This window comes from Sarcophilus harrisii, chromosome 2 (genome assembly GCF_902635505.1).
Source record: "Sarcophilus harrisii chromosome 2, mSarHar1.11, whole genome shotgun sequence".
NCBI classification, from domain to species: domain Eukaryota; kingdom Metazoa; phylum Chordata; class Mammalia; order Dasyuromorphia; family Dasyuridae; genus Sarcophilus; species Sarcophilus harrisii.
Genome location: NC_045427.1, coordinates 450285794 through 450429972, shown reverse-complemented (window position 1 = coordinate 450429972; position 144179 = coordinate 450285794).

The following is a 144179-nucleotide window of genomic DNA, read 5'->3' as shown; positions in this document are numbered from 1 at the left end:
TGAGCCATCTGAGCCAATAGATCCAGAATTACAAAAAAGGTCAATGGGTCTTGGGATAATGGCCCAACAGCGTAGTGGAGATAATAAAAATGTGGATGTGACAGTAGGTCACTAAGACTATTTGGCCAGTGTTTAGGTTAGTATTTGATGATTTTGAAGAAATGGATGAAGATTTTATCCATATATTCAGGGCATGTCAATGAATAGAGTACATAACAAAGTATTTTCTGTAAGAAGACCGCAAATACAATGCTGTGTGATATGTTATGCACATGACCTAAATATTTGTTGTTTTGTATGGAATTTTTCCATATGATATAATGTACTGTCTTTCTCTATATAACTTAAGTGTTCTATTAAATGCAACTTTAATTAGATGCTAGATACTATATACCTGCTTGTGGCATATGATACTTTATGTAAATTAATATATGCTATATGATATATATTCACAGCTACATGTACCAGGTTTAATTTGCCAGGACTGCTCATTTTTTACTGAAGGTAGAAGGTAGGAAAGGCATTTCAATGGGAAGAGAACTATATTTCCTATAGAACTATGGAATTAAGTAACAGAGCACATTTCATAGACTTCTTTAACCTAGAGAATTATTGAGTGATTATTGGGAAAAGTTCCCAGGACTCCATTTCCCATGAGACTATGAGTCTACAGTACTGGGCGACTGCATTATAGGGTGAAAGTGGAAGGCACTCTGGGGAGCAGAAGAGAAATCAGTGCATAGAGTCTTTGAAAGGTAGCATTCACTAACCCAACATGTCCACAAGAGCTGAAGAAGTTATGAGAGTCAATTTATAGAATAGAAAAAGACAGTAAAATCCATAGAAATTTCAAGTGTAGACACTGTGTAGACAAAGCTGACCAACTTTGGTTTAACCATATCAGCATCTGAGCCATGTTCCCTTTCCTCATTTGAGAGTTATATGTCTTATAGAAACTAGCTACAATGATAAAAATCAGGGGTGAGTTTATACCGCTTCAGAAAAGGACTTTGAGATGTATATTTTGCTGTTTTACCTTACAATTCTTTCCCAATTAAATATTTTATCAAGTTGTGTGTTTCCTGCCTCATTTATAATTAAAGAACTAACTGAGTTGAGTTGACCTTTAGAAGTTCCCAGGAAGTTCCATGGGGGCTTGAATCAAGAGATATTATAGATATGATTCCTCCCAAAAATGTACATTAAAAACTTTATATCAAATTGTTTAAAATAAATGTTTGGCATTCAAAATACATCGACAACAAACAGATAAACCCATACATGTGTACAGACATGTGTACACACATATACACACATACATACTTATGCATACACATGGAGAGAGGGAATATGTTTGTGTGTGTGTATGTGAGTGTGTGTGAAAGACCAAAAATCATTCCCAAATAGATAAGTGGTCAGAGGGTATGAACATATAGTTCTCAAAAGAAAAAATACAAGTCATTAATAATCATATGAAGGAATTCCAAATCAGTAATAATAAGAGAAATGCAAATCAGAACAGCGCTGAGGTATCACTCCACACATGCAAACCAGCAAAGATAACAAAAGATGGGAATAGTCATTGTTGGAAAAGTTGTGAGAAGATGGGCAAATCTATCAACAATCATTTGTTGTTGTTCGACTAGTCATTCCAAGATGTGTCACATTTGGTATTTTCTTGGGAAAGATAGTGGTTTGCCATTTCCTTCTCCAGCCCATTTTACAGATGAAGAAACTGAGGAAAACAGAGTCAAGTGACTTGCCCAGGGCCATAGAGTTGGTAAGTATTTGAGGTCAGATTAGGTTTTCCTGACTCCAGGCTTGGTGCTCTATCCACTGTACCATCTAAGCACTTATTATGTGCCAGGCACTATGCTAAGCACTAGAGATGCCCCCCCCCAAAAAAAAAGAAAGAAAAAATTTTTTTCTACTGTTAAGGAGTACATAGTTTAATGAGGGAGATAAAATGCAAATTGTATATAAACAACATATATACAGGATAAATTGGAGGTATTCTCAAAGGGAAGGTACTAAGAAAAGATAGACACACTAGTGCATTTTTGATGGAGCTATGAATCAGCATAACTATTTTGGAATGCAATTTGGAATTATGCAAATAAAGTGACTAAATGCCCATCTCCTTTGGTCCAGAGAATCCATTACTAGGCTCATAGCCCAAGGAGACTATTGAGAAGAAGAAAGTTCCCACATACACCAAAATAATTACAACAGCATTTTTTGAGATAGCAAAGAACTGAAAACAAAATAGCTATCCTTTTATTGGGCAATAGCTAAACAAACCATGGCACATGAATGCAATAGAACATTAATGTACTATTTTTAAAAAGACAAAACAAATAAGATGAATATGGAGAAGCATAGAATAATCTATACAAACTGATGCAGGGTGAAATAAGCAGAGCCAATAAAACAATATACACAACTACAACGTGAATGAAAAGAATCACCACAAAACAATCCAAAACTAATATTGAAAAAATGTAAAGAATAAGTATGGTGCCAAAAAAGAAATATGAGAAAATATCTCTACATTCTTGCAGAGGTGGGGAATCCCCAAATGTTGTACATTGCACATATTTTCATATTTTTATGTATTATTAGGTTTTGCAGATTTTTTTCTCCTCTTATTTTTTCTTTTCTTTTTTTGTCTTTAAAAATATTATGGCTCAGGTACCCTACTATCAGGGTGCTTCTGTGTAGGTATCCACATAGCTTAGAAAGAAGCCTCAAGAATATTACCCTGTCCTCCTCTTCTGAAGCCTTTTCTAGACTACCTTTCCTTGAACTTGAATATGGTCTTAAGATCTCAGGAATTAGAGCTCAAAGGAACCCTTGAGCTCATCTGCCACAAGGGAGAAGAGGCTTATTCAAGATGATACAATAATCAAAGAATCCTAGAATGCCAGAACTGAATAGAACCTCAGAAACTATATAATCTGGGGGTTTTAAACCTTTCTTTAATGTCATACACCCTTTGATAATCTAATGAAACCTATGGACCTCTTTTCAGAATGATGTCTTTAAATCCATAAAATAAAATACATTGGATCATAAAAGAAACCAATTACATTGAAATAAAAATGTAATTTTTTTCACATCCCAAGTGCATGGAGTTACTGAAATCTGTCCATAGGCTCCCAAGTTAATACACACATCCCTTTTAAATTCAATCTGTAGAATGAATGATTTAGATTAGATCTCTAAGATTTCTTCTAGTTTGAAATCCAATAATCTCAACCCTCATTTCACCGAGGAGGAAAATCAGACTTAAGTGACTTGCCCAGGGTCATGCAGGTAATAAGGGAAATGGCCAGAGCGCAAGTCTCTGCAGTCCTGATCCAATATCCTTATCACAGGTGCCAAGGTGTCAGGCGCCCTTCCAGGACCTCTGTCCCTAGAGCTTCTGGACATCTCCTCCATTCCTGCCAACAGTCACAGAGTTCATCAACTTACTCATCAAAAAAAACAGGTTACTAGCAAACAATGTGTCTCACTAACTAGCGCTTAGATCATAATGGCTCATTATCCTCTAATATATCAGAGCAGTAACACTATTTATGTCATAAAGAATAATGAGTGACATTAGTGGGGAGCGGCTCTACCCTCACACAGGGAGGCAGCCAGCCGGGCGGCCATCACTCAGTTGGGACAAACACACCAGCCGTCACGTGTCCATGGCCATGCACATGCCTCCCACACACGGAGCATCACAAGAAAATCTGCAAGAAAAGAAGAGGAAGCCATCGTCATCACTTCTGTTCTACCCACATCACACACACACACACACACACACACACACACACACGCTTCTGGCTCATATCTCTTGAGTCAAAGGTGATGATGGTACCCAGGCTGGATCTGGCAGAGAACCTCTCTGCCCAAAGCACTTGTTGGCCCTTTTGGCAGGGGTATATATACAGAGAAGCTGTTATGCTAATTTGAGAAGTGGAACAGTTCCTAGTTAACCTGACAAACCTCCATCCCAAGGCTATCTTATATTCCCCTAAATGATATCTTAACAATAGGTATTATCCCAGCTGTAGTCCAGGTACCATCATCCATCATCCATCAACCCCTGTATCTGATCACCTGTCAGGCTTTAGGGATCCTCTACACCCTTCCTAATTGACTTTGTTAATTTCAGTACCTTCTCTTTCCAATCAACCCTTTATAAAACCATTAAATTGATATCTCTAAAGCAGAAGTTTGACCATGTCATTCCCCTCTAAAAGAGACTACAATAAATCCTCAGGTTTCTCATCTGTAAAACAAGAATAATAATAGCACCTATCTCCCAGGGTTGCTGTGAAGAGCAAATAAGATAATATTTATAAAGTAGTCAGCATAGTGCCTAGCACATAGTAAGTGCTTTATAAATGTTAACTAGTATTAAGATTAAATGCAAAGTCATTTCTCTTTGTATAAAGCTCTTCACAATCTGTTTCAAAACTAGCTCTCCAAGGTGATTTCACATTATTGTCCTTTACATTCCAAACACAGTGACCTATTTGCTATTCCCGATATGTGTCATTCCATTTCTCATCTCCTTGATTTTGCATAGATTGTCCCCTAAATCTGTGAGGACTTTGTCTCTTCACCTCTGCCTTTAAGAATCCTTTGCTCCCTGCAAAGCTTAGCTCAAGCAACACTACCTTCAAAATCTGTTCTGATTCTCCCCATTCTCCCAACTCCCTTTGTATTAATCACTTTGTATTAATTTGATGTGTATTTTGTATAGAAGCAGCTAATGGCAAAGTGGATAGAGAGCTGGTCCTGAAAGCAGGAAAACTTATGTTCAAATCCAGCCCTAGACTATTCCTATGTGTGTAATCACTTATCCTCTGTTTGTCTAAGTTTTATTAACCATAAAATGGGAATCATAATAATACCTACCTCCTAAAGTTGTTGTAATGATCAAATGAGATAATGTTTCTAAAAAACAAAAAAAAAACTCACTTAGCCCAATACTTGATACTTAGTAAGTGCTATATAAATGTTTCTTATTTCCTCTTCCCCTTTGTATTTTTGTAGATGGTATTTCCCCCAGCAGAATGTTTTTGTCTAGTCTTTCCAGTATCAGTAGTCTCATAATAAATATTTATTAAATGAGAGAGATAGGTGACCCAGTGAATAAAATGTTGAACCTGGAATCACCAAGGCCAGAGCCCAAATCTGACTTCCTATACTTAGCAGCTTCATGAAACATCAATTCAAAGTCACTAAACCTCTGTCTGCCTCAGTTTCCTTATATATAAAATGGAGATAATAATATCACTTACTTCCCAGGGTGGTTGTGAGGATCAAATGAGATAATATTTCTAAAAGTGCTTAGCACAGAGCAAAACCATTCTCCACCTGCAAAGTGGAGGACACATCGTCTTACACCCCCTCTTTAAATACCTTCCAAGAGAGGAAGTACTGTCCCACTGAGGAACCCCAGAAATAACATCTCATTACCTCTTTTCCCTGGTTCAGGTTTGAAGTGTTCCTGTTGGACAGGACATTCTTGCTTGTGTCCCACCCACTGCATTTTCTTCTGTTCTACTATGTCAACTCCTATCTCCACCTTGTTTGGTTCTCAACAGAGAGATGCCCATCCTACTCAGTTGTGAAAATAGGAACTGAGGCAAAGGGTGATTTCTGAATCATAAAAAGGCATAGAGAGACATAGTCTTAGAAATCTAGTCCAAATATTGCTTTGGATAGAGCAGGAAACCACAACCTAGAAAAAAGGAAATAATTTGTCCAAATCCTATGATGAAGTCTAGTGGCTAATGTTCCCTTAGGCTCTATTTCTTTGTGTAGGGAAGGGCTTAAAGGGCCCACAGCTCCCTCCTTTCTTATTCCTTCTCCCCTGACATTCTCAGAGCCTCCAGGGTCCCAGCTGGAGTCGGGCCAGGGCGCAGATGGAGCTGAAGGTTATTGATAACATAACTGAAGCTCCTCCTTATTTCATTAAACACATGTGAGTGGGGTCATCAGCTTTTATAGGGTCCCATAAAGCATCCTTCTTCTTCAAATAGGCTATCAAACTGGTCCAAGGCTCCACACAATAAAATGTGAGTTTCTTCTTTAAGAAACTCATCTCAACATCATAATAAAAATCACCTTAAATACGATGGGAGAGAACAGCTTTTCAATAACATAATTATAAAGATCCATTTTCCCCCAGGTCAGCCATCTCCCTATCCTTATGCTGTGGCCCTAATGAGGTTTAGAAGGGAGAGGGAGATAGAGGAAGCATGATTTCAAAGCATTTGGGGGGCAGCAACAGCCCCATTTTCCAACTGTAGAGCTCCCTTCTGTCTTCCACCATTACCATGGCATTAGCCCTCATCATCACAAACTGATAACACTATTTCAATAGCCTGCTGCTTGTCTCACTTCCTCAAGTCTCTCCCTAAACCTGCCCTCATTTGTTACACTGATCTTCCTACATGCAGATCTGAGCATATCACCCTCCCTACTTAACAAACTCTAGTGTTTCCTGTTGCTTCCAGGATCAAATAAAGTCCTCTGGTTGGTTTTCAAAGCCCTTCATAGGGCTTTGGTTCCCTTCCATCATCCCAGTCCTCTTACATCTGCCCTGCCACCTCTGCACAGCTATAGTGACCCTGTCTTCCTTGCTATCCGTCATACAACACTCTCCATTTCTGCACTTTGGGAGTTTTCACTTGCTGGTCTCCATGCCTGGTGCACTCTCCCTCATCTTAACTTCCTGGCTTCCCTCCCCAGAGTCTCAGATAAAGTCCCACCTTCTACAAAAAGTCTTTTTCAAGCCCCCTTAATCTTTGTGCCTTCCCTCTGAGACCACCTCCAATGTATCCTGTTTATATCTTGTTTGTAAATAATTGTTTGCATGTAAACTGTGAGCTCCTTGAGAGCAAGGATTGGCTTTTGCTTTTATTAATCCCCTGTACTCAGTACCTTGCCTGAAACATAATAGATAATGAATGCTGCTGACTTGTTGGTCAGATAGCCACTTGCCTTGAATTCCAGAGACACACTGCTCCATCTCCTGGAATCTCCCAGTTCTAAAGAGAACTCCCCCCTCCAGAGCCTTCCCTCATATTAGAGAAAAATAAAAGGTTATGGCTATGAGGGACCGTCAGAACATAGAACATAGAAAGCTGTAACTGGAAGGCACTGAATGTTGGACCATAGAGCATTAGAGCTAGACAGGACTTTAAAACACAGAATACCAGGATATGGAACATAGACTTTTAGAACCAGAAAGAGATCTGTAATATAGAATATTAGAGCTGAAAACACTTAAATATCATCTATTCCAAGAATCTTCACTATACAAATGAGGAAACTGAAACTCAAAGAGAAGGGACAGCTAGATGGTGCAGTGAATAGAGCACTGACTGTGAAGTCAGGAGAACCTGAGTTTAGATCTGATATCAGACACTTAACATTTCCTGGATGTGTGACCCTGGGTGAGTCACTTGACCCCAATTGCCTCAGCAAAAAAAAAAAAAAAAAAAAAAAGAAAAGAAAAAAAAGAAACTCAGAGAAAATACATGCCCAAAATCTAATAGTAAGTTAGCAAAGATGGCACTAGAACCAAAGCTTTTTTCTAAGTAGAGGCAGAAGAAGGGGACTGAGGTGTATCATATCCAGATCTCAAAGAACAAAGACTCAAAATTAGAAAACCAGAGGGAAAGTCAAGAGATTGGATGCAAACAGAATTATCTCTTCTGGTTAGTTTCAAGATGGTTCAGTGACCTAAGAGGGCCAATAGTTCCTGGGCATCTGTGATAAATTCATAATGTGGATATTCTGGCTTCTCCTTGGGATCCAAAGGCAAAAAAGTATTCATTCAACAGACTTTGATTAAGCAGAGCACTGTGCCGGGTGTTGGAAAAGATATAAAGTTTAGATAAGACATGGTCTCTGCTCATAAAAAGTAGCCTTTTTTGTCATGGCAAGGAACTGGAAATTGAGTGGATGCCCATCAGTTGGGGAATGACTGAGTAATTTATGGTATATGAATGTTATGGAATATTATTGTCCCATAAGAAACAATCAGCAGGCTGATTTCAGAAAGTCTCTCCTGGAGAGACTTACATGAATTAATGCTAAGTGAAGTGAATAGAACCAAGAGAACATTGTACACAGCAACAACAAGATTATGTAATGATAACTGTGATGCACTCTTTCCAACAATGAAAACATTCAATAATGTTTTCAACAACAATTCAAGTCAATTCCAATAAACTTGTGATGGAGAGAGCCACCTGCACCCAGAGAGAAGACTACAGGGACTGAACGTAGATTACAACATAATATTTTCACCTTTTTTGTTGTTATTTACTTGCTTTTTTTCTTTCTCGTTTTTAATCTGATTTTTCTTGTGCACCATGACAAATGTGGAAATATGTTGAAGAATTGCACATGGTTAACCTATACTGGATTACTTTCTGTCTAGGGGAGGGGAGAGAAAAATTTGGAACACAAGGTTTTATAGAGGTGAATGTTGAAAATTATCTTTGTACATATTTTGAAAAATAAAAAGCCATTATTATTTTCTAAAAAGACATAGCCTCTGCTCTCATGTAGAATCTAGTAGAGGGAAGGAAACAAGCATTGCTATAGCACCTACTATGTGAAGGCAATGTACTAAACACTTTACAAATATTATTTCATTCAATTCTCACAATAACCTTGGGAAGTAGGTGTTATATCACTCCCATTTTACAGTTAAGAATGCTGAAGTAGATAGAAATTAAGTTGAGTTGCCCAAGATCACTCAGTGAGGAAGTGTTTTAGGCAGAATTTCAATTCAGCTCTTTCTGACTCCAGGCCCAAAACTTTACCCTCTGCAATACCTGTCTCTAGACAGAAGCTTAGATAATTGTTATAATGCTTCAAGAGTCTCTGTTTTCATTAGTGTAGACTATCCCTCCACTGGAATAAACATAAATCTTTCTAAAATTTAGTAGATTTTTTTGAGAGTTGTTCTGGCCAAAAAAATTTCTCCAGTTGGTGATAAACGTCTGCAAACTCAGATAGGTTGATCCTCAGACATCAGGCACATAATCCATCATTTTGCCCACATACAAAGACTTTTTAGTGTGATAGAGGAGAGTTGGTGCTCCACTTGTAGCACCTTCAAGGACCCAGTTTGTAGTAGATTAGTGGTCAAAGGAGATGACCTGTTTTTAAAGGAATGCCATATGAAAAATGTTTCAAGTTATCACTAATGAAAGAAATGAAAATAAAAATATCTCTGGAATTTCACCTTATATACAGCAAATTATCAGAAAATTTTAATATTTAATGTTGGAAGAATTGTGGGAGCACAGGATCATTAATACTCTGTAGATGGGGCTTATGAGTTGGCCCTACCATTGTGGAAAATAATTTGGAATTAGTCAAGAAAAATGTTTAAAGTGTACATACCCTTTGATTCAGCAGTGTCACTACTGAGTCCATATCCCAGAGAGAACATAAAAGAGGGGAAAGGACCACTTGTGTAAAAAACTTGTAGCAGCTCTTTTTGTTGTAGCAAGTATTTGGAAATTGAATGATTGCTCATCAATTAGTGATGCTATATGATGTAATATAATGAATAAGTGTTATATGATGTAATGGAATATTATTATTCTATAAGAAATGAAGAGCAGGCTGATTTCAGAAAAGTCTGGAGAAAGTTACATGAACTGATGCTGAGTGAAGTGAGCAGAACCAAGAGAACACTGTACACAGTAACAAGAAGATTATATGATCAACTGAGATGGACTTGGTTCTTTTCTTTTTTTATAACAGCTTTTTATTTTCAAAATATATGCAAAGATAGCTTTCACCATTCACTTTTGCAAAACCTTGTATTCCAAATTTTTTTTCTCCCTCCTCATCTTTTCCCTCCCCTAGACAGCAAGTTATCCAATATAGGTTAAATATGTACAGTTTTTCTAAACATGTTTACACAGTTATCATGCTGCACAAAAACATCAGATCAGAAAGGGGAAAAAATGAGATAAAAAAAAAAAGCAAGCAACTACAAAAAAGGTGAAAATACTATACTGTGATCCACATTCAGTCCCCACAGTTCTTTCTCTGGATGCAGATGACTCTCTCTTTCACAAGTCTACTGGAACTGGCCTTAAACACCTCATTGTTGAAAAGAGCCATATCCATCACAATTAACATCACATAATCTTGTTGCTGTGTACAATGTTCTCTTGGTTCTACTCATTTCACTTACCATTAATTCATGAAAGTCTCTCGAGGTTTTTCTGAAATCATCCTAATGATCACTTCTTATATAACAATAATATTCCATTACATTCATTTACCATAACTTATTCAGCCATTTCCCAACTGATGAGCATCTTCTCAAGTTTCCAGTTCCTTGGAACTTGGGTCTTTGCAACAATGAGGTAATTCAAGACAATTCCAAGACTTGTGATAGAAATTGCCATCCACATCCAGAGAAAAATCTATGGAGACTGAATGTGGATTGAAGCATACTATTTTCACCTTTTTTATTTCTTTACTTTTTCTTTCTTGTAGTTTTTCCCTTTTTGTTCTGATTTTTCTTTCACAATTTGACTAATATGGAAATATATTTTAAATGATTGTACTTGTATAATCTGTATCAGATTGCTTGCTGTCTTGGAGAAGGGAAGATAAGGGAGGGAGAGAGAAAATTTGGAACTCAAAATCTTACAAAAATGAATGTTGAAAGCTATTTTACATGTAACTGGAAAATAAAATGCTATTTAATAAGAAATAAAAATGTTTAAGCTTTCATATCCTTTGACCCAAAGATGCCATACTAGGCACATAAACTAAAAAGGTCAAAAGTAGCAGAAGGGAATGAAAAGGAGGGGCAAGATATTAACAACATTTTTTTTGCTTCTATAGCAAAGGAAGCAAAATAGATGTCCCTTGATTGTGGGATTTGAAAAGTTTATGAATGGAATAAAATATTACCAAACATTAAAATATAACAAATAACAAGTTCAGAAAAAATGGCAATATTTGTATGAATTGATTCAGAGTAAAGGAAACAGAATTAGTAGAATAATGTACACAATGATTATAAAAATGTAAACAGAAGGAAAAAAATCAAAAAGATTCTCCACAAGATTCATTTCCACACCACAATGACATGAAGTAGGACTTCATAAGATAACTGGGGTATGCAATAATACCTGATAAGTTCACCGATGAATTGTAGAACAAAGTACAATTTGAGGTCCAAGGGGGAAAAGGTCATTACTGACTGGGTGATGGATCAGGGAGGCTTCCTGGAGTAGGTGACATTTAAGAATGACTTTCAAGGATGGGTAAGAATTCAATAAGGAGGGAGGAAGGCTATTGCAAAAATAGAGTAGAATGCAAGCAAAGGCAGGGAGGTGACATAAGTGTATTAAGTCTGTGAAGTAGATATGGGTCCCCTTCTATCATTTACCTCATAGAAGTAATATTGGGAAAGTGATTTGTAGACCTTAAAGCACCCTGGGTGTAGGAGTTATTACTATTATTATTATTGCAACTAAAATAGAAAAGGAGATTGGGTCAGGCAGTTCTTCATTATATCAGCCCATATTCCCTCCTGCTTTAACAGAAATTCATTCTGACTTATTTGGTCCTTTGAAATTTGCACCAACACCGGCCTCCTCCATAGTTTTTCCTGAAGTCATCTTGACTACCTTTATCAATTCTACCCTACCTCATCCCCAGAAGATGTCAACTGTGGGGATAGAGAAACAGTTCCAGTTGTTAATTTTGTCCTAATAACACTCCCCACACTCACTCACACACACACACACACACACACACACACACATACACACACACAAATATGCATGGTTGGAGTAAGGAGAAACCCAGTCAAGATTGGGAAGTTCCAGCAAAGTCTTACTGCCTACCACTCTTTCTCTCAACCCCCACCCCATCCCACTCTACCCTTTTCCTCTTGGACTCAGCCCCGCAAAGGAAAGCACCCATTTTCCTTAGATCAGACTGATAAAATATTAATGCAGAAAGCCACATCAAACTATAGGATGTTACATATAATATAGAGTGCAAGAGATGGAAGGAGCTAAGGAAGAATGCTGGAACACAAAATACTAGAATTGGAAGGATCTTAGAGCTGGAAGGAACCTCAAACATCATCCAATCCAGTACTTTCAAGTTACAGAGGAGGAAATTGAGGCTCAGAGGAGAAATGACTTAGCCAAGATCATATGGTTCCATCAGGGAAGACCAAGAATTTGAAACCAGGGTTCCTGGCTTCTGGTCTGGGGATGCTCCTTGCAGTGTATGCGGTTGCTGATTCGATTTTGCCACAACGTGTCTTTCTGATGTGGGGCATCGCTCTGGCTCTGTTGAGGGGAGCAGTTAGGGAGGAGAGCATGTGGAAATCTGAGAAAGTTGTGTTTAAATATATCCATACGCCACACCAATAAATTAATGAATTAGAGCTGTGGCCAGGCAGTGGCAGAGAAGTTAAGGAACTCCTCGGTGCTTTTTTAATAACATTGATCAGGCCAAATGAAAAAAGGGCCGGCCGTGGGAGACAGGAGCGGCTGTGGGATGCTGACATTCTATCATGGGCGACACATATTGACTGGCGGTCTGAACAAGTCACTCCGTCATCAGCGTAGGCCTGATTGAGTTGCCTGCAGCCAGTAAATGAGCCTTCCATCCACTCCGGGTCGAAATGAACTGCAATCTTTTCAGACCTCGTTGTTGGCCAAATGAGAGATTTAAAACCCTGGAGGACTCCAAATGAATTTACTGGGGAGCCACAGTAACTAACAAAGCTCCGGCCTGGGGGGGAGGAGGGAGGAGGAGGAAGGTGGGGTCGGAAGGGTGCTTGGAAGGGAAGCAAAGTAGAAGGTAAAGGAAGGGAGAGAAAGGGAAGGCTGAGGATTGGATGACAGGGAACTCACTACCTCCTGGGGCAACCTTGGACAATTCTCATCGCTATAAAATTCTTCCTTCAAAATCTACCTCCCTGTAATTCCCCCCACTGCTTCTAGCTGGGCCCTGTAAGGCTAAATAAAATAAGTGTACTTCCTTCCTCTCATCTTCCCTCTTTTTTCCCTCACCACCCACCTCCTTTCTCTTTCTTCTTTCTCTCTCTGTATTGTGTCTGCTCTCCCTCTTCGTCTCCCTGACTTCTCCATATGCTCTCTTTCTTTAGATCAGGGCAGATGCTGGGCTTACCTCATTAGACTTCAGAAAATGTGCCTGTGATTCCTACTTTCTCTGCCAGGAGGGGAGAAAGAGGAAAGGGGGAGGGAGGGTGGATGAAGGTTCAGGGATTAGTTAGAGATGGGTAGGGGGGGCAGGAGCTGCCCTGTATGTATCCCGGGGCATGGGTAAAGTTAACCAATCAGTAAGTATTCACTGAGTGCCCTCAGGAGCTGCTAATCTTATTGGGAGGCTAACCTAATGTGCAGGACATGGCAGCAAACAGAATTACTGGCGAATTGTGTGGTCCAGATGCTAAGTACCAGAGGAGTTCTGTGAAAAATCAGGGTTCCTGATAAAAGAAAAAGAGGTGAATAAATACTGTGATCATAAGAAGATTGTGAATCCCAGCATCTCAGAGTGGGAAGAAGTTTCTGGAGTGATGTAGTTGCACCCATATCTGAACTAGGATCTTTTCTCCAGTATCCCTGACAAAAAAATTAGAAACACTAAATTTGAATCAGGGGAGTCTGTGGTCAGATCATGTCTTAGTCAATAACTACCTGGATGACTCTGGGAAAGTAAATTTACCTCTCTGGACCTCAGCTCCCCCTCTATAAAATGAGGGTAGCGCACTAAATGATACCTATGATTTCTTTCAGCTCTAAGCATACAAGGAAATTGTCAACTAGTGACAAGGAACTCACCATGTTCAGAGATAACCCATTCCATTTTGTGTGTGGCTGTGCAGGTCTAATTATTGGGAAGAAACAGGTGGCTCAGTGGAAAGAGTGTTGGGCTTGGAACCTATAAGGTCTGAGTTCAAATCCAGCCTCAGACACTTACTAGCCATTTGACCTTAGGCAAATAAATTAATCCAGTGGGCCTCAAGTTTCCTCATCTATAAAATGGGGAAACTGCAAAGCACTCCAGTATCTTTGCCAAGAAATAGGAGCAGTATGGTCCGTGGGTTCACTAAGAGACAGGACTGAACAACAACAACAGCAGCAATTATTGGGAAGTTTCCCAGGCACACAGGCTGTTCCATCTCCTTGTCTTTGTATTTTATATAGAGCTCCCTCATGCTTGAAATGCACTCTCCTTTCCCCCTCATCCCTGGAAATCCCTTACTACCTCAGTATGAAGCCTTTCATGATTCCCTCCATCTTCCCATCATAACAGCCTTGCGTATATATATATATGTGCATATATGTATATATACAAATGAATGTGTGTGCACTCACACAAATACATATATAATGCACATATTATGCATGCTAGTCATATGTTTACATGTGTGTGCGCATGTGTATGTTCACATGTCTCCCTCATTAGAAAGTGAAGTCACAGAATTGGGATTTTCAATCTAAAAAGCTCTAAAGTAGAAAATATAATGTTAAAGGTAAACGAAATCTTGGAGATCTTCTAATCTATTCATTTCACAGGTAAAGAACCTATGTGTAGAAAGATGAGACCCCAGGGTCATGCAGAAAATAATTGGCAAAGTTGGGACCCAAATTCAGGTCTTTAGGCTCCAAACGTAATGTTTTTTGCAGATAAAAAAGTATCTTCTTGTCAGCATGCAGAAGCACCCATATACATGGGTGGTAGTTTACATACATACTTAAGTCTTGAGGATATGTTGCAAGTGCATATGTGTAAGTCACTCCGTTGTTCTTCAGTCATCTCAGTTATGTTTAAACTCTGTGACCCCTTTGGGTTTTCTTAGCAGATATGGGGGTGTTTTTCCATTCCCTTCCCCAGCTCATTTGATAGGTAAGGAAATTGAGGCAAACAGGGGGAAGTGACTTTTCCAGGGTCACACAGCTGGGAAGCATCTGAGGCCAGATCTGAACTCGGAAGGATGAACTCCTGGCTCCGGGCCCAGCACTGCACCTACTACGACAACCAGCAGCTTTTCTGCGTGTGGGTAATACATCATCGTACACTGTATGAGTAAGGGCATGGGGATATTTATTCATGAGTACACATGTGCCTATTGTGAGCGAACCATGCTTAACTATAAACATATAGAAGTACATATATGTATTATATCTTATGCATGTGTATTTGTGTATACATGTGTGTTAATCATTCTTGTAACACGTATAGATTCTATCTCATGACCCCCTTGGATAGGCCTGTATATAGTGTATTTATACATAATTATCTGAATGTTAGACTGTGAGGTGAAAGTAAAGACTATCTTTTGCCTTTCTCTAATTAAAGTACCTAGCACTTAGTATATAGTAGGTGCTTAATAAATGTTTATTGATTGACTTCTCTCTGGGTCTCTTCTCTATAAAAGAAAGCTATTGGGCTCATTTGCCTTTTAAGAGATTTTCCAAAACGAAACTCCCATGCGTGAGGCCATATGTGTATGTATAACTTGGAAATGTGCATCTATGTCCGTATGAAAATATGTTCGGCACGGAAGCATTTGTGTGAATATGTGTGTGAACAGACCCGCACATGGTGCAGTGAAGGGCTCCCGTCCACATACATGTTGTGGGGAGAGGATCCGACCACAGTATTTGGAGCTGAAAGAGACGTTTGAATTCATCTATAAAGCAGAAAACTAAGTCTCAGACTGGGGAAATCATTGGGCAAACTCCCACAGCTTGGGGGACAGAGTCTGGGCCGGTGGGTGTCCCCAGGCGAGGAGCGCAGAGCTCCTTCTCTGGGCCCACAGTACCTGCGCGGCTGGGGGGCCGTGGGTGCCCCTGGCTCACAGGTGGAGAACGAAGATGATCGCTGGGGAGAGTTTGGGCCTGGCTCTGGCAGGCGCGCAGCCGGCCCGGGGCCTGCTGAAATAACATGTCTGCCTTGTATTTGAAGGCAGGAAGCCACGTCTCTGCCGAAATCGCTTAAACAAAAAGCTTGCAGTGAGGCCCATAATGCAAGAAAGTAATAAGGTTTAAAGCAGGTCACAGCCCTCTCCCTGCTCCACTGCGCCCGAGTGAGATGCATTATTTAATGGTCTTTGGTCACTGCTGATGTACTGTTGATGAAATAGATGATTTTGTTCCAAAGAGCGTTAGAGAAGAAATATACAATCCCATAGCCCATTCAGGGCCCTCTCTCCTCAGGAGAACCAATCCACTGATGCTTTCCCTCCTGACAGGAAGCAAAGCAGTGCAAATGGAAAAGTCTCTTGAAATGGCAAATACAAATGGTAATAACCGGACCGTATTCAACATTAAATGGGGGTAATTGGAGTCCCAGAGCCCCAGGGAAACAGCACCCCTGCCCACCCCGCCACAGGGCTGAAGCTGCTCGCCAGTTTTTTCTTAATCAGTTCCTGCCTAAACTTGCACCCGCCACAAAGTGCTCTTCCACAGCCAAAATAATAGTATAGCTAATGTTTTAGGGCTAGCAAGATGTTTTACATTTATTGTATTATTTAATCCTCATGACTGTAAGATGTATGCGTCTATTATCTTCCATTTGCTGATGAGGAAACTGAATCTGAGAAAGGGTAAGTAACTTGCTGAGTGTCACACAGAATTGTGGAGGAATTTGAATTTGGTCTTTCTGACTCTGCTTCCAGGACTCTATCTACTGTACCATCTTCTCTTCTTGAAAAGCATGGGTAAAGCATAAACAGCAAGAAGAAACAATAGATAGGCACAAAGTCAAGGGTGAGAGGAAAAAAAATCTGGATTGAATATCAAAAGATTTGGATTCAAATTCTAGAACTACGGCTAAATTGTTATATGACCCTGAGCAAGTCCTTTGTCTCTAATTATTCTCACATAAAGAGATGTCACTGAGCTGGATATTTCTAAGATCCCTCCTATTTCTAGATTTTATCATTTTCCTTCTCTAGGCCTCAGTTTCCATATCAGTAAAATGAAGAAGTTGAACAAGATGATCTCTTAGGTTCCACCTTCCTCCAACATACTGTGTTCCACATTCTAGGATTCTTTCTTCTAAGATCCCTTCTGAAATTGCTGTGGCATTTTGCTTTCTAATGTTCTAGGTCCTTTTTAGCTCTAACATTCTATATTAGTAAATTCTCTTTCTCTCTCTCTCTCTCTCTCTCTCTCTCTCTCTCTCTCTTTTTGTCTGTCTCTCTGTATCTCTCTCTGTCTCTGTCTCTCTCTCTCTGTCTCTCTGTCTCTGTCTCCATCTGTCTCTTTCTCTGTCTGTCTCTGTCTCCCTCTGTCTTACCTCTTTCTGTCATTGTCTCTTTCTGTCTCATTCTGTCTTTCTCTCCCCCCATGTCTCTCTCTCTTTCCCTCTCTCTTTTTCTCACTGTCTTTGTCTTTGTCTCTCTCCTTTCTCTCTGTCTGTCTCTCTGTCTCCATCTCTCCTTTCTCTCTGTGTCTCTATCTTTGTATCTCTCCCTTCTGTCCCTCTGTCTCTCTCTGTCTCTTTGTCTCTCTGTTTCTCTCCTTCCCTCCCTTTCTCTCTCTCTTTCTTTTTTCCCTCTCTCTCCCCAGGGTTTTCAATAGCATTAGCTGGAACAAAAAGTACCTACTTCCCAGGGTTGTTGTGAGGGCAAAATGTGACATTTCTAAAGTGCTTAGCACAGTGTTTGGCATATAGTAGGTGCTACATAAATGCATGTTTCTTTCTCTCTTCTCACAGTCTAGGGACCTCTTAAAGTTACAGACTGTGTAATCAGGCTCTTTTATGCACATGTTTATAAATGCCTGTATATATGTGTGCATGTGCTCTGTAGCTACAATATTCTATAGTTCAACAAACTGAACTTCCTACAATATTAAGTTAGCTGGATACCTAACATTTTGGATGAGCAAATCAAAATCCACAAAGGCAGTATTTGACTCTCCTAAGATGACATTTGTTGAAAACAATCCTGTAGTCAGGTTTTTTTTGAGAGAGAGAGAGAAGAGAAGAGAAGAGAAGAGAAGAGAAGAGAAGAGAAGAGAAGAGAAGAGAAGAGAAGAGAAGAGAAGAGAAGAGAAGAGAAGAGAAGAGAAGAGAAGAGAAGAGAGAGGGAGGGAGGGAGGAAGGAAGGAAGGAAGGAAGGAAGGAAGGAAGGAAGGAAGGAAGGAAGGAAAAGAAAGAAAGAAAGAAAGAAAGAAAGAAAGAAAGAAAGAAAGAAAGAAAGAAAGAAAGAAAGAAAGAAAGAAAGAAAGAAAGAAAGAAAGAAAGAAAGAAATCTGTGCATTATAGGATGTGGGAGCCATGACTAGGCAGCAATTTGAATGAAAGAGATCTGAGGGCTTTACTGGACCACAAACTCAGTATGAATCAACAGGGTGATAGAAGCAAAAACCCAACAAAACAAAATAAAAAGGCTATTGCTCTCCTAGACTCAGGACAGCTTAACAACTATTTTGCTCTGTTGATTGATTCATTAAGGTTCTTAGATTTTCTAGGACTTCAGTAGTTGAGGTGATACCACTGTATAGAGTCCCAAACCTGGAGTCAGGAAGACCCAAGTTCTAATGCAGCCTCAACTGCTTACTTGACCGTGGAAAAGTCACTTGACCCTATTTGCCTCAGTTCCTCATCTGTAAAATGAGCTGGAGAGAGAAATAGCAAACCACTTCTGTATCTATGCCAAGAAAATCCCAAATAGGTTCCTAAAGAGTTGGACACGCAGCAAAAATAACTGAACAATAGCAAATCCTAGGTTTTGTAAAAAATCAGAAGGAGGGGTGAGACCATCTGTTCTCTGCCTTAGTCACACCACACAGGAAGCATTATGTTTAGTTCTGGACACCACATTTTGGGAATGACATGAAAGAGCTAGAGAGAAAGACAAGGATGAGTATGATGATGACAGTACTGGAAACCAACCAGGCTATGTGCTTACCCCTTGAAGCCTGGAGAAGACTCAGGGGGCACATGATAACTATCTTCAAATGTTTGAGGGGCTGTCACATAGAAGGATTAGATTTGTTCTGCCTGGCCACAGAAGGCAGAACTAAGAACAATGGGTGGAAGAAACAGGGAGGGAGATTTAGCTGAGATGAGGAGAAACTTGCGAACCATCAGAGCTGTCCAATGGGGAATGGCTGCCTTAGGAAATAGTGAGTTCCCCATCAGTGGAGGCCTTCAAGCAGAGGCTGAATGATCACTTGTCAGGGATGTGGTAGATTGGGTCCCTACATGGGGCGTATTTCATTTATCACCCTCACAGGGTTGTTGTAAGGATCCAGTGAGATTTGCTTTGCAAATCTTAAAGTTCTAAATTTTAGTTAGGATGGCAATGATGATCATTTAGTTGCCACTTTGGGATTCCATGATTCTTTCACATATGTATAACTCTGTGAATGTGTATTTTCAGGAGGATTATTTATGTCCTATGTTTTTGTATGTATTCTCATGTACATATGCATAGCCCAAATAATGATTCTCGAGGGGCTTACAACCCTCATGCTTTGGGGTTCCAGCTCCAGCCTTGAGAGAGCTACTCTCTGAGTTGTTCAGAACAACAAAGACAATGGTAATTCACTAAGTAGACAGAACTAAGGGTGTGGAATCAGGAAGACCTAAATCAAAATCCAGCCTCAGACCTTACTAGTTTTAACTTTGTGACCCTGGGCAAATAAGTCAGCTGTTGTCTACCTCATTTTCTTCAACTGTAAAATGGGGATAATAATAGCTTACTTCCCGGGGTTGTTGTGAGGGCAAATTGGAATACTATTTCTAAAGAGGTTAGTACAGTGTTTGATATATAGTAAAACTATATGAAAAAGCTCATTTCCTTCTCCCTCCTCTCTCCTCACATCCTTGGGGCCTCTTAAAATTACAGACTGTGTCATCAGTCTCTCAGTCACATTTCCTGACCACTTAGTAGATAAGGTATTCAGAAGTAGTGGTGAACTGAGTAGTTGAGACAGTAGAGGTAAATTGGAGGAAGAGATGAAAATGGGGACAGAAATTTTCATTATCAGGCAACTTACCTGTCTTCCCTATCTCCTCTCTCCTTATTGAGTATGAGTGTTTGTGTACAAATTTGGTGCACTTTAGTGGAATATTCTAAAGCCCTTCAATGTCTCCCCAGATAATTCAAGACATGGGACTCCCAAGCACTTCTTCATCCATTAAATGCCATCACAGAATGTTAACCTTGGAAGAGACCTCAGAGCATAGACTCTTAGAACTTTTATTGAACAGATTTTTATTAAGTGAAATCCTTACTATGTAGCATATACTGTGCTTGGTATTAAGCATCTAAAAATAAAAATAAAAGATTCTTGCTCCCAAGGAGTTTATATTCTGTTTGGGAGAAAGAAAACACACACACACAAATATATATATATATATATATATATATATATATATATATATATATATATATAGAGAGAGAGAGAGAGAGAGAGAGAGAGAGAGAGAGAGAGAGAGAGAGGGAGAGAGAGAACAGTATAGTACACAGTAGAAAGTAGCTGGGGTGAGGAAGAGCTCAGAAAAAATTCCTTGGGAGTGAGTGAGAGACAGAGAAAAAAAAAACAAAGACAGAGATAGAGACAGACAGAATATGTGACAGAGACAGAGAGAGACAGACACAATCACAGAGGCAGAGACAGTGTGTGTGTGTGTGTGTGAGAGAGAGAGAGAGAGAGAGAAACAGAGAGAGAGAGAGAGAGAGAGAGAGAGAGAGAGAGAGAGAGAAACAGAGAGAGAGACAGAGACAGAAGGAGAAAGAGAGAAAGAAAGAGAGGGAGAGAGAGAGAGAGGGGAGAGAGAGGGAGGGAAGAGAAGAGAGAGAGAGAGAGAGAGAGAGAGAGAGAGAGAGAGAGAGAGAGAACAGAGGGAGAGAGAGAAAGAGAGAGAGAAGAGAGAGAGAGAAAGAGAGGGGAGGAGAGAGAGAGAGAGAGAGAGGAAGAGAGAGAGACAGAGACAGAGGGAGAGAGAGAAAGAGAGAGAGAGAGAAAGAGAAGGGGGAAAGAGAGAGAGAGAGACAAAGAGAGAGACAGAGACAAAGAGAAAGAGAAACAGAGACCCAGAAAAGAAAATTCTTATCACCAAAATCCTTGATATTGTCAAATATTTCAACATCAGAAAGTGATATGATTTTATGATTTTATCAATGAAAATGACATTTGAACGAAGTATTATCAGTGACTTTGTTGTTGCACTCTAAGGATCATGGGATCTTTCAATCTCATGTGCCTCTAAAATTTCCTTTATTTTTTATGTTCCTCATTAAAACTTGAGCTCCTCAAGAATGGGAAATGTGTGATTTTAAAATTTTTTCACAAGTATTTTGTTTTTCCAAATACATGTAAATATAGTTTTCAACATTCATTTTTGTAAAACTTTGTGTTCCAAATTTTTCTCCTTCCTTCCCTTTACCTCCCCACTCCCCAAGGAAGCAAGCAATCCAATATAGGTTAATTATGTGCAATCCTTTTAAATATATTTCCATATTGTCATGTTGTGCAAAAAAATTAGAACAAAAGAGAAAAACCATGAAGAAGAAAAAAAACAAACAAAGATGAAAATATTATGCTTCAATTCACATTCAGTCTCCATAGCATTTTCCATTTCAAGTCTCGTGGAATTGCCTTCAATCACCATATTATTGAGAAATCCATCATAGTTAATCATCATATAATTTTGCTGTTACTGTGTACGATGTTCTCCTGGTTCTGCTCACTTCACTCAGCTCATTTTCAGGCTTTTCTGAAATCAGCCTGCTCATCAGGAAATGTCTTACCCTTCTATTTGTATCCTCTGACACTTAGCATAGACTTTTACGTATTTGTACATATTGTAAGCACTTGATTAATGCTTCATTCATTCATTCATTTATGTATATACATGAACCTATAAATGCATCCACATTTAGAAATAGTGTGACATATAGTAAAAAGGGCACTATATCAAAAGCCAGAGTACATGGTTTTATATCACAACACTCCAACACTTGTCAGCTGTGTGACCATAGAAAGTTCTCTTAGTCTTAATTTATTCATTTGTAAAATAGGTGAAATCTTACAAGATTACAAAGGTACAATCTTGTAAAATTTGTAAATAAGAACACTGAGATAGGGAGTAGCATGTTTGTCATCATGAAGGTGCTTTGTAAACCTTAAAGTGCCATAGAAATGTGAATTATTATGCACTCCTTTAAACATATGCATCCACAAGCATTTATTTATCATTCAAAGGCATATGTGTGCATATGAACATACTTATACAAGAATGAACATGCATTTGTGTACATGAATGCAAATATTTAAGCTTCTACATGTATTTTGTTTATATATAAAACAGAAAGACTTTTCTTCCTGAGTTCAAATCTGGCCTCAGATATTTGCTAGAAATATGATCCTAAGAAAGTCCTTTGGTCTTGTTCACCTCAGTTTCCTCACCTGTAAAATGAAATGGAGAAGGAAATGGCACCCCGCCTCAATATCCTTACTATATAAAAACCCCAAATGGGTTTCAGAAGAATCAGAACAACTGAAATAACCTTACAACAAATTTATTTACATAGTAACATATCTACACATACCAATATCTTCATGCTTAAGTTTAGACTCCCTCCAATATGCACATACATGTGTATGAATATGCTGAGATGGAAATGGAAAGGAATGCTTAATACAGGTGACAGTAGGGCAGAAATCTATCACTGGTAATTATCTCAATCCAGAACTCTCTACCATTCGCTTCCTAGCCCATCCGTCCAACTCCATTCTCTTAAAGTGACACTTTTTTAATTACTGGAAGGACTTGTCTGAAATTCCAGTAAGTCATTAGCACAGAGAATTTCCTATCTCTGAACCAAGTGGGGGCTTTGTCACTCAGGATGAGGAGGCTGAAAGGAACTAGAGACTGAGACCCACGTTCCTTTTCCAGTAAGAAGAAGAGTTCCTCCTTCTATAGCAGTTTCTATTTTATAAAGGCCTTTCCTTGAAATGACCCTGAGAGGTATAAGGGGCAAAGATTATTATTCTCATTTTTCAGACAATTATTCTGAAACTCAGAGAAATCACTGGATTATAGGATTTTAGAGACTAGAAGGGACCTTAGACATCAGAGAATCATAGATCTAGGGCTGGAAGGGAATCCAGAGGACATCTAATCCAATTCCCTTATTTTTATATGAAGAAATCAAGGCCTGGAAAGGTTATGTGTCATGTCCCAAGTAATAGAGTTAGTCTGTATCAGAAGAAGGATTTAAACTCAAAGTCCCCTGACAGTAGTTGGTGTTCTCCTTCAGTCCTTTAGCCATCAAGTATCGTGTGATTTTATAGTTCTGGCTTAAGTGACCTGCCCAGAATCACACAGTTATAAAGTGTCTGAGGCTAGTTATAAATGCAGGAAGTCCTCTTGACTCCAAGGCCTGTGCTCTATCTACTGCACCTTCTAACTGCCCCTCATAACATACATTGGTAAGTTTTAATTTTGCTTTCTGGAATTACAAATTATATACATACATACATGTACACACACACACATATGTTCCCTATTCTCTATAGTAGACTTGCAAGTAGACATTCAGTATTCTTGTACTCCTGCTCCCTCTCACCATTTCCTCCCCACTCCTCACTCCCCAAGCAGAGTGTTTCCTTGGTTTAGGTGTCACGAGACTATGAGCCAAGTCATTTCTCAGCCATGTACCAGTTGTGTGACCTAAGGAATGTTTGAGTCTCTTCAAGGCTCAAGAAGGAAGCTAATAACACTTGCCCCAACCAACCCCATGTACCTTACAGTGTTGCGGGGATGGGGAGACAGCACATCACAAACTATAAAATATTAATAAGGTACTATAAAAATGTGGTACCCTTGTTGCTGTGTCTCTTATAGATGCCCCCAAGGGGATATTGTTATTAAGGCAAAGAATCTCCAATTTATCAGATTAGTGAGATTGGAGTGACACTCATTAGAGTTTTCTTCAAGAGAAAACTCACCTGCAGTCCAGTACAGCTACAAAAAAGCCTTCAGTGCACCCACCTCAATACTCTCATCTCTAACAGCCAAAGAAACAAAGGACATTCTTTACCAAGTCAAGGGCAAAGGCAGGTTCAATTTTCAATGTCAGGTTGACTAAAATGTCTCAGGTCCATAGTTCGGCAAGGGAGCAGTGAAGTTTATGCAGCAAGGGTTAACCTATGGAATCTCAGATCCAGAGTGGGACCAGATTTAGGAGAAGGAAGAGTCAAACCAGGAGGGAAAGTGACTGAGACCAGACTGAGGGAAGTTTTATTCAGAGAGGTTGGGATTCTACTGAGTCCCAAAGTGATATGACTAGTGTCTCTCCATGAAGCAGACTCCTTCCTTCCCCTCTCCTGGTCTATTCTCCTTTCTATAAGTTAGAGCTAGGAGCTAGGATATAACCACTAATTAACTAGCTGATGCTTTAAAGTCCATCTGAAATGCTAGGAGACCTTCCTTGATTTCCACTTGCTGGTAATGACTTTCCCTCCAGACCTCACTCAAGACTGGTATGCATATCATTTTTGAACTTATTGCGTATCATGATTATGTATATAGATTTCATATCACCCAAGTGACACCCAAGCTGTTAAATGGGATAGCTATGTCCTGTCTGAATTTTGTTTCTGCCCTGTTTCAAGCATGCTACTTGGCACAAAGTGAACACTTAATCCAAGTTGCTTAATTTGAGTAGGGAATCAGCTTTTACATAGGCCCACTTGTATGGAGCTCACTGAACTCCAGACTAGGCTCAGCTTCTCTCAGATCCCTAAGAAACAGACCAGGGCCTACATAAGAGAATTGTACTTTCCAAAAATAAATGGCTCATAAGGGATAGAAATGCTTGTGCTGAACCAAAGACAGTCATTCCTGATCAAAGCCATATGTAGAACTCATAATATCAAGAATGAGAAACCAAACCATATTTGCAAGAATAGAACCTCATTGAGAAAGGTCCTGAAGGTTGTATTTTTAATCAACCCACCTCAGGCTGACAGGACAAATAGTTAACATTGAAAAATAGTATGGATTTAATGAGATCTCCACTCAATGAGTGTGATTTGATGAGATGAACTTTAAAATGTATAAATGTAAAGTTCTACTTGGGTTAAAAAACTCAACTTCTTTAATATAGGATGAGAGAAACCTGCAGAAGCAGAAGTTGTGGAAAAAGATCTGTGTGTCTGTGTGTGTGTGTGTGTGTGTGTGTGTGTGTGTGTGAACTGTAATATCAATACAAGTTAACAGTATAACATAAGTAGAAAGTTAATTCATTCTTATATTTGTGTAGTGTCCAGAACAATGAAGATGATAATATTACTGTCATCTGCCTTGATGAAACCACATCTGATAATACTTCTCTTTATTGTGTCAAGTTCTAAGTGCCATATTTTAAGAATGACATTAACAAATGAGTAGCTTCAAAAAAAGCAATCAAGATAGTGAAGGATCTGAAATGCCAAATAAATCAGATGTTTAGCTTGGAGAAGATTTAGTAAAGATATGAACACACTATCTTTACTTATATTAATGTCTGCTATGAAGAAGAAAGAGCTGAATTATCCTTCCTTCCCACAGTAGGCAGAACTTGATGGTAGAAGTTTTTGAAAGGTAGATTTCAGTTTGATATAAGGAAGAACTATTTGAATTGCCCAAATTGCAATGAGCTGCTTTGAAAAGAAAAAGGTTCCACTTTCCTATAGATAATTAAATGGAGACTAGGTGACCACATATCCTGGATGTTTCAAAGGGGTACTGGATCACAAATGAGTGATATTAAAGGCCTATGAGGTTTCTTCCAGTTGTGAAATTGTGAGATTCTATGAAATTCTCAGCATGCTTGGATGCAGGGACTGGGGGCAAGAAAGGGAGTCAGGATGGGGCTAGTTTGCAAGCAATCACCAGTGATGGATAGAGCTTCTTCTATGGTTCTTGAGGGCAGGGGTCTGCCTGCATCAGTGCCCAGAAAGGTAGAGCTGTTGGCAGGCATAAACAGTCTTCACTATCAAAATGCCCTACAGAGATGTTGTTCCGGGTGCCTGAATCCCTGATGGGCTGGCCAGGTCAGCACCATGGCCAGAAACTTACAGCTCTCATTTCTCAATGTTAGGTCAACCTTCACTGGGGACCTCTGACCCATTATATAGGAAACCCAGACAATGACTCAGGGACAAGGGTAGGAAAGAAGATCAATTGTGAAACTGTGAAAAACTCTTTAGAAAAAAATTCAAAAAACAGGAAGAAACTAGACAGTTGGGAAGTGCTTAGAATGTCAAAGCTGAAAGGAACCTTAAAACAGATTGTTAGAGTTGGAAAAGACATTGGAACATAGAATGTTAGAGCTAAAAGAGCCTTTAGAAAAACAAAATGCTAGAAATGGAAGGGAGAGGATAGAATGATAAAATAGAGCAGAGGATGTTAAAACTGAAGTCAAACCTCTCCATTTTATAGGTTAGGAAACTAAAACCCAGAGAAAGATAATGATTTGTTAAGATCATGAAGTCCCTGACAGGATTGGGACTACAATCCTGTTTCTTGACTACAAGACTACTATGACAGACTGAAAAATAGAAATAAAAAGGGAGAGGGAGAGGGAGAGGGAGACGGGGGGTAGAAAGAAGATGAGAAGAAAGAAAGAAAGAAAGAAAGAAAGAAAGAAAGAAAGAAAGAAAGAAAGAAAGAAAGAAAGAAAGAAAGATGGAAGAAGGAAGGAAGGAAAGAAGGAAGGAAGGAAGGAAGGAACGAAGGAACGAAGGAACGAAGGAACGAAGGAAGGAAAGTGTATATTGAAATGCTAAAGAAAGAAAGAAAGAAAGAAAGAAAGAAAGAGGGATGGAAGAAGGAAGGAAGGAAAGAAGGAAGGAAGGAACGAAGGAACGAAGGAACGAAGGAAGGAAAGTGTATATTGAAATGCTAAAGAAATCTATGAACATCCTGAAAATTAAGAACAGAAGGAGAAAAACATTCATTCCACAAACGTTTAAGTGCCTATTAGGGGGTAAGCCTTTTGCTAGAGGCTAGGAATAGGAGAAGAGATTTCAGAGGCAGGAATCTTCCCAGCCTTCAATGAGTTTACGTTCAGGGTGGGGAGGAGGAGGGAGATGAAACTAAGGAAACAAAGAAATTGCTTGAAATTTGAAATTCCCCAGGCTCAGTGAGATTTCAGTGACTGGGTACAAGGAAACATCAAAGGAGCATTTGTGGCATAAAGAGAATGAAATCTGGCCAGAAAACAACTGTAGTAATGTTAGAGAAATAACATGACAGCAAGGAAAAAAGTGTGTCCTGGGCTCAAATTCTGCCTCTAAGCCCTACTACCTGTGTGATATTCAATATATAACTTCCCTGGGCTACCCTTTCCTCGGCTGGTAAAAGAAAGCAGTTGAGTTAAATGGCCTCTGAGGTCTCTTCCAGATTGAAAGCTAGGAAAGGCCAGACAGAAAGGGACTTGAGATCTCAAGAATACACAGGAGGATAAAAGCACTGAGTTGCAACCCAGGAGACTGTGGAGAGAACTCAGAAATGAACCCGGATGCCAATAAGGATGAGCTGAGAGACCTCAGGGGACAGAATATGCCTGATGTAATGAGTTAACCAAAGGGCTGAATTGAGGAATGAGATGGTAACTTACCTAATATGTATAGTACAAACCCCCAGAGAGCTCCACAGAGCAGGGAAATGGTTTGGAAGAGATGTTGTGTGGGAGGAGAACTCCAGAAGAAGTGACAGGGAAAGGCTGTCTTTTGAATCCTGCCAGCAGAAACAGCTATAATAACAAGCTCAATGTAAGACTAACATTTCTATAAAGACTTGTGGTTCATAAAAATTCATCCAATACCTCATCTGATCCTTACAGCTACTCAGCGAGGTAGACATTATAGACTTCATTATCTCCATTTTATAGATAAGGAAATTAAGCCTCCGAGATCCAGATGACTTGCCCAAAGTCATGTAGCTACAAAGGGGTAGAATAGAACCCCAAAGATTTTTCAGATGAAAGAGTCACCACATATCAAGTTTCCAAGCCAGCTCAAGTGCTCCATTTCAGTGTCAAAGCTCAGCAAGATCTCTCAATGCTCTTCTCAGGCTCAGGTATAAGCAAATGAATACACAGAATCCAGCAACATTTCTCACACTCTCTTTGCTGCAAGAAGAGGAGAAGATAAGTATAATTTTATTTTCTTATTATCTACTCTAATTTTTTCAATTTCATTTTCTTAACTATAACATTTCTTGTACAATATTGAATAAAAGTGGTGATAATGAAACCTTGTTTCACCCCGATCTTATTGAGAATGCTTCTAGTTTATCCCTATTATATGTAGTACTTGCTGATAGTTTTAGATAGATGCTACTTATGATTATAAGGAAAATTCCATTTATTTCTATACTCTCTAGTGTTTTTAATAGGAATGGGTGTTGTTTTTAGGGAGAGGAGAAGATAAAAGCATGGAGTTTCCAGATCTGACCCAAACACCCCAACATTATATTTAGAGTGAGTTATCCAAAACTTAGTGGGAATTTAGAGATCAATCTCCTCATTTGACAGATAAGGAAACTGAGGCTAAGAGAAAGAACATTATTTACTCAAGGTCACTCATCTGGCAAGTAGTAGAGCTAGGATTTTATACTGCTTTTCCAGAGCCTTTCTACTATACCATATGACCTCACTCTCCCACCCACTGGTACTCCATGCTACAGGCCTTTGCACATCCTTCTTCTTCATCCTGTGCCTACATCAAATACTGCAATGTGATTCTATGCTAGGTCAATCCATTCAAATGGAATAGAAACACCTATCTTGAGTGCCCTGAGAAATACATCTGCATTAGCTTGAAAGCCTCAAGACAAGCTTCTGCCTCCTTCATAAATAAATAATTCAACCCCAAGGCTCTACCTCCACAACAATTGACAAGTGTCCAGCAACCAGAATGGGGTAATGGAGAAGCCCATAGAAAGAAATTATAGAGCTCCAGTGTTATCACTGATGATTACTAGTTCTGTGACCCTGGGCAAGTCATTAGTCTTCTCTTTAAAATTTTGAAGTTGGGCAATTTGAAATCTAATAGGATCAATTACAATTCCAATATTCTGAAACTAAGTAATTGATGAGTGTGATGGGAAAGACAGTTTTGACTTGTTCTTTTAGAGAACAATGAGTGGAAGTGACAGGGATGTGAACTTGCCTTGATAAAAAGGAAAACTTGTTAATAATCAGAACTGTCAATGATGAAATGGGTTACCTAAGTAGGTAGTGAGTTCCCCAGCATTGAATTCCTTCAAGTGAAGGCTAATGATGACTTATTAGGGATCAGAGGGCAGGCATTTCTTCTTCCGAGAGGAGGATGGATTTTTTGCCCTCTGAGATCCCTTCAAATTCTGCAATTTTCTATCCAAGTCACTTTCCTTACTTATTTGGATTATGGGGCCCAGAAAACTCAGATGACTCGATTTTTACCCATCGGGAGAAGGGGCTGCAGACTGATACTGCAGCTACAAAGATTGTGTCTAGATTTGAGCCAAGATCTTCTGACTAGGAAGTTAGTGAGAGGGAAAGACCATGAGTCTATATGATTAACAAAAGATCCAAAGATATCTGCATCATTTTGCCTGGTTCAAAATCAACTGAGACTGGAGAAAGGGGAAGGGAAGGGATGACCCTGGAAGTAAGAGTATACATAGGGTGATTTTAAGAGGCACTCTGAGCCCAAGAATTGAAAATGAACTGAGGCAATGTTACAGAGAAATATAATGCAATTCATCGTCTAAATGTGACCAGAAAAATTCATTTCAGGAGTCCCTTGCCCAAAGTAATAACTATGCATCCTAAACTTGATCCAGTTAGAGTCTTCTCTATATGTTGTCTGTACACATGTTTATAGAGTTAGCACTGTATTAGAAGGCCTGGGTTCAAGGTGCAACTCTGCTGCTCGCTATATCTTCTAGGGCAAGTCAATCCACTTCTTGTGGGGATTAAAGATGGATTAAAAATGTGATGGATGGGCAGCTAGGTGGTGCAGTGGATAGAGCACCAGCCCTGAAGTCAGGAGGACCTAAGTTCAACTCTGGCCTCAGACACTTAACTAGTCCTGGTTGTGTATCCCTGGGCAAGTCACTTAATCCCAATTGCTTCAGAAAAAAAAAGTTATTGATTTAACAAAAATGTTGTGATAATTAGATGAAACAATATAGTAGAAAGCATTTTGCATATGTTCTGATGGATATATACGTGTGTGTTTGTATCTGTGCAAATGTGTGTCTGTATGAATGTGTACCTTTCTGCCTGCTTCTATCAGTGTATAGCTTTCAGTGTACTTGCATGTGCATATGTGTATGTGTGTGTGTTTGGTGTTTCCAAGTGCTCTGCAGCCCTCACCGCTATCCAGATTAATCAGCTTATGATCTGGAGAGCAGGAGATGAGAAGAGGGAGAAGAGAGTCACTTGATGTTGGGATAAATTTATAGTGCACTCTATGAGATTATAAATAAAATAACATTTCATTCATTTTAAAGCCATATTTGTTCTGTGCAAACCTTGCTCTTCACTCAGCATGATGGTAGTTCCCCAGAATGTGAGTAAATGGTCCATTTGTCTGAAAAAAGAAATTCCCTCCAGAACCTCATGACCTGCCGAAGGCTCCCAGATCCTCAGAAACTGTGGACTCCCCTCAGGCAATTTTCTGGACAGATGACCGCCAGTTCAATGGAGCTTGGTATATCAGAAAGCTCCCTGTCCTTGGCATCAGGAAACCCGAGTTCAAATTCTTACTCTGATATTTACTGTTGTGATCTCTGGGCATCAGTTTCTTTATGCATAAAATGGCGGTAATGTTTACAATATCATCTCTACCTCATTTGTATGTGTTATTATTATTCTTAGGACCTCCTGTCCTGTTTCTTTAAACTGCTCTCCTAACATGGGAATTATATGAGGGCAGATACCAGAGCTACTCTGACCTTTGGCCTCCAGAAAAGAGTATGGATAACATGACCTCTAAAAGTGACCTTCTTCTGTCCTTTGTCAAAATCAGCTCCTTCTCACACAAATACCTGTCTTCCTTTGTCAGGCATAAGCTACATATCTTCATAGTAAATTTTCAAAAGGGACCTGGAAAACAAGGGGATAAGAATAGATCTTTGCCCTTTGCTCCAACTCTAGGAGCCAAGAAGAAGGATACTGGAAGAAATCTCTCTCCAAAACCTTTAATACAAAATTGGGAAGAGTCAAAAGGTAGGGTATAAATCTCCAGTCCCATGTGCCCAAGATTCTAACCACAGCAGTTCCTCCTGGACTAACACTGCTTTTTCTCTTCTCTTTCCTTATCTCCTCTGTTTTCTCCTCACCTTCCCCTCTCATCTCTCATACTTCTCCTATTCTCCTTTCTCTCTCCTTTGTCCTCTTTTCCTCATCACCTATGGCTTTCTTTCTGTCTCTTTTGTAATTTCTCCTTTTCCATCTCCTCCCTCAGTACTCCACCCCTGCAAAACTGTAAAAATAGATTCTTTAATCCTGACAATTCAATTGTGTGCTTTCTGGACTCCAGATAGTTATGCTGGACTGAATTGCTATGTGGAAACAGGTGAGGAAAACCGCTCAAAGACTTCACAATAGTCACAAGTGTGCTGTTGTTATTACAGCTGTTCTGCTTAAGTGTCTTACCCACACACACCTCCCCAAATTTCCAATAATCAAACAATTGTCCCTGGTCTCAGTTCTGAATCAGTTGCTTGTTCTCAACGCCATCTAAGTCACTATCCGTGGTGCTGATGTCTGTGGCAACTGCAGAAATCTATGGTTTTTTTGTGTGCCCTAAAAAAATCCTGTGGGGATTGGGGAGACAAAATACAAATTCATGGAACACAAAAGAGCAACAATGTAGGAGAGTACACAATCATAATCAAATGGCAAAATATGTGGTAAAGACAAAACATACATGGGAATTAAGAGTCATCACCCACTGAGAGGCAGTGTGGTGCAATAGAAGAAATGCTGGATTTTGAGTCAGAGGGTATGGGTTCAGATCCTAATTATGATTCTTTCTACCTTTGTGATCTTTTACAAATCACTTAGCCTCTTGGGACTTCAGTTTGCTCATCTCCGAAATAAAGGGGGTTGGACTTAAAAACCTTTCAGCTCACTTTCAGCTCTAAGTCTGTTTCTCACTAACAGTATAATCTTCACTTAAGACTTCAGGAAAAGGTCTAATATCATGCCAGAATGGAGCCTCAGAGACAGTAAGATTAACACCTCAGAAAAATGTCTAGTTCTGATAAGCCTATGACCTAAGATATTAAAATAAACACTAAAACACCTTGGACATCAGACCTATAATAGAGTATACTATTAGTGATCATCATCTCCTACCACCTGGGATTATAACTTGTGAACTACCTATAATGAATGATTTTGATGCTGGGGAATGGAGACTTCTTCCCCAAATTTCTTGCCACTTCTAGCTTCTTAGTGTTTGCAGAGGCAGCAGCACTCAAACCATCCTTCTTTACAGGATCCTAAAAAGTAGATGCTGCAAACAACAGCATCAGACTAGTAGCTAGCATTTTGACATGCATCCTAAATTTTGGGAAAGCAGATTTCAAAGTTTTCATTGGAAATATAAGTAGAACATCATGTCTTAAAATGCTTTAGGAAGGATATTAGAGATGCTAAAAATAAAATTCTAAAAAACACAAAGGGAAAAGTAGTAGTGTCTTGGGGAAGGGGGAGGAAATGTACAGAAGGAGGAGACAGTCAAAGATAAAAGGTTAAAGATGATGGCTGACATCTCTAGTCATATGAAAAAGTGCTCTGAATCATTATTGATTACATAAATGCATATTAAGACAACTCTGAAGTACCATAAACCTCTCAGATTGGCTAAGATAACAGGAAAAGATGATGATAAATGTTAGAGGGGATGTGGGAAAATTAGGATACTAATATATTGCTGGTGGAGTTGTGAACTGATTCAACCATTCTAAAGAGCAATTTAGAACTATGCCCAAGGGCTATAAAACTGTGCATACTCTTTGATCCAGCAGTGTCTCTACTGGATCTGTATCCCATAGAGATCAGAAAAGGGGGGAAAGAACCCAAATGTGCAAAAATGTTTGTGGCAGCCCTTTTTATAATGGCAAGGAACTGGAAACTGAGTGGATGCCCATCAGCTGGAGAATGACTGAATAAGTTTTTGTAATATGAATGTAGTGGATTATTGTTTCATAAGAAACAATCAGCAAGCTGATTTCAGAAAAGTCTGGAAAGACTTATATGAACTGATGCTAAGTGAAATGAGTAGAAACAAGACAATATTGTACACAGCAATAAGATTATGTGATGATTAACTGTGATGAACTTGGATGTTTTCAACAAAGAGGTGATTCAAGGCAATTCCAATAGACTTGTGATGGAAAGAGCTATTCACATCCAGAGAAAGGACCATGGAAACTGAATGTCTATCACAACATAGTATTTTCACCTTTGTTGTCATTATTGTTTGCTTGCTTGTTCTTTTTCTTTCTAATTTTTTCCTTTTGATCTGATTTTTCTTGTACAGGATGATAAATGCGGAAATATGTACATTTTTAACCTATATTGGATTATTCACTGTCTAGGAGATAGAAGGGTATAGAGAAGGAGAAAAATTGGGACAGAATGTTTTGCAAAGGTCAGTGCTCAAAATTATATTTGCATAGATTTATAAAAATAAAAAGCTATTATTATAAAAAAAAGAAATAAAGCTAATGTAGAAATAGGCTCTGCATGATTTCACTTGTAAAATTTATATTATATTGCTTGCCTTCTCAGTAGATGGAGGAGAGCATAGGAGATAGGGAGAAAGTTTGGAAGTCAAAATTTAAAAAGAAATATTGATTTTTTTTAATTAAAAAAATGTGATGGCTGAGAAAAGGACATCAGTTTTCATTATCTCACAGGAAGATGATGTCCTTGGAGGAATAGATCTAGGTCCAAGGCTCAGCTCTTTCACTTACTATATGATAATAGAATGGAAATAATTATAGTAGGAGGAAGAATAAGATTTGTCTGAAAAAATTGGTGTGGCTACACAGGGAGCTCAATAAGCAACTCAAAGAGGAACAGTCTGGAAGGTAAAAGCAATGATAGATAACAAAGAATGAATATAATAGCATACCATAGTCTTATAAAAAGTGTCAAGGGCACTAAATCTCAGAACAAGCAGAGACTGATGAGGGAAACTAAAGGGAAAAAAGGATTGGATTAAGTTATAATGGCAGGGAAAAGGGAGGAGATGATCAAAATGGGGATAAGACAGTTCCCTGAGTTATATAAGAGTCTATCTAGTTTAGCTTCCTCTATTTTACATATGAAGAAATCAAGCCCCCGAGAGATACTAAGTGACTTGCCAAAATCATATATATATATATAAAAAACAAACCCCCCACAAATAACAACAGAACCCCCAAAATCATATATATAGTAAGGGTAAGAACTGAGGTTTGAATCTAGGTATCTTCCTCCAAAGACAACATTACCCCTCTATGAAATTGTTAAGACTAATGGCCTCTTCTCAGACATCTTTAACCTCTTGATCGCTCTCTCCTCTTTCTGGATACTTCCTGCTTCCTGAAGACACCATCACCTTTCCCTGAAACAGCTTCCTTAACCAAGGTAACTTTTCCATGATATATTTTTGTTTTCCTTTGTAATAGCTTCTTTTCTTTTATGATTAGACACCTTCATACTTATAAATCCTATCATATTTTCTCAGGAAGCTCTTCCTAAATAATCTTCCTCTGGGACAACTTTTTGCCTTCAAATACCTTCTTCTTCATAGACACAAACACCTTTCCTTCCTGGATACTTCTTCCAAATAAAGACAGGAGGAAAAACCACCAGCCTTAGAGTCAGAATATCTAGAGGTTGGAGTCTGAAAAGACCCTGAGTCTCCATTCGCACTTAAAGGTTATGATCATAAATAAATGCCATTGTCTTCATGAACCTTAGTTTCTTAATCTGTAAAATGAGCACAATAATAGTATATGCTTCACCAAAATATTTTGAATAATGTGCTCTTTTAACCTAAAACTGCTCTAGAAATTGGAGATAAATATATATTCGATATGTTAGATATGATTAGATATATATTAGATGCAATTACATTCCCTCTAGGGAAATTGGGATTTTCCTATAGGCAGAATCATTTTTGCCTTTGAGAACATTACTCCTCACCTCCTTTCCCTACTCTTATTCCCCAGATGATGATTTTTGTTTTGCACACTGGGCTGGATAAGAATTCTGGATGCTTAACTTCTAATACAGTAAACTCATTGAACCAGTAGCTCAGGGGGAAAGAGCAGGACACCATTAGAAAAAAGTGTTAGAGGACCTGGATTTTAATTCTGGTTCTGCTGCTTACTTTGTTTACCCTTTTGAAAGCCACTTTCCTTCTACAATTCTCCTAACAAGAGAAAGGGTATATTAGACTAGATCAGAAATGTGAAATGCAGCCTGAAACACTCCCAAGTGTGGGAGGAACCATTTTAAAAGGTAATTGGGAACTATTTAACAAAATAAGTAAAATACAAAAGAGTTCAGATAATGTTAGTACGTCATTTTCTATGTCTTATGCAGACCAAAGGGATTCTTGTTATGATTTAAGAGTACACAGTTTCTATTTGAGTTTAATGCTACTTAGATTATGAATCTAAGGCAATAGAATATTTGTCCAAGGAACTTGGGTAGGAAACCTCAGAAGAGAGGGGTTCACCGTGCCCTACAGGTCCTTTATAAAAGTCAGTGAGCTGGACAAGTCACTCTAGGGGACTAAGAGCCAGGATACTCAATCCCTCGGCTTCACTTTGGGATTTGGCAGTGACTGTCCCCCAGTGGCAGAAGGTAGATGGAAATTTTTCCTTTGTCAGCAATTTCAGATGGTCTCTCCTTCTCTTTCCCCCCTCCCCCAGCTCACTCCAGGCTTCCCCATCAGATAGAAGCCTACGAGTCAAACAGCTTTGAGGTAACTCTGGGAGTGATACACAGCCAAGAGCCAGTTATAAACTTCTCCACCAAGTTCCCTGCAGACAGATACCCTTGAAAGTCACCTCCATCTCTCTCACAGGTCACGCTGAGATTTAGAGATAGGGAGCCGTAGTTAAAGTCCAGATCTGCTATCTGCACTTGAGTGATGGGGGACACATTCCCAGGACATGTTTATTGTCACCCGGCGGCCCCTGGCCCAGCGCTCCCCGAGCCGCTCGGCTCCCGAGATAATTCACGGCCTGACTCCCGTTGGCGAATGACTGATAAGGCCTTCACTTGGGACCCTGCTGGTCACTCGTCTCAAGGAGACTCCAAAGGAAATTCCTACACAATGTAAATGGAGCCCCATGTCAGCCTCAAACACCTTGGAAAATTCCCTAGCTTGAGAGCTCTGCGGTTTTTAAGTAATAAAACCAGAGAGAGATTACAACACAGTGTGACAGCAACGGATGGATGGCCGCCTGCATGAACTTTTTACCTTCCAGATGGGAACCAAATTGTGGAGAAGGAAAGAGAGAGCAATCTCCTTTTGAACGAGGCATTCTCATACCCTTTCAGTCTGAGGCAGCCCCTGGGGTAAGGCTAGTGAGGAGTGACAGACTGTCTTAGCCTCAGTTTACTCAAGAATAGAATGAAGAAATCAGACCAAATAGACTCCCAAAAAAGCTTCTAACCTAAGAAATGTATATTCTAAGATCTTTTCCAGGTTTTACACTATATTTTATAGTATTCTATGTCCTAATATTCTGTGTTCTAAGGTCCCTTCTAACTCGAAAGTTCTGTGTTCTAAGTTCTATTTCCAGCTCTAACATTCTGTTTTGTAATCTTATATTCCACACCTTTAAGTCCTTCTTGGCTAGTATTTCATAAAGGAGATTTTTGTACTAAACTGGGATGATTGGATGATTTCTTGGATCTCTTCCAGCACTGAGATTTTTTTAATTCTAAAAATTCAGTTCTCAACATACATTCAATGTTCCAAGTTATGAAGTCCCTTATATCTGCTCCCCTGAAGACTGGATCAATATGAGTGGAGACAAATGGGTCAATAGCTCCCATTCCTAATTATAGGTATTTTCCCACTGTACTTACTTTGGCTGACACAAGGACCATTTTTGGTGAATTTCCATCTTTTGTATGGATAGGAAAGACAGAGGTATGGGACTGGAGATAAGCAGAACCTGTGGTCTGTAGATATGAGGTCACCAGCCTATTGTTCACTCTAAGCATAACTATAGCCAAGTGAAATCAATCAACCTCACCATATGCCTCTGTGGAGAACTTTGGAGGAAGAGCATGATGGCAGGAAACAAAGATGATCCAGAAGGTGTTTTCCATGTTCATTGTACCTGTTCCTTTGCCCTGGATAAATCTTTCCCATGGTGGGGTAGATGGCAGGGGAACCTCATACTGTCATTATACATGGATAGGGGAATTAAGCTAGCAGGAAATTAGAGGAAGCAATTGTAAATCAAATCTAAGAATTACACACAATACCCATCCATAAATGACAATAGTTTCCTGAAAGGTTGTGCCCTGAGAGAAATGATTTTTAAAAGATTAGAACTTAAAAACCAAACTTATGTGTTAATAAAAAATAATTCTTATTTGTATAGTGTTTAAAGGCTTGCAAAATACTGTACATGTTGCCCCATAATAACTCTGTAAAGATAGTGTTATTATCATTCCCATTTTACAAATAAGGAAACTGTAGCAAGTTAAGTCAGGCAGCCGGTAAAGTCCTGAGGTGAGATTTGAGCTTGGATCTTCCACTCTGGGTCCAACACTCAATCTCTATGCCATCGCACTGCCTTGGAAACATGCCCAATTGCATCCTTGAAATTAAGTTAACATTACCTATCTTTTGGCTTGTACCCCAGGTGCTCACCCTGTAGCTCTTGAGTCCTAATGTTGGGTTATCAGTATAATGTTGAAGTGACTTGAGGGATACCACATTATGGAAATGCATGGTCAGGTCACAGTTCTAAAATCTCAGTCAAAAAGAAGCTTCTGGTTTAATTCTGGGGTAGGGTGATAAAAGAGGAATGGACTAGTAATAAATATAAAGAGCCTTCTGTCCTGGGAAGTGCTAGCTGGTTTGATCAGCTGGCTATTTCCAAGAGCTGGTATGGATAGGTAGGCAGCTTAGGGAGAAGCTAGCCCAGCTTTCAAAGAGTGACTTCCAACAGAGCTCCCCGCACCTGCCCTTGCTACTAGACAGCTGTTCAACATTATCTTCCCCTGCAGCCCACTGTGCCAGGCTCACTGGAGACTGGCTACCACCAGGGTGAGGGGAGCATGAAGGCAGATGCAGCCAAGACAGGAAACCACTTCAGTGCCAGGGTCCCTCCTGAACTACTGGTGATCTGTGCCTGAAAAAATTAAAAACCAGGACCTTTGATAATTACTTGAAGGAGCTTGAGGTGATAAGACTGAAGAAGAGAACATTCATGACCACACTTTGGGTCTCACATATATATCCTTATTTCTGAGTATTGTGTCCATGTTTCATGTCCATTGTTGCTGTTCAGTTTTTTCAGTCATGTCTGACTTTACATAACCCCATTTGGGATTTTCTTGGGAAAATACTAGAGGGGGTTGTCATTTCCTCCTCCAACTCATTTTACAGATGAAGAACCAAGGCAAATAGGATTAAGCAACATGCCCAGGATCTCACAGTTATTAAGTATCTAAGGCTGGATTTGAACTCAGGAAGGAAGAAGAGTTTTCCTGACTCCAGGACTAGTGCTCTATTTACTATGGTACCACCTAGCTGTCCTATTTCGTACCCAGGTCTCATCAGATGGAAAGGTTTAAAGGGTAGTTAGATAAAAGAGGATTTAATTTATAGGACCAAAAGAATTAGATCATCTAGGCCACTATTTTGCAGATGAATACAAAGGTTTAAGCAGAGATGTGCTAATAAATGTTTAATAAGCAGCTCTCCAAATACATATTTGATACATTTTAAGTTTAACCCATATCACTAAGATTTTTTCTTAAGTCTAGAAAATAAACAAAACAATAAACCAAACTCTAATCTGTAGCAGTTGTCAATATCTGAAGTGAAAAGGCTCACACTGAAAATTTAATAATTGACTCAAAGTTGGATTCAACTGACTCCAGCATAGCCCTAGTAAGTGACTTAGGGAGGTAACTTGCTACCTTAGGAAGACTAGTGCTGAATCAGAATGAGGAGAACCTGGATTTAGGTAAGTGCTGGTGCTGACAATTAGGTACTTGATGAGGGTTGAATGACTTTATCTCTCTGAACCTCAGTTTCTTCATTTATAAAATATACTTGTATTACATACTTCTTAGGGTAGCAAAAAAAGTGATTTTGTAAATTTTAATATGCTATGATTTCAATGGTTTAATAAGAAGAAGCAGAATCATGAGCCCAACCCAAGTCTCTTGGCTCTCAATCCAGCATTTGAATTGGGAAGACAAGATGCATTGAGTAGAAAGAACTTTGCTTCCCCCAAATTCCCAATAATCCAAACAGTTCAAACGTGAATTCTCGAACACTGGTGGTCTCTAAGCAGAGTATGGCTGACCACTTGGTGGGGATTATATAGTTTTTTTTAAAAAATGATTGGAAATGATAATACAAAATGAAGATTCAAGGTTTTGGATAGAATTCTCTCTAATGTTTTAGTTACAAAGAAAAACATTCAAACTAAAGATTTGACTCCCTCATTTTGTCACAACACCTGCCAGCAAAGTAAAAACTATGTGAGGAGACTTTCAGGTGACAAAGACTGAAAAGGGGAGGGGGGCTGAGAAAGTGACCAGGGCACCTCCCAGAGTCCTGGACACTGGCTGAGGGAGAGCACACGAAATGAGACAGAATGATCGCTGCCATCTCTTCAGCCTAAAGACATTTGATTTTTGACATTTGATTCCAGAACCTCACTCTGATTTATCCTTTTTCAGGGAAAAGGACTAACCGTCAGGGTTTAACTAGACTCTGTTTCTCCTAACCTTAATCCTGTGAAAGAAATAAGCAGATCATTATATTTTGGGACCAAGACATCCAGGTTTCTTTCTTAGTTATTTGTTACTGACTTCCTCTGAATGCTCAAATAAAACTCTTAAATAAGAGAAAGGAAAAGGAAGAGAAAGCAAGGGAAGATTCCTATATAAAGAAAGATTTGAATAAGGTCCCTGAAGAGAAAGCTTGAGTCTTGTGCCCACACTGTTTCCACTGAGTCTGATCTCTATATCATACTCCAAGTTTCATGGCATGGGACTTATAGTCACACTATCTAGTTTCTTTTTACTAGTTGTGCAGCCTTGGTTGTCATTGTTAAATGACTTAACAGATCACAACCTGACAGGTCCTTTCTGGACCTATTTCCTATCCTAAAAGTCAGGGGAGTTGGACAAAGTGATCTCTAAGATCCCTTCCAGCTCTGAATTCTAGCATGAGTAGAATGGGACCAACTGGACTGCAATTGGGTTGCACGGATCAGATTGTTCTGGATTGGAGTATCCTACATGGGACCGGACTGGACTGGACTAGAATGCCTTGGACCAGATTGGTCCAATCTGGATTGGAATGGACCGAGCCAGATTGGATTGGACTGACTCTAGAATCAACCTGCCCACATCATGTCTCAGGCTCCATAACCACATCATGTTTCCATCCCTCATTCTCAGAACAGCCCTGGTTCCTCTGCTGCATCCTATATCTCATGCCCACACCATATTTTCAGCCTCACAATCCATATTGAACCTCATTGTCCTGTCCCTCACTCCCAGGCCATTTTCCAACATTATTTCCCAACTCCTGTGCCATGGTTTGGGTTCATGCTCTGTTTCCAGCACTGAGTGTACTATAGTGTGTCCTCATCTTTCCTGCCCTTGGTCCTCTGTCCCCACACGTTTCTGGGCGCCGTGCCCAAGCTCAGGCTCTTGCCCCCCATCCACATCCTGTCCCTTAGAATGGCACCTGCAAACCTCCCCGTCATGGCAGGAGCAGAGCAGAGACAATTTAAAAACTGAACACTTCTAAATGTTCAGATTTATAAAGCTCCGAGCTACAAATTCCCATTTTGAGGTAGTTTCTTTTATTGCTGTTTTGGAAATCCATTCCAATCAGAGAACAATATCACAGTGCCCGATACCAATAGGAAGGTTCTGTGCAGCACTGGGTCCTTCTCCCCCACTCCCCACCAAGGTGGAAGCTTATGAGCACAGCTCACCTCCTAAAGCATTTTATAATAATCATATTTCTTATAAAGCTTTAGTTTAGCTTCCTTCAAATTAAGTCTCCACAATAAAAAACCAATCGATTCAGTCTCACAGAAAAAACCCTCTTTCATTCCATCTGGCACCTCATTGAGTTTCCTGGGCCTTTCTCTCCTCTCCCTCCAGAACACCAGAACTCTTTTCAAACCCTGGCTGTTCTATTGGAAATGAAAACACAGGCCTGGGACAGGGAAGGACCCAAGAGTTCATCTCACCCATCACCCTACCTACAGTAAGGACCCCACTAAGCTTCAAATCACCACAGAACCATAAGATTCTAAAGTTGAGTAGGAACTGTTAGGGTCATCTTAGAAACTGAGAGGATGAACAGTGGAGGCAGTGCTAGATTGTGAGTGGAGGAGATGTGCGTTCAAATCCCACTTTTCATGTATATTGACTGTGAATATGGACAAGTCACTCAGTCTCTCTAATTTCTTCATCTGTAAAATGGATTTAAGTGCTATTCAAACCTTAAGGAGCTAAATAAATGTCAGTTATATATTGTAAATAAACCTGATTCTAATTACTTTATCCCTACAAATCCTATCTTTCAATCTGGATTGTTAGGTACTGAATAAATGAAGATGCAGAATTTTGGGGAGAAAGGAGCTGAAAAAAAGAATGTGGAATTTATGTTTGGTGCATTTTGATTTCTTCAAGACCCAATCTAGGAATCAAAAAAAAAAAAACAGAAGGAAACTTTACTAAGCAAAGTTTAAGAATAAAATTCCAGAGCTAGAAGAGTCTTTGGAACATAGAACAAATACTGCAGAGCAAGAAGAAATCTTAGACACTGAAATGGTAGAAGCTAGAACACTGAAGGTCAAAACTGGAAGGAGCTTTGGGCCTTAAATAACAGCCTCAGGACACTGAGAGCCAGAGAGAAATGACTTAGTTAAGGTCACACAGCAATTTAGTGGCAGATCAAGAACTTGCCTCTGTAAAAAAAAGGGCTCCCTCCAGGTCAGCATTAATGGCAGAGCCGGAGCCCTCTGACCCTTCACTCCTGCACCCTCCCATTTTTCTCTCCATCCTACTAACCACTATCCTTTTCAGGGTACAGAAGCCAGGCAATACTCTTCCAATAGAGGTATGAGAATGAGGAAATGTGGGGAGAAGGGAAGCAATGGTAAATGCAAAGAAAAGCCCTTTGGTTTCCCAGACCTAAGTGTAGTTTTGTATTTACTCTGTGGTCTGGTACTGCTTTAGGAACATTGGCATACACTGCCATATTCCCCTGCTGAAGGCACACACACACACACACACACACACACACACACACACACACAGCCAGCAGTATTTAAAAATTAAAATCCATCCAGACAATTGGATCTACAACCACTGGGGCCTTAGGAGCAGGGTTTTTGTTGTATCTAGTATTGACTATTAAACAAAGCAAGGCTCTGCTTGAAGCACTGTAATAAAAACAAACAAACAAATAAGTGAACAAATAAATTTTTTTTCAAAAAAGTTTCTGCCTTTAAACACCACGTCTGCTGTATTGATTCTGGAGTTGATCCACTCTTAGAGGAAATCTTCATTTCATTCAGAGTCCCCTTTATCATTTCCTTGATGGTTTTGTCAGGGTTCCTGAAGGAAAACACCTCCCAAAGAACAGATTTCCTCACACAAACACTCACAGCTACGAACCTTCCCCACCCCCTACCCCTGCCCTCATTGGATGAAATCCTCAGACCCCCTTCTCGTCTTTCCCAGGAATTTTTTTTTAATTCCACGAGGCTTCCTTGGGGACCCTAAGAGCCACTGAAGAGGTTATTATAGCACGTCCTTGGGGGATGGTTAATACACCAGCCCTGTTCAGACATGCAAATAATCTAATTCAAAGGCTTCCTAATTAGCCCGGCAGTTCCAGCCGGGATAAAGGGAGAGGGAGATGGGGAGGGTCGCCTTGGCACCAGCCACAGCCTGGGGGTTGGGGGGGGGGAGTCTAAGGGGCAGACATTGGGCGGTTTTTAATTGCAATCTGCTGTTCATGGCCTTGTCCTCCCTCCTTGGCATAATGAGCAGGGGCCGCCATGCCTCCTCCAAGGCCCCAAACAGTCGCCAGGACTTATTTGGCCAACAGTCCCCTACTGTTTTTTTTCCAGGAATTGGGGAGGGGGGAAGTTCCAGAGCAGAAACCTTCCAAGGAAAAGATTGGAACCACGTTAATTAATGAATTAGCCATTTAATTAACATAATTAGGCCTCATTATTTTCCTTGAGTCTATCGTCAATTTGATGACAATTAAACTGAACACTGGCAGAGGACCCAGGGGTCCCAGGAAGGGTGGGGGTGGGGGGCTAGGGAGGTAGAAACAGCCAGACATGCACTGGGGCACTTTATCCAGAGAGAAGAGTATAGGGACTGGGTCTCACGTGACAGACGGGTATATGGGGGGTTGAGGGGAATTATTAAGAGGCAGTCTGGTGTAGTGGTTAGAGCACTGGACTGGGAGTCAGGAAAACCTAGATTTTAATCCTGCTTCATGATATGGTATTAGCAGTATGACCCTAGGTAAGTCTCTTTACCTTGGTTTCCTCATTTGTAAATGAGGGAGTTGGGCTAGATGGCCTCTAAGCACTCTTCTAGCTCAAAAAAAATCTATGATCAAGGATTGGATTATTTTACAAGGAGGTGTTTAGCATTCCCCTCCTTTCCATATATACACACACACACACACAAGCCTTGAAAAGATTATGTGGAGGATCGGAGCAGAGTTACAAACCATCCCCAAGGGACTCTGAGGCTGGTGCTGGAATGAAAAATAGGATGCAAAAATCAAAGAATGTTAGTGTTGCAAGAGAATTCTGTTGAAGAGCACCATAGAGAGAAAGTGATACGCCCAAGATGACACAGGGAGTGAGTGGCAATCATGGAACACACCCAGATTTCCAGCTCCAATTCCAGTCATGTCCAGTTGTAACCCCAAAGTGGATAATTCCTTAAGTTTTTTTAACCCAAACTACAATTTCATGGCCAATCTAGCAAAGAAACTTCCTCCACCAACAAATATCAAGTGATTATGCAATTTATAGTCTTTAAGCGTTGACTGGATCATGGCCAGCATATTATGGAGGAAAGACAAATACTCAGTTTTCCTGACTCCAAAGCCAGCTCTCTACTAACTCTATCACTGTATCTCTGATTCAGAGCCTAGAAGAGGAAGTGGACCTGGAGTATAAAGACTTTTCAAGTACCAGTTTGACCATTATGTGACTTTAGGTGAATCTCAGGAACCTATTTTCTCATCTTAAACATGAGGAATTTAGACAAAGTGTTCTCTAAAGTCCCTTTCAATTCTATCAGTTAAGCCCCAGGAAATGGCTCCTCAGACTTCTGCAGGGAGCTTCTACAAATTCCAGAGAAGATGGAGTCCACATTTGGCCACATCACTCAAGCACAGAAACCTCAGGGAACCACTCCCTGTTGAGTAACTACCTGTGAGCTAGGCACTGTTCAGGAGACAGGAGTAGGGAAATCACAAAATCATCATGAAAGGGAACAGCAGAGGTGGAGGACTATGGGTATGGGGCACTGCAGATTCTATCTTAGTAAGCTGACATGTTGCTTTATTTTATAAAGAAAAAATAACTTCTCTTTTTATTCTTTGTTACAGAGATTGCTTACTGGCAGAAGAGAAGATATGTACTATATTTAGAAATTAAAATGGTACATAAAAGTTAACATTTTAAGTATAAACAAAAAATAATTTTAAAAAATAAAAGGGTCAGGAGATACATCTAATCTAACTTCATGCCCAAAGCAGGTCTTTACCTGTGGTAGGTCATGATCCATATTCTTATTTTTGTTGTTACTAAGTTGAATCAGTTGTGTCCAACTCTTTTTCCATTGGGGGTTTTCTTGGCAAAGATATTAGAGTGGCTTTCCACTTCCATCTCCAGCTCATTTTATGGGTGAAGCAAATAGGGATAAGTGACTTCATCAGGATCAGTAAGTACTTGAGGCTCCATTTGAACCCAGGAAGGTGAAGGAATCTTTCTGATTCCAAGCCAAATATGTCACATATCCTCACTGTACCCATTACTCTCATTTAGGACTTCTATTAACCTCACAAGCCAACTGATTCTACTTTCTGATAACGCTAGGATTCTCAAATATTTCCTTGTGTTTTCTGAAATCATCCTCCTGATAACATCCAACTAGTGATCTTAGATCAATTCTCTGGGGCCACAATTGCTCCTTGGGCATGATAGCCTTTCAGACAATTGACTACCCCCATAACTCATTTCTTCTTCAAGCTGAATGCCCCTTGTATGGCATGGTCCTTCATCATTATGATCATTCTCTTCTTGTCATGGTCCAGCATATCAATGTCTTTCCTTCAACATGGTGCCCAGAGCTGACCGTGAGACTCCAAATATGACTTTACCAGACAGACAGTAGAACTTTCATTCCCCTAGTTCTGACCCCTGTACTTCTACTAATCAAGATCGCATTAGCTTTGGAGAATATTCCTGTTACACAGTTCACTCATACAGAGCCTAGAGATATTTTTCATAGCTGTTCTCAAGCCTTGTCCCTTCCCCCTCCCCATATTTTTTAACTGAACTGCAGAACTTTAGATTTATTACTATTAATTTTTATCTTGCTACATTCAGCCTATAGATTCAGTCCAGCAAGATCCTTTTGGATCCCATCTGTCATGCAGCACATAAACTATCCCTCCCAGCTTAGTGTCATCTGCATATTTGATAAGTATGCCTTCTACGTCTTCATCCAAGTTGTTGATAAAAATGTTGAACATAGAGCTATTAGAGACATACCTCCAACTTGACATGAATCCATTAATCAATGCTCTTTGGATATGGCTGTTCACCTAACTGTACTATCATTCAACCTGAATTTCTCCACCTTCTCTACAAGGACATTGTAAGAATTTATTTATCAAATTCTTTAATGAAATCAAGTCATACCTTGCATATCACATTGCCTTGATATACCAGTTCAGCAGAAATTACTAAAAGGAAATGAACTGAGTCTAATATCCCATGCTCTTGGTAAACCTATGCTGGCTCCTAGCGATTGCTACTTTTTTCCCTATTAAGTGCTCACAAATGATCTCTTTCATTATCATTCTAAAATTCCTACAGGGAGCAATATTCACCTTCCTGCGCCATTGTTTTCCAGATTTCTCCTGGATTTTTAAAACTGGCACTTTCACCTATCAATTCCAGGTAGTCGGACTAATTTAATAGTTCAGAGTTCCTGGAATAGGATCAGACAATTTGTGAGAGTTCAAATGCATGCTTAAGACATAATGGACCAGTCTAGAGACTGTGTTGGTAGAGATTGCAGGGCTTGAGACCAAAATTGCCTTGGAACCATGTTAGTAGTCCAAGTCAAGGAGATTGAGACAGAAGGAGAGAGAAGTCCCTGGGAAAGGGATAAGGTGTGTCAAGTGGCTGACTCTGTGTAAGAGGGAACAGATGGTGGCGTAGACAGCAAGCTAGCTTAGGAGTCAAAGAAGTCAAAGAGGGTGGGAGGCTCAGTCCGAAAAGGGTTAGGGGCACCAGCTGGGAGCTTCCTGACCCTGGTGAATTATGCTGACAGTCTCGCTGTGAAATGCCACATCTTGACAGTCAGCTTAAAATCTTCTGGGCAGCCTCACCCCTAGAAGGGAGGCCTGCCCTGAAGTGGTTTGGATTTTTTTAAAAAATCTTTATGGAACAAATTACATTATTTGACAATCTCCCTGTAGCAGCTGTTCACTTTCTCGTCCAAAGGAATGATCTATTGGGAGAGGAAAATACCACCCCAAGTCAGGAAATCCAGATTGAGCCCAGGCTGTGTGACCTAAGATAAGTAAATCACTTCTCAGATCTGAGTCTCAGTTTTCCCCATCTGCAAGGTGGGTATAATAATAACACATTGTGTTCAGGGCTTTGTCAGAATTAAATGGAAATAATGACCTTGGTTATCTTGCCTAAAAGAAAATAAAGAAGTTGTAATGAATAACCATTCATAAGAACCCTTCTAGCTTCAAAGTCTGTTATGTTTACTTTGTAAACCATACTTGTTTCAAGTCTACAGTGAATCAAGGTGGTTAGTCAATAAGCATTTTTCAAGTATCTAAGTGCTTAGGATGAAAAGAAACACAAAAGACGACCTCTACCTTTGAGGAACTCATAGCCAAATGGGAGAGACAACATGCAAACAACTAAGTACACACAAGATATAGACAAAATAAACCAGAGATAAGTAACAGAGGATGGCACTAGTACCAAGAAGAACCAGTACGGTGCCACCTGTGTGAATACACAGGGAACCATGAGCTGTCATAAGGGGCCTTTCTAATCCCCGTCTGGAAGATAGGAAGACTCTAACATGGAACAAGGTAATGTTCTTATTGTGGCCCACTTCCTAGAATTACTCAGAGAAAAGCCTATGCATTCCAGTGTTTTTGCCAAGAAAAATCCCAATGGGGTCACAGAGAGTTGGATATGACTGAAAATAACTGAACAACAACCATACCAAGAGAGTCATGGGAGAACCCAAGTGACAATGGAAGTTTGTAATCAAAAAACTGAAAAATGAAATCATATGATTATGACAGAATGAAAGTAGGATCCTAAGAATTGGAGTTGGGAGGCATCTAGTTCAATTCCTCTTCCACTCCTTCAAAATGCATATGGGGAACCGGTGGTCCAAGAAGGTAAATGTGATATGTCCATACCCACACAGCTAGTGAACAGCAAAGTCAGATCCTCAGACTCCAGACTCAATGCTCTTTTCCCATCACACAACACTGTCTTTCAAGAAATGTGAGCCATTTTTGGTATTATATAGCTTTCTACTTCAAACTTGAGAATCTCCAGAGATCACTCTAGATTTTTTCCCAGACTCAAAGGGGCATCAGTCTCAAGACTGCTAGATGCCAAAACTCCAGATAAAAATGTAATTAGAAAATGTTTAACAAAATAAATAAAAATATAGTACAACATAGATAATGTTAACTTATGGTTTTCTAAGTCAATACACAGCCAGAAGGAATTGTTTTTCTATTTGAGTTTGACGTTGCTGTATGATTTAAGAGTAGTTCTAGTGAAACAGCAGAATGGATATTGCTAGTTAAGTTGTAGGAAATTTTCACATCAGTCTACATTTGACCCCTTACATTAAAAATATTTCTAAAAACTGATGAGAGACCAGTTGCTCATCTATGGATATCTGCTCACAAATACCCTTGATTCTGACATAGAACTTACTGTATTACTTACATGTTCTTACTGTGGTCCATCACATTTTTTCATCTTCTGTATTTAGTCCTCTACCTCCAACTATGTCCTTGTGGCTACCTCAGACTTTTGGAAGCAAGGCCTGAATTTGTGGCATTTATTTCATACAGAGCTGGACCTGCATTTCACAAAAACCAACGTAATGGTACATTAGCTTTAGGAGGAAGGATGGAATAGGGATGAAAATGGCAGTCTTAGCAAAAAAAAAAAAAAAAAAAGGCAAGCCCAAGTAGTGGATGAAAGGATGAAAAGAGGGAAAGGAACAGGAAAGACCTGGTAGCAGGTGATACTTGCCAAGATAGGGAAAGTGATAGTATTAAGAGCTGTATGGAGATAGCAGTAGAAACTGGATGGGGTTGAGGAGAGAATGAGGATGGGATTAGGGGTTAGGTCTTAATTGGGATTTGGATGGAGCTGGAAACAGAGATGATTCTGAATATGGATGATGAATATGGGGACATAGAATAGATGTGGGGATTTGGGATAGGGGATGTATAGAAATTGGATGGATGTGGAGTTGGAAAATGGATATGGGTGAAGATGGAGATAAAATGGAAGTTGGAATAAAACAGTGATGGGAACTAGAAATGAATAAAGACAATGAAGATTTTATAAAGATTAGTATTGGTTGAGTATAGGATTGGGAATTGTGACGAGGATAAAATTAGATGAATATTGGAAGGATATGGAGATAGGAGTGTGAATATAATGGATATTGGTTAGAAATGGAGACAGAGACATCAGATTGGGATGAGAATAGGGCTGATAAGACAGGGATAAAGTTAGGATTGGACATAAGGATCTGGATTAAATAATGATGGTGATGAGATCCAGATGACAGTAGCTTTGACATGAACTGTCCTCCAATATCTGCTCCCCCCTCATGCTTCTGTCCTTTAGGATTCATAGTTCCCTTATTAGAGTCACTTTCAGTCTTTAACACATAGATATCAATTCCACCCTCCCCCTTGATAAATGCAGCATCCCCTCCACCAACATAATGTCCTCCTTTGGCTCCCTGTCCCTTTTGGGGACCATATAATTTTGTCCCAAAAATTTTGGTTCCCTTCCCAAACTCACTCAGTTGACCACACTTGCTTCTGTAAACTACTGTTCTGAAAGTCTTTCCTTTGGCACCAACCCACCATATTCTGAAAGGAGTATCTGTGAGATATCAACCTATTTGAACTGTCAGCTTAAAAAAAAACTCATTGGCTTTCCTCTGGGAACTGGTGAATGGAAAGCATAATAGAGGGTTTATTTGGGGGCAGATAAGAGAGGTAGCCTGACCTTTCCTTTGCTTTGTCTCTTTATTATCTTTTTTAATTAGTCCTTCTTTCTACTTTCTTTCTCTTCCCTTCCCAAAGTGTGTGTGTGTGTGTGTGTGTGTGTGTGTGTGTGTGTGAATGAGAAATCAGAAGTTCACGCTCTTTTGTACTGTTTGTTTGATCTGGGTGACAGTAAAGCTCCCCACTTCCCATAGGATCATGAGTTTGGAGCTATTTCCCCACCAGGGCTCCCAGTGAGGGGAGCGTACTGCCCCTATCCCTCATCGGCTTGTTATCTTGTCAGATTCTCCCCCTCCACCCACCCCTAACACCATTGCTGGGGCCGCTGCACCTGCTCTCCCAGAGTCTCCTGTGCTAGCAATTAATACACTCTGCCCTGATTAATTAGCAGGGTTAATTATGATTGCTACTGCTCTGGCTTAGGGAAAAGAAGCTGGCACCAAACTGCTGAATCAGGGCTTTACCCCTAGGGGCAGGGAACCCAAAGTGAGATTGTCGTGAGGTTCCTGAGGGGAGGGATGGCTTCTTACTGGGATGTTGGGGTGTCTCTGCTTTCCTTTCTACACTACTCCCTTTTATTTCCATAGCTCTACAGGGCCAGAGGTGAAGATTAGGATAATGGGGGTCCAGTCCCAGGTAGGAGAACTTAGCAGTGAGACCATGATCCAAGTAATTGTTCTGGCTTTTAGCTTACGAAATCCTTTAGTTTCAGAATCTTTATTCTAGAAGGGACAGAACTCCTTTAGTTCAAATTTATCTGATAAGAATTTTTCTATAATATCCTTAACAAAATGCTATTCAGCTTCCTGAATTAAATAGCCTTAGGTTGCACTAATAGCATTGTGACCAGAACAAGGCAGATGACATTCACACTGGTTTCTGCCCAGATCAGACCCTATTTGAAGTATCATGATTAATTGTGGGCACCATTTATGGAAAGACTCTGACAGTATAGAGCCAGATCAGAGTGGAATGACCAGGAAGAGGAGAAAACTTGCAACCCACTAAGCCTCATTATGAGCAGTTAAAGAGATAAGCAATAGTTCTTTTAGAAAAAAAAACAAACAGATATAGTTGGGGTTGAGAGATTGGAGGTGGTTGACACACAGGATCACAAACACAGGGTTGCTGTCTACAAGGATTCTTATGCATGAGATTAAATATTAGCTTTTAAATTCCTTGGCCCCAGAGGGCAGTGCTAGGAACAATAGGTAAAAGAGCAGTCACAGATTTCAATTTGACATAATGAAAAACTTCCCAACAATTAGAGCTGTCAAAAATGGAAGGAAGATAGTGAATTCCTAGTTTTTAGAGGTCTTTGAGTGGAAGTGGGATGCCCCTGCATCTCTAGCAGGAATGTTGGAAAAGAGAGTGAAATTCAAATATGATTTAATTTAAGAATCTATGAGTTTGTACTCTAGCTGTAAGCTGATCAGGGCACTGTAGGGAAGAAAAGAGAGAGAGAGAGAAAGAAGAAAGAGGGAGAGAGAAGAGAAAAAGAAAGAGTAGAGAGAAGAAAGAGGGAGAGAAAGAGAGGGAAGGAAAAGAAAGAATGGAAAGAGAGAGAAGAGGAGAAAAGAGAGAAAGAAGAGAACAGAGTAGAATCATGATCTCCCTCGTTCTATGCACTATATTTTTATTTATGTAATCAAAGAGCAACAGTAAGGCAATTGTGGATAAAGAGCCAATCTGAAGTTGAAAACATTCTAGCCTTCTTAACATACACTATGGTATGATCTTAGGCAAATCACTTGAAATACATGTCCCAGCCATCTGTATAAGAATATACAGAATATAAGAAAATAAGAGAAATACACCACAGAGACTGAGATGGAGAGGGAGGGAAAAGGAGGAAGTAGGAGGAAGGAGAGAGAGAGAGAGAGAGAGAGAGAGAGAGAGAGAGAGAGAGAGAGATGGAAAGAGGGAGGGAGGGAAAAAAGGAGGGGAGAAAGAGGGAGAGAGAAGGGAGAGACAGGAAAAGAGGAAGGGAGAGAGAAAGAGAGAAAGAGAAAGAGGGAGAGAGGGAAAGAAAGGAAGGGAGAGAGAGAAAGAAAGGGAGGGAAAAGGAGAGAGAGGGAGGGAGAGGGAGAGAGAGGGAAGGAGAGGGAGGAGAGAGAAAGAGAGAGAAAGAGACACAGATAGATACAGACAGAGAAAGAGAAATAGAGGAGAGAAAAGATAATAGAGAGAGGAGAGAAAAGAGAAAGGAGAAAGAGAGGGAAGATAAAGAAAGAGGAGAGAAAGAGAGAATGGAGAGAAAATAGAGGAAAAGAGGATGAGAGAGGAAAGAGGAGAAAAAAGAGAGAGAACAGAAAACAGAAAGAGAAAAAAGAACAAGGAGAAAAAGAGAGAAGAGAGAAAAAAGAAAAGAGAGATAGAAGAGAGAAGACAGACAAATCGAAAGAGAAAGACAGAGATCACAAGTTAGACAGCGGGGCATGGTGTCTAGATAAGGGTTTCTTAAACATTTTCCACTTGCTATCCATTTTTGCCCAAGAAATTTTTATGCAATCCAGGTATGCAGATATATAAAACAGGAATATAAATCAAGTGTTTACTGATAGTAGATCATAATTTTGCAACCCCCACATTCAGTTACAACATCCCATATGGGGTAAATACACAGTTTAAGAAACTGATATAGACACCAACCTCAGGACCAGGATCATTTGAGTTCAAATCTTGTTTCTGATACTTACTAAGTGAGCCTGAAAAAAAATAATTTAACCCTCAATATCCCCAGGCAACCCTTTAAAATGCTAAGTAGTAGTGCACCCGACAAACTGCAAAAATCCTCCCTGCAGAGTTACCTACATTATAAATCTGGACCCCCCAAAACCTTATGATCTAATTTTCCATTTCCTCTTCAAACTCCTAAATTATGAGGTGGTGCCCTCTCTTTCTGAAAATGATAGTGCCCGGAGGTGGTGGTGATGACAAGGAAAAACTGTCTTCGGGCTCCATTAGCCCAAATGCACTGGGTCTTTCTTCCTTCAAACATGGCCCTCTTGTCCTGGCCCACCATAGGAAGATTGACACCAGAAAAAAGTCAAGCCCTTCATTTTTCTACTCCCCCTTTTCCCAGTCTCAGGCCTACTCACCCCCCTGAAGGTTGGCTCCCTCCACTATTCTAATAATAAAATCTCAGTATTAGAACTGATGAAGAAGGATGCCTCATGTGCGCTAGACGCTTGGACTCCACAGCAGCACAGTACAGTAAGAAAAGTTCCAGCTTTGGAAGCAGAGGACCTGGGATCAGCTTTCTGTTCTGCTAACTCTGTTGCTTCACCTCTGGGTCTCAGTTTCCTCACCTGGATAAAAAAGGAGACTGGACTTTTGAAGATACCTGCCAGTTCTAAATCCAATGAGCTTGTAAGCATCCGATCAATCCCCACCTGAACAAGTATACTTTCAACAGGATCTCAACAAGTGATCTATCAGTGTCTGCCTAAGGCTTCTACCACAAGGCAGCCCACAACCCCCTTGCACCCCAACTCACAAGCTGGATGTAGATTTAGAGCTGAAAGGGAACTCGAAAGTCATGTCATCTGACCCGCTGTTTCTACATGAAAGAAACTAAGTCCCAGCGTGCTTATGTGGACTACCCAAGCTCACTCAGGTGGAAGAGCAAGGATTTGAATTCAGATCCTCTGACGCCGGGCACTTAGGGGATGCAGTGGATAGAATGTCAGGTTTGGAAACATGAAGGACGCATCTTCCTGAGTTCAAATCCAGCCTCAAACAAGTCATTTAATCCTATTTTCCTTAGTTTTCTCATCTGTAAAAATGAGCTAGAGAAGGAAAAGGCAAATTATTCTGTTTGCCACAAAAACCCCAACTGGGATCACAGTATGGATGTGATGAAAATGACAGCAACAATCCCTTTTGATGCTAAACCCAGGACTCTTTCCATTAACCATGCTGCCTCCCCCTGAAAGAGCAACCACCTGGGCACTTTCCTCCACATCTGGGGGATGTCCCAGTGACCAGGGACTATAGTCACCAAACCCAGTGTGCACGCCTCATCTTCAACACTAGCTCATCCATTTCCCTGCGCACAGAAACACGATCCATTATCACACCTTATCCTAGCAAAATGTATCATCACCTGCACTCCCTGCACTTCCCAGATCAATCCACTTTTTAAATGTAGTAATATAGAAGGGGATTAGGTACTAGAAAACTCATTATGAAAATGGCGTACTCAAATTCTTTAAAGGTGATATTTCATAAAATATACTAGGCCAGCCTCGTGGCTCAATCATTCTTTTTAATAGCTCCGTAGCAGCCAGAAAATAAAGTATTCATGAAGATTGAAGAAGATGATCCTATGAACTTCAATTTAATTGGTGCAAATTAAAACGATCCATCTTTCGGTGCTGTCCGTCTACCTCCAATCATCCCCACACGGCACGTCCAGCACCCTGATTACAATTATCTTTTAATAGGAAAACTTGTCAGTTTTTGTGTGATTTACATAAGCCTGGGCAAACTTACTGTTATCATTTAGGGCTTCAATGTGTGATTTCTTCTTCCCAGCTTACTTGCTCTATTTGTTCTTTTCTCTACTCCCTTGGGAAGGGCTGAGCGAGGTGTGAGGGAGGAGGGGGAGGGGTGGCAAAGATGGGTGCCCCTCCGAGAGAGCTCAGTTGACCCAGAGAGTGATCCATCCTCAGACACCAGCTTCCTCCAGTCTCCTTCATTGATTTCCTCAGGACCCAACCCAGAATCGTGGTACCTGACATCAGGACATCCTGACACTGACCTTCCCCCTTTTTTCCCCCCAAGAGAAGTCCTGTCCTCTCACATGCTCCCACGGAGAACTGTTCTCTGATGCTCTAGCAGTGACCTCTCCTTTCTTTATTCCACATTGCTCCAGGAAGCTGTCAATGTATGAACATGGGCTCTGGAATGAGAAAACTTGGGTCCAAATCCCATCTCTGCTACTCATTACCCATGTGACTTTAGTCACTTAAATTCCCCGAGCCTCAGTTTCTTCACCTGAAAAAGGAGACAGCTGGATGACATGGCCTCCATGTCCTGTGGTTCTAAGTTCTGACCCCCTGGACATGCCCTCCCTGCATCACACAGACCCCTCCCATGAGGCGGCCTTTAGCTTTCATTAGGTTTGACTTGAGCTACTTCCAACCAGACAAGAAGCCTTGAGCCTCCAGCACACTGAAAACCTTCCATTTAAAAGAGAAGAGGGACTAAAGCAGGGGCCCAGACAGTGTTCTAGGGACAGATGAATTGCAGATGGAGATGGGACTTGTGCCCCATACCCCTTCTTATCACAGACTCTAAAGAAGGCATTTGTCTGAAGCATCAATCCCGGGCTAGGTCCTGATCCTGAAGGAGGTGAGGAATGAGGGGAAACTCTCACTGTAAGCAGCCTAAGGTCAACCCCTGACTTTTGTCTGGACCCAAAGTCTTTGGTCTAGTAGAGAGAGGGAGACAGAGACACAGAGAAAGAGAAACAAAATCAGAGAGACAGAGACAGAGACAGAGAGCTAGAAAGAGACAGAGACACACAAAGAGAGAGAGAGACAGTCAGAGAGAGAGACCAAGAGGCAGAGGCAGACAGAGGGACATGGAGAGAGGCAGAAAGAGAGAGAGAGAGAGAGAGAGAGAGAGAGAGAGAGAGAGAGAGAGAGAAACATATGATTTTTATTGACAAGAGATCTCAAAGATTATCTAACTGCATTCCCTCATTTTAAAGATGATGAAACTGGGGGGGCGGTTTAGAAGCAAGAAACCTTAAACATCCATACCGTCTTGATTTGGTTATCTCATGTACTCACTTCTCACAGTCATCACCCACGGGTAAGATACGTGAGAGGACTGAACATTTCAGCCAAAGGATGCTTAAAAAAAGGATGCTTAACTTAAAGGAAAGAATGACTGGAGGTAAGGGCAGGTAATAATCACTGAAATGTTGTTATAAGGAAAAGGGATTAGATTTGTCCTACTTAACCCCCATAATGCAAAACACAAAGAAAGCAATAAGTGGAAGAAGCAGAAGTCGATTTTGGCTCAATACAAGGAAAAACTCCCTACCGTTTAAAAGTCTTCCCAAAAGCAAAATGGGCTGCCTCAGGAGGTAGTGAGCTCTTCATCGCTGGAATTCTTCAAATGAATGCCCACTACTCAAGATATTGCAGAGAGAATTCCTGTTTAAGTACAGATTGAACTAATTGACCTCATGGATCCATTCTGACTCAGAATCGACAACTATAGGATTCTAGGCTTGGGCCATGTCCTTGGGATGCTGGGCCCTGAAGTGATCTCTCAGAAGTGTACGGTGAATACTGGCTGATTAGTTGATTAAGATTAAAGCCCACTTCTGCATGTGCTTTCCTATCCTCTACAGGGAAAGGGGTTACCATGGGGACAATGTAATGTGGGCAATGGGGCGTCTTGATGTCCCCTTTGAAGGACAAACCTCTCCATTTTCCTTTTCTTTCTTTGCACATCATTTGGGATGGCCAGGCTCAGTTGAGTCTCACAATCTCCCCCTCCCAACCCCCTGATAACATTAAGCTTGTTTTCATACAGGGATATTAAATAGGAGCATCAAGGCTGGACAGGCAGGTATGAAGGTATCTCACCATAAAGAAACAAAGGAGGAAACAGGACAAGATGAGAGGAAAGAAGAGGAGAAAAAGAGAACAAGGAAGAACTTCCTGAGAAATCTGAAGATGGTAGCAGCACAGTTGCTCCCATTTCTCTCTCAGTTCCAGGCTTACAAAGTTCTTTTATTACCACATACCCATAAGGGAGGCACTGCAATTATTATCATCTCCATTTTACAGATAATGAAACTGCATCTCAGAAAAAAAGGAAGTGATCTATCTAAAGTCACACAGCTGGTAAGCATCATAGATAGCTAAGAGATGTAGCCCCATACTCAAAACCCAGGGGTTTCTGTCTCTTTTGAGAGATCACTTGAGGTGAGTCAGAAAAGGCTTCATGAAGGAAGCTGCCCATGAATGGTCTCTAAAGTGAGAAATAAATCTCAGAGGGCAGAAACTAAAGGCTGTGGAATCCATTCTAGGCATGAGTGATAATGTCTGGAATGATTCCAAAACTAGATAAGTCAGGAGGAGAGACAGGAACCAAGAGGAAACTCAGGTGTTTTTTTCGGTCATGTCCAACTCTCCATGACCACATTTGAGGTTTTCTTGGCAAGGATACTGTGATTTACCATTTCCTTCTCCAACTCATTTTACAGATGAGGAGTCTGAGACAAACAGAGTTAAGTGATTTACTCAGATCTACACAACTCATAAGTATCTGAGCCCAGATTTGAACTCAGTTCTTTCCAATTCTGGTGTTGACATTCTGTTCACTGCTCCTAACAGGAAACTAAGAAAGTACATTCTGCTGGAATATAGACTGTCCAGAGGGAAGCAGCAGGAGCTAATACTGGTAGTTAAATCACAGCTAGATTGTGTAGGAGCTTGAATGCCAAGCTAAGGAGTTCATCTTTTGTGTGGCAGACAATAGGGAGCCAAGGACAATATCTGAATGAAAGAGTGATGTGATCAGAGTTGGGACAAGGAAAATTGCTTAGATAACATGGATTGCAGAAAAGCCAGTTAGAACACTCCTACAATAGCCTAGGAGAACACAAGAAACAAGCTGAAATGGTTACAGGTTCAGCTCTATTCTTTGTCTTTACAGAGGAGGCTTTTTTCCATCATCATGACCCAAATGAGCTCTAGTCTACTTGATCTATCAGATGAATTCATTGTGCTGATCTCTCGTCAATTCTTCCTGACACCCTGGCTTGTGCTCCAATGTGCAAGCACACATTCAGACCCACAGGTGTGCACACACCTTGTACACAGACACACACACACACACACACATGTCCTTGCAATTCTGTATCACTAAGTAAGAATGACTGAAGGTCATAGTAACTTAGATTTTGAACTAATAGGGATTTTAAGAAACATCTCATTTGAAATCCTAGTTTCAAATTCTAGTTGATGAAACAAGAGTCCTAAGAAAGAATTCTCTTTGCTCTTGATCATCTGGTAATAAAGAGCAGAGCCTGGAATCACACCCAGGTCCTCGGATGCCAAACCCATTATGCACTCAGTATGTTTCCCATGCAGGAGGAGGATGACTTTGCAGGAATGACACCTATATGAGAGTAGCTGGCACATGCACATGCAAAAGGTAACCTGACACCCTGTCCCTGTCCTCTCAGTCTACTGAAACCATCCCCTCCCCCTCCCATACCTGTCTCTGTCCTTGGGCAACCAGCTAATCACAAGCTGCCAGAGAAAGGTGACCTATTAGTGTGATGGATTTGGTGAGGAAAACAGATGGGATGAAGCCTGGGCTAGCATTCTCTTTCTCTCTCTCTCTCTCTCTCTCTCTCTCTCTCTCTCTCTCTCTCTCTCTCCTCTCTCTCTCTCTTTTCCTGTGTGTCTCTTTCTGTCTCTGTCTCTCTGTCTCTCTCTCCCCTCCCTCCCTTCCTCTCTCTCTCTGTCTCTGTCTCTGGCTCTCTGGCTCTCTCTCCTTCTCTCCCCCTTCCCCCTCTCCTCTCTCTCTCTCTGTCTCTCTCTCTTTCTCTCTGTCTCTCTTTTTCTCTCTCTCTCTTTCTCTCTGTCTCTGTCTCTCTGTCTCTGTCTCTCTCTGTCTCTGTCTCTGTGTGTGTGTGTGTGTGTGTGTGTGTCTCTTTCTGACTCCGTCTCTCTGTCTGTCTTTCTCTCTCCCCACTCCAACAACTTGGTCCCTAGTTCTGTCCTATCAATATCTACCCAGGGACCAGTCAAAACTTCCCATATGGATTCCCGCTACTTTACTCCCTATTCCTTAGAATCATGGGGGAGGGGCGTCCCAACCCAACCATCCAGCCTATAAATAACTCTTCCCAGAATCATTTTTTCTAAAAATGACATGAATTTCATTTTTAGATGGATATTAACTATTTTAATGCTTTTTTTATTCCTCAGTGACCTCTAACAAGCCTCTCAATTTAAATATCTGATGATTCTGTTGGGTGGAACTAGGGCCAAATAGATGGATATCAAAGGAGGCAGATTTGGGCTTAATAAGGAAGGACTCTCCACCAATCAGATGAGCCATATCATGAGATAGAAAATTATTGGTCACTTGGGGTGACTCTGAGCCAACACTGCATAATTATTGAGTGGGGAGCTGTTATAAATTTGATTCACCCAGATTTAAAATAAACTTTCAAGTCCAGACTCATTCAAAGGAACTTTGAATTTGGACTTTGGCCTTTGATTTTCTAAAAAAATATTTAAGAAGTCCAAGATTCTGAAAGTCCAATGGAACTGAATTTAGGAGCACGAGGGCAGGCAGTGCTACATACTCAGTACTGAGGAGACATAAGATTAAACTTGGTGTCTGCCTTCAAGGAGATGACAGCCAAGCAGGAGGATAAGGCACTCCACACAGTCTACCAAATACTTCTTAAGCATTAATGTGTATAGAACCACTGTGCTCCCTGGATAAGAAATGCTAGCCTGGAAAAGACATGGTCTCTGTCCTTAAGGAGCTCACAGTCTGGCAGTCACAGATGTTTCTGATATATCATACTGCACAGTGAATATATTACCAAGATAGGGAAAAATACTGGATGAGATATGAGAGAGAAGGTCAAGATATATCCAAGATCTTGTTTTAAAATTACAATTATTACCAATTTTGATCCAATTGAATTTTAAACATTTAAGAAATCAATTCAGCCAATATTAAGCATCTAATATGTGAAAAGCACAAAAGGATACAGAAAGAAAATCCAAACAGTCCTTGACATACAGCCAGAAGGAGATAACATGTCTATAGTTAATACAAACAAGATAATTCCTAAGCATTGGAATCAGAAAAAGTCCTTTGAAAGAGATGACTCTGGGCCTGAACCTTGAAAGAAGCTAGAGATTTCAGCTAGAAGTGATTTCAGCTAAAAGAAGAAGAGGAAGTAAGCATCTTCTGGGTATTAGGATCAGCTTGTACAAAGGTATAGAGACAGCATAGATTCAAGGAAGAGCTACTTGAGGATGGAATGTGGAGCTAATTAAAGGGAGAGATGGACAATAAATTTGGAAAGGTAAGTGAAAGCTAGATTATGGAGGAGTTTCAATGCCAAAGTGGTGAACTCATATTTTATCCTTTTGTAAATCCAGGAATCCATTAGCCCCAGGTTTTATCTTCAATTAGGCAAGAAAACTTGGGCTCCTAGGAGGCTGACCGCTACCCAGTCATTATAGATCATACAATGAATAGAGGGCTGAACTTGAAGTCAGGATAACTTAAGTTCAAATTCAACCTTGAACACATCCTGTATGTGTGATCCTGGAAAATTATCTAACCTGTATCTGCCTTAATTTCCAAATCTATAAAATGGGAATAACAATAATACATATCTTCCACAGATGTTGTGAGGATTCAACTAAGAAATAAGCAAGCAAATAAACTAATTAATGGATAAAGTACAAATTAAATCATAAAGAATCAAATGAATAAAGTGTTTTATAAACTTTAAAACACTATGTAAATATATATGTATTTACATATTTATAAACCAAATGAATAAAAACTTTTAAAATCTTAAAACACTATATAAATATATAACACACAAATATACAATCATTATATAAATGCTGGCTAACTTTTATCCTAGAAAAATAAGGAGCCACTGAATCTTTTTGAGCAAGATAATGATATGATGAAACCCATTATTTAGGAATATTTGTTGGATAGCTATATAGAGAATGAATAATAAGAGGAGAGGGAAACAGAGGAACACATAAGATAGCTATACATTAATTAACTAATTAATACCTAATTAAAAGATGATGAAGGCCAAAAGCAAAGTAGTGGTTATGTGAAGAAAACATATTCAAGAAAAATTGGGAGATATAAAAATGACAAAATTTTGTTTGGATGCATACATACAAATAGAGAAGTGGAGTCAGGATATAAAGGAGTAAAACAGTGGAAAGACTCTGAGTTCACATCCTAATTCTCTACCTTTATAAGTAGCTCATTGGGCAAGTCATTTTTGTCTCTCTGGGTCTCCAATTTCTCATTTGTTAAATAATAGAGTTGGACTGGATAATCTCTAGTACCTCTTCAAGGACATAAACATCTTTGAAGCTAGTGAAATTCTCACTTTCCATTTTTTAATCAAGCAGAGGGCCTTGCACTAAATACAATACTAACACTAAATACAATAAGTACAATAGAATAACATAGACTTATAAGTTCAAACACATGCCAGTGCCCTTGGGTATATTTCATAAATCTACATATAAATATGTCTATAAGTCTGTTGACAAATACAGGCACATTACAAAGATGAAAAATTTTGAGTTAGAAAAGACCCAGTAAAATCTTCTTATCTTATAGAAAAAGAACTAAAACCCAGAAAGGTGAAATCACATGCCCAGGATCATATAAAGAGAGAAAGTGGCAGAGTCAGGATCTGAATCCAAATCTTTTAATTCTCAACCCAGGGGCTTTTCATCGTATATGATGCCTTCCCTACATACACTTCAGAAGATCACTCTTTTATCCTTATTTTGGGAAAAACAAGGAAGAAAATGGAAGAGAAAAATTCAACAGAAGAGGAAAGAGAAGAAATAGAAGAGTGAAGAAAATTGAGGCTAGAAGACAAGATAAAAAGACAGAGAAGAAGGCAAGAGAAATTAAAGAAGGAGATAAGATATATAGGGCAGAAAGGAGATAGAAAGTGGAAGGAAAATGGAAAGAGGGACACTTAATATTCACTTTCTCAAGTCTATTTTACTATTAGCCTTTTCATAAAATGAGGAAAATTACTAAGCAGAAAATTGAATGAGGAGACAAGAAAAAGGAGAAAGAACACCTAAACCTAAGTCCAGAAATACTTGGGGGTAGGATCCCACAAATGAGCTGAAATGGGAACTGATGGGTGAGGTGGAATGGTAAGGGGGAAAAGTGTCCAAAAGAAAGACTATCTCAGTCTTGGAGGCCAGAGCATCTCAGAGAGTCCCAGATGGCCTCAGAGAATAGTAGGTGGGAAATCTATAATAATTTGTCTCTCCCTTCTTTAGGGCTAACCAGACTGAGGTTTCCTTAGTCCCCTTCTATTTTCAGAGTCTAGGTAAATAACTTACACAAGTGTTAGGCAGACTCTTGGAATCAGAGGGTCCAAGTCTGATCGGTGCTAGAAATGGCATGACTAAATTATTAATAATGTCTGTGTGAATCCAGCTAAGGAAATGGTGGTCAACCCTCTGCCCAAAAATGTGTTTGGTAAATGTTTAATGACTGGCTCTCTGAAGGAAAAAAGTGCATATGCAACACACTTTTAAAATTAATCTAAAATAGCAACTTTTTGTAACTCTTAAAAATAGACAATCAATAAAACTATAACTCAAGTCCCCATTTGTAACGTTTGCCAATTTCCAAATAGTAAATGTTATTCTGAAATTTTAACAATCAGCTACAGCCAGCATAGTGATCTCTACATAACTGAGCCCTTTCTCTGTGCCATCCTGTTTACAAGAACCTTCTGTACAGGCTGCCACCCCCAAGTCACAAAGATTTCTCTTCATGATTTTGTTTCTTCTCTGACTGTACCCTTTTCCTATAGTGAGACCTCTGTCCGTGGTACTGCACATTCCCTCAGTGTTCTCAATCTGCATCATAATACTTTTCCTCCCAGAAGTTGTCTCACCTATCTCTATACCAGGTTTCACACAGATTGTTGTGTTCTCCTGTACTTATTTTATTTCTCCTGTAATTAAAAAACCCTCTTCTACAAAGTACCCTCCTCAATTTTTCCTCTGAGCTCAAGACTCTTAGTCTTAGGGGAAGCTCTTAACTCTTTTACTCTTTATATTAAGAGCTCTAGCAACTATTCTGGTCTGTCCTTCCCTATCAGAGCTGACTTCACAGACTTTAAGAGCTGAAAGGAATTTTAGGAACCATATAACCAACTCCATAATTTCATAGATAAGGAAACCAACAACCAGAGAAATCAAGAACATTGCTGAAGACCAGAAAATTAATGGCAGGACTAAAAGTTGATCCCAGGCTTCCCTGGTTAGAACCATGTAGAATGTAGACATTAGGGATCTCTCCATAGTGCTATGTTGCCTTCCTACCGAAGTCAAGCAAAAAAAAATTAAACCACTTTTGCTTGAAATCTGGGGCTCTGGGTTGAATCCCAGCTTATTGTGTGAATCTGGAAAAAATCAACTTTGCTTTTCTGAGTTGCTGTTTTTAAATCTGTAAAATGAAGATTGTTACTCCTATACTATCTGCTTCAAAGAACAAGTTTAAGTAAGGCACTTTGTAAACTTAAAAGTCTTATAAAATATGAGTTATTATAGTTATTATTTTCAAAATGCTCTTCACCCAAGTAGCTATTTAGGTATAGGATCCATCTGCATTAGAGAAAAATCAATCCTGTATGGATGTGGGAAGAGGAGGAGGAAGGATGGGTAAGGCAATGATAACAATCATTCTTGAAAAAAAAAGTCTATCTCCAAGGAGATAATTCACAAATTCTTGTTTATCACATTATGATATCTTACACCTTGGCAGCCAAAAAGTGTATATAAGTTGATCCCTTTTATGCAGTAAATAGAACCCAAAATATTATATTTCAAGCCAGAAAACCTGAATTCAAATTCCTGTTCTTAGCAAGTCATTTAACCTTTTGGGGCCTCAGTTCCCTTATTTGCAAAAATAAGAGTGCGATATGCTTAATAATCTCTAAAGTTTCTTCCAATTCTAGATACCATGAAGTGGTGGTATCTGTAGTCATACAGACCCAAATCCTAACCCTAAGTCCAGTTCTTTTTACTATGCATATTATAAGGTTTAAGAGTGACTTAATTTTTCTAGGTTTCAGTTTCTTTATTTATCAAATGAGCAAGTTGGGCAAAGGTGCTCTCCACTTTTTCCATTTTTTTTCTCCACTAATTTTCTATTAAAAAGTGAATTCATTTAGACCTCAATGGAGAAAAACTCCCCAATCTCTTCAAATGTTCCCTTGGAAGCTAGAAGACTTTTGCTCAATCCTTATTTTCCAGAATTCCCTATTCCTAACAGCAGTATGTCTTGTCCTTCTGACTTAGCACTTTCCTATCCCAACTAGCCATTACGAAAGACAAGATGATGGCTCATTGCCAAGATGATCGCTGGTCAAACTAGCCTCTTGCATTCTTCCTTGCTTAAGCAAAGGAGAATCTAGATGTAGAGAGTGAGTGAGAGCCATAAACTCAGAGGACGAACAATTCTTCTCTCACTTCCAGGCAGACTTTATATTGTTCCTTTCAATTTATTATCAGCTAAAGATTTCACTTGAGCTGCCAAGAAATGATATTCACAAATAAGTATGTAAATCCTTTGTAAATTTATGCTAATTACTTATTTTAATTATAATGTAAATAAGTAATTACTGAACAATTTTAAAGTATTTACATGGGGGTGTGTGATTTAGACACTAACTTGTTATAAGATATAAAAACTATAAATTATACAGTAATTATGCCCCAATTTACATGCTAAGACCAAACACAATTACATGCACAAGCAAAATATAAATAATCAGGTAATTCTCTAGTAGTTACTGTGTAATAACATGTTTGTTTTTCCCTGGTTAGTAGAATAGTCTCCTACACTGTTGTACTATGTGAAACCTGAGCCAGCTGAAAAGGTAGAAATTTTAAAACAAAACCAAAGGGAAAAATAAACAATAAAATAAAAAAAACAAATAAATTCTATTACCTGATCAAGCAAGTCATATATTGCAGAATGTAGACTATTACGGATATAAGAAGGCTTAGGACACAGAATGTAAAAACAGAACAAAGAGTATTAACAGAATGTTGAATCTAAAATCTCTTAATAATATTTGAATAAAGAACACAGGATCATAGACATAGCCTAGACCTATACATTCATTTTACAGATAAGGAAACTGAGGCCAACAGAGAGAAAGTTACTTGCCAAAGTTGCACAGACGTGGCAGAGCCAGAACCCATGCTTCCTGATTCCTGGTTCAGGGCTCTCAGGTATATTGAGTGTGATGGATGTGACAGGTGTATAGTTTTCTCAAGTGTATTGGTGTGACTGGTGTCACAGGGGTATTAGTGTGACTGGTGAATTGGGTGTGATGGTGTGACAGTTTCTTGGGTGTGATAGTGTGATGAGTGTGACAGGTGTATTCAATCTGCAGCAGCTAGTGTAGCAGGTGTACTAAATACCACTGGAAAGGGTAGGACAGTATGATGGGTGTGACAGAATCTCCCCAGTCCAAAAATTTTTTACTTCTGAGTTCTCTGAAAAGGCTACATTCTCCCTTCCTCCAATGGGTGCTCTAACAGTCTCTCTTCCTTCTAGCTTTGCTATTCTTCTGGACTAAAACACTTCCCCTCCTCTTTTTCTCCAGACCTTCTGGCTCTCTCTTTCCAGCTATTAGCACTCAGCTCCTATTCCTTTTCCATATCTCCTTCTCTATGCAAAGATAGCTATAGTCCCTCTCAGAAAGACAAAGGTAGATACATTCCCTTTATGCCTCTTTATCATATTTAGTCATTGAGGCAACAAAATATATACCAGCAATGAGTGCATTAAACAACAAATTTTGAATGCTGGGATAAACTGATTATTTCTTTCCTGCAATCCTTACGGGATCCTGCATTCCAGGAATAAGCACCAGTTGCTCACTAGCCTTCAAAAAAGTAGCAGGTTAGGAAAAAGTCACAGTCTAGGGGCAATTATAATATTTATAAGTTGGAGTCTATGAGGCATCTACTTCAGACCTTCTGTCCTCTTAGGACTAAGCCTTAAATATGGGAAACTACCACCAGGTCAATGGTGGTTCACAGGCCATGATTGTGTGGTGCTTTGCCACATTATCAATGGTTTTCCTTAAAAGTTTAATTTTAAAAAATAGCTATGCTGAAAAATAAATTGCTATCAATTGTCATTTGTGTATTATTTAAATAGATACCATTAAAGTCAAGCACATAATACCTCATCCACTATTGTACCAATCCTACACTTCAAGCTATTCTTCTCAATTTTCCCCTCTGTAAAATGAGAATAGGGATCATTACTGAATCACAGAATGTTAGTTAGAAGGGATCTCAGGGACTAGTTATTCCAAAGTATAGAGTAACAAAAATCCCTTCTCTATTTGAATGTTTCCAGTGACAAAAAAAAAAAACTTATTTTTTAGGCAACTTTTTCCTTATATTGAGGTAGGCTTTTTCTACCCTCTCTTTATCTTCCACATCCTTCTCCTTAGGATGTCCTATGGAATGTTTAAAATAGAATTCTTAATTCATATGACAGCTCTTCAAATATTAGAAGCTATCATCACACACATACACACACATACACATACACACGCATGCATGCATATATCTGTACACATACCTCTTCTCTTCTCCAAGTTAAACATTCTCAGTTCCTTCAACTGTTCCTTGAATTTCATTGTTTCCATTTCCCTCCATCTTAATAGCCCTCCTAAGTATAACTTATCTATGTCTTTCTTATGTTATGATACCTACAACTGAATAAACATTCCAGATGTAGTTTTGACCAGGACAATAATGGAACTCTTCCCCTCCCTCATGCTGAACCCTATAACCCTCTGTTAATACACAATAAAATACACTAATTTTTAGTTGCCTTGTCACACAATGAAGTCAAATTGATTTCATAGTCATTTAACCTTCCCAGGAGTTCTTCTGGGTGCTGTCTAGCTATAATATTCTTTGTTCTAAAGATCCACGTTTCCTACAGTTCCTTCAAGTTCAAGTTCTTTTTTTAATTTAATAGCCTTTTATTTACAGGTTATATGTATGAGTAACTTTACAGCATTGACAATTGCCAAACCTCTTGTTCCAATTTTTCCCCTCTTACCCCCCACTCCCTCCCCCAGATGGCAGGATGACCAGTAGATGTTAAATATATTAAAATATAAATTAGATACAGAATAAGTAATCATGACCAAACCGTTATTTTGCTGTACAAAAAGAATCAGACTCTGAAATATTGTACAATTAGCTTGTGAAGGAAATCAAAAATGCAGGTGGGCAAAAATATAGGGATTGGGAATTCAATGTAATGGTTTTTAGTCATCTCCCAGAGTTCTTTCGCTGGGCGTAGCTGGTTCAGTTCATTACTGCTCCATTGGAAATGATTTGGTTGATCTCGTTGCTGAGGATGGCCTGGTCCATCAGAACTGGTCATCATCTAGTATTATTGTTGAAGTATGTAATGATCTCTTCCCTGCTCGTTTCACTCAGCATCAGTTCGTGTAAGTCTCTCCAGGCCTTTCTGAAATCATCCTGTTGATCATTTCTAACAGAACAATAATATTCCATAATATTCATATACCACAATTTATTCAGCCATTCTCCAACTGATGGACATCCATTCAGTTTCCAGTTTCTAGCCACTACAAAAAGGGCTACCACAAACATTTGTGCCAAGTTCAAGTGCTAACAATCTATGCTACAGGAGTCTTTCCAGGGCTAACATTCTATAATTCTTTTCTTCTAAGATGTTCAAGAAAGGAATTATTTGCAATGCTATTGTTTAAGGGACTAACTTTGCTCCTCAAAAAGCTGACCTAATCTTTCCAAACCAAATTTCTAGAAGAAAATCTAGAAGGATATATACAAAAATGTGATGGAAAATGGTCCATACTGTAACTGGGAAAAACAAACAAACAAACAAAAAACAAATTACTCATTAATATAAGGTAAATGCAAAATCTGGTTAAATTGATGCTAGGAATTTAAATGACATATCTATCACCTCAAATTCTACTGGGCCAGGTCTGCTGGTAATATCCTTTTATTATAAGTATGTTTTCTCTTTGGCTGTACCTCTATCATGAAGGATACTAGCTGGCATGAAAAGCTTTCACACAGAATTCCTCCAGACTTAAACATCACTGAGTGGAGTTAGTATCTACAGCCTAGAGAAAGGGACTTCATCAGCTCTTCAGTGTGTGCACATCCCAGGTCCCTCCTCAGTCTCTCCCCTACAACTCCTGGGATTTGCTCCTCTACCCTTTCACTACACTTTCCAGAATGCCTCTCCTCCTCCTACCATTTAATCCTACTCAGCATCCTTCTCTCAGTCCCAGTTACCACTTGCCTTTAGGAATGGGCTTTATCTACCCCCACTAAAAAATTCTTTGTACAATTTAGAGCTAAGGAGATGGGGAAATCTATATATGGATTTTGTATTCAAGATGTGAGTCTTCTTTATTCTGCTGCTGTGTGTAGTCACTGTAGTGATAAAACCTGTCATTAATTAGGCATGTTTATTACCAGGAATTTAACAGAATTAGGATAGGGGTGGTAAGGTCTTTGGCCATTTACTGACCAAAGTTTAAGAGCATCCATCCTCTTTTCAGGTTGTAAGATCAGGAAATCACACTGAATTATGAATCTCACAGCTAGAAGGGCCTTCAGAGGACAGTCATGAAGTACATTTTCCCATTCAGAGTAGGAATCCTTATTGCAACTATTCTGAATGGGCCCCATACAAATTTCTGTTGCATAAGCTCTCACAGCTGCTAGGCAATCCTACACTTTCCTTATCAATCCTCCCACTCTTAATGGTGGCTCTTCCAAATCTTTTCATTCTATAGTCCCTTCTTCTCTATCCCCTCATCTGAGAACTTTTTATTATGCTTTACCAAAAATATTAACGCAATATTCTGGGAGCTCCTTCTTCCTCACTTCATATCACTCAGTGCCTTCTGCCACTATGTAGTTCAAAAGAAATGTGAGATGTATAAATTTAGAGATATTACTCCAAATGTCCAGATAGATTATTTGTGCCCAAACTATAGTACAACTTTCTGAGCTCATAATGAATGATAAGCTACAGTCAGACACACCATAGACCCCAATATAATAATAATATTATTTGGTCTTCTTTGAGAATAAGGGATGAAAACCAATCCCATGATAAAATTCTCCTTACTCTTTACCAATGCTAATATCTCTTCTTGTTCAAGCAATCCCATCCCATCTCATTCTTCGAACATTTTGTCCCCCTCTGTCATTTTTCACTTATTTTCAACCTCTCTCTGTCTACTGGCTCATTTCCTATAGCCTTCAAACATACTTATATCACCCTCATCTTTAAAAGTTCCTCACTTAATCCTTCTATCCTTACTGATTTATTTATTTATAATAGGTGTCTCAATTTTTCCTCCTTTGACTCACTTCTTAAACCTTTATAATCTGGCTTCCAACCTCATTATTCCACTCAAACTATTCTCTCCAGAGTTAGCAAAGATCTTTTAATCGACAAATCCATTAGTCTTTTTTTCAATCCTCTTTCTGACTGACTAGTTATCTATTTTCTACATAAAAACCTCCAATGATGAAAACTCACTACCTACTAGGGTAATCCATTCCTCTTTTGGATGGCTCTACTTTGATTCAATTCGATTCAATAAATGTTTATTAAGTGTTCCTTCTTTAAGATGCACTCTAACTTGTCAATGTCTTTTCTAAGTTGTGATACCCAGAACTTAACACAGCCTTCATCTGACCCAAGAAGAGAATAATGAGGTCATCTTCTTCCATACTTTGAATAGTTCTACTACATCCTAGGATAGTATTAACTTTTTTGGCTTCCATGACATACATACTCTTGTAATCCATAAAAGCTCTAAGTCTCTTTCATATGGGCTGTCTAATCACACTTCCCCCATCTCCTATAATTGAATAGTTGCTGTTGTTGTTTTATTTTTATTTTTATTTTTTTTAATTTAATAGCCTTTTATTTACAGGTTATATGCATGGATAACTTTACAGCGTTAACAATTGCCAAACCTCTTGTTCCAATTTTTCACCTCTTACCCACCCCCCTCCCGCAGATGGCAGGATGACCAGTAGATGTTAAATACATTAAAATATAAATTAGATGCACAATAAGTATACATGACCAAAACATTATTTTGCCATATAAAAAGAATCAGACTCTGAAATATTGTACAATTAGCTTATGAAGGAAATCAAAAATGCAGGTGGGCATAAATATAGGGATTGGGAATTCAATGTAATGGTTTTTAGTCATCTCCCAGTTCTTTTTCTGGGTATAGCTAGTTCAGTTCATTACTGCTCCATTAGAAATGATTTGGTTGATCTCGTTGCTGAGGATGGCCAGGTCCATCAGAACTGGTCATCATATAGTATTGTTGTTGAAGTATATAATGATCTCCTGGTCCTGCTCATTTCACTCAGCATCAGTTCGTGTAAGTCTCTCCAGGCCTTTCTGAAATCATCCTGTTGGTCATTTCTTACAGAACAGTAATATTCCATAATTTTCATATACCACAATTTATTCAGCCATTCTCCAACTGATGGACATCCATTCAGTTTCCAGTTTCTAGCCACTACAAAAAGGGCTGCCACAAACATTCGTGCACATACAGGTCCCTTTCCCTTCTTTATAATCTCTTTGGGATATAATCCCAGTAGTAACACTGCTGGATCAAAGGGTATGCACCAGTTTGATAACTTTTTGAGCATAGTTCCAAACTACTCTCCAAAATGGTTGGATTCGTTCACAACTCCACCAACAATGCATCAATGTCCCAGTTTTCCCACATCCCCTCCAACAATCATCATTATTTTTTCCTGTCATCTTAGCCAATCTGACAGGTGTGTAGTGGTATCTTAGAGTTGTCTTAATTTGCATTTCTCTGATTAATAATGACTTGGAGCATCTTTTCATATGACTAGAAATAGTTTCAATTTCTTCATCTGAGAATTGTCTGTTCATATCCTTTGACCATTTTTCAATTGGAGAATGGCTTGATTTTTTATAAATTAGAGTTAATTCTCTATATATTTTGGAAATGAGGCCTTTATCAGAACCTTTGACTGTAAAAATATTTTCCCAGTTTATTGCTTCCCTTCTAATCTTGTCTGCATTAGTTTTGTTTGTACAGAACTTTTCAGTTTGGTATAATCGAAATTTTCTATTTTGTGATCAGTAATGATCTCTAGTTCTGCTTTGGTCATAAAGTCCTTCCCCTTCCACAGGTCTGAGAGGTAAACTATCCTGTGTTCCTCCAATTTATTAATAATTTCATTCTTTATGCCTAGGTCATGAACCCATTTTGACCTTATCTTGGTGTACGGTGTTAAGTGTGGATCAATGCCTAGTTTCTGCCATATTTGCTGTTGTTGTTTTAAATAGAAGTATTAATGTTATTAGATTTAGCCCTTTGTTCTAACCTATTGAGATTTTTACCTATTCTAACTGTCTTCCAGTGTGTTAGCTTTCTCTCCCGGTTCTGTGTCATCATAAATTTGATAAGCAATATCCCCATCCTTCTCCCAAGCCATTAACAAAAATGTTGGACAATACAGGACAAAGAATAGAGCCCTGAGGCATTCCAGGAGAGATCTCCTTTAAATAGATATTAATCATTGTTTTTAAGATCTGATCATTCAACCAGGTCTTACTATACTATCATCTAAACCACAGCCTTTCATCTTGCCCTAAAAATATGAAGTGTTTTGCCAGACACTTTGATGAAATTGATACATAGAACATTCCCCTGATCTAGTAACTCTATGAGTTAGAAAGAGACAGAGAAAGACTGAGATAGAGACAAAGATGAAAAAGACGAGGATGAAGATGAAGAAGAAAAATGAGGAGGAGGAGGAGAAAGAGAAGAAGGAGGAGGAGGAGGAGGAGGAGGAGGAGGAGAAGAAGAAGGAGAAGAAGAAGAAGAAGAAGAAGAAGAAGAAGAAGAAGAAGAAGAAGAAGAAAGAGAGAGAGAGAAAGAAAGAAAGAGATAAAGAAAGAAAGAATGAACTATCTTTGATGAGTCCATGATGACTCTCTCTGTATCCCTAAATATCACTGCCATTAAATGTTATGCCCTTTTTACACTTTTTTCTCTTTCTTGGTCCCATTCAACCATAATTTCATCAAGGTACTTAACAAATATTTGATGAATAGGTGAATGAATTAATGAAATTTGCAGTTTCTCCTTCTACCATTCCATAAGAAGAAAGACCAAATCTCTGTCCGCAGTAGGTCTTTGGTAAATGTTTGTTGAGTTGTTTGAATTTAATTTAAGATAATCTAAAAATAAATCATCAAGACTGAAAGGTCATTTCACATATCCCTTGGCTTCCTAACCACCTGAGGAAATGAGAGGAGGGTTTCTTAAATTTGGAAGGTGGTCCAAGTGACCTTCCTTGATGGTGATACTCAGGAATGTCTATTGTTTCTCAAATAGTGCACAGAACACAAAGAGAGATTTCTGAAGGAGATCATCACTTTAAAGCTATTACCACCCAAGGACATGGACCCAGGCATTAAGGATGACAAGGACTTGGACTGAGCCCCAGAGACAGAAAAATGGCCCTGATTCTGATTACACAGCCCTGGGCCTGGCATTATTTCATAGCCGAGGTAACTTTTTCTGTCCCTTGGGTAATATTGTTTTTTACAGCAATTGCCGGGTGCTATTCATTTTATTACACTTTCTGCTTTTATTTTTGTTGTTGATGCATAAGCAATGTGGTCAATTCCGTTTTACGTGCACCATCGTTTCAGATTCATAACCAGTTTCGTGGAGTAAATGTGACTCAGAGCGGTTACGTGCTAAAGTGTTTGGCTAATAAAATGCATAAAACTCAAATAGGAAAATCAATGCCTTTGTTAATAATATTTTGCCATCTTTTACACATTTTGCAATGCATGGTAGCTGCTCAATATAGCTCCCGCTCAGGCAGGAATAGGAATCTCGAAAAACTGTCTTTTCCAGAAGGTAACAAGCTTCCAAAATCTAACAGCTGTGACCTGTAATCTCAGAGGATATTAGATCTAGAAAAGATATTGGGGTATAGAACATCAGAGCTGAAGAGATCTTAAAACATAGAATGTCTGGAAAGAGGAACTATAATAAAACTGTGCATACCCTTTGATCCAATAATATCATTGCTAGATCTATGTCCCAGACACCCCAAAAAAGTTTGCCTGTGTAAGGGGGGGAATGACCAATTTGTTTAAAAATATTTATGGTAGCTTTTTGTGGTGGCTAAAAATTGAAAATAAAAGGAATGCCCATCAACTGGAGAATGACTGAATAACTTGTGGCAAAAGATTATAATGGAATGGAACAAATGACAATGATATCAGAAAAATCTGGAAAGACTTGCATGAATTAATGCATAATGAAATGAACAGAACCAGAAGAATGGTGTACACAGCAACAACAATATTGTTCAATGAAGAAGTGTGAATAACTCATCTATTCTCAACAATACAATGATCCAAGACAATCCCAAAGGACTAGTGATGAAGTATATTATATCCAAAGCTGATAGTTTGGATAGAGATTGAAACATGGTATTTTTCATTTTTTTCTTTAATTCAAGTCTTTTTGAACAGAATAACTAATATGTTTTACATAATTGCACGTATAACCATCTCATGGGTGGGGGAGGCACAAATAGTTCAAGGGAAGGATAGAATTTGAAACTCACAACTTTAAATAAAATTTTTTTTTAAAAATTTAACAAATTATAGTTGGAGGGAATTTAGAACATAGAATGTTAAGAGTAGGAAGGACCTTAAAAACCTAGGATGCTAGAGTTAGAAGAATCTTAGAATATTAAAGCTAAAAGGGACTTTAGAACAAAAAACGTTAGAACTAGAAGGGACTTTAAAAATTATCGGTTGCAACTTCTTTATATCCCCCTTTACAGATGGGGAATTAAAACACAGAGAAGGGAACTAGTATATTCAGAGACCCAAAGGGAGTTGATTGGCAGAGACAAAAGTAAAATCTAGGCTTCCTGATTCCTTCTCCATGGTTCCTTTTAGTTTTAAAGGTTCTTGTGAAAAAGATGGGGTTAAGTAGTTCCCGGAGTGGTCTGATGGGCACTTGCTGTGTTTCAGTAAGAGCCTCTCCTATTCTTCTGCCATCCTTCCCCACTCTCAGTCCACCCTTCCCCCACTGCACCTGAAAACCCAGACTCTTCCGCCATCTGTAAATAAAGCCCCAGGCTCTCTGGGAGTTAACGTGGTTCATGAAATTGTACCCACAACAGGTTCCCTTGGAAGGAAAGGGTAATCATATTAAGGAGAGCGATCGAGGGAAGAAATACAAAAATCAGAAAGAAAAGGGTGAAGACACAGACACGGGAAAGACACAGCCAGAAAGAATTGCTCTTTCTTTGTTACTTTTTCAAAACCACACAGTGTTAACAGCCTCTTGGAAAATTTTCCTCATTAACACCTAGTGCTCAGGGGAGAGCTCGCAGACGAGCGTTTGCCTTATTGCATATAACCCCCAAACCCTCCAGGACCCAAGCGCAGGGGCAGACGGGACTAATGACTTGGAATTGCTCCTCTGGGCCTCCGGGTGGAGTGACATGGGGAGGCTGTCGGCCTTACTTTATTATGAGCAAGGAGATTATGGGAAATCACAGCTGCTTCTTTGTCATTGAGAGGGAAATGACCCAGAGTGGCCTCAGGAAGTAGCCCTGGACCCTGGAGCCCCACTGCAGCCCCATCTCTAAGTCTTCAGTCTGGTCATCGGAATCCATGTTGCTGACCAAACCCATTCACAGGGCTTGTCATTTGAATCAAAGTCGCAGCCCTAGCCTGCTTAGCACAACCAAACAATCCTAAATGCCATTTCCATGGCAGAGTGTAATTTCGCAAAGCACTCTCTATATTATTCCACGTGGAGTGAAGGGATTATTGTCCCCATTTTACAGATAAGACAAATGGGGTCAAGCTAAGTACTTTTCTCAGATTCAAGTAGCCAGTGAGTCGCAGAACGAGGTTTCAAACCCAAGTCTCCCTAAACCTGTGTTTGACATGCCCAAATGCAATAGCTCTGTTCTTGTCATCTAGCTTAGGACTAATGCTGACATTTCTCTAACCCCCTACCACAGACTATCCCAGCTAGAAGGGGCCTCAGAGCAAAAAATGTCAGAACTGGAAAGGGGGATCTTAATGAACAACCAGGGCTCAATCTTTTTCTTTCTTTCTTTCTTCCCTCCCTCCCCACAGATTCTTTTGGCAGCCTGGTGAAATCTATGGCCCCCTTTCTTGGAGATTGCAAAGGAAACCAATTATATTTAAATGCTGTTACCAAAAATAATAATTATAATAAATTAGGGTTAAGGGCAAGCTCTAATCCAATCCCTTCATTTTGTAGATAAAGAACCAGAGAGGGAAAGAATTTGCCTAAAGTCACATCATTAATAGACAGATCTGGGACCTCAGTCTTTTAACTGCAAGTCCAGTTCTGTCTGACCTGAACCAATTTGCTACCAAACGCACTGCTGCCATTCTGCCCATCTTCCAGTCTTCAGTGGTCTAAGTCCCAGATGCTTTCCTTCTTCTGACCAAGGCAAGAAAGTCCCTAATCAAATGATGTGCTTAAAAACAAGTGCTAATAGAGCCCCAACAATAGTATTCATACACATGAAAACCCATTGTTTAATCCCATTGAGATTCTGAAATGTCTTATGGCTTGTAAAATGGCTGTTACTGGGTAATTCATTGTTTTCCTGTCCTTGACTTGTTACATATAAGACAAGAAGCCAACTTCTGATCCTAATATTAATGTCCTTCTTCCAAAGTCTGGCTGCAGCTTCATCTTCCCAACATTACTATCTCATACTATTCCTTATTTCAGACAAGATGAACCATAATTCTTCCATTTTGTTCTGCCCCTTCTTGCCTCCATGCACTGGGGTAGGCAGGCTCTTTCCCTACTCCAAACTCTTGTTGAAATTCCTCTGTTTTTCAAGACTAAACTCAGGTACCATTACATCCAAAAAGCTTTCCAAGATTCTCCAGCAGGTATAATAGATCCTTGCATCTCTCACTCCTTCCATGCAGTGAATCATTTCCTTGTTTGTGACATAGTTCTTCACATGGTACTGAGGGACCAAAGAAAGCACAATGGTTAGAAAAAAAGCCAGAAAACCTGATTTCAAAGGCTAATACTAATATTAAGTAGCTAGGAGAACCTGGATTAGTCATTTCACTTCTCTCAGCCTCAGTTTCCTTATTTGTTTAGTGGAACTAATAATGCTTCTGTAAAAATTGTGTAAAATAATGTCCCCATTGATGCATTGTTGGTAGAGTTGTGAACGAATCCAACCATTCTGGAGAGTAGTTTGGAACTATGCTCAAAAAGTTATCAAACTGTGCATACCCTTTGATCCAGCAGTGTTACTACTGGGCTTATATCCCAAAGAGATCATAAAGAAGGGAAAGGGACCTATATGTGCACGAATGTTTGTGGCAGCCCTTTTTGTAGTGGCTAGAAACTGGAAACTGAATGGATGCCCATCAGTTGGAGAATGGCTGAATAAATTGTGGTATATGAATATTATGGAATATTACTGTTCTGTAAGAAATGACCAACAGGATGATTTCAGAAAGGCCTGGAGAGACTTACACGAACTGATGCTGAGTGAAACGAGCAGGGAAGAGATCATTACATACTTCAACAACAATACTATATGATGACCAGTTCTGATCCTCAGCAATGAGATCAACCAAATCATTTCCAATGGAGCAGTAATGAACTGAACCAGCTACGCCCAGTGAAAGAACTCTGGGAGATGACTAAAAACCATTACATTGAATTCCCAATCCCTATATTTATGCCCACCTGCATTTTTGATTTCCTTCACAAGCTAATTGTACAATATTTCAGAGTCTGATTCTTTTTGTACAGCAAAATAACGGTTTGGTCATGTATACTTATTGTGAATCTAATTTATATTTTAATATATTTAGCATCTACTGGTCATCCTGCCATCTGGGGGAGGGGGTGGGGGGTAAGAGGTGAAAAATTGGAACAAGAAGTTTGGCAATTGTTAATGCTGTAAAGTTACCCATACATATAACCTGTAAATAAAAGGCTATTAAATAAAATAAATTAATTAATTAATTAAATAATGTCCCCTTTGATCTGTAAAAGAAGAGAGACCAAGGTCTCCCAGGCTCCAGAGAATCTAGAAAGAAGGCACATCCTCCCAGAGTGAGATAAGCAGTATCATTCAAGGGCAAATTAACCCATTGTTCTTTTGGGGAGTTACATCTCCATTCAGGAAACTCTATTTTCATTCAATTGGGAGATCCTGGTCTGACAATCAGTTCAAACTGCCCTCATCCCCCCCCACCAAGATCTTCTCATAAAACAGGTTTCTGTTCACTCATTTCTTTGCAGAATGTCGATAGTAGCATGCTTTGCCTCTTTGGCATACCTGCCAGGACTCTGCCTGCTGTGAAGACATTCTCTTCTCAGTGCTGGCCTCCATTTCCCTAATAGGACTTTGCCACTAGGAAGTCAGTGTCTTAGCAAAGCTGACTTCTCATCCAACAATAAACTTCCCTTTTTGCCACTTAATATTTCAGGTTTGTGAATTCTTTCATGAAGGACCTGTGCCGAACAGAAGGGGATTCCCACAACTCTCTGCACTGCCACTAACGTTAAGACTTCCATAATACAAGTAACTGTCTTTGAGAACAAAATCAGTGAGAAATAGAAACAGCAGCAACAGTAGTTGTCATAAGCAATCTATAGAAATAAGACTTTCATAATATCCTTACTAAATGGTAGGGTGCTGGAAGGCAGATACTTTGTTTGATTTTATCTTCTTGTTATCAGCTCTGAGCATAAGTCCCTGTATAATGTAGGTGTCTAATAATGTTGGTTGAATTGACTTGAACTGGATTGTATTGAACAACAATGTGGCATAGTGGGTAAAGTGCTAGACTAGTAAGGGGAATTTAGGTTCAAGTCCTACAATTCAGACATTTTCTAGCTCTGAGTTCAAGCAAATCATTTATCTTCTCTGGGTCTCAGTTTCTGTATCTGTAAAATGGATGGGTTGGATTAGGTAACAAAGGGGTAAGAATACTGGGCCTGGAGTCAGGAAGACTTACTTAGATCCCTAAGTTCAAATCTGGTTTTGGATATTTGGTAGCTGTGTGACCCTGGACAAGTCACTTAAAGCTCAACCCTCAATTTCTTCATTTGTAAAATGAGCTAGAGAAGGAAATGGCAAACCATTCTAGTATCTTTGCCAGGAAAACCTCAAATGGGGTCACAAAGAACCAGACAGGATTAAAAAATTACTCAAGATCCCTTCCAGTCCTGAATCTATAATCCTTTAGCCATCCAGTGACAGAGTATACAGAAACAAGGAAACTTTATTTTCTTTCTTCCCCAAGAATGCACTATTTGATGCAAAAAGTAAAACCCTCAGTCCTATTTTAGTCAATTCAGTTTAAAAGTGTATTAAGCCTATTGTCAGCCCTCAAGGAAATTGCTGATCACCAGTGGGGATTGACATGAACATATTTAAATAGAAAGACTATGAAAAGAATAAAGAAGAGATGAAAATATGCTCAAGAAATGGAGGGAATGATTGCTTTCAGCTGCAGAGTTAGATAAAGTGTTATGAAGGAGGTGGTACCTGACCTGGTCCTTGAAAGAAAGAATGGATTTCAATAAGTGGAAGTACAAAAGAATAGGCTCTAAGGATGGCAGATGGCTAGTACAAATTCATGAAGGTGAGATAATGAAGAGGCAGGTTGGTACAATGGACATAGTACTAGATTTGGATCCCTAAGCCAGGTAATGCCCTTCTATGTCCCATTTGGTTTTAACATCAGAGAAACAACCCTATTCATTAGAAAGAAGGCCTCTCAGATTCCACAAAAAGCTCTGGGGTTCACTTTCCAGTAAAAGGCCCTTAAGGATTCTCCATTGACATTTACCCTGATGTCACATCATCTATTTTGAGATTTTTGTTTTTAAAAAAAATTAGTATGAATCCAGAAAGAGAAAAAGTTGTCATTTTCTTCCCCACTTCAACTCCCCAGTCATAGATAGGACTGTAGAGTTAAAAGACCTGAATTCCAAACTTTATTTTGTAACTAGCTAAGTAGCCCTAAGCAAATCCATTCTTTAATATGGATCTTCATTTTCTTACCTATAAAATGAAAGATCTGGATTTCAAATATCTTTCCCATTTTTGCTAGTCTACATTTTAATTCACTAGCTAAGTGACTCTGACTAAATTCATTCTTTAATCTGGGCCTTAATTTACTTACCTATAAAATTAAAGAGTTGGATTTCAAATATCCTTCCCATCGCTGATAGTCTACATTTTAATATCCTTTATAGCTCTGAAATTTTAGGTTCTATGTTTTAGCCTTCTTTGTTCTAAGGTCCTCCCTGTTCTAACAGGCTATGGTCTAAGGTCCCTTTTAGTTCTATCATTCTGTGTTCCAGAATTCTATATTTTAAGGTTTCCTCTAACCTTAATATTCCATGGCCCCTCCTGACTCCAAAAATCTGGACTCTAAAGTTTTTTCCCACTGTAATATGATGCATTCTACATACATAATACATGTTATATTCCAAGATCCCTTCCATCTCTAGTATTTTGTAAATCTACAACTCAACAATACCACTGCATGGAATATATCAGTAATAAAAAGTGCCTGAAGTAGTGTCACCAGCACCATCAGCACTAAGAAGTCATTACGTACCTACCATGGAATAACAGATGTACTTCACCCCAGTAAACATATACATTTTGCTCTCTAAGTTATTATGCTGTACAGCCATTTTCCCCTTCTGTTTTCCTTCCTCTTTCCCATCTTCCTCCATTCCCCAGCCCCCACCCCTGGCCCCCAGGCTCTACCCCTCTCCATTCCCCATAATTAGCATTTGGGGCTGAGAACAAACACTACAAAAGAGTAGCTTAATACCCACTGCTTCCTGCTTCACCATCAAACCAACTCATGCCTGATGCAATGCTAGACAAATATTGAACTTTATTAATTTAATTTAATTAAACTTTATTAACCTTTTATTAAAAATAAGCCCTCATTAAAATTCTCATTGGTGTCTCCAGCAAAGGCGCAGGCGTTTTCTCATTTCTAAGCTCATTAAATATCACCCAAAGAGAGTCGGTGTCTTCAAGGGTTTCAGTGGTTGATAAATTTGTGACTGTTTGTTCAGCCAGAGACTTGGGACCTGAAATAGGGGTTAGCATACATAGCAACCATGCAGAGATTATTAAAGGGTTAATTATAATGAGCATTTCCTGGGGTGGGAGGGTGTATGAATGTAGTTGGTAGAAAAATACCAACTTCTACATACTTTCTACATAGTGGTCTCGAAAAGTTGAAGTAGAGGGAATTGTTGTGAATTAAATCTTAATGTGACCTCCAAATGTATCAAGGAACTCTCCATTTAAAGAAAACACAAGGGTAAATCCTTTTCATGAGATAGTAAAATTGGAAAGAAGTCTTGAAGATGCTTACAGATAAGGAAAATGAGTCCCAGAGAAGTTAAGTCATTTGGCTTTAGGTATACTGGCCCAAGTCACAAAGGCAGAAATTGAATCCCACTTTTATGAGTCCAATGCCAAGATCCTTCTAACTATAATGTTCTGTTTTATGCTCTAATATTCTATATTCTAAGGTCTCTTTCAGTACTTATGCTTGCAGATCCATTAAACTATGGCTGATTTTTTCATAAAATAAGCAACATCTTCCCAACATTTCGTTTATCTGCTTTGGGAAGTCAGATTTAGACCCATTGGGTGTTTTAACAACTGGGTCAGACTATATACAAATCTTATCTCGTTTCCGTTTTTTGGCTAGGTATGATATCCTATCCAGGGCCATCTCCAGTCATCCTGATCTATATCTTGCCACTGCATCCAGATGGATCCAATTCACTTACAAGTTAAGACATCACTTTTCTGATGTCATCAGTCTTCTGAGAATAAAGGACAAACAGCAACAGTATAACTAGGTTGAAGGAGGCTGCATGTGCTCAGAAGATAAGGGAGTAGTCCTTCCCTATTCCCTTTAATCTAACACCAATCTTCCCAGAACTTTTTAAGACTCCAGGTAGAGAGAGAAGACACTGGAATTAATCTAGGAAAAGAGAGTGTGGAAGTATATGGGAATAAAGGCTGGAGAAGATGAGAGGGGAATAGTAGCTTTGAAAGGCAAATGGAAGATTTGGATGGAATGAGAAGAGAAGAATAGAGCTGAGCTCTCTAACCCACCCTTAAGCCTGAGCCAGATCCCTTCTGTTCTTCCTTGCACCTCAAATGGGAACTTGCTGTGTCTAGGCCCTGGAGATCTTTATCCATCCCAGGGTCAGCCATGGTGTTTGAGCAGTAACCATATTAATTGCAGCTTGAGAAAAAATCTATAGTAGACTTAGCACAGAGAAGATATCAACTATTCAATAAATCAATAACCCAATAGTACTGTATCTTGTGGACTTCTCCGTGCCACATGAGTTTCCTCCCTGAAACCTTCCCATAAGGAAGAGAGCTCTCCCTCATCATCTGATTCCATAGCACTTTGTACTCATCTTATTGACTTGTTACATTCTAATTTGAACATTTTGTACATTTATTTGAATATTTATGCATTTATGAGTATTTATAATGATAGAAAGACAGGACAGATGGAGGAAGACTGTGTCTTATTTTGTATTGTGTGTGTAACACAATTCGTTGATCACAACTTGCTCAGTAATTATTTGCTCAGTGTATGCTGTCTAGTGACCATTGCTTCTGGAAAATGGGATTTAGCATCAGGAGACCTAGATTCAAGAACTGGTCCTTCCACAAAGTAGCCACACGACTCAGCTCTCTTCTGTCTCTTCCCCTTTTCTGTCTCAGCTTCTTTGTGTGGAAAATGAAGGTGATTCAAGATCTAGAATCCCTTTCAGCTCTGATATTTGCCACTCCATGTTCCAAAAGTTGTGTTCTAAGAAATTTAGTAGCATGGTAGATATGCTAGACCTGGAGCACAAAGGGTTATAGAGACAAGATTCGAATCTAGTTTTTCTCAATTCTGAAGCCATTTCTTTACACAATAGGTCATGCTCCTTCTCCAAACACCTCAGAACTTCAGTTTTCTCATCTATAAAATATGGCTGCATAATATTATCTGAAGTATTCCCCATTATTTTCCCTTTCACTCTAACTCAGATAACACACAGGGATGGTCATTCTCTTCATCTCGCCATTCCCCATAAACATTTGACCTCCATGATCTAGAATTCTGAAATTCTTCTCTTAGGACATTTCCTGTTATGTCTCTAACTCCTACTCTGTCTCACTTCCTCTAAACTTATTCTTTCTCCTCCCAGTGTTTACCAATCACCCCATCTTTCTCTTTCATATTCTATCACTTCTGCTCTCTGATTTCACTTTCATCCCTTCACAGTCTTTATCCTAGAGTTAACCAGGTCATTTTTCTCTGTCTTCTACTCTCAATTTTCTTGCTCCTTTCATCTACCAATCTGTAAATCTTCCCAAACCTCCACCCTGGCTTACCATTTCTATTTCCCACATCTCAATTCCTCTCCCCATGAAACTAAAAGCCACTGGAAGAAGTCATACTCATTGGGTCCCCTAAAAGTTCATTTAATTTAATTTCAAGTGAGCCTTCATTACAATATGCCCATTCTTTTACTCTTCCCTGATGGGTTTTTTACATACTCCTCACAGCATCCATTGCAAACTTTCTTTTCTCTCCTCAAACCATTCCATTTTCCTTTCCACTTTTCTGAGGACTCACCTCACTTTGCCATGAACAAAGGGACTTAGTATAAACAAACATAAGTTCCTTCTTTCCTCTAGCTGTATATCTCAAACCTCATCAACACCATCTGCTACTATCTTTCCTTTTTGTCTAGCCTCAGAAGATGTGGTCTTTCTGCTTACCAGGGCAAACCCCTTAATTGTGTCTTTGAACCTACCTCCTCAATAAAGTCACTATTATCCATCTAGTATATTGGATCATCATAAGCATCAAAAAATTTAGACAAATAGTTCTTTTACTAAAATAGTATTCCAATATGCTAAAGTAGAAAAATTCTCAAGACAGTTTAAAAGCAGTTCAGAGAATTTTTTTTAAAATACCTATACCAGAAATTTTTTAAGGCACTCAGCAAAGAGTTTCTCTGGTGTCTTAGGAGCTCCTTGCCAATGTCTTATAGACTACTTTGATATTCCTTTTATCCAAAGAGTTTACATCTGGGCCCCAGATAAATTTACCTTTCAGCAAAGTAAGCCACAATTGCTCCAAGTCTGTACTGTAATTTTTTGATTGCAGTAGCCCAAGCAATTGTTGGGGACTGGGGAGTGATGGGAGGGTTTCACTCACACCTCTCCAGTTCCACAAATAACCCGGCCCACAATATCCTTCTCTTTTTTGGGAGCTTGCTCTTTCAAACACACACACACACACACACACACACACACACACACACATACACAGCCTATCTCTATGTTTTTCATTCTCTCTCTATTCACTGACTTCTTCCTGGATGGCTAGAAGCATGTTAACTTTTTCCATTCCTAGAAAACCTTTCCTTGACCCCACAGCTGCCCCTTAAGCTCTATTCCATTTTATAATCAAACTTCACAAAAGAGTCATCTAAATAGTCTACCTCTCAGATCTGTGGAGAAGGAAGGAATTTGTGGCTAAAAAAAACTAGAGAACATTATGAAATGCAAAATGAATAATTTTGATTATATTAAATTAAAAAGGTTTTATAAAAATAAAATGCAAAAGAGATTAGAAGGGAAACAGGAAACTGGGGGGAGGAGAATTTTACATCTAAAGGTTCTGATAAAATACTCATTTCTAAAATATAGAGAGAATTGACTCAAATTTATAAGAATACAAGCCATTCTCCAGTTGATAAATGGTCAAAGGATAGGAACAGACAATTTTCAAATGAAGAAATTAAAAACATTTCTAGTCATATAAAAATGCTCTAGATCACTATTGAGCAGAGAAATGGAAATTAAGACAACTCTGAGGTACCCTTCAAACCTCTCAGATTGGCTAAGATGATAGGAAGGGATGGTGATCTATGTTGGAGGGGATGTGGGAAAACAGGGACACTAATACATTATTGGTGGAATTATGAACTGATCTAGCCATTCTGGAGAGCAATTTGGAACTATGCCCAAAGAGCTATCAACATTCCCTTTAATCTAGCAGAGTCTCTACTGAGATCTTTAAAAAAAAAAAAAAAGAAAAGAAAAGAAAAAGATTCACATGTGCAAAAATGTTTGTAGCTGCCCTTTTTGCAGTGGCAAGAAACTGGAAACTGAGTGGATGCCCATCAGTTGGAGTAAGGCTGAATAAGTTATGGCATATGAATGTGATGGATTATTGTCCTATAAGATTAGCAGAATGATTTCAGAAGAACCTGGAAAGACTTACATGAATTGATGCTAAGTGAAGTGAGTAGAACCAAGAGAACATTGTACACAGCAACAAGATACATGAGATCATCAATTTTGACAGATGTGGTTCTTTTCAACGTTGAGGTAATTCAGGCCAATTCCAGTAGAATTGTGATGGAGAAAGCCATTTACACCCAGAAACAGGATTATGGGGACTGAGTGTGGGTCACAACATAATATTTTGCTCTTTTTGTTGTTGTTTGCTTACATTTTGTTTACTTTCTCATTTTTCCCTTTGTTGATCTGATTTTTCTTGGGCAGCATGATAAATGTGGAAATATGTTTAGAATAATTGCATATATTTAACATATATTGCATTATTTACTGTCTAGGGGAAGGGATGTGGGAAGGAAGGGAGAAAAATTTGGAACACAAGGTTTTGTAAGGGTGAATGTTGAAAACTATCTTTGCATATATATTTAAAATAAAAAGCTATTATTAAAAAAAGAAGTTTCACAATTCCCTATGTAGTAACGATATATGTAAATATGTGTATATGTATGTATGTAACTATGTACAAGTTTTTCATATTGGCATCTAAAGGTTTCTACAGTCTGGCTTTAACCAATCTTTCCAGATTTATTTCAGAGATATTTGCTATGAAACTTTTCCCATTTACCCACTTCCCTTCTTATTCTAATTTATTTACTTGGTTCATACAAAAACCTTTTAATTTCATGGAAATAAATTGTCTCTCTTATTTTTTGTGATTAATTTTATCCCTTGTTTGACTAAGAATTGGAAATAAAGGGACTTCATTTGGTTCTCTTTTTTAAAAAATCTTTGATATTCAGGTCATTTATTCACATTAAATTTATCATAGTATATAGTATAAGATGTTGGCCTAAACCCAGTTTCTGACAGAATGTTTTTCCAGTTTTCCCAGAAATTCTTATTAAATAAGGAGTTTTTTCCTAGATAATTTACATTTTCCGGTATATTACACAGGATTATCAAGTCTGATTATTTCTGGGTTTTTTGTCCAATATATCCATTCTATTAATCCACTTTCTATTTTGCTTTTTTTACTAATTATGAATAGTTTTAGTTGTTTCTGCTTTATAATGTAGTTTGAAATCCACTAGTACTGTTCCTCCTTCCTACTTTTTTTTCATTTTCTTTTTTCATTTTTAGAATTGTCCATTTTTCTGTTCCTCCAAATAAACTGTTAATATTTTGACTATCTCTCTAAAGTATGCCCTTGGTAGTTTGACTGTCATGGTCCTAAATGTGTAAACTTCACTGTTTGCCCATTATTTTCTATCATGTATGCTACCATTCAAATAGGTCTATTTGATGTTTCTATGTCAGTATTCCACAATTCTGTCTTCCCACAGCCTGGCCTCCATCCCCAGTATGCTCTCCTTTGTCACCTCTGACTCTTGGAATCTCTGGTTCTTTTCAAAGCTCACTTCACTGCTACTTACTTCAAGAAGTCTCTCCTAATCAGCTGACATATATATACTGACAATCCTTTGTCGGTATACCCTCATCTCAAAACTATTTTGTATTTATTTTCTATCTGTGTAAGCTTCCTGAGGTCCAGGGTTATTTCTTTATGTTTTGTTTTATTTGTTTAAGTTTTAATGCTTGTCAAGGAGTCTAGCCCATTATGGGATGGGGAGTGGGATGATGAAGCAAGAATGCCCTGTATTCCAGGGAAAGAGAGAGTGTACTGGGAAGCTGACATCATCAGTAATGCCTAAAGCTAGGGTGACTCCTTTATAGGTATAATGGGGGATATATGTAATAATGAGACTATTCATGTCTTAATGAGATCCAAGCTTTTCCTAGTGAAAAAAAAATCACATCAGCCTTTCAAGGAACAATAATAATAATCCCAATTTCTAAACTGCTTCAAGATATACAAAACACTTTCTTCCTAACAACCCTGGGAGGCATACAGTATAACAATTTTTATTCCTATGTTACAGAGGAAAAGAGATGAAATATCTCAGCCAAAAGAGATAAATAGTAAAGCTTAATCTCAAACCCAGCCCAGTATTCATTCTACCATACCAGACTGTTCCCCATTGTTCAAGTGTTGATAGGGGTTGAGGGATTGGGGTGAATGGCATTCAGATTAGCTCCTTATTTCTTCCACCGATAGAGGAGAAACTATTATATTCCCCCTGAGCTGAAGACTCTACCTGAATTTCAGAGTAAGATATTAACTAGGTCGTTGGCGTAATAAGGGCCAAATTTGCTTCTCCTTCATCACCCTGGCCAGTGCTCCCAGGGTCTAATTATCCCATATTTGGTCAATAAGCCATTAACATAACGCCATGGATGTTAATAACTGTTTCATGAAAAAGTCTGGGTAATTTATGAGATCAACATCAGTTAGCAAAATTAATAAATATTTCATTCTGCAAGATTTATCCTGGACACTGTAAGTGGACTAAGGTTGCTTAAGCCATCATGTAGAGAGGGATAGCCACCCAAGAAAAAGAAACCCACCTAGGCCCACACATGCTGGATTTAACTTGAACTAATAAAAATTTACTTCAAATCCTATAGCTAATAAATCTAAAGGGTGGATGAGGGAGTCTGGTAAAACCTGACTTAACATTGTGTTAGCACCATTAACAATATTTATATCGATGTCATTTTATAGGAGTGTTATAAAGTCACAAAATTATGGGGCCAGTGTCTGTGGCATCTGCGTTGGTGATGAGGAACAGACTCTACTGGATGAATTGCACCTCCCCCTCCCTTCACCTCCCCAGAGTCCCAGGAGAAGAGAGAATTCTGGTGTGTGTAATGGAGAGAGGACCAGACTAAGACACAGGAGACATGTAGCAGGTCTCATCTCAACCACTAGCTCATGTGACCTTAAACAAGTCATTTAACTTCAAGATCTCAATTTTCTCCTCTACAAAATTGAAGGGATTGGGTAGATTAAACCCTATTTCCCCTTCCAGTTCTAAAATTCTATGACCTGTGTTCTAACAATTTTTGCTCTAAAAGCCTATGTTCTAAGGTTCCTTCTAGTTCTATTATTCTTAATATAATAACCTATGTTCTAAGGATTCTCTAAGCTCTGACATTTTGAGATTGTATGTGTATGCATGCAGATGTATACACACATACACACACACACACACACACACACATACACACATTTTTCCCCCAATAATCTTTTTTTCTTTAAGGAAATTTTTAAAATTGAATTGATATAAATATTATATGTTACAGCTAGACTGACTCCCAGATATTTTATCTATTTTATAGTTATTTTGGAAGGCATTTCCTTTTCTATTATCATTTCTATTATTTGCTTTTATATAGAAAAGCTGTTATTTATAGGTTTATTTGGTAGTCTGCAATGTTACTGAAGCTATTGTCTCAATTAGATTCTTTGCTGATTCCCTAGGATTTTCTAGAGAATCTAAGTAAATCGTCATGCAGTCAATAAATAGGAATCGATTAACCTCATCTCTGCCTCTTTTAATGCATTTAATTTCTTTTTCTTGTTCTGTTGCTAGTGATAGAATTGCCTCAGAGTAATTTTCAGCTCTTCTCTGTCCCTTATCTTCCTTTTCACACACATTCCCCAATTCAAGCAGTTGTCAAATTCTATTAATTTTATCTTCACAATTGTTTCTTAACCAAATACATGCTCCTTGAGGGCAAGGTTCCTAATTTTTTTGTCTTTATATCCTCAGGGCTTAGCAATGAGATTTATTGTTATAGTAGGAACTTAATAAGTCTTTGCAATTAGGCAAAGACTAGGTAAGATGCCATTTATAACTAGCATTTATATATGCCTACTATGTACCAAGCACTGTACTAATTGCTTTATAAATATTATCCTATTTGTTCCCAGAACAACCCTGGGAGAGAGGTGTTATTATTACCCTTCCCCTCTTTTACAGTTAAGAAAACTAAGGCAAACAGAGTCTAAGTGACTTGTCCAAATTACTTGCTAGTAAATGGCTGATGCAGGATTTGAATTCAGGTTTCCTGATTCTGGGTCCAGGACTCCACTTTGACATCTAGGCACACCTTTATTTGTTACAAAAGTCTATTCAAGAAGAGAAAGTAATCTGAATTAAGGTAGTGCTGACAATGGGAAATGAAAGTAGAACTCCTTTAGATGTGAGATTTGGAACAACAAACCTTTATCAGGCACTTAATGTGTGCAGAATTCTATGGGAAGGTGCTAGACACATGAATACAAAACTAATATAATCCTTGTGCTCAAGGAGTTTATCTTCTACTAGGATGATACAGAGGCATCTAAGTGGCACCATAGCACACAGAGCACCCTGGGTCTGGAGTCAGGGGTACCTGAGTTCAAATCCAACGTCAGAGATACTTATTAGCTAGCTAAATAACCCTGGCCAAGTCACTTAACCTGTTTGCCTCAGTTTCCTCATCTGTAAAATGATCTGGAAAAGGAAATGACAAGCCATTTCAATATCTTTGCCAAGAAAACTCCAAATGGAATCACAAAAAGTCAAAATGACTTAACAACAACAAAAAGAGTGCACAGCATTGTAAACTGTTAGGCTTATTTAGGATAATTTGAAGACAGAAGGAGAACTAGCTAGGAAGATCAATAAGGGCTTCTCTTAAAAGATAGCCTGGAACCTCAGTCCCCCAAAAAGCTAAGGAGTCTTCTGCCCCTCCTTTTGCCCAATTAATTTCTCTTTTAAAATATCATTCTAATTCTTATCTTTTGAATTTATCCTCTTTTCCAAACATATCCCTTAACATATTCTTATAGTTCATTCTTTTTCAAGTTCATCCTTTTTTCATAACATATCCCTTTCCCCTCCTCAATTGAAAGAACTTATGTATCAAAATTTTAAAAGGAGTCAAATATCAGTTCAACAAAACCAACACATCAACCATGCATGACACAATTTGCAATATTCCTCCTCTGTAGTCTTCTATTTTAAAAAACAAGGAATAGAGGTCATAGGGTTCATAGGAATAGAGTTCATCCAACTATTCTGGTTGAATTTAGAGCTGGAAAAGACATTAGAAGTTATTAAGTCCAATCCCTTCCTTTATTGACAAAGAAGCAATTGTTAATTGACTTATCTTGGGTTACATAGCTATTACATATCTGAGGCAAAATTCAAACCCAATTTTCCAACTTTTGCCCCAGTCCCCTAGCCACTACCCCATAATGCCCTTCTCTCAATTCTTTTCCAGTGCCAACCTTGTTCCTTATTATCACATAGCATAAAAGGTCAAGTTTCTTTTTTCCTTTCCATTTATTTAGTATTCATGTATATTGTTTTCCTGGTTCTACTTACTTCATGTAATTCTTCCCACTATTCTTTGATAGCTTTTCCTTAGGGTGCAATAATATCCCATTATATTTGTGTACGATAACTTATTTAGCCAATTTTCCAATTCTTTGCTACCGTAGAAAGAGCTGCTAAGAATATTTGGGTGTATATGGGACCCTTTTCTCTGTCTTTGTCCTCCTTGGAGGCAACATGTCTAGCAATGAGATTTCTGGTGGAAAAAGATATTAATATTTTAGCTACTTTCTTATTATAATTCCATATTGCTTCCAGAATGTTTGAACCAAATTTTAGCTTCATCAACAGTATTGTTGTAAATAACTTTAAATATTCTCTACAACATTGATTATTTCTACTTTTCATCATCTTTACCAATTTGCTGGATATAAAAAGAAACCTCAGAGTTGTTTTGATGTCCATTTCTCTTATTATTGGTGAATTAGAGCAATCATCATAAGGCTGTTAATATTTTCAATTCTTTTGAGGGTTCTTTATCCAAATAATTCAATAATTTATTGAGGAATGGCTGGTGGTCTTATATATTTATGATAACATAATTCTGATATACATATAATATAATACTGAATTTTGGGCCCTTATCAGAAAGACGAGATAGAAAGATTTTCCCCTAGTTGACAATTTTCCTTGTAATCATAATTGCACTGATTTTGTTCACATAAAAAAATGTCAATTTCACATAACCAAAATTATCTCATTTACTTTTTGTGATCACCTCTATCCCTTGTTTGATTAAGAATTCTTATCCCTAGTCATAATTGTGAAAGGCACATGATAGAGTTCCCTACTACCAATTAATCCTTTAAACAATGCTAATGTAATCTTCTTAATGCATTCATGTGACCACATTATTTCTCTGCTCAAAAACCTTCAAGTAGTTCCTATTTTGTTCATCTTCTTTCCCTCCTTTCTTTCTTTCATCTCTCTCTCCTTCCTTTATTTCTCCCTCCCTCCCTCTCCCTTCCTTCTTCCCTCCCTCCTTCCCTCTTCTTTCTTTCTCTTTCTTTCTTTCTTTTCTTTCTTTCTTTCTTTCTTTCTTTTTTCTTCCTCTCTTTCTTTCTTTCTTTCTTTCTTTCTTTCTTTCTTTCTTTCTTTCTTTCTTTCTTTCTTTCTTTCTTTTTTCCTTCCTTCTTTCCTTCCTTCCTTTCTTCCTTCCTTCCTTCTTCCTTCTTTTCTTCTTTCTTTCCTTCCTTCCTTCCTTCCTTCCTTTCTTTTCTGCTTTTAGGTTTTAGAAACCTTCAGATTTCTGGTCTAATAGAGTAGCCAGAAGCATTGTGGGGTTCAGGGTCACATAAGTAGTATGTGTGACAAGTGGAACTATCAATCTAATCCTATTTGTGACAATTCCCCAAAGACCAACCAGCTCAAGTTCCACCTTTTTCCTGGAAGCCTCTGACTACATTCACCTGAGCTGGAATTTAAACAAAAGGGGGAACTTAGACCAACAGAGACAGGTATAGGGAAGTGAACAAAAACACATAGATGGGAGAGGGAAAGAAGCAGGAAACAGAAAAGCTTTATACTGAAATTAAATCTGCCTCCCTCTAATTTTAACCTACATTTTTTTCCCCAGTTCTGCCTCTTGGGTAAAATCTGTCTTCCCAGACTAGAGGAATAATTAGAGAAAAGAGCAAATGCTAGAGACATTTAGAAAGTATTGACAGAACTTAATGATTAGAATGTCCTGAAGCCTGTGACCCATGATGCATCTCTGCCTGGGTTTCCTAGAGGTGACAATGGCAGTAGGGCAGTATGGTTGCTTCTGGTTTCATTGGTGTCATGCCCATTGACTCTAAGGAAGGTCAAACCCATGGCAAGCACCACCACCAATACAAAAAGAGATGGGGGAGAGAAAGAGAAGGGGGGAGCAAGAGAGAAAAGGAGGGGAGGGAGAGGAGGAAGGAGAGGGAGAACAAGAGGGAGAAAGAGAAGGAGAAGGAGGGGGAGAGGGGGAGAGGGAGAGGGAGGGAGAAAGAGAGAGAAGAGAGACAGAGAAAAAGAGACATAGAGAGAGATAGAGACAGAGACAGAGACACAGAGAGAGACTCAGAGACAGAGACAGGAGACACAGACAGAGAGACAGAGACACAGAACAGAAAGACAGAAACAGAGAGAAAAAGACAGAGACGCAGGCAGAGACAGAGAGAGATAGAGACAGACAGACATAGACAGAGAGAAAAAGACAGAGACACAGAGACAGAGAGAGATAGAGACAGAGAGATCTGTACATGGCTAAAGTTAAGCATAGAACCAGCAGGTTGTTACCACATGCAGCTGCAATGTTTCCCAGAATAGGATTTGACCTTTGTTAGTGTCTTTCCTTCTATATTCAAATCCCAGTCCTGTTCTCTTATACCAGGATGATCTTCTCTGGGCACTGCTCTCCTATACACACTATCTTCCTGGGTTAAATTTTAAGTAGGCTCAGTCTTTACTTTTGTAAACCTTCTTGAATCATTTATACATCCAAGTATCTACTCTCAGTACCTTCAGGTTTCTTTATTGGTAAAAGAAAGGATTTAGATTACATTGTTTCTAAGCTTCCTTATGCTAAAATTCAATATTGTAAGTTCCCTCATATATTAATATTTTATTTTTATGTTCAAAAATTCCCTCTTTTCCCTCTTCCTTTATTTTTATCAACAGCTTTTGTTTTTACAATACTCTAAGTTCTAGTTATATCCCATTTCTTTTCTTACTCATTGAGACATCCCTCTTAACAAAGATATAAAAGAAAAGGAGAAAAAAAGCAGTTCAGCAAAATCAACCAACATATCAATTATGTCAGACTTTTTTTGGGAACAGTCTACACCCCTAGTCCTTCCTCTCAGTTGGAAGTAAAAGGTGATAGGGTCTTCTCAGCTCTTCTCTAAGACAGAATTTTGTCATTCTATTTGCACAGTGTTCAGTCTCCCTTTTTTTTCTGTTTACATAGTTGTAATCAAGATATACAAATTCAGAATCAGTTTTCACCTCTTCAATTTCTAATATTCTGTTTTCTAAGGTTCATTTTTTGTGCTCTAAAGCTCTTTCCAAGGTCCCTTTCAACTCTGACATTCTACAGGCTATATTGTAACATTTTATGTTCTCAAGTCCCTCCCAGCTCTAACATTTTATGTTCTAAGGTCTCTTCCAGTTCAAACATTTTATGTTCCAAGGTTTTTAGTTCCAGTGTTCAATATTCTAACATTATTGAAAAATTATACAGAGACAATATTCATGCAACACACATATTTGTATGTATATATAAAACATACCAAAAAATACAGTGTTATACACAACAAACACAAAATAAATACAATGTAAATTTTCAGGGAAAGACATTGGCAGCTGGGATGGGAATCAGGAAAGGTCTCATCTTGAGCTGAGTTTTGAAAGAAATGAAGGATTTTAAGAGACAGAAGTAAGAATAGAATGCATCAGAGGCATGTGGAGCAGACATCCTGTGGTGTGGCTTGGATAGGAGGAGTGGGATGTCACTTTCTCTGTGTTTTTCCCTCCTTTCTCCTTCCACTCCTTATGCTTCTATAACATGACCATCAAGTCCCCTAAATTTTCACACCAAAGTAAAGTAAATCTCTGCCTACTTTTGACATCATCTCCTTAGTGCCAATTGACTATAAAACAAACAAAACACTCCCAGAACCTTCCTCTCCTTCTTAGATTTCTTTAAACCAAGGTGATTTGATAGAGAAAGCATTGAATAAGAAGTTCTGAATTCAAATTTTGCCCCACAGACATAATACTACACAATCCTCTGCAAGTCATTTACGTCAGACATAGTTTCTTCAACTAAAAAACAAAAATAGCAGATTACTAAGGGATAATAATAGCATATATTTATAATAGTTAGATGGTTCTTCTAAATGAGATAATACATGCAAACTATAAATCTTAAAGTTCTATTGTTATTATTGTTGTTATCAGTAAAGTGTTTTGATGTGGTTTCTTTAGTAAAAATTGGAGGAGATGGTTGGAAACTTCCCAAGATGAAGACCCTAAAAAAGGTCAAAAAAGAAAAACAAATATATTTCTTATTCTCCTTGATGTTCTGCTGGGTATATAATATTTTTTTTTCTTTTTCTGTCTTACTTTTCTTATTTTTTTTCTTATTTTGTATTTAGTATCAAATAAATTTTTAAAAAGAAACAGTAAATGGAAAAAAAAACCTTCCCAAAGTCAGTGTGATTTAAAGTCTTGAGGACCCAGGTTCTAATCATAGCCCAGTTATTTATGATTGGCCCTCTTTGGGCCTCAATTTGCTCATCTATAAAACAAGAGATTAGTCTGAAGGGCCATGTGTTGACTTAAAAAACTTCAAATTAACATTATTTACTTTGTTGTATATTTATTTATTTGTTTATTTATCTTTTTGCAGAGGCAAGTGAGGTTAAGTGACTTGCCCAGGGTCACATAGCTAAGAAGTATTAATTATTTGAGACCACATGTGAACTCAGGCCCTCCTGGCTTTAGGACTGGTGCTCTATTCACTTCACCACCTACCTGCCCCTATTTTTATTTATTTTGTTAAATATTTCTCAATTACATTTTGATCTGGACACACATAAGAAAATGTTTGACACCTCTGGTCTACATGACCCCCTAGGTCCCTACCACCTGTAACTCTGTGACTCCAATAATATGCTTCCTCCCTAGACTTCTCTCCCAGCTTCTTCCTCCTCTTCTCTAATCTCTTCCAATTAATAGACAGACTCATCACTGTGAAAATATCTCTTGTCATAAAAATACTTTCTTTTCCCTAGTTTCTCTAGAATCACTTTTCTAGTTACTAGTTTTCTCTGGTTTCTCTCATTCTTTTCTCTAGAAACTAGTTCTCTAGTTTGAGTTCCCACTCAAATGGGAGACATTTATATCTCAGCATTGTATATTTATTATTACAAATTTGGAGGGAACTTCAGAGGGGTTTTATTCAGCCTGCCCACTAACAAAACAGGTATCCCCTCTCCTGAATGTCCTGCGATTACCTCCTCCTTCTAATTCTCTGGCTTTCCTCCAAGCTAGACATGTAGCCAGTGGCAGACACCGTCTCTCCTCCCTGTAGGAGTTGCCACATCCTGTTATCATAAAGGAACTTTTCATGAGAACAAATTAGTTTTCCAGGGGGAACTTTCTACCGGGCATTGATTTTTACTTTTCCCTCCCCAGAATGTATTTGATTTGCAAGGAGAGGCTCTTCCATTCGGCAGAAACAATTGTGTGAAATGGCTAATGTGACAGTTTCATCTGCTGCTGATCTTTGAGCCCTGGAGCCAGGGAGCCCCTCTCTGGGTGGGTAGGGACTAAAACATCAATGAGGGCACCAGCAGGGCCAGAATTTACCTTTCTCTGAGTTTTTGTATTCCAAGAAGGCATCTACCAATATCCACCAGTCCATTATGCATTTAGGGAGAGGGAGGAAGCCATCATTTTTCCATGAGAGAGGTGGGCTGGTGTCTTTCAGTTCTTATGCACAAGGCTGGACTAAGCTGGGTACTTAGACTTAAGATACTGCCCAATCTCAGCTGCAGCACTGGGGGGCCAGGACAGTAGGGCTTTAAAAAGTAAATCCTACCCCATTTTCTGGGATCAAGGTGGGATATGGAATCAGCAGGACTTAATCAAAAGGCATGGAGATCAAGCAAAGTGATGATGAGAAAACACTGAACTTGGCATCAGGGAACTAGGATTCTAGCCCCATTTTTGCCACAGATCAGTTTTGTTCTGTTGAGAAAGTAACTTCTCCCATCGTGAATGTAATTCCTCATCTATACAATAAAGATCAAAGGATCTTTAAAGTCTTTTCTAGTTATAGTATTTATGACTTTGTGTCACAAAGTTCCTGCAAGTTTTAACCTTCTGTAACCTTATGATCTATAATCTTATCATATTTTATGTTTAATTTTCCTTCTCTCTTGAATATGAGAGATAAAGACAGGAGATGGAGGAGAGGCAGAGCCAAGATGGCAGAGTAAAGACAGGAACTTACCCAACATCTCCCTCAAACTTCTCCAAATTCCTTTAAACAATGGCTAAACAAATTGTAGAGCATGAGAACATTCAAAAAAGCAGAGTAAAATATTTTCCAGCCTAAGGCAACTTAGCTCGGCAGAAAAGATCTGTGACATCAGGATGGGAGTCCAGTGTGTAGCCTCTGACTCAGCCCCAGCTCCCAGCTCAGGTCTTATCTCTGAATAAGCGGCAATACTGGTGGCTTCCAGAACTCTCAGCCCAGAAACAGCAAAGAAGAACTGGAAGGTCAGCAGAAAAGATCTATGGAACCAGAGTGGGAGCCCAAAGCGCAATCTCAGTGCAGGCCCAGCCAATCCCAGCTCCTGGTCTGGACCCCAGCATGAGTGAGGGGTCAGACCTCTGAATCATCATCAGTGCTGGAGGCTTCTGGACCTCTCAGCCCAGAGACACCAAAAAGGACCTGGGGAGTCAGCAGAAAAGCTCTGTGGAACCAGCATAGGAGCCCAGTGTGCAATCCCAGTATAGGCTCGGCTAGCCCTAACTCCCAGCCTGGGCCTGACTTCTGAATCAGCAGCAGTGCTGGAAGCTTCTGGACCAGGGACACCAAAGAGGACTCAGAAGGTCAGTGGAGAGGGTCTGTGGCAATGAGATGGGAGTCTGATATGCAGTCCCAGAGCAGCCATGATCAGCAGAGCCCCAGGTCCGACCACCACTATAGATCTTACAGCTACAGTGAGGTGGCTGGAAACTGAGACCTTCTTTAACAAAGAGTTAAAAGCAGAGTAATAGGCTAAGAAAATGAGCAGAAAACAAAAAGTGTTTCTGACCATTGAAAGTTATTATGGTGACAAGAAGGATCAAAACACACATTCAGAAGATGATACCAAAGTCAAAACTTCTACATCCAAAGGCACCAAGAAAAATAAGGATTGGACTCAGGTCATGGAAGAGCTCAAAAGGTTCTTTGAAAATCAAGTAAGAGAGATAGAGGAAAAATTAGGGAAAGAATTGAGAGAAATACAAAAGGAAATACAAAAAGCTAATGAGAAGAAAACCTTAAAAAGCATTTAATTTGGTCAGTTGTGAAAGGAGGTATAAAAGCTCACTGAGGAAAATAATTTCTTAAAAGATAAAATCAAGCAAATAGAAGCTAATGACTTTATGAGAAATCAAGATACAATAAAGCAAAACCAAAAAAAAAAAACGGGAAAAAATGTGAAATATTTCAATGGAAAAACAACTGACCTGGAAATAGATCCAAGAGAGATCATTTAAAAATTATTGATCTACCTGAAAGTCAAGCTCAAAAAAAAAGAGCCTGGACATCATCTTTCAAGAAATTATCAAGGAAAACTATCCTTATATTCTAGAACCAGAGGGTAAAATAGAAATTGAAAGAATCCACTGATTACCTCCTGAAAAAGTTCCCAAAATAAAAACTCCCAGGAATATTATAGCCAACTTCTGAAATTCCAGAAGGGAGTCAAGGGAGCATTGCAAGCATCCAGAAAGAAACAGTTTTAAGTATAGTGAAGTTACAGTCAGGATAACACAAGATTTAGCAATTTTTGCATTAAAGGACCAGAGAGCTTAGAATATGATATTCTGTGTTATGGAATATTATTGTTCTGTAAGAAATGACCAGCAGGATGAATACAGAGAGTATTGGAGAGACTTACATGAACTGATACTAAGTGAAATGAGCAGAACCAGGAGATCATTATATACTTCAACAACGATACTGTATGAAGATGTATTCTGATGGAAGTGGATTTCTTTGACAAAGAGACCTGACTCAGTTTCATTTAATCAATGATGGACAGAAGCAGCTACTTCTGCTTCTTGGAACTCAAAGAAAGAACACTGGGAAATAAATGTAAACTGCATTTTGATTTTTCTTTCCAGGATCTTTTTACCTTCTGAACCCAATTCTTCCTGTGCAACAAGAGAACTGTTCAGTTCTGCACATATATATTGTATCTAGGATATACTGTGACATATTTAACATATATAGGACTGCTTGCCATCTAGGGGAGGAGGTGGAGAGAATGAGGGAAAAATCAGAACAGAAGTGAGTGCAAGGGATAATGTTGTAAAAAATTATCCTGGCATGGATTCTATCAATAAAAAGTTATTATAATAAAAAATAAAAAAATAAAAAAAAAAGAATATGATATTCTGGAGAGCAGTAGAGCTAGGATTGCAATTAAGAATCACCTACCTAGCCAAACTGAAAAAAATCCATCAGAGGAAAAAGTGATCATTCAATGAAACAGGATTTTCTAGCATTCATGATGGAAAGACCAGAGCTGAATGGAAATTTTGATTTTCAAATACAGGACTCTGGAGAAGCATAAGGAGGTAATCAGGAAAAGTGATATCATAAGGGACTTAATAAGGTTTATCTGTTTACAGTCTTACATGGAAGGATGATACTTGTAACTCATTAGAACATTATTATTATTATGGCACTTAGGAGTATGTATAGACAGAAGGTATGAGTGTGTGTTGAATACAATGGGATAATCTTTTTTTTTTAATGAAGAAATTAAAAAGTTGGTAAGAAATGTACTGGGAGAAAGGGAAAGGGAGAAGTGGGATGATGCAAATTATCTGCCATAAAAAAAGAGGTAGGAAAAGTTTTTGCAGTGGAGGGAAAGAGGAGGATGAAAGGATGAATGAGTGCACTTTACTCTCATCAGAATTGGCTCAAGTAGGAAATACTATATATATTCTGTAGGAGCATAGTAATCCATTTGACCTTGCAGGAAAATAGGAAGGGAATGAAATATGGGAAGAAAGAAAGAGTGATAAAAGAGAGGACATATTGGGAGGAGTGGTTAATAGCAAAACATTTTTGAAAAGGGACGGTGAAAGGAAAGAGAGAATAAATGGGGGAAGGAATACAATTAACAATAGTAATTATAAAAAAAATTTCTAATCAAGTTTGTCTGATGGAATATTATTGTTCTCTGGGAAATGATGAGCAGTATGCTCTCAGAAAAAACAACTTGGAAAGTCCTCCTTAAACAAAGTGAAATATCCTGTATATAAAGTAATAGCAATGTTACAGGGGTCCTCAAACTTTTTAAATAGGGGACCAGTTGACTGTCCCTCAGACTATTGGAGGGCCAGACTATAGTAAAAACAAAAACTTTGTTTTGTGGGTCTTTAAATAAAGAAACTTCATAGCCCTGGGTGAGAGGGATAGTCGTCCTCAGCTGCTACATCTGGCCCATGGGCCATAGTTTGAGAACCCCTGTAATCTAGGATGAACACCTTTAAATGACTTTGTTATTCCCAGTAGTACAATCATCCACAACTACTCTGAAGGACTTATGATAAGAAATTTTATCCATACCCAAAGAAGGAAATTGAACAAGTCTGAATATATATCGAAGCATTGTCCATTTCTTTCTGTATCTCTCTATTTTTTAATAAATAAAGGATTTTTTTGAGGGTTTTTTATTTTTATTAGGGTGGGAGATCTAACTTTTTATGGAAATGTTTTGCATACCTTCACATGTGGTTTCTTAATTGTGGGTGGGGATGAGGGAAAGAACCTAGAACTGGAAAATCTTAAAAACAAATGTAAAAAAAAATTGTTTTGAAGGTAACTGGGGAAAAATATTAAATAAAAAATAAATTTTTAAAAAGAAAGAGGAGAGAGGAAGGATGAGAAGGGGAGGGGAAGAATATTCTATATTCTATGTTCTTAACCTTGTTCACCTCTGATATTCTATGATGCTGTGTTCTAAAGTACTTTTCTATTCTAACTTTAATATACTATGATCTTATGCTTTCACACTCTGTGTTCTAAGGTTTCTTCTAGTTCCAAAACTCCATGGTCTTTGTCCTAACATTCTCTGCTCCTTCCATTTTTCACATTCTGATTCTGTCACTAGGCCTATGGTAAACAGGAGTGCTATAGATGAGATTCATGTACCAAGTTGAGTTTGGACCAGATATGCTTCCTAACTGTCATATTATGAGTATGAGCCAGTGTGTTGTAGTGGAAAGCACACTTATCTGGAGAATCTGGGTTTAAATCTCCCATCTGACACTTAATACCTTCATGACCATGGACAAGTCATTTCATTTCCATTTATCTCAGTTCCTCATCTGTAAAATGAGGTTTGGATGATGAAGCTTCCAACTCTAAATCCAAGATTCTAATGAGGTCCCAGTTCATAGAGGTTGACAGAGAAAGCATGAAGTACTGATAAAATTACTCCCTGAAACAGGCAGGGAAGGGCATTGAAAGGTATGAGTTTAACCTTGGAGTCCCACCCTCTGTGGAGGTCATAGGTAGCTCCACTTTGCTGTGTCCAGTCAGGAAATCCTGGATTTCCTGGAGTCAAACTCCCAAGGTTAAATTTTCCCTATAAATCTATAGTCCTCTTTATCTTTACTGAAAACCTTTTGGGGTTAGTCTGCCACGGTATTCTGCCTCGTGGTGTCTTTCTCCTCACACCTCCTCCATACTTCATGGTGTGTTGCCTTTCATCCCCTCATACCTCATGATATCTTTTTCCTTCTTATAATTAACTACCTCTTTTAGGGTCCTAATTCCTATGGATTTAGACTGCTGGTCAATGGTATACTCACGCATCACAGCATATTTCTTTAATGGATTCTTCCAAACTCCTTTCCTTGATTATCTCATTACTCTCTCAAATCTATTCCATATTTATCATTCCTGCTGTCCATTATATCTCTTCATTTGTCTGTAACCTCTTCTAAATAAACCTACCTTTTTCAAGAAGAATGAATATTGTGAATTCTTCACATGACTGAATCCCAACATTTGGTGCCTATGTAAATCTCATCAATTGGTGCTAAACTTCAAACACATCAGTCCTATTAATACCAGGGGGCACTAAAATATTCATAAGGATCCCTGTTGACTTAGAAAACTGTATACTGATATTATGTTTTATTCTATTTTTATTTATTTTGTTAACTATTTCCAAATTACATTTTAATTTGAAGTAGCACTCAGAAATATTGTGGGCTTCAAGCTTGATACCTCTGCTATTGATAAACATGACTTGGTAGAACAGTTCTGTTAGTAGATCCCAAAGAAGCCAGAAGATTCTATGACCTTGCTATGATTAGATATGGAAACCAAATGAGCAGCTTCAGGATTTTCAGAAGATGTGACATTTCAGGCTGTTGAGGGGGAGTAATATTTGTCATACCCTTACCCCTCATAAGACACCACTCTTACAACTGTTTTTTATTCCTTTCTTTGTGTAAATAATGTGTGCTTTGTCCCAAGATCGGAGCCATTATCTCTCACCCCTCCCCATCAAATCTATTGCCAATTCTATCTTTCCCCTTTATCATATTTCTTAAATATACTATTTTCCTTCTTCTGATACTACCACAACTCTGGTGCAAAATCTCATCTTGTCACATCTTTACTATTGTAGTAACCTGCTGATGGATCTACGAGGTCTTAAATCTTCTTCTGTTCCAATCCATCCTCCAGCCAGCCACCAAAGGGATTTTCCTAAAGTGCAGGTCAAACCCCTCCTTCCCCAGTAAACTGCAGTGGTTTCTTATTATGTCTGATATCAAATACAACATCCTCTACTTGGCATTCAAAATTGTTTCTAATGTAGTCCCCCTCTATCTTTGCAGTTTTCTTATACCTTATCCCTAACCATGTTCTCCCAACAAGATAAGCCATTTTTCAATGCCAGGCATTTTCTCTGGCTTTCTCCATGCTTGGAATTCTCCCCTTTCTGACTTCCCTGGCTTCTTTTAACTCCCAACTAAAATCTCCCCATCTTCAGGAAGCTTTTCCTAATCCCACTTAATTAAGAGAGAGAATGCCTTTTCTCTCTTAATCATCTAGTATTCACCCCATATATAACCCATTTGTAGTTGTTTGTTGTTTTTTCCTCATTAGACTGTAAGCTCTTTGAGAGTAGGAACTGTCCTATTTTTGAATTCCCAGTGCTTATCCCAGTGCCTGGTATGTACTTAATAAATGTTTTCATCATTATTATCATTTATATTATTATTATTATTAGTTAGAATTTGCCATCACTAAGTGGTCTGCTCAGGGATGTTCTGTCCTATGAACTCCTAAGACTAGGGTTCTGTTGGAATGTTTGTATTATGGATATTAGAGGTTTTTTGGAGGATATTAATAGATACCCTTTATGTGGCATTTTAATGTTTGCAAAGTACTTTACAAGTATCATATTATTTTTTCTTCACAACAAGTCTGGGAGGTAAAGTATATTATTATTCCTATTTGACAAATAAGGAAACTAAGACATGGGGTGTCTTTCCTAAGGTCACATAGCTAGGATTTGAACTCAGGTCTTCCTGATTCTGGTCCAAGTGTGCCCAGCTATCTAGGATAACCAACACTTCATGTAAAAAAGATCTGGGAAGTCTAGTGAACTCCAATTTATTATGAGCTAATTTGAGAGTTGGGGTAGGGGGAGGAGCTGGTCTAGACTTATGATTTCCTTATTGCAGAGAATTTCTAGTAAGGAAATCCCCTTTGCCCATACAGATCAGCAACTTCTCTGGCCTTAGAAGGATGCTGGGAGAAGGATAGGGTAGTATTGTGTCAGATGCAGGTCTTGAACCCAGGTCTCTCTGATACCAAAACCATGACTTGCTATGTACCAGGCCAGCTGGTCACTCAGTTTGAGGCATGGCAAACACAAAAGTTAATTCAAACTTAGACTGAATTTTCTAGAAGCACACGTTTCAGTAATAGGGAAAGTGGCCATCCCACTCACTGTATTCTGTCCTTTTCAAATCCCATCTATAGTGTCATGTTTAATATCGGGCATCAGGTTTTACTAAGGATATTGACCCAATGGATTTGGGTGAGAAGAGAGCAAGCAGAATTGGGAAGGGAGTGGAAATTTTGTTTTACAAGGACTGATGAAAATAACCTGGGAGGATTAGCTTAGAGAAAGAAAATGGGGCAAGGTTCAGAGCAGGGATGATTGCTTTCTCCAGGTATTTGAACAATTGTCACATGGAAGAAGGATTCAATTTGTTCTTAGTCCTACGGGGCTAGTGTTCAGAAGGCACAGGAAAGCAAATTTGGAGAAAAATCACGGATATAATTAGAGTTATCCAACAATAGGAATAGGCTACCTCAGGAGCTAGTGAGTTCCTCATCATTGAAGCTCTTCAAGTGGAGATTGGACAACATCTAGTAAGGGATTCTGATAGAGGGAATTTCTATTCAGATATAGGTTGAACAATATATACTCTGAGATTCCTTTTCGTTTTGATTTATCTGATTCTTTACTAACAGAGCCTGGGTCTGGGAATGGATTTTGACTGACCAACTTCTTTGCTGAAACATAGCAATTTGAGACAAGTAGATAGGAATAGGATAGCAGAAAAAAGCCTTTAGGAAAAGTAGAGCCTGAACTAAGAATATGTTATTTAGGGGCAGGGAGGTACCTGAAGTAAAGACGACTTGAATTCAAATCTGGCTTCAGACACTAACTGTACAACCCTGGGCAAGTCACTTAACCTATTTGTCTCAGTTTTCTCATCTGTAAAATGGAGATTATTATAGGATCTACCTCTCAAGGTTGTTGGGAGGATCAAATGAGATAATAATTGTAAAGTGCTTAGCATAGTGCCTGACACATAGTAAGTGCTAGTTAGTTTGTTGTTGTTGTTATTGTTGTTGTTGTTGTTGTTGTTGTTGTTGTTATTGTTGTTGTTGTTATGGCTGTCATAGGGGTTTGATTCCTAAAGAAGAAGAATGTCCTTGTTGGTCCCAAAGAACAGATCTAGAAGTAATGAATGAGTTATGGGAAGGAAAAGTCCATAGAAATATAAAATTACTGAATATTAGATCTATAAAGAACCTCAGAGAGGTCATCTGACTTAACCACTCCTTAATCAAGATATTTCTTACAATATCCTTAAAGAATGTCATTCATCTTATCCTGGAACATCTCCAGTGATAATAAACTCCATTTCCCACAATAGCCTGCAGGAAATATTTACCTATATTAACCAAAACCCATCATTTCTTAAACTTTCATCCTTTGTTTACTATAAGAAAAGCCTTCCTAATGATTAGGGTTGTCTAGCACTGGCATGATCTGTGTCAAGAAGCTATAAATCCCTTCTCAGTAAACAGAGATCCTCAAACAAAGCCCCCATTTTGGAGGACTATGTAGAAAAGATCTTTGCTCTGGTTGATAGATTCAGTTATTTCCATGGAACTTTCCAATTTTAGGATTCTAGAGCTAGTACTTAGAATTCCTCTTATCACAAGAAGACTTTCTACTTACTTACTATATACTTTCATTTACTTACCCATCTATCTATAAGTTGTTTCTCCCCAAACTCCCTCACCCCAAACCTAGAAAATATAAGCTGTTTGAGAGCAGGGACCACTTCATTTTCATCTTTTTCTCCTTAGTGCTCTACACAGTGTGTGGCAAGTAGTCATCATTTAGTAGATATTTAAATTATATCTGGACTCTGGTCATAATTGGTTACAATGGCAAATTGAGATGTGGTCACAAGCAGGGCTCAAGAGAAAATCTGTCAGCAAAGCAGACCCACCCTTGTTTAAGGAGCAGATTTGAGATCCAAAGTAGCTGCCAAAGTAGAAGCCAAAGGACAGCTTTCAGCTAAAATCATGATCTTTCCAGGGCATCTTACTATACTAACTTCCATTCTTAATTGTTCTTCACTTTAAAAGGCTTTTTTCCCTTACCACAGGGAAGGTAGTATATTAGCATTTCCACATTATAGATGAGAAAACTGAATACCTACAGAGATGGAATCATGGATACATAGAATATGATTCCCACTTTCAGATGTTAAAGTTGAATATCTACAGAGATGAAATTGTGGATCTGTGGAATATTGAAGCATAATTATTAGCAGATGTGTCATAGCCTTCTAGAATCCTGGAATAAAGTTCAAAGAGGGCAAGGATCACGTTTTAGCCTAATTTTGTTTCTCAGTAACCTGAACATAGCTGATGTTTAATAAATATGAAATCTGAATTCATCAGGTCATAGATTTATAGCTAGGAAGTACTTAATATGCCAATTATTGTGCTTAGTATTAGTATGTAAATACAAGAAGAAAGAAAGGCATTGTCTGCCCTCAAGAATCTTATATTCTAAAGGAAGAATAAAAGGAAGTTGAAAAACAGGAGAGTTGGGAAGATACATTATACCTGGCTCAGAATGAATGGAAGAGGAAGTTAAAAGTACAGCCCCAAGAGGAATGAGATATGGCTGACCTGAGCATTCTCTTTAAATGGAAGTTCTGGGAGTAGCTATCCAATCAGATGGACAAGCCTTGGAAGCAAAGGGTATATTCAAGGAGTAAATTTTAGAGTAAAGCTCAGGATAGAGTATCACAGAAGAAGTCCAGAAGGTAGCCAAGACAGGATTGAGAATGATGTTAGAGGCCATCTCATCTATAAGAGAAAACTGAGGCTGAGAGAGTCCAAGGTCACACAAGTCGATAGAGCTGGCATTTGAATCCAAGTCTAGTTCTTTTCGCACTGCACCAATTTTATCTGTCCCAATTAGATTTCATATGTAGATTTGCCAGACTCTCCTTGCCTGAAACAATTATTTTTGAACCCTAATAAAAAGAAAACAGGGGCATCTGGGTGACTCAGCGGATAGAGCACCAGTTAGGAAGTCAGGAGGACCTGAGTTCAAATCTGGCCTCAGATACTTAACACTTCCTAGCTATGTGACCCTGGGCAAGTCACTTAATCCCAATTATCTCAGGGGGAAAAAAGTAAAAAGAAAAAATATAAATTTTTAAAAGGCAGGGGAGGAAACTGAAGTCCAGAGAAAAGAAATAACTTGTCAGGGCTCACCCCCTGACTTATTAACTATGCATCTCCACTTCAACAACAAATTTGATAGACATGCCATTTACAGTTTCAGCTTTCTATTTGGATTCCATGAAATGTTTAAAGTATTGGAATAAAGAGACACCATTATTCAGGCAACAAGCATTTATTAAGCACCTGCTATGTACCAACTACTGGATTAAATACTAGGGATACAAAGAAAAGCAAAGCCAAGTTCTTGCTCTTAAGGAGCTCACATTTTAATGGGGGAGACAATGCGTAAATAACTAGGAATGTGCAGAGGGCCAAAACTCTGAAAAGGTATATTTAAGACTCAGTATGATTGATGAGATAATGATTTTCTAGTTAAGTACATACTTAGTGTGATACTTAATGTGATGTAATGATGTGATGCTCTACAGCTGGCACATGCTCAGTATGGTGTAGTGACTTAATCGTACTGAAATATTTAAGGACTGAGGGAGGGATACAGGTCTGTCAATCACAGACATAAGAGAAGATGCCAGATTCCAGACTCTATCTTTGACCAGCCACGTGGCCTTTCTGTTTCCTTCACTCTTCCACTAAGACCAAGGGCTCAGGCTAATCCCAAGGTCCTTCAGAAAACTAGTCTGGACTTTACAGGAACATGCAAAAACTATAGAAAATAGATGGAATATGTTATTCAAGGGGGAAAGAGCCTTGAAGCAGAGAGTCTTTAATGAGAGAGCTGTGAAGCAGAGAGTAATAATATAAATATTAATGGAAAGACCAGAACTTGGAGTCAAGAAGACCTGAATTTGAATTCTACTTCTGACACTTACTGGTCCTATGACAATGGGTCAGTTTTTTAGTGTTTCTGAGCCTCAGTATCTTCATCTAATGGGAATTATGATACCCAGAATACAAGATAAATTTGACAAGGTTGTGAGATTCAATTATGTGCATTAAGAATTTTAAGGTATTTTAAAGCATTGTTGTTGCTAAATTGTTTTTCAGTCATTTCTGCCTCTTCATGGCCCCAATCAGGATCTTGCAAAGATACTGTAGTGGTCTGCCATTTTCTTCTCCAGCTCATTTTACAGATAAGAAAATTGAGGCAAACAGGATTAAGTAACTTGCCCAGGGTCACATAGTTAGCTGTCAAAACACTATAAGACTACATTATTATTATTACTATTACTATTTATAATCATTATTATTATCCTACAAAGAAATAAAATAAAGTAAAATGATTTGCCCAAATCAAAAAGTTAGTAAATGTTGGAGCCAGAAGTCAAAACCAAGTCTGATAATTTCAAGACTAGTATTTTTTCATTATAATGTCGTGTTACAAATAACCCACAGATGAACAATAACCAAGATGGACCCAGATGACATATAATCTCTGAACAGACTTATTCAAGAACATAGAAGGACCTAACTGGCAGCAATGGATTTTGACACAATGGAGCAATTCAATTTGCATCAGTTAATATGGGTTTTCTCATTCTTCTCTGTATTCCTCATGTTCAGTGTTTTTTAAGAAGCAATAAGTTTTACCATGTACAAAACTAGAACTGGACTTGGTGATGTTGAATTATCTTCCCATTTCTATGTTCTACAAATCTATGCAATGTGATGTAATTTTAAAAATATTGGACTTGTAATTAGGAGACCTAGATTCAAATGCTAGCTCTATCATTTGCTACCAATGTGACCTGGGAAGGAAAAAATAAGCATTTTTCATGATCCTACTATGTAGCAAGAAACTGGAAATTGAATGAATGCCATCAATTGGGGAATGGCTGAATAAATTATAGTATATGAATGTAATGAAATATTAATTTTCTATAAGAAATTATGAGCAGGCTGATTTCAAAAAAGCCTGGAGAGACTTATATGAACTGATATTGAGTGAAGTGAGCAGAATCAAGAGAACATTGTACACAGTAACAAGATTATGTACTGATCAACTATGATAGACTTGGCTCTTTTCAGCAAAGTGATGATTTGAGGCAATTCCAATAGACTTGGGATGGAAAGAGCCATCTGCATCCAGAGAAAGGACTATGGAGACTGAATGTGAATCGGAGCATAGTATTTTCACTGAGTTTTTGTTGTTGCTTGTTTGTTTGCTTGCTTGCTTGCTTGTTTGCTTGGATTTTTTTCCCTTTTGATCTGATTTTTCTTGCACAATGGGACAAATATGGAAATATGTTTAGAAAAATTGCACGTGTTTAACCTATATCAGATTGCTTCCTGTCTTGGGAAGGGGGGAGGAGGGACAGAGAAAAAAATTTGTAACACAAGCTTTTTCAAAAGTGAATGTTGAAAACTATTTTTGCATGTATTTGAAAAATAAAATACTATTAAAAATAAAGAAAGAAAAAGGAAAAGGGGGGGGGGGAGTAGTTGTAGTTAAGCACCTGAGGTCACATTTGAACTTGAGCCTTCTTGACGCTGAGCCTAATATTCTATTCACTGCACTACCTAACAGCCTTTAATTAACTGTCTTGATCTTGAAAGTCATTTCTTCTTTACAGTGCCTTACTTTCTACTTCTATAAAATGGGAATAATAATAATTTTCACTTTCTACCCTAAGCAGGCTAAAATGAGAATCAAATGAGAAGAGAGGTAAACAAATGTGAGCTTTTATTCCTGCTGTTACAATCTCTGCTTTCCAGGGACTTGTCCAGTAACCTCGGAGAATGTCAGCTGGGAGAGATGTTAGAGGTGATAAAATCCAACCCTCTTGTTTGATGGAGGAAGAAATGGAGCACTAACTAGAAAGGAAAAGGGACTTGTCTCAAACTACACCCTCAATGAGATATAGAAGCTGCCCTCCATTCCAAGCCTTCTGAATGTAATGCAGACCTCTTTCCATTATCCCACTCTCCAGGTTTGACCTGGTTGAATAGAGGGGTTTCCCCCAAAATCTAAATGACTCTTGTTCCCCTGAAATGCCACTCCTAGCCCCTCAGGCTGCTGGACTGCCCAGCCAGGAAAAATCAATAATCTTTTCAATAAGGCATTTTATCCCTTTATATCTATTGTCTCACATAAAGGTTTTACAGGCAGAGAAAGTTCCAAAGTGGGTGTAAAAAATGTTAGGGAGAAGGTGAGGCTGCAGGAGTAAATTACAAACTGGAAGCGGTTTGTGGTACCTTGGGAAGGTGGGAGATTTTATTGATGAGTTTTTATTGATTTACCATCATTCCCAGGGTGGACATTTTCTGGTCTATTATACACCACATTCTCGGCTTATTCCCTGCCCAGCACTAAAGAGGAAATATGGTCACGCTGACCTTGGCAATATGGAGATAATGAAATACCCAGAATGATCTTTCCCCAAGATTTTACCAGCTAACTGAATGTGGGAGCCAGTATGGCCTAAAGTCCAGAGAAGAACCAAACTCTACTACTGTGGGTACTTCTCCTTTGTGAGGGCTCACTTCATGGACTCTCCTCTATGGGTAGACTCCTTGTTTTTTTGCTCCTTTCTGCAGATTTACCTTCAAAGATTCATTAATCATTTTGCTGGGTTTACCTCCCAGGGATCATCTCCACAGGAATACATACCTGGACTCGCTTCCACAGGCTCATTTCTCCTAGCTCACTTCCAATAAACAACGTCCACAGACTGATGTCCATGGATTCATGTGCCATGGACTCACCTCCTCACTTCCAAGGAATCACCTGTACAAGCTCATCTTCTCTGGGTTCATTTTTGCTGGCTGATCTCCTTAGACTCATTTCTATACTCTTGTCTTCATGCTTTGTCATGGGATCTATCTTATTTCACTGTACTAATTTCTGAGACAGGAAGACCAATTAGGGTGAATAGATAGAAAAAGCTATCTTCTGATTTATTTTCTTTTTAAATCTGTTTTTTCCAAAGAAACAATTCTTTCTCAGATGTCACTTGAACACATACGCCAAAGAGATACTGGTCGTGGAGTGACTTTTTCTTCTTTTCATCCTTGAAATAGAGATAATACTAATACTGTCCCCATTACAGGTCTATTGCAAGGGAAATGCTTTTTAAAGCATTATACAGAATTATTTAAATGTGAGATAAAAGCACTATAGATTATTAAAGCTGGAAGTAGTCAGAAAATCTGCATTCAAGACTTGATTCCCCCAGAAGTCTTGGCTTCCTCCATTTATTGGCTGTGTAGTTTGGAGAAATGTACTTTTGCCTTTTTGGGGTACCTTTAAAATGATAGAGTTGAAATATATATTATTGAAAATTCCTTCCCTTTCTAAGGCTCTGTCTCTGTGCCGCTAAATCACTTCAGGGAAGGAAGGTTTCATAGAGAAGGTGATACTTGAGGTGGGCCTTCAAGGATGGAAAGGATTTTAAGAGGCAGGAATTGGGACAAAAGAAATCATTATGGAGATAACTGACAATGCACAGAAGTAGAGAGGGCAGGACAAGGACAAGTAACAGCAAACAATCTGGCATGAATGAAATGTAGCATACACAAAAAGGGGTCAATTGAAATAAGACTGATAAGGAAGGATAGAGTCAGATCATGGAAATGCCAGAAAAAAAAAAAAGGGAGGAGTTTTTTTTGTTGTTGTTGTTTTTTGTTTTTTTTGTAGACATGGGAAATTATTGAGGATTACTGAACATGAGGGCAACATGCTCAAGCCTATGCATTAGGACAATTAGACCAGCAGCCACATGAAGGATGGGATTGGAGAAGGAAAAACCTAGAAATGAGGAGCCCAATTAGGAGGTGATCATAATAGTCTAGTTCTGAGTTTGGAAAATTATGATTCTTGGGCCAAATTCATTAAGTCACCTGTTTTTATATAGCCTACAAGCTAAGAATAGATGTATATATAGGCAAGCAGTATAATGATAGCCTGAACTAAGAAATAGGTTTGGGAGAGGAAAGGAGGGAATGAAAACCAAAAATATCACAGATATCAAATCAACAGGGCTTATTTGACAAACACTTATTAAGCACTCACAAAAAGTAGACAGCTAGGTGGCACAGTCGATAAAGGGCCAAGAGTCAAGAAAATTCATCTTCCTTAAGTTCAAATCTGGCCTCAGACATTTACTAACTGTGTGACCCTGAGCAAATCACTTAACTATTTGCCTCAGTTTCCTCATTTGGAAAAGGAAATGACAAACTACTCTTTGGAATCTTTGGAAAGTATCTTTGGAAGAAAATCCCCCAAATGGTCACAAAGTGTCAGATATGACTGAAAACTGAACAGTAACAGGTAAGGCAAGCCACAAATTTAGCATTAGAGATGCAAAGATGAGAAATGACAGTGTCCCTGCCTTCAAGGAACTTACAGTCTAATAGTTGAAAGACTTCTATACAATTAAAAATAAGTTAGAAAAAGGAAAATAGGATACGTTACAAGAAGTGATTTCTGAGGAAGGAGAACTCCCTTTCTGGCTAAGGTAATCAAAGTAGAAAGGTTTCAGAAAGATACTTTAATTTGGGACAGCAATAGCCAAAAATGGGGAAGAGGGAGTCCACTCCTTTTCAAGGATGAGAAAAAGCAGGGAGTAAAGAGAATAGAGGATAATTCTGTTTGGCTATAACCTAGAGTGCACAAAGGGGAATTGTACAACATAAGACTGGCCTGGTAGTTTAGAGTCAGAATATGAAGGGTCTTTTATGCCAAGATTAAGAGCTTATATTTTATTTGATGGGCCCTGGAGGATCATTGAAGCATTTCATGCTCACTTGAACTAGAAGAAAGATGGACTTTAAGGTGGAAGTAGAGAAGGAAGGTAGGCGGGTACAGAAAATAGTTGGTTTAATTAGTCGCCCTAAAATGGGTTAGATTGAAGAAGGGATAAATTGGAGACGGAGAAGTCAGATAAGAGATTGTTACATGGATCCAGCCACTTGTTGATGGGTGGTGAGAATGATTGGAGCAAGTGTAGAGAGGAAAGGATAGAATCAAGAGACATTGCAGATAAAGAATGAGAGGATTTGCTCATCCTTGGGATGTAGGCACCAAGGTAGAGAGTCAGCTCTGTACCTAAATTTCTTCATTAAGTGGATAAAACAAATACCTCTATCCTCTTTCCTGATTTCTGTAGAGATCTAGGTTGGGGTCATTCCTAGAAGAGCTTGGACTTTCCATGAAAACATATTTTCCAAGAACCTATAGATTTTGACAACTGTAAAAGCAAAAGGAATATTAGAGAGGAGCCAGACTGCATAATGTATTAAAAGGAAGGTTAGAGGCAGAAGGAAAGGATCCTAAAATATAGAATGTCAGAGCTGGGTAGGACCTCAGAGTTCACCTATTCTGACGCTTTAATCTTACGCAAGAGAAAACTTTGAGGTATACAAAGGTGACATAATTTGCCCAAAATCACACAGCTTGGAAATGGCAGAGCCTGAATTAAAACCCAGATCTTTGAATTCCACATCATATCATCATATAATATTCAAGTTGGAAAGAGACTTAGAAGTCAGTTAAAACTCAGCATTTCTACACATAAGGAAAATGAGTTTCAGAGAGTCGTGTTCTTTGTACCATGACGCACTGATGCCTCCCACACACAACAACAATGATGACAACAAAAAGACACATAACCCCATATTGTGGCAATAGGGTACAGTGTGAGATTTGGCTCTAGAGCCAGAGGTCCTCGATTCAAATTTTATCTCTGATGTTTGACTTGAGACAAAGAAATTGTCCTCATTTTTTTCTTATTTGTAAAAGGAGGTTGTTGAACCAGATGTCCTTGAGTTACCTTCTAGCTCTAGGAAAATGATCTCTATTATCTTATGACCTATTTCTAGAAATGGTATGAATAACACCGTCCCAAGAATGCTGAATAACTTTGTCCAAGGTCACACAGCTAGAAAATGTCAGATTTGGGATCTCTGGACTTTCAGTCCAATAAAGTTTGCCATACACCTTGGTTCTAGCTCAACAAGCCCTCCCTTCCTCCTCTTCCTCTTCTTCCTCCTCCTCTTCTTCTTCCTCCTCTTCCTCTTCTATCTTGGCTCATATGGTATCTGGGCAGCTTGGAGCTGGAGGCCCTTTGAGGGAATAGTTAATACAGTAACAATGGCATTAAATCAAAAGCTGGCTCCCGGAAGAAGTCAAAGCAAGAAGTTGTTAATACCTTTATTATGGGATAAAATGTATTCATGATATTAAAGACATCACATTTCTGCCTCCGCGTCACATCTGAGATGGAGCACAGATAAATGATCCATCACCACACGAGATCTACAAAAACCATTAGTAACCATGACATTTTGACGTCAGATTTTAAAAAATTCCCAAGTAATCTTTGTGATTTATGAAATGCTGTCTGGGTTCATCGAGAGAGATCTCAGATTTATCACAGCCTGGTTAGAATTATTAATGATTTTCAATTTGTAAATCTGAAGCCAGTATGTCCGTGGGCTGCCGGAAAAATCACCCGAGGGCTGACAGCAGAGTTTGTGTTCAAGCTAGAGTTTGGCCGATTACAAGATCTCTCCTTTCCAGCCCCATCTCTCCTCTAATCTTTTTTCCTCTTTTGGCCAATGAGTCATATAATTTTGGAGCTAGAAGAGATCCCAGAATACAGATGTCAGAGTTAGAAGGGACCTCAGATCATATGGCCTAATCCCCTCATTTTGCAGATGAGGAAACTGAGGCCCAAAGAGTTGATTTACCCTTGGGCACATGGGGGTACAAACAGACTTGAAAAGTTTGCATTCTGAAAAGAAATTCTACAGAGGAACAGGAATCAAGTTCAGCCCAGTGACAAGGGGGCCCAAACTTTCTGAGCTTAGAGATCCCTGAACTAGTCTTCTGCTTGGTGGTGATAGCTAATTTCAGCATCTAATAGGAGACTGAGAAACAGTCATTCTTGGCTTTGAACACATTCAGAACTTAAAAGGAATTAATTTTGATGATGAAAAGCCAAGAGATTAATCCAGAATCCCTGACACTTCTGAAAACAGAATGTACCTGGGATCAGGTCAGTAGGAACCTAGTGTCACTAACATAGGGTGCTATGATAGAAAGAGTATAGGGCTATGGTAAGAAAAATGCTTCAAAACCCTTAAAGTAATATGGAAATATGAACTACCACACTAGCATATTTCATGAAAATGTTAACATCTCTGAGCCTCAGTTTCTTCATTTTAAAAATAAGAAGGTTTGTATAGATGGCTTCTCCATTTCTAGATCTATGATCCAAATCTCTCACTTTCCCATCTTCTTGGGCTCACAGATATCTCAGAGCTGGAGAATCAGGCTGTACCTATCTATCCACTCAAGGACTGAGAGAAGTTCCAAGAAAAGATCTGCTCTTTCCTGAACTTTTCCTCTGGTGCCTGTCTTTCCAGCGACAATACAAAATCATCTAATATGATGTATGTGTATATAATACACAAAATACAATATCATGTCATCTATTGTTTTGTTACCCAGACATCTGCAGCAGCCTGAATTTTACTTCAACCACAAAGAAACTAGAGGTAAACTAGAGATAGATATAAATGTAACCCTTGGGCAGAGGGTCAAACATGTACTTATTTTGAGGAATTTTCCTAAGTGGACTCAGAATTATTGTGATTGTATTATTATTTCATCTGAAATGAATTCCTTAATGCAGCAGAGAAGACAACCTCATGGACCTGTGGGACCATTATATTTTCCAGACTTTAAATGAGTGAACTATTTTAACCCAGAGAGAATGTTACTCTATGATCTTATGATTTTCAAGTAAGAAATATTAGACTTGTTCTGCTTAGTGTTAGAAGGCTCACAACTATGACTCAAGGATGGATGTTACAAAGAAGTAGGTTCCACCTCAATGCAAGAGAAAATGTACTAACCACAAGCAGTGTTCAAAAGCAGAATGATTTGTCTCAGGGAGAAGTGAGATCCCCATCCCCAAAGGGTTTCAATAAGAGTGAAGACTATTTGTCCAGGACTTTCAGGAAGCAATTAGGTAACAGTTTAGGTAGAAAAGAGTAGGGATTATTCTAGAGGATATTCAGAGAATTGAAAGAGAATTCAGAGAATTGAAAGAATAACGTGGTATGCAAGAAGGCAAATAAAGCCTCAGCTTACACTGACTAGCTTTCAAAAGGAAGATGTTTGAAAGTCCCCTTGTACCTTTTCCTTTTCAGAACAGGTCTACAAGTTTTTGCTTAATTCTACACATTTCTTTCCCAGAGGAGGAGACTGGAATAATTAGGGAACTGGGAACCATGTTATCCTAAAACTGGTCAAAGAAACCAAAGATGTTTAGCCAACAGAAAAAGATTCTTAGGGCATGACATGGTCATTATGCTTAAATACTTAAAGAAAGTTTGTTGTGTGGAGAAACAATTAGATAATTTTTTTTCTTGGTTACAGAGGATTAGGATCAAAAGTCCCAAGGACATGTCCCTTTTCAATTATAATTCGCGCTGTCCAAAAAGTGGAATGAGTTTTTCTTGAATCCATAAGTTCCCATCATTAGAGATCTTCAATCAGAGGCCAATACCCACCTGTCAGGAATATAACAGAGGATTCTTATTAACACATGGATTTGTATATTTAACTCCAAAGTTCTTTCCACAGATTCTGTGATTTTTTTTTTTGCTTAAAGGCCTCTTCCAGCTCTAAAATTCCATGTTCTAAGGTCTCTTCTAGTTTTTTCAATGTTCTAAAATAGTCTCTAGCACTAACACTCTACGGTCTTTGGTCCTTTCTAGTTCTAAATGTCTGTGTTCTGGTCCTACATTCTCATATAATGCTTGGGAACATCCAATGACCATCTAATCAAAATCCTTCATTTCTATGTTCTATTTTCTAACATGATATTCTACAGCTCCATGCAGAGTTGACATTCTATGTTTTAAGAGCCCTTTTAGGTCTAAAGTTCTACAATTCTGGAAAAGAGAGCTCTCCAGTCTAGCTCCCAGTGACCTGAAAGAAGATTATTACAAACGCATGGGCAGATAGGATAATATTGTAAATTTGGTCATCACCAATTAAAGTGTTGGAGTTTACTGGAGTTTCTGTCTATTCTCTGAAGATCCATGGCAAAGGAGGGTCTATGGCTTCTTCAACAAACTTGCTCGTTGTCTAGCCCTATATTCTCCCTGCTTTTTAGTTAATAAGAGAAACCCTGTTATGGAAAAAAAAAAAAAAAACCTTAATCCAGAGGCTGCTTGGAACCATGCTAATCTCACAGACATCCAAGTTAGGTATCTGTCCCCATCCCTGCCTCCCTCTCCAGTTCACCCTGTGCTGTCTGCCTAGGAAAAAGTACCACTCTAGCAGCACCTGTCTTGCCTCCCCCAGGACACCCAACTCCCCATCTCCCAAGTCAAATGTGATTCCAATTTGGAAGTAACATGACAACAGACACACAGTGTAATAACCCGGCAAAGCGACACGGCTCACAAACCAGCCTCAGACTCCACATCCAATGAAGTTCTGACAGAGAAAAATATGTATTGGCAACATTTTTTTGATCCACAATTCAAAGGGAAAATTGAAACCATATTTCCGTAAGGTTCAGAGCCTGGAAAGAGAGTTCTCAATAAACAAAGGGAGACAGATCATGTAATTCCCTCCTGCCTTTCCATTTGTCTGCCTGTGAAGGTTCAGAAAGAGGGAAAGAAGCAAAGAGATGGAATGACACACACAGAGAGACAGACAAAGAAATACATAAAGAAAAAGAAGAAGGTACGAGGAAGCAAAGAGAAACTGAGAGAAATAGAGGAGGAAGAGGCAAACAAAGAAACACTGAGGACGAAAAGATGGACGCAGAGAGCTGAAGCCATAGAGAAAGAAAGAGGAAGGAGATAAAGACAGATCAACAAATTCAATCTAAAAATCTGTTCACCTCAGCAAGCATTTACTGAATAGAAGGTGTGGAGGATGCAATGAAAAAGGAGAAACAAAGAGAGGAAAGTGAAACAAAAACAGAAAAAGAAGGAGAAACAGAGACAGAAATGAAGAGATAAAGAGAGACAGAAGAGACAGAGAAAGAAAGAGATATAAACAAGGACAGAGATGAAAAGAGAGAGAGAGAGAGATGGAGAGAGACACAGAAATAGAGAAAGAGTGAAAGAGACAGAGACAGAGACAAAGAAAGAGGGAAAGAGAGAGGAGAGACAGAAAGACAGAGACAGACCAAAATAGAAAGACAAAAACAGAGACAGAGGTGGAGAGAAAGACTAAGATATACAAGGAGAAGTTGGGTTTTGTTTTGTTTTTATTTTTACTAAAGCTCTTAATTATGGTTCAGAGTTACATAACTATTATTATCAATAATAATGATGATAATTAATATTTTTATAGTTCCTACTATATGTCAGACATTGTGCTAAGCTCTTTATAAATTTCTCATCTGCACAGTAACACTACCCTTTTTAGGGAACGAACTCTGCTTCTATATCAAAAATCCCAGAATCTCTAAGTTAGAAGGAATCTCAAAGGATATCCCTACCAAGTATACCTGACCCAAAGCCCCCTCGATAGTATTTTAGTTTTTGTTTGAAGACCTCTGGTGATAAGAAGCTTACTTTCTCAAAGATAGAATATTCCATTTTTTGGACAATTCTAATTGTTCAGAACTTTTCCTCTTATTAAGATAAAATCTATCCCTTTGAAACTGCTCTAGTTCTTTCCTTTGGGACATGCAGAATATATCTAATCCTTTTTTTCACATTTGAGTCCATCAGATAGTTGGGGGGAAAAAACCCAAAAAGATCATGTCCCTCCCAAGTCTTCTTCCTTAAGTTAAACATGCTGTCTTCCTTCAGCAAGTTGATTAGTTTGGATTCTCTTCATCATTCTGGTAGCACAGTTCTCTGGCTTGTCTTATCTTAACTTCTAAAATATTGTCCCCACAAATGAACACAATACTCAAGTTGTGCACTAAAGAAGGCAGAGGAGTAAGGGGCTACTGCCTATTGTTTCCCAACACTGTATTTCTCTGTTAAAATTGTCTTAAACTTTTTGACTCTTGATTCATATTGATCTTTCTGTCTCAGTTCTCTTCATATAACCATTGGTTACCCATGTCTCCCCATTCTATATTTGTTCAATTTAATTTTTGAACCCGTTTGGGATTTTAAATTTATCCAAATTAAATTTCATTTTAGTAGATTTGAACCATAATTCTAATCTGTCAAAGATGTTCTTTTTGATTTAGTTCTGTCAGCAAGATATATACATAAACATATGCAGAAATACTCATGAATCCACACAGATGACAGCCATCATGTGTGCAAAACATATCCATATACATATATGCACAGATACATAAGTAAACACTCATACATTTATACAAAGCCATGAATATATATCTATACCAACCCATATATATGTATTATGCACAGACCTAGATGAGTACATATGAATATACTCATATACAGTGACATATATCCACATGCATATAATATAAGCATGCAGCTATATGAATGAACATGTACACAGACATGTGGGTGACACATGCTTATGTGTACCCAGGGGAGACATTACTTCTAGGCATCCAAAAAGCCACCCACATGACAAACACACATTCACACATACACATTTAATAAAGAACTCAGAGAACTCATTTTACTTGATGGCAGGGCTCTGGGATCGTTAGAACGTTAGACGTATATCCTGCTTTTGTGATTCACCAGGGGCAAACTGAGAACACGTTCAGGGAGTCCCTATTTTATCCTGTATTCATTGCTGCATGCATCAAAACTCTCATTTTGCTATAATGTTCAAATTAAGCAACTGTTCAGAGTTGGAGGAGAGCCAACTGGCCAGGGAGGAGCCAGTTCAGGAATGGGAGAGCACAGAGTGCTTTGAAAGACCTGGGCTACCTCACTAGGGTATGGATGCCATCTCTTGGAGGGATCTGGCCTATGTTCTCTGGGACCCTGGCTCAAGGTGAGGGATCCTGAGTTACCTAGCTCAATGGGGGAAGGTGAAGCCCCGGGTTCCTTCTCACACTCATTCAGATGAAAAGGATGAAAATGCCATTATTTTCAATTCAGGTCAGCCTCTATTGAAATTCTTAGATTTCCTGTGGGGCACCACATTTTAGGAAATACATGAGAAACTCCTCATGTCCAGAGGAGGGCAAACACACAGTGAAGAGACGGAGGCTGTGCCATGGGAAGGAAATGAGGAAGGAATTCTCTGGTGTTCTATGGAACTCCACCCAGATAACATTTCTAAACCACCTGATATTTTTCAGATATCTTTAGAAAGGGTATCTCATGATCCCAAGCATAACCTTGTAAAATGAGAATTCAAGTGCTATGATCATTTTGGGGAGAAGTTAACTGAGGTATAGAGAATAGAAGTACCTAGTCTAATGTCACAGATCTAATGGTGAAGGACAAAGATTATAATCTAGTGTTCTCTCCCCTGCATAATAATACCTGACTGTGAGGGTCCCAATCACTGCCTTCATGTCCCCAAAGGGTTCTCATGGGGAAGAGTGGGGACATTCATTTGTACTTGGCTTTCATCAATCAAAGTGATGGAATGAGCCATGGGTGGAACTTTCTAGGAAATAGATTCTATTTTCATTTAAGAAGAAATTTCCCAATGATGAGAATTATTCAAAAGGTAAAAAGGCTGATGGGCTGTGTCAAGATAGTGAGCTCCTCTTCTCTGGAGGTTTTCAACTGGAGTTATGATAATGACTAATCAAGAAAGGGATAGTGTTGGCTTTTTGCTCAGGCAGGGGTTACTACCCCTCATGTCCCTTCCTAGCCCTGATACCTCATGATTCTGACTCTCCTAATGCAAAGCTCTAAAAATAATCTTTCTTCCCTTTTGTGAAGTCCACCAGGGTGTATCACAATTCAAGTTGTATGACTGAGTAAAAATTATTCTTTTCCTTCAATCCTCAGTTTCCTCATCTGTAAAATGAAGGAGTTAAATTAGATTAGAACCCTAACCCTAACCCTTCCAGCTCGAAAAATCCTAACATTCTAAAATCCTTTCCAAGATGACATTCTAAGGTCTAAGCTTTTCTTCATCTCCAACATTCCTTGTCCAAAGCTTCTTTTTTGCAACAATATTTCTTCAGTGTCAGCCCTGTGAATCAGATCAGTCATTCTTTTCCAGGAGAAAATGCTGCAATAGTTGAGAACGTTGGCTTTGGAGCTGCCTTGGATGCATCTGGTTCAATTTTCTACTTGCTCCACCCAGTAATCCTTCGCAAAACAAACTTGAGAACTGTCAGAGAAGTAGCCCCAAATATAACTATTAGGGTTTGAAAGGGAAATTTTTCCTGAGAAATAAATCCAATCCCTGCCAAAAGGTGGTAGAAAGCCTAGCCCCAAAGTAAGAGGTTATCTGAACTCCTAGCCCTAGAGCAGAGGTATGATTTTGGACCTAAGGACCCCAGTCCCATAGCAAGGAGAGGACAAGAAACCCCTAACTCTACATCAGGAGAGTGACTAAGGATCCCAGATATCAACCAGAGAAGTAATTGCAAGTTCAATAATGCTATTCTTTCAGGACGCCGATGCCAATGACTTCAAGGCCAAAGAAGATGGATAGGTTGCCAAATAACTCAACCCCACAGTTAGGGGAAGCCCAAAAGGTGAAAGACCTGGAGTTAATTATATATAAAGAGGGTCTCTAGCTCCACGACCGAGCAATGGTAATTTAGTCAGGCACTTTAACCTTGTTTTAGAGGACTACCAGGGGTCCCCAGCTGCTTGGTGACAGCCTTTTGTTCTCAAATACCCCAGCCTACTAACCCAGGAGCATCATAGAAGGAAGGGCATGGGTCTTCTGTCCCATGAGGAGCCACCTCCTTAAAATCAGGCATGCGGGTTGCCAGGGAAACCATCTCCTTTGTTAGCATCATCCACCAGAGGGAGGAAATAATCAATGCACCAGTCAGGATACACAAACCGACACAAACATATAAACTCCCTTCTAGACCAAGAGAGGTGAGCCCCATCCCAACAACAAAGCCGTACCCAAAGAATTGTAGAATAGTAAACCTAGAAAGGCCCTTCGAGAGCTCCTTCTCCTTTTACCAAGGAGAAAACTGGGGCCCAGAGAGTTTAAGTGACTTACCTAACAATGCACAGATGGTAGATCTGGGATTCAAACTCGGGTTCTCTGACCCCAAACCCAGAGCTCTTTCCACTCCCTGCTAGGCTTCCATGGGAAGCCGTGAGCTGGGATAGCATTCATCTCCTCCCTCTTTTCCCTCTCAGCCTCTGGTTTCCATAGAAATCTTGAGCCATAAATCCGCCTGCTTGTTTTTCTTATTACGAGTTTGTTTATTTATAGCTCTTAATGGCCTCTCCTGCTGATGATGCCAGAAAATAAGACCATGGAGAAGGAACAAGAGCAAGCCCGGTGGGAGACATGACTGACCAGGCATGTTGGTGGGGGGAAGAGGGGTGGCTCCCTTCTGCTGGGAGACCCATAGGACCCAGGGGATTAGAGTGACCTTAGACATTAGGATCAAATCCAAACCTCTCATCTGACAGAGGAGGAAGCTCAAAGTCGCACATCTAATCAGTAGTGCAGCTGGGATTCAACCCTGCATTTCTTGACTTCACATTCAGGGCTTGGTGAGCTCAGTTCACCATTGTACCTGGGCAGAGGAGGAGATACAACAGTATTATAAGACAGCTCTCAGTGAAACTAAGGACTGTGTTATGATATGACAACATACAATATTATTATATTATATTGCTACATTATACATAAATTATGTTACATTATAATATATATGTTGTAATATTATATTATTTATGTTACATTTATACATAGTATAAATTACACTATACTATTATATATCACATGTGCTATATTTAATATAATATGTATCTATATAATATTATATATTATACTGTCATATATTACATGATATTACATGACAAGCAAACTCAAAAAGTACAAACAGTGCTCTGCAAGGTCTGTACATCACTGTATATAGATATGTCAAATCCAGTCAACAAGTGGTTGTTAAAGGTGGTGCAAGGAGTCTGAAAGACCAGAGTTCAAATGTGACCTCAGACACTTCCTAGCTCTGTGACCCTGGGCAAGTCACTTAATGCCTGCCTGCATAAATGCTGGAGAAGAAAATGTCAAACTACTCCAGAATCTTTGTCAAGAAAATCCCATAGACAGTTGATCTACAGGGTCATGAAGAATTGAACTAGGTGACCAAACAACAATAACAATGAAGAGAGACCAAAAAGTATTTTTTTGATGCTGAAAGAGTAGTAGGGACAAAGAAAGAAATGCAGAGATTTTGAAACAGAGCACAGAAGGAAATGGAGGAATAAACATTACTGGCTTGGGAATTTCCTTAAAATGGAAATTCTGGGAAGAGCTGGACAATCAGAGAAAGGATCTTTCTAGGGTAAGAAGGCTACAGAGCTTCTCATTCCTCATCTGTAAAATGGGAATACTCATTACCAACAGAGTTGCTAGGATGATAGGGAGAGAGTAAGCATTTATTAAGTGCCCACTATGTTCCAAGAGATATGATCAGCACTTCACAAATATCTCATTTGATCCTCACACCAATCCTCGGAAGTAGATGATATTACCTCCATTTTACACTTGAGAAAACTGAGGCAGAGAGAGGTTAAGTGACTTGCCAAGTGACTCACATAGGTAGTAAGTGGTTGAAATCAAATTTGAAAACCCTGATCTTTACAACTCCAAGTTCAGCACCCTATCTACTGTGCCACTTCAACACCTACAATACATTATAAACTTTAAAGGCATCACACAACTATGAAGGATTTCTCTCTCTTCAACCCATTCTTCATTTATATTACCAAAGTCACCTTTTTAGAATCACCTAATTTAGAGTTGGAAGAGATTTTAGTCAAAAGTCAATAAAAGTCAGTAAACATTTGTTAGGTGCCAGGCTTTGTGCTAAAAAAGACAATCCCTTACTTCAAGAAGTTTATAATTTAATGGAGAAAGATAACATACAAAAGACAGAAAATTGGGAGAGGAGTGGGAAGGGGAAAATAATCCCAGGAGCTTGGAGAAGTCATCAAAATCTCAGAGTATGGTAGCCAGGTAAGAAATGAACTCCTTGAGCTGAGGTCCCGTGGCCCCCAGCCTTCAATCAAAGGGTCACAGGATAGTGATGAGGTAGAGTATTGAGGTATATGGGAACTTTTTTTTAATTAAAGCTTTTTATTTTCAAAATATATACATAGATAATTTTCAACACTCATCCTTTTTTATTATATTATAGCTTTTTATTTATAAGATATATGCACAGGTATTTTTTCAGCATTGACAATTGCAAAACCTTTTGTTCCAACATTTCCCCTCCCTTCACCCCACCCCTTCCCCTAAATGGCAGGTTGACCAATACATGTTAAATATGTTGAAGTATAAGTTAAATACAATATATGTACACATGTCCAAACAGTTATTTTGCTGTACAAAAAGAGTCAGACTTTGAAATAATGTACTATTAGCCTGTGAAGGAAATCAGAAATGCAGGCGGACAAAAATAGAGGGATTGGGAATTCTATGTAGTGGTTCATAGTCATCTCCTAGAGTTCTTTCGCTGGGTGTAGCTGGTTCAGTTCATTACTCTTCTATTGGAACTGATTTGGTTCATCTCATTGTTGAAGAAGGCCACGTCCATCAGAATTGATCATCATATACTATTGTTGTATATAATGATCTCTTGGTCCTGCTCATTTCACTCAGCATCTGTTTGTGTAAGTCTCTCCAGGCCTTTCTGAAATTCTGTTGGTCATTTCTTACAGAACAATAATATTCCATAATATTCATAAACCACAATTTATTCAGCCATTCTCCAGTTGATGGGCATCCACTCTGTTTCCAGTTTCTAGCCACTACAAAGAGGGCTGCCTTTTCTTGCACATTCTTGCACATATAGGTCCCTTTCCCTTCTTTTAGATCTCTTTGGGATATAAGCCCAGTAATAGCACTGCTGGATCAAAGGATATGCACTGTTTGATAACTTTTTGAGCATAGTTCCAAATCGCTCTCCAGAATGGCTGGATGTATTCACAATTTTACCAACAATGTATCAGTGTCCCATCAACATTCATCCTTAAAAAAAATTGTGTTCTACTTTTTACCTCCCTTCCCTCCATCACCCCCTTAGGCGACAAGTGATCCAATATATGTTTAACATATGCAATTATTCTAAACATATTTCCACACTTATCATGCTGCACAAGAAAAATCAGATCAAAAAGGAAAAAATGAGAAAGAAAATAAAATACAAGCAAACAACAACAAAAAGGGTGAAAATACTATGGTATGGTCTGCATTAAGTTCCCATTGTCCTCTCTCTGGATGCAGATGGCTTTCTTCATCACAAAACCATTGGAACTGGTCTGAGTCATCTCATTGTTGACAAAAGCCACATCCCTCAGAATTGACCATCCTATAATCTTATTGTTGCCATGTATAATGATCTCCTGGTCCTGCTCATTTCACTGAGCATCAGTTCATATAGATCTCTCCAGGCTTCTCTAAAATCATCCTGCTGGTCATTTCTTACAGAACAATAATATTCCATAACATTCATATACCATACCTTCTTCAACCATTCTCCAACTGATGGGCATCCATTCAGTTTCTAGTTTCTTGCCACTACAAAAAAGGCTGTCTCAAGCATTTTTGCACATGTGAGTCCCTTTCCCTCCTTTATGATCTCTTAAGGATACAAGCCCAGCAGAAACACTGCTGGATCAAAGGGTATTCATAGTTTGATAGGCCTTTGGGCATAATTTCAAATTGTTCTGCAGAATGGTTGGATCAGCTCATAGCTCCACCAACAATGTATTAGTGTCCCAGTTTTCCCACATTGCCTCTAACATTCAACATTATCTTTTCCTATCAGGCAGATGAGAACTTGTGAGATGATGAGATTTTCCCAGTAATGGGCTTCCTGGGGAATCGGGGAGAAGTTAGAGAAGCCCCAGAGTGGGGTACCTCCATTGCTGCCTATGATCTTACTCTAGTCTTTTCCCTTTGGCTATGAAGAAAAGCTTCCCTGCTACCCATCAGTGCCTTCCTCATCAAAGATTTTGAATTAATTAACTTCTAAACTTCAGAGTAGTTTGCATCAATAAGAATGAATCAAACAGCATTTATTAATTACCCATTATGTGCCTAACACTGGACTGGGTGCTAGGAATGAAAGTATGTCACAAACTCTCTGCCTTTGAGGAACTTAAATTCCAAAATTCTAATAGGAGAAGATACTACATAGATATCAACCCTCCCTGAGGTTTTAAGAGATGGGTGATTTTGTTTGGGTAGACTTAGGAACCTCACTTGCTTTGCCCAGGTAACTAGTTATTTTTAGGAGGATCTCTTCTTCTTTTTGCTGAGGCAATTGGGGTAAAGTGACCTGCCCAGACAGGAAGTATTAAGTATCTGAGGTCAAATTTGAACTCAGGTCTTCCTGACACCAGGGCTGGTGCTCTATTCACTATACCACCTAGCTGCCCCTAGGAGGATCTCTTCTTAGTCTTAACCTTTATCCCATCCCCTTTACTCCTTAGCCTAAACCAACCAACCTTGACTCACAACATACCCTCTGCTGTGGTAGAAAGAGATCAACTCACAGCAGGCAAGACCACTTAGAGAAAAGTCTCCTGAGGTTTATTCTCAGAGTGAACCTTCTGTGCTTTCTCTGTGACTGGCACTGTCATTTTCTATTAAAGGATGAAATGAGTTCTTAAAACCGAAATGTCGAAGATTGTTATGGTAATGTAGCCCTGTGGGAGAGCAATGCTTAAGGCTTCCAAAAAAAAAAAAGTTTTCCTCAGGGAATAGTGAGTTCTCCATAACTAGAGGTCTTCAGGTGGAGTTTAGATGAAGCTTGAGGGGACTGTTGTAGAAAGGATTTCTCTTCAAGTACTCATTGGCTTAGATGGTCTCTGATGTCCCTTCCAACCCTGAGTGGTAGCTTGCATTATTAAATTCTGTTTCCTTTATCTAGTCAATCCAACCTGTCAAAGGTACTTTATCACTAATGTACTCTTTTCCCCTGTTATTTTATTTTATAAAGTACTGTAATTTTGCCACCGTTTTTCCTCTTCAGTGATGCTTAGATGGTTTTTTTCCCATTCTTTGCTAAATAATCATCTTTAGCAATTTCAAGCACAATTATCACATAGCACCCACATTTCACAAAATCACAGGAGCCCAGAGATAAAAGGAAATTCAAAGGCCATTTAGTAAAACTCCTACCTGAACAACAACCTTCCTCTACAACATACTCAACATCCATCATACACCACATCCAAGATTTAGTCATCCATTTTTGGCTTAAAGATCTCTATTGACAGAAAAAGCTCAAGCGTTTCCTAACATCAAAGTCTCTTGCTCATGGTCTTCTGGGCTCAAGGAAAAGAAGGCTAGTCCCTCTTCCATGTGATTGCTATCAGTTCTCCCCTAAATCTTCCTTTTTCTGGATTAACTGTTCCCTGTTCTGCTAATCTTTGTGTGACAAGGATCAAATCAATTAGTCAATCGATCAAAAAGCATTTGTTGAGAGTCTGTTACTATATGTCAGATACACAGGTGACACAAGGATGAAGAATAAAGCAGTTCCTGTTTGCAGGGAGCCTGCAGTTTATTTGGAGAAACAAGACATATATACAGAATAAGAAAAATTAAATATAGAAAAGAAGGAGAAAGAGGAAAAGAAATAGGGAGAGGAAAAGAGAAAAAAGAAGAGGAAGAAAGAAGAAAGGAAGAGAGGAAAAAGAGAAAGAGAAAATGAGAGAAAGAGAAAGAGAAAAGAAAAGAAAAGGGGAAAACAAGAGAAAGAGAAAAGAAAAGAAAAAGGAAAAAAGAAGGAGGAGGGAGAAAAGGAGGGTAAAGGAAAGAAAAAAGGAAGAGAAAGAGTACACTTTTTTCAACTTTAATTTTATCTGTTCCTTTTATATGGGGCTATATGTAGTGGTCTGCAAGTTCAGTATTAAACAAGAATGTGCTATGGAAACAAAAAAGAGATATAGAGTGTCTAAAACTAGAGAGATAATGATTCTTTGATATCCTGTCCTGGTCAAACTCTATCCAAAATAACATACTCAGTTTGAGGTGCCATATTTTGGAGAAAGCATTGATAATCTTGAGGATGTCCAGAGAAGATGGTACAAGTGGTGAAGGGTTTTAAGATCATAGGACATGAGGAACAGTTGAAGGAATGGGGGCTGAATACTTTAGAGAACAGTTGGCATATAAGAGTCTTGAAAGATTTGAAAGGTTATTTATTACATGGAAGAGAGATTAGCCCAAGAAGGTAAAACAGGTAAATGGGTGAAAGTTGCAAAGAAGCAAATCTAGACTTGATGTAAGGAAAAAATCTCTAATAGTTGGTTTATCTACAAGTAGAATGGGCTGCCTCAGGAGATAATGGGTCTCTCCTTTACTGGAGATCTTTTGAAAAAGGATAAGCAATCATTTAGAGAGCAGGTTGTAGAGGGCATTCTTGTTCAAATGTGAAATTCCTCTTAATTCTGAGACTCTGTGATTCTATGAAAAAGACTAACTTAAACCTTTTACTAGGCGGTAAGCTCCCTAAAGGCAGAGATCATGCAATTTTAAAATTTATTTTTGTAACCCTACCACCAAGCACAATATCTTGAATATTTTTCAGTACTTCCAAATATCCAGGATTCCTTGAGTTTGAATATTCTCTCCAATCCCCATTCCAATCCCTTTATCCTCTACCCTGCAGCCTCCTTGAAAATAGAAAGTCTCCATAAGTTATTACGATTGAAGAAATTTATCATCATGGACTCCTCAGATGATGGACATTTCTGTCCTTATCATTGGTCCTTAAATAGCAATACAGCATTTACTATCTGGCTTAGACTCAGAGCTTTTCAAATATCTAAGAATTTCTAGTAGAATGTAAACCCCTTGAGGAAGGAAAGGTCTCAGTCTTTGCCTTTGTCAATCTAGCACCTAGGACAGACCCTGCATATAGTAAAATTCATGGATTAAATTGCATAGCTAGAATTTGTGCTTCTCTAACACACACAAAGTTTTGAATAATAGACTTGGAGTTAAGAGACATCCCAGAAGGCACAGGATCACCAGAATAAAATCATTCACATTTCAAACATCATCTCATTATGACTCGATTATGAGTTTAGAATTGGAATGAATCTTAGGAAGGTCAACTCTTATAATCCTCTCATTATACAAATAAAGAAATTGAGTTCCAAAGAGCTTAAGTGATTTGTCCTCAACATTTTATTTTACAAATAAGTAAATACAGACTATTAGAGGTTGTTAGTTTCCCCCCCCCAAAAAAAAATCACACAAGCAATAATTGAAAAAAAAAAAACATAATTTGAACCCAGGCATTCCAAGTCCCAGTCATACTCTCTCCACTATATATCTGCATTGCTTTTCATGGCCACTGCTTACAACATGTTTGTTAAACTGAATTGAGTTACAATTACAGAAAGGCTAGTAGGACAGACAGAATATAACAGAAGAAGTATTGGATTTAGAATCAATGCACTTGAGTTTGAATGCTATCTCTGATACCCAATAGCTGCAGAACCTGACCAAAAGAATCAAAGGCTCCAGGATTTAGTTTCCCCATCTGTAAAATGTGGAAATTGGACCATATGGTTTCTAAAGTCCCCCCAGCTGTGTCTCCTACAAATTTAGTGAAGGAGTAGGAATCAGGAATCCCCCAAATTGGCATTACAGACTCAAGACTGGCCCCAGGGCCATGGCGTCCATTATTATACTGTATTGAGGCTCATAGACAGTATGATAGTTCAGACAGTAGCTCCTTTCCAATGAGCAATCTTTCTCCTTCTCCAAATCACAGAGATCACTTGGGTGTTTACATCTGGAAGAGAGATATTAAATGCAGGCATGCTTTTAATAAATGTTCCATATGTGTGATACTCATGCCCATTCACATACACAGCACACACGTTCATAGGTATATACACAGATGTATTCACAAACATATGCAGAAATGTTCAGATTTCAAAACAGCACTGGTGACAGCCAGCTGGGGACCCTAAATTGAAGATTTATGAAGAATATAAAAATGAACCCAAAACATCTTCTCTGGGTTAGTGCAGGGAATCTCTCCTATCCTGACACAGGCTCACAGGTTATTGCTTTGCACCCCCAGTTACCTGAAATTAGCCAACTAATTCGGAATCTGCATCTTTATTTACAAGAAAAAATCATTGGTGCCGAATTATCAAACTTTAATATGCTCCCAGGAAAATGAAAAATGAGAGGTTGTGATCTCATCTAACACTTTCAAATGTGTTTATTAATTCATGGTTTAAATCATAAGTTTCATTCCGTGAGAGCCCTACACAGCAATAAGCAAGTTTTAAAATATTAATGAATAAACAATATTTCTCTATTGAAATATAACATGCTTCTTTGAACAATATACCACCAGCAATAAATCAAAAGCAGGCGAAAATTACATTTCATATTTAATACAAGTTGAACTCTGCCTTTTTATAAATGATATCTTTTTTGCTTAATTGGTGTCAGTTTGGATCTAGCAAATTGGTAATAAAATTCTAGATTTCCATATTTAATGATGCGTACATTTTCGGCTAAATTTTTTCCATACACACAAAAAAACTGGCCCTTTATTAGTCTTAGAGGTGGTGAGAGTAGGTGAACCCTGGTAGCATCCAGGGCTGCTGCTGGGCTCTCCCAAAGCATTGACTAGTGTCTAAATAATCATTACTATGTTTGTAAGTTTGTGGATTGCTTCTCCTCTTCTGCTTGTGGTTCTGATAGCCTTTCCTGAGATTCTTAACCTGAAATCTGGGACTTTATTTCCAAAGCATTTTGGTAACTACCTCAAAATAAGTGGCTCTCTTTTGTAATCTTATGTATTTTATTTTATGCATTTATAATCATCATTCTGAGATTGGTTCTGTATATTTCACTAGACTGCCAGAAGGGCTCCTGGAACCAAAAAACTTGAGAACTATTGATCTAGGCTGGGGCCTCGATTTTCCTCATGTTTCCATGCCCCAGTCCACAGGAATGAACCAGAGAAATAGTCAATGAAAGGACCTCTCCAAATGACTACTCACCAGTTTGTCATGACCACATCAAGTTTGGGTACTAGATTACCCCAGCTGGTACCTTGTAGGGTGACCCTGTAGGCCCTAAAGAACTTACTCTAAGCAGGATTTAGCCTTTGGGGAGATTTCATCTAGGGTAGGATTTGCACTCTATGTAGGGCACTACACATCACACCCCAAGGCTAAGTGTTAGATAGTGCACACATGCACACACACACACACACACACAAGAATGGATATGTCTAGGGCTTGGTACCCTAGACTGGGACTTGCACAACCCAGGCAGGGACTGAGTTGACAAAATCTTATTGATTTTAATCAGCTCATCTAAGGAGAATGCTCATTTGTAGCCTCATTCAGGGAAATCTATATCCAACAAACAAGTCTTTTGATTCTAGAATAACAGAAAGATGATCAAGTGGGGTTTGAGAACAATATGGGGAAAGAAATAGGGTGGGGGAGAAAAGGTAAATAGTTTCTCTAGCTCTTACTCTGGCTGTTGCTGCTACTGCAGCAACAGAGGCAAGAGATGAACCTGTTACAAATTCAGATCCTGTTTACTCCTGGAAGGCTAGAAAAGGGAAACTGAAAAAAAGTTTCACTTGGTCTGACCAGCTAACTGCAGCCCTGCTAAAATGTGCTCAATGGCTGGGGGCATTGAGGTACTGAGAGACAGGCAGGGAATCATGGATCTGCTCTCATCTCTGCAAATACCTAATGGGGCTGGGACTAGTATTTGCCAAAAGGCAATTCAGGGCCAGACCATTTATTGAGACTGATACCCACCACTGATGGTGGGTCTCTATCAGTCAGGGCTCTTGTTTCTGCAGAAGAATGGGGATGAGTTCCCTATCACTGAAAATATCATCATCATCACCATTGTTGTGCTCATCATTGTCATAATAACCCCTCGACATTTCTTCATTGGATGGGATCGGTTCCACGAGAAGTGATTTTTCCCTCTACTAGTGCAGATCACAATGGATTTTTCAACCTAATCAACTTGTGTGCTTCTTGCGTGTTTTCCCACAGATCTTCCACAGAGGATGTACTCAATGTATTAGAGGCCTTCCTCTAGGTCTCTACATTTCCTGGGTAACAGTGCAGTACTTAGATTGTCCATTTATTATCTGTGTAGGTTTATTTCATATCCTGCTACTTTGCTGAAGTTATTAATTGTTTCAATTAATTTTTAGTTGACTCTGTAGAGTTCTCCAAGTAGACCATAATATCATCTATTAAAAAGAGATAATTTTGTTTCTTTGTTTTCCTATATTATTCTGTCAATTTATTTTTCTTGTCTTATTGCTATAACTAGCCTTTCTAGCACTGTATCAAATAATAATGGGGATAATGGACATCTTGATTTACTCCCTGGTCTTATTGGAAAGTTGATAGTTTATCTCCAGTACATATAATGTTGGATTTTGTTTTGAGATAGATACTACATGCCATATTAATGGTCCATTTGTTCCTATGCTTTTTAATGTTTTAAAAATAAATGATTGTTTGTTTTGCAAAAGCTTTTCTTAAATCTTTTTAAATAGTCATTTTTATTGGTACAATCTTACCAATGCAATATAATGTCATATTTATTATTTTATTTTTAGTCTGCTCTGTTACGTTTATAGTTTTCCCAATCTTGAACCAACAAAACTAACATAGTTATAATGTACAATATTTTTTATTTGTTGATGTAGTTTCTTTGCTTATATTTTATTTAGACTTTTGCTTTGATATTCATTAGGAGCTGTAGTTTTCTTTCTCTACTTTATCTCTTCTTAGTTTAGATATTGAAAGAATTTGATAGGGTCCCTTCCTTTCCTATTTTTGCAGATAGTCTATGTAACATTGGAATTATTTTTTCAAGTTATATAGAATTCATTTGTAAATTCATCTGGTCCTAGGTTTTCTTTCTGTAGGAGTTCAATTTATTTTTCTAAGATTGAATATTTAAATTCTTTATATTTTATTTCATTAATTGTGCTTTTATAAATATTCATCATTTTGTTGAAGTTACAAGCCTTTTGGCAAGTAACTAAGGAAAATATTTTCTGATCATGTTCTTTATTTCTTCTTCATTTGTTATGAATTCTCCTTGTTCATTTTTTAAATTAGCCATTGCTTTTAGAGATATTTTTAAACAATATAATGATTTATCTATTTTTTTAAAAAAGATTGTTTTTAGTGTTTTATTTCCTGAGACAACATTTTGTTAGCTTTTTCTTTGCATTTCAGATTTTTTTTTTTAGTGTTTTCTTGGGAGTTGCTTTTATGTTTTCTTGAGTATTCTTTTAGTTGCATGTCCAATTCACTAATTTATTCTTTATCTCTTTTGTTAACAAAAGTGTTTTGAGATATAAAAAATTTCCATAAGAATTGCTTTGGCTAAATCCTGAAAATTTTTAACAATGTCTCATCACTTTCTTTGGCGAAATTATCTATTATTTTATGATTCATTTTTTGACCTACAATTATTTAGGGTTAATTTATCTCTAATTATTTTTCATTCCCTCTTCAAAGTCCCTTTACTTTATTATTTACAGTCAGTAAATGATGGGCTTAATGTTTTTTATTTTTTTTGCAGTTGCTTATGAAATTTTATACTCTAAAATATATGGCCAATTTCTATAAATGGGCCATACACATATGAGAAGTATTCATACTCCTTTCTATTCATATTCAGTAATTCCTAGAGATTTATATATATACAACTTTTCTAAAATTTAATGCAGGGCCTTCTTTCTTTCTCATTTTTGTCTTTTCATCAGGAATTCTTGGAAGTTCTCCATTTCATTAAAGGTATATTCCTACCACCCCTATCCAGTTTTATTGGGTAAGTTATTCTTAGTTGCAAGTCTATATCCTTTGCCTTCTGGAATATTGAATTCTAACCTCTCCAATACTTTCTGGTGGGAGCCTCTAAAGTTTGTCTGATCCTGACTGTGGCTTCCTTGACACTTGAATTTTTTTTTCCTGGCTGCTTGAAGCATTTTGTTTGTCTTTTCATCAGGAATTCTTGGAAGTTCTCTATTTCATTAAAGGTGTAAACCCATCCAGTTTTTCTGGGTGAGTTATTTTTAGTTGCAAGTCTATATCCTTTGCCTTCTGGAATATTGAATTCTAATCTCTCCAATACTTTATGTTGGGAGCAGCTAAATTTTGTCTGATCCTGACTGTGGCTCCTTGACACTTAAATTCTTTTCTTCCTGGATGCTTGAAGTATTTTGTTTATTTTATTTGACTTGGAAGCTCTTAATTTTTATTGTAACATTCGTGAGAATATTTACTTTGAGGTTGTTTTTTTGTATGCTTGTTTGTTTTTTCAGGAAATGACTGGTATATATATTTTTTTCTTTTTTCACTTTCCCTTTTGGTTCTAGGAGATATAGGAATTCTTTTTTCATGATTTCTTTTTGGGAAATGTATAAGCTGTTTTTCTGTCACAACATTCAGTTATAACAAATTTTTTAATAAAAGATTTTAGGGACAGCTCAGATTGGTAACCTGCGTTCAAGTTCAGCATTCCAAGAATGATCTGACCAAGAAAAAGTCTAATCACTGACCTCCAGTCTGAGCCCTGAAAGTTCCTGATCTGAGTTTGAATTTCAGCAACATTCCTGCAGGCTTGCTCCTGGATAGAGTTCCAATAGATTGTTGCTGAGATCAGTCATTATTAGCCACCTGAAAAGCTCTACAGATTCATAGCAACAGAATGTAGCATTCCCCTTTGGTTTGGGATTCCTAATTTGGTTCTTTAGGTTGGGCTGGATGCTAGAAGCAAAATTCTCTGTTCTCCTCTGCTTCCGGCATCACACAGCTGCTGTTTGTTTCTGAGTTTGTTCTTCTTAGTTCTTCTTCTCCCCTCCTTAGTCCACCCAGAATCTTTGATCCAGAACTGGGTAATGAGTGATGGCTATCAATTGTTATCTGTTGCTGTAGCCCACACAAAGTCAAGCACCTCTGTGTAGGTTTGGGGCCTCTTTTTTGCCCTGGTGAAAGTTATGTCACTCATTCAATTCCTGTCTTAGATGGATCTATGCAGTGCTCGCCTAGCTAGACTCTGTCCCTGGTATTTACTTTTGTCTCTTTCTCACTGCCAATCTGAGCTGGAAAAATGAATTTATTTTTTCTTCTCAGATTTTTCCTCAGAAGATAATCTGGAGTATCTTCCTAATCCTTGTGGAGGAGCAGTGAGGGAGAGTTCAGCAGTACTTCTTCCTATTGCTCTGGTTCTCTGTTGGCTCTATTTCTCCATGTTAAGTTTTTTTGTAGGTTCATTTTACCTTCCATTTCTTTTCTCTCTTTTATGAGATTATATTGCTTAGTGTCTTCTGCTTTGTTTCTCTGAATGGTAATCTAAACCATTGTTGTCTTTGACTGCCATGTCTTTCTAGTTCCTAAGGAGATGATTGCTGGTTAGCATGGTTTCTCAGTTCTTCAGGCTTCTTTGTCATGGGAACTTTTTTTTTCTTTTCTTTTAATTTTATTTTTTATTATAGCTTTTTATATACAAAACATATGCATGAGTAATTTTTCAACATTGAGCCTTGCAAAAACTTCTCTTCCAACTTTTCCCCTTCTTCCCTCCCTCCAGATGGCAGGTAGTCCCATACATGTTAAATATGTTAAAGTATATGTTGAATCTAATATATGTATACATATTTATATAGTTATCTTATTGCACAGGAAAGACCGGATATAGAAAGAAGGTAAAAATAACCCGAGAAGAAAAAAATAAAAATGCAAGTAAACAATAACAGAAAGAGTGGAAATGCTATGTTGTAGTCCATACTCATTTCCCAGTGTTCTTTCTCTGGGTGTAGCTGGTTCCGTTCATTACAGATCAATTGGAACTGATTTGGATCCTTTCATTGTTGAAGAGAGCCACATCCATCAGAATACATCCTCATACGGTATTATTGTTGACGTATATAATGATCTCCTGGTTCTGCTCATTTCATTTAGCATCAGTTCATGTGTCATGGCAACTTTTAAATCCAATACACTATTGTGATCATGGTTACTAGTACTACTTTTACCCTTTTCCATTCCCCATTTTTAAATGTCAGTTGCTTATTTGAATAGGTCAAGAAGATATTGTTGTGAATATTCAAAGTATGTCTCCTTTTCACCATTATCCTTTTTTCTAGTTGGATATTGATTTTGACCTTTGCTCCAACTAGTCAATGGTCTGCCTATATCCAGGTATCTATCTGTCTATTAGACCAGTAACTAGTTGTTGTCTGTCTGTTAAAACAGGGTTAATTTCTTTTGTGTGTGTGTGTGTGTGTGTGTGTGTGTGTGTGTGGTGTTATTCAATATTCATCATGTCTAGCATTTTCTGACTCTCTTCAGGCAGGAGATATTCATTATGTACAAATGTGAAACTTTAATGTCATCTACAAGCTTTTTAGCCTCTTGCGTCTCAAACTTAAGCCATATTTTCTTTTTAAATATTTATTGATTTGCATTGTTTTATTGATGCCTTTTTATGTCACCAATACATTTTAATTATGTCACCTCCAATAGAGATCTCGCTTGTAAAAAATAAAAAAAAATTATTTATTATATTTTCTAATAGACTTTTCTTCCTATGCTTAAGTGCCTACTATGTTCCAGGCACTATGTGAAGAACTGAAAATACAAAAGTAAAAGATAATGACCTCAAGGGCATGTCCTAATGGAGGAGACAACAACCAAACAAGCATGTAAAACATGTTATTTATAAGATAAATGCAAAATAACTAAAAGTGGTAAGGCACTATTTTCCGATTTATTTATTTGCATATTTTTAAACATTATTTAACATCCTTTTTTGAATTTTGAGGTTCAAATTCTGTTCTGCCTGCCCACCCATCCCAATCCATTGAGAAGACAAATCATGTGATACCCATTAACATGTGAAGTCATGCAAAACAGAAATCTGTGTTAGCTATGTTGCCACAAAAAAGCAAGAAAAATAAAGCAAAAAGTATGCACTTAGAATTCATCACTTCTCTCTCTGGAAGTAGGTAGCATTTTTCATCATAAATACTCTGGAACTGTATCAAACATAGTTTTTAAGTCTTTCAGAGATCATCATCTTTACAATGTTATTACTCTATACACTGTTCTCCTAATTCTGCTTCCTTCACTTTGGGTCAATTTATTTAAGTCTTCTAAGGTTTTTCTGAAAGGAAATATTAACACTAATATTAAGAGAAGTTGGCAAAGGTTTTCTGTAGAAGAGAGGATTTTAGTTGGGACTTTTAAAAAGTCAGGAAACCCAGGAGGGAGAGCATTTCAGGCATGGAGGATAGTCAGAGAATCCCTGAAACTGAGATGGATTATCTTGATTGTGGAACATCATCAAGTAATTTGATGTCTGTGGACCAAAGTGTACATGACAGGGAGTAAGATGTAAGAAGACTAGAAAGATGTGTACAGCTGTGGAAAAGAGGGATGGTTATGAAGACCTTTGAACGTCAAGCAGAAGAGTTTGTATTTGATCCTGGAGAAGGGGCCAGAGGAGTTTATTGTAGGAGAGAGGGATAGTATCATCCAGCCTACACTTTAGAAAATTTCTTTGGCAACTGAATTGAGGGTGGATTTGGGGAGAAGGGAAGACTTGTGGCAGGCAGACCAATTAGCACATTATTGCAATATCCAAGTGTGAGATAAGGGCTGGCACTAGAGTGATAGTAATCTCTGAGGAAAGAAGGGAATATATTCAAGTTATATAGCAAAGGTGAAATTAAGGGGCTTTTGCAACAGGGGCAGGAGGGAGAAAAAGATAATGAGAAGCTGAGGATGACATCTAATTTACAAGCCTAGGGGAAAGAAAACCCCAAAACTTCATTATTATGAAGTCATTTCAATCATTTCTAACTCTCCATGAGAGTTAAAAATGACTGAAATGACTTCATAATAATCACAAAATGTATACTCATTGTGGAGGATCTTGCTAATTTTTCATAAGATTTTCTTACCTCTTCATCCTCTACAATTGATGCTAGCACATGAATTGCAATTATCTTCTTGGAACTTGTTTCTGTTTGTTGTGAGCACTGTGAGATGAAATGACCAAGTGTTCTGTGAAATGATGTTTTTTGCTGCATTTTAGTACATGATGTCAAAGTACAACTTTGCCAACTTCTTTTATCTCTCGGAAGAAAATGTGTTATATTTAGCTGCAACTTCTTTCTGTTTTCTGGCTTCATTTACCATGAGAATTCCAATATTGATAAGGCTCAGTTCCTCCACCAATATGTCAATTTGTGGATCACTAGACAATGATCTCATATTTAGATGATCTATAATAAGCCAACATTTGCAGATAATATAAAAAACTTGTAATTATTGATATCTTTTGCTCCATTTTCTGACCTTCTACCTGTATTATTGAGAGAGCAGAAAGGAGCCACAGAAAGATATTTAAAAGTTTTTCTTTTTTTCATAATTTGTCATGAAACATCAGGTTCAGTCTAACTTCAGTATAGTATTAACTGTTAGAGCTTAGAGTCCACTGACATAATTTCAATAATTCAACATCACCTCCATTCTACCACAATAGGTCAGAATAGGACTTTATGGAAAAATCAAAATACGCTAATAATAGCATGACTTATAATTATAGTGTATCTCATTATATTAAAGTTAGAGGTCATCCAAAGGGTAATAGAAAGGCATATGATCAGCATGTGTAGACTGCCACAAGTTATTAACAAAGAAATGTACAGAAATGGTATAACAATATCACCAAAAAAGGTTCATAACATGAAAAGGATCCAATTGGGAAATGTAGCAAGAACTTGGGATGTCATTCACACAATGCCAAGAGACTTAAAGGAAGAATCCTCCCTCCCACTTCCAGTCTGGTGGATGAATCCTTACGTGGATTTATGGAAGGACATGAATAAGAGTTGTAGAAGATGGAAGTCATTGGGGTCCAGTAAAAAGAGCCCTATACTTGAAAGATCCGAACTTGGATTCTATTTCTGGCAATATGACTTTTAGTCATATTAACTTCTCTGGTTCTTAGTTTCTTCATCTGAAAAATCCCCTTCTAGCTCCCTCTGCATGATTATGTGAAGTATGGAAGGATAGTTATCTGTAGCACTGGCAATTAATTAGATGTAACAGGGCAGAATACATTGTGCCATTTTGACACTAGTTGACTCCTATGCGAGGCAGCATGCTCTGCAAACATTAGCTGATTTGATTCTCAAAACTTCCCTGGAAAATAAGGTTTATGGATTTTATTACCCCTCTTTTATAGAAGAAGAAATTGAGATTGAGAAAGGTTGATTTATCCATAGGCACACAGCAAGTAAGGGGCTGAACTGAAATTTGAACCCAGGTGTCTTGTAATTCCAAGTCCAATAATCTCACTAATTCCATCATTTTGGGACCTGTGTTTCTATATCTAGAAAATGGCATTACTTACCTTGCATTACACACCTCACAGCATAAGTGTAAGTTTTTTTAAATTGTAAAAAGCTATAAAAATGGGAAATGCTTGTTATTAGAGATTTCTAAACTTGGCAAGGACTAAGATTAGCTGTCTATGCTTCTCAGGGAAGAGAATGATTATGTTTATTCTCAGGAACAGGGTTGTGATTGAATCCAACTGGAGAGGAGGAGGGATTACAGAATTTATAGCTAGAAGAGAGCCTAAAATCAATTAGCCCCACACAAATTGTTTGAAGATGGGGAAATGGAGGTCAAAAGAGTGATTAATTCAAGGTTACACAGGACTTCAGAATTCAGATATGGTGGTCATTCTGTGACTTGCCAGATGAAAGAAAGCTGGCCAACAGAGGTGCTGAGGAAAGGTAGAAAACCTCATAGCCAGAGGTGAAAGGACTCTTAAATTGACATTAAAATTTCCCTTCTGGACCACAGCCACCCCTCACTCGCTTTTCTTCCCCCCAAACTCTGTATTATTAGTAGCTCACTGTTCAATCAAAGCAGTAGTTCACATTTATATGAGGTTCCAAAAGTTTTAGTGCAGTTTTAAGCTTTTAATAACACTAAGACTTTTGAGACACCTTCTACAACTGTCTTAAGTAGACAGAGAGCTTTATACTCTTATTTTATCTTTACAGAAATACTGTGAAGTCAGGAATACAGGTATCATCATCCACATTTTAAATATGGAGAAACTGAGGCTCAGAGATATAAAGTTGACTTGCCCACTTTCAATAAAGGGCAGAACCAGGTTTCCTGGTTCTGAGAATTTAGAACTTTGTCTTTGGAGACCATCTATTACAAGCACCTCATTTTTACAGAGGAGAAAACTGAAGCCTAAGGAGTTTAAACAACTCACCTAAAGTCACAAAGTGGGCAAGTCAAGGAATCAAACTCAGGTCCTTTGACTTCAAATCCAATGTTCTTGATCTACAATTTCCTCTGACACCATCACTGCTCTGGTGCAAATCCTCATCAGGTGTTTTTTTTTAAGCTTTTTATTTACAAAACATATGCATGAGTAATTTTTTAACATTGACCCTTGCAAAACCTTGTGTTACAAATTTTCCCCTCCTTCCCCCAAACCCCTTCCCTAGATGGCAGGTAATCCAATACGTGTTAAATATGTTAAAATAGGTTAAGTCAAATATATGTACACATATTTATACAGTTATCTTGCACAAGAAGAATCAGATCAAGAAAGAAAAAAAAACTGAGAAAGAAAAACAAAATGCAAGCAAATAACAACAAAAAGAGTGAGAATGGTATGTTGTGATCCACACTCAGTTTCCCTAGTCCTCTCTCTGGGTCTAGATGGCAAGATTATTGAAACTGGTTTGAATCATCTCATTGTTGAGGAGAGCCACATCTATCAGAATTGATTATCATATAATCTTGCTGTTGCCGTGTACAATGATCTCCTGCTTCTTGTGCTCATTTCACTCAGCATCAGTTCATGTAAGTCTCTCCAGACTTCTCTGAAATCATCCTGCTGGTCATTTCTTTCAGAACAATAATATTCCATAACATTCACATACCATCACTTATTCAGCCTTTCTCCAACTGATGGGCATCCACTCAGTTTCCAGTTTCTGGTCACTACAAAGAGGGCTGCCACAAACATTTTTGTATATGGGGGTCCCTTTTACTCTTTTAATTTCTTTTGGGGATATAATCCCATTAGTAACACTGCTGGATCAAAGGGTATGCACATTTTGATAACCCTTTGGGCATAGTTCCAAATTGTTTTCCAGAATGGTTGGATTCGTTCACAATTCCACCAACAATGTAACAGTGTCCCAGTTTTCCCACATCCCCTCCAACATTCGTCATTATCTTTCCCTGTCATTCTAGACAATCTGACAGGTGTGTAGTGGTATCTCAGAACTGTCTTAATTTGCATTTCTCTGATCAATGATTTAGAACACCATTTCATATGACTAGAAACCTCATCAGATTTTTACAGAAAAAGAAATTGTGCTTCTAACAGGTACCATGAAGCCCATGGTTAACACTATGAATTTGAGGCAGAGACAGGATTTGAGCTGAGGTCACAGGCTGTGAGGTGATTGGTGGATAGAGCTCTGCAGCAGGAAGGCTCATCTTACTTAGTTCAAATCTGGCCCCAGGTACTCCCCAGCTGTGACCCTGATTTTTCTTAGTTTTCCTTACTTGCAAAATGAGCTGGAGAAAGAAATGCCAAATATCTTTAGTATCTTTACTAAGAAAAACCCAAATGGAGTTACAAAGATTCGGACACAACTAAATAACAACACAATATTAACTCTAGCTCTTTCCACCCTACGAGACTACTCCTTATGCAGCTGCTTTCATCCCCATTGCACAGATGAGGCCTATGCACACACACCTGTTCTTAATCTAATTGTACATTTCCCAAGTGTTTATGGCATTTCATCTAATGGTACTCAGGTGTACATGTGTCCCTAGATAGCCAGCTGCCCAGCTATTTGTTTTTATTAGTCCATGAATCCCAGAATGATCATATCCACAGTCTACTTTTCCCTACATCCCTCATCCTACAACATTTGCAACAAAATTATAAATTTGGAAGGAACTTGAGAGATCCTCTAGGGACAAAGCTAAACTATGAACCTTTTTATAATTGCCACTGGAGTGGACATACAGCCTGCACTAATAGACATCAAGGGATGGGGAATTTATACACACACACATACACACACATACACACACACACACACACACACACACACACACACTTTTTTTTTTTTGGCTGAGGCAATTGGGATTAAGTGACTTGTCCAGAGTCACCCAGCTAGGAAGTATTAAGTGTCTGAGGTCAGATGTGAACTAAGGTCCTCCTGACTTCAGGGCTGGTGCTCTATCCACTGCACCACCTAGCTGCCCCTGAATTAATAATCTTTCAAAGAAGCTCAACTCTACTCCTAAACATCTCTTCTTACTGTAACAAGAATTGCTCCCTCATGTGTAGCATAGGGATGTCATTGAGTATCTCGAAGGGATACAGAACAGACATCTCTAGCCTCTTTTCCTCCAACACCTTGTGTACCTTTCCTGCCAGGAAGGGAAGCTGGCAATTAGTGTCAGACATTTGATTCCTTTGCTGTCCCCAGAGAGAGAAGTACTGGGCTAAAATTATATTTGTCTGCTTTCTTAAATATTATTTGTCTAAGAAATGTGGTTTTAAGATCAAGATAACTTTTGTTTGTTATTTCATTAAGGGGGTGGGAAGAGAACTCCAAGCTTTATATCCAAGGCTTCTTTCACTTCGTACCAAATAACCAGTTCCACAAATTAGAGCACACATTTATCCAAATCATAGTTAAACAGTAAAGAATACATACAAGAATATATACCAGGCATTACAGAGTGAAGGGCTCTTCTAGCTTCAAGAAAAAAGATTGAAGAGATCAGCCCCACTTCAGGTAGCAGAAGGGAAAATAATAATCTGGGGAAAAGATGACATGAGAGGTGCATACAGTCTCTACCATATCATCATCCCCAGATCGCTACACTAAGGACTTCAAGAGACTTCCTCTTGAGTGAAATCTAAGAATTTTTCTCTCAGTTCCCAATAAAAGAGAACCTTTACTCTGTAGTATTTGTTAAATTATCCTATTTATGCTTTCTCTGATTTTTGTTTTATTGGGTTTCTTTGCTAATTGCTGCGTCTGTTCATTGTGGAACTGTTCATTGTGTGAAGAAGACAACCCATGCATATAAAGCTTGGAATCCTACTGTCCCAAATGAATGAATAGCAATCTTAAGTTTGACTGAATCTGAAAACCATATTCCCTAGACAATTAATATTTAAGGAAGTAGATACAATTCTAGCCCAGTACTCCTTCTCTCTAAGAGACCAGAGCAGCCAAGCTTGTCTTCCTGGCAGTAAAGTCTTCCTTGAAAAAGAGTAAGGGAAGAGGCTAGATGTCTAGTTTGTCTCCTTTCAAGCTACTGAACAGCCCCTGTCCCCCATGCTACATGTGGGGATCAGCCCTTGCAACATTAGGAAGGCTTTTCTTCATAGAGTTGAAAACTGCCTCACCACAATTTCTTTGAGCTTTCCTTTGGGTCCAAACAGAACAAAACTAAGTCCTCCTGGGCAGCTAGATGTTTCAGTAAATCACAAGGCCTGGAGTCAGGAAGGCCTCAGATATTTAATATCTAACTGGACAATTTATCCCATTTGCCTCACTTTTCTTAGAGTAATTGAGAATGTGATGCTATTTTTAGCACTTCTCTCTCAGGATTGTTGTAAGGAACAGATGAGATTATATTTCTAAAGCATTTAATATCATAACTGGCACATAATAGTTGCTTTATAAATGGGTTCTTCCTTACTACCCATATTCCAATATTTGGAGATAATAATCATGTCATTAACATTTTTAATCATTGCATCATACTGCTGGGTCTGATTATATTTACATTCTCCTTACTATTCCTAGAAGTTTTTATTATTGAAAAAATTGAATTTAGCTCTTCTTTCCCTAACTCCTGACATTTTTACTTTTGAACTTTTTAAACCAAGTATAAGACTTTACATTGATCCCTAAGGAATTTCATCCTTGTGATTCAGCCCATTTTCCAGCTTAAATATTTTTTTTCTCTCCCAACTGTTATCTAACACATTATTGGTACCTTTTCCTGCAAGCCTATGCCTACACAATACTTAGATTGTCTTTCCTACTATGAAGACTATGCAGCAGAGTCAGGTGAATTGGTAGGATTTTAAGTACAATCTGGTCCCAGATCAAGAATAATTAAGTTTGTGAATGGGATATAAGGGTTTCAGTTACATCATGGTGGAGCTGGGAGTTGGAGATGGAGGGAATAATCAACTGGAAGTTGATATATTTCCTTGGAAGGATGCCATGGATTTGAGAGTTTGGAGGAAGGAGGAGAGCATAATTTATATAAAATGGAAAACATTTTTAAAAAATAATCAATCACTTTCTGTTTTGAGTAATATCAACTTGCAGGTAGAGAATTGTGTGGAAGTATCATAAACACTTAATGTATATGTCTCCTTAAATGAAAGAATATAAGAACCTTGCAGACCGAAGGTGTTTCTTTTTCATCTTTGCACCCCCGGGATCTAGCATAGTGCCTGGTAAATAATAGGTACTTTTAGTATTTGACTGTGGGATTGGACATAAATTTGTATATTTCTTGTGTTTGTACATGTATTTTTTTAAATGCTATCAGTGATATCTCCCTCTAAAAAGGCATCATGGTAATGGAAGGGGTCCTGAGGTTTCAAAGATTATATATAGCAAGAATGGCAAACTCTGGAAAAAGCTTATCCAATCTAGAAAGGTTTCAAGTATGGGTGTGGAATAATTTTATGGATATTTTATAGATATGTAAATGTAATGTATGTGTATATACACATTATATATAGATAGCAAAATATTCTATTTCTTTCCATGACTTCCTTCTCTCTCCCTCCCAACCTCCTTTTTTTCTTCATTGTTTTCATTTTTCCCCCATAAAATACCCTATCATTTTCATTCTATTTGGTTTGTGCTAAGGGGTGTGTGTGTGTGTGTGTAAAATTCCCTTTGAAGACTAGCTTATTTAAGGGAAAAGAGAACTTCAGAAGGTTGGTCACCAACTGACTTTGTTTTCTTTATCCACAGCACCTCATGAAGACCTTTATACTCTAAGGTAAAAGGGGGATATATTTGGCAGAGGGGTATCTATGCTGATGGATTCATGGATTGCTTAGTGTCTTTTTATAAAAGAGCTTTATATACCAAGATAAGGAAAGGCTATCCCATGAGCTAACTGAATCATACAAATACCAAAGAAGTCACAGTAGAGATTCTTATAGGCAGGTCACAAGCCTACCTTAGGAAAACAGTTCAGAGAATAATCTATTTTATAAAGTTTACTTTCACAGAATAACTGCTTAGAGATTAATGGGAACAGTGGTTCTTCATCTGGCTTTGCCTGGATACACTAACTGAAATAGTCAAACAGTTATATTTATCATAGACAATTTACTGCAACTGATTAACATTAATTTGATTTCCTGTGAGTCAATTTCCTTGAGATATAGTAACTAGGCCAATTACCTGTTATTGACCTCTCTTCTATTATAAAGATTTAGAAGTCAGCAACAGATATGTACATGTGAGTTCTAAACATTTTAAAAGAAATACAATTTAAAACCTAATTAGCTTTTAGTTGATTTTGTATTTCGTAAGATTTAATAAAGTCAGCTTAAAAGAAAATATGTGGGGCTTTGTTGGTAGTGGTCTTTTTAAAAAATAACACCAAATATTTATCCTTTTTAGATTTTTGTCTTGATACTAAATGCTCTTAAACAGTCTATTGTAACTAGACTGTACTGAAGGGACAAAGCTGGTGAGACCATGGTTAAATCTATTTTTTTGAGTTTTTATTTTTTTTCCCACCATATCAG